The 144,179-nt window shown below is 38.1% G+C and overlaps 1 protein-coding gene, 1 long non-coding RNA gene and 1 pseudogene across 9 annotated transcripts; 2 read left to right on the forward strand and 1 right to left on the reverse strand.

The window, feature by feature from the left end:
• Positions 1-8,037: 8,037 nt before the first annotated feature.
• Positions 8,038-71,043, reverse strand: GUCY1A1 (guanylate cyclase 1 soluble subunit alpha 1). 8 transcript variants are annotated; one of them, XM_042983717.1, is made up of 11 exons: positions 70,723-71,043; positions 69,989-70,062; positions 41,296-41,448; positions 39,734-40,102; positions 36,113-36,174; positions 32,881-32,939; positions 30,854-31,563; positions 28,963-29,448; positions 24,903-25,046; positions 20,724-20,878; positions 8,038-10,132 (listed from the first exon to the last, which is right to left on the reverse strand). In XM_042983717.1, exons 4-11 carry the CDS (start codon positions 39,986-39,988, stop codon positions 9,931-9,933), a joined length of 2,073 nt encoding a protein of 690 aa, XP_042839651.1. In that variant the 5' UTR covers positions 39,989-40,102; positions 41,296-41,448; positions 69,989-70,062; positions 70,723-71,043; the 3' UTR covers positions 8,038-9,930. The 8 variants fall into 8 exon arrangements, with proteins under 8 accessions (XP_042839651.1, XP_007084263.1, XP_015393900.1 ...); XM_007084201.3 differs by having other exon boundaries at positions 70,439-71,043; XM_015538414.2 differs by having other exon boundaries at positions 69,989-71,043.
• LOC122237936 lies at positions 65,419-69,275 on the forward strand. Its single transcript, XR_006216717.1, has 3 exons — positions 65,419-65,643; positions 68,674-68,839; positions 69,066-69,275. It is a non-coding gene; the product is annotated as an uncharacterized LOC122237936 (long non-coding RNA).
• Positions 71,044-83,298: 12,255 nt separating the features above from the next.
• Positions 83,299-83,656, forward strand: LOC102969368 (annotated as a pseudogene).
• Positions 83,657-144,179: the final 60,523 nt, after the last annotated feature.

Genomic DNA, 144,179 nt, shown 5'->3' on the forward strand with positions numbered 1-144,179 from the left:
AGCTCATTCTAGTAGTCAATGATACAAATATTTGAGGACGGTAGGAAGCATGGAGGTAAAAATTTGAGTATCAGGGGCACCTGGGTGGCTCAGTTGGTTGAGCATCCGACTTCAGCTCAGGACATGATCTCGCAGCTTGTGAGTTCAAGCCCTGCGTCAGGCTCTGTGCTGACAGCTTGAAGCCTGGAGCCTGCTTCAGATTCTGTGCCTCCCTCTCTCTCTGCCCCAGCCCACTTGCATTCTGTCTCTGTCTCTCTCAAAAATAAATAAACATTTAAAAAAAATTTTTTTAAGAAAATTTGAGTTTCAGCACATTGGTGAGTGGCTTTTGCACTAAAAACTACAGCATTGTTAGACTGTAAATATTCCAAGAAGCCTAAAACAATATAGAGCTTATGTGCAAGGACTACAATGCTTCAAGAAAGGGTCAAAGGTCTGAAACACATTGTTATGCCTGACCTATGATGACAAATGTGTTGCTATGTTAGCTACAGTGATGGATCCAGAGTAGTGATGGTGGAAATCTGAATGGTGCAGTTTCATTCAGTCCCTGCATTCCATCCCGTATCGTTAGAGAACAGATCCTCATCGCAGGCATTTACATGAATGATTCAGCAATTGTCATTTGTTTTGACTGTTCATGGCCCCAGAGAGGGGTGTCTTTAGTCTGCTAATATGTAGCCGTCCGAAGAGCCAGGACATTAGCAACAGCCCAAGAATAAGTAAAAATATAACAGGGCACCACTGGGTTTTAGCTTAGCTAAACCATCAGTGAACCAGGCCCAGACAGGTGGGAAACCTCTGTCACCCAATGCCTCCACTGAGCCAGTAGCTTTCCTTTAAGCAGCAGAGTAGGATATAAAGTTTACCCCACAGTGACAGCTGTCACTTTTTCTTATAAAGTGGAGATGCTGCTCATGTCAGCCTTGCTGCCTGCTTGAATATCCTGTTTCTATTTACCTAGTGAAGCTTGTGGACCATTCCCACCTTGTTAATTATTGAGGCCGAGTCAACCCACCCTGAAATGGGAATATCAGACTGGACAGTCACAAGACCCTTATAAGTAAGGCATTCAGTTTTGACAAGAGTCTAATAGCATGCTGCCCTTCCTTCCTTCCTTCCTTCCTTCCTTCCTTCCTTCCAGAATTCCTTCTGGCATTTAGGGAAAAAGGAAGCACAAGCATATAACACATCAAATCTTAATATACATTCAGATATTGATGTGACAACAATGCACTGAATTAATCTAAAAGGCCCCAAACACAAGGTATGTCTGCCTCCCTTCTCCACTATGATTCCTGCCTAAATCCCATTAATTTAATTCACTGCCCCATCCCACCAAGGACAGCTAGGATGATGATGTGTATACAACAGAGGTATACAATTTGATTTCCTTCCTTACTCTTCCCCAAAGGCCTCCCAGCTCCAGATATTTAGGCAAGAGCTTATTACCTTTGATTTTCCTTGGCCCACCCATAATAGTCTTTCTCCTTAACGCAATTGAGGTCAGAGTAGAGAAGAAAGGATAGGTCAAGGGGTATAGAGGCCAAGAGTGGCTCTAATCCACTAAGCAAGGAACATCTACTATCAGTTTGGAGCACCTGGTGGTAGCTCATGGATTGAAAAAATGAACTTCCAAAGTCTTTGACTCTGCACAACACTCTAGCAGGTGGACATCCCTTGATTCAGCAGCCACAGCAACATTGTATTCCAACTGGGGGCTTGGGGTTTGCTCGCTTTAGCTGCCAAGGGATTGACTTAGACAACAGCAACTTCTTAAGGAGATCACCTTAGTCCGGGGCAATTGTTGCCTCATTACTAAGAAAATATCTTTAAATTCTTGCCCAATTTAAATGTAAGGTCTAGGGGAGTTTTCCAAGGCTGCAGGTCTGCCTTCAATAATTGATCTATTTCAGTCTCTCGTTCTCCAGTGAGTCACTTTGAGCAGCATTGTAAATCCAATTCAGAGCATTAAAAGTCCAAATATAGGCCAATGCCTGTATTAGCTGCTAGGATTGCTGAAACAAGTATCTGGGTGGCTTAAACATTACAAATTTATTGTCTCCCAGTACAGAAGACAAGAAGTCCAAGATCAAGGTGTCAGAAGAGTTGGTTCCTTGTGAGGCTGTGGGAAAGAATCTGTCCTATGCCTCTCACCTAGCTTCTAGTTTTTCTTGGCAATAATTCATTTCCTTGGACTTGTAGAGTCATCACCTTGATCTCTGCCTTAATCTTCATATGGCATTTTCCCTGTGTTGTCTGTGTCTAAATTTCCCCTCTTTATAAGGTTATCAGTCAAATTGGGTTAGGGGCCTAACTGCTCTAGTATGACCTCATCTTAACTAGTTATATCTGTTCCAACCTCATTCCCAAATAAGGTCACATTCTGATGTAGTGGGACTAGAACTTCAACACATGAGTTTGGGGTAATACAGTCCAACCCATAACAATGCTTTACTGTGGTTTCCCATGGGAGTTTGTCTGTTTCAGGGAAATCTCCCCAAAAGAACCAAGCTCCCCTATGGCAGCCAGGACTATTGAAAAGAACATCAAGAACTTTAACTGTCATCTCTGAAGAGATCTAAGGTTAGCATGAAAGATTGCAGGAAGGGTTAAGCCTTAAGACTTCCCTCTACTGCCATCCTTCCTTCACGAGCATTGTGCATCCAGCATGCTCCTCTCCCAAGTGAACAATCTGAAATTTTAATAATTCACCTGGTTTATGCAGATTTCCTTCCTTTGCTTTGAGTGTAAATGTATATTTCAGTAACTATTGTCTGAAAAGGGTAGGAAACTTCTTTTAACCTGGGATTGTTCTTTCTACCATTTATGATATTGAGGTAGACTTGGGGCTGGCAGCCTGACTAGAGAGGAAGTCTTCTCCCCCAGGGGAGTGTAAGCAACAATCAAGCTGCTGCTCAGGCAACTGGCTTTGAACCTTCTTTCTGATACTTGACATGCAAATTCCTCTCTAATTCTTCCTCACTAGCAGACAACAAAATGGAGGACCATTTATCACCCTGCCGAACATACAATTTGGTCACCATCCTTGCCCCTGATTCCTACAGACTCGTCCCTCAAACCTTGTTAAATCAGCCCACAAGACCCTCATACCCTCTCTTCCAGGAAGCCATGTCTCTGTCAACATTCCATCCTCTTTGCCAAAACTGTTGATAACTATGAGGAGTGAGATTTTACACCATTTGCAAATTAACAAGTTAAAATGCCACAGTTATGCGGATGCAGCCAGAAGACACAAGATTCCTGGGTCAGAGATTAAAGACTTCATTTCTCACAACTATGATAGCAGACAGAGAACATCAGCTTTATCTTGCACTGGTTCCCTGGGTCCCAATTTCCACAGGACAAAGGGGAGAGAACCCCTGTACACACAGCGAGTTGCATTATAAAAAAGAAGCCCTGAGCTTAGGAACAGAAATTTTTATAATGGCCACTAAATATGCCTGTCTTTTTGCTCAAGGGAAAACATCATCTCTATTTTCTAAGATGATTTCTTATACAAGCATCCTGAAAAGATAGTGTAGAACAAAGGCAGTCTGTACTCCTGTTTCTCTACAAAATACAAAGGCAGTGATGGAAAGCATTTTTTTGGTTTTGTTTGTTTGTTTTTGTTTTTGTTTTTTTTTTTAGCAGATTGTACCTAAAACAAATTGTCCCCAAAGCTTATGCTACTAACCATTACACTTGGGTAGTCAGAGCACAGTTTTATTCTTAAGTTTAGGTTTAAAAAATAATTTGATATTATGGGTGACTTGAAAAACTTGGATGTGAGTTCTGTTGAAAATAAAAGCATTACATACCTAATGAAACGTATCTTGGTTACATTAGTACCATCATTAACTGTAACTTTTTGAAAAGGGATAATAGCTGTCAGTCCTGTTTTTCCACACTCTTGTGTTGGAGGTTCCCTCTATCTGTAGCAGCAAGACCTACATGAGAACAAATGTGTTTGTGCTGCTTGAAACAGCATTGCTTTCACTTGATTCAACAGTTCATTTTTCTTTTTAGACAGCACTAGTTTTAAATTTTAAAAAGGTTTTTATTTAACACTTTTGTTACAATATTTATGTGGCAGCACAAACAAGCTTCTGAGACACGGGATCACTTTTTGATAGACTTTGCAACTCTGCCAGAGGCAGAACTCAAAATAAATGTGTTATTTAAAATATCACCTGTGAAAGTAATAATAAAAGGAGTGTTGTTAGTATCAAGGTTTTCAATGCAAGGTCCAACAGTGATTCTATTTCACATAGAGGAAAAGTGAAAAGAAGTACTTAAATTAGAAAAAAAAAATTGGGATACCTCTAGCATACACATTTACCAAAAACTAGAGAAAAATAGGTCGAGAGATATGTTAAATATTGGCTGAAAAGAAACGTTAGTTGCCTATATGTGAAGCCCCATGAATTATTCTACAGAATAGTACCAAATAAACTAATTCCCTTTATTCCTCAAAAATCAAAAGTGGTTTCATCTAAACCAAAAGTCACTGATTTCTCCTGGTTGTACACTTCTCATTTCAAACATTATTTACTATTTTTTCCTCTCTTCTAGTAAGTTCTCAGTTTGAAGGTTATGCTACCTAACAAGAGTGGCCTAGGAATAGAATCCAGGGAGCCCTCTGGAAATACAGGTAAGTCTTAGGGTATAAGGTCATATGCACATTTTTGGAAGGATGATGGTCTGTATTAATCATCTTTTATCTAGTTCTCATAGTGATACAGGACTCAGTGAAAATGAAGACCCACTAGCCTATTGCAGCAGTTTCCAAAGTAAAATATAAAGATGATTGATTCACTCGGGTTAAGTGAAGAAAATATTAGAATTTTTATTTATATTCATGCTCATTCAAAAAATAAAATAAGCTTTACCACTATACCATAGTATATCAGATTGAGGGTAGCATATTATGTTTATAAATCATTAATCTTTGTAATATTTACATTTATGCTTATGTATTGATAATATACTGTCCATGTACCAAAATATCTTACTAATATTGTACAGGACTCCAAAGATTGAAGGACACTGCTCTAGATTAGTGAATGTTAAGTTGTCATAAGATTTTGCAAGGCATCTTTAATTAACATGTGGGAGGAGGTGAAGGAACAGTATATTCTCAAATACTAATATATTTTTATTCACTTCAAATTTCCAAGACACAATTTGTTTGGGGAAAAAGTCGGCTTATTGTAACTGAACCGTGCCTAGATGCTGCATATCCCTGATTCACTGGTCATCACTCTCTCTGAAGGCACAGAATTCCATGACCATTATCACTATAACTTTCTCGACCAGTTCAGTTTTGCCCCTTCTATTCTGCAATGTATTATGTGGGCTTGTCCAACTCCCATAACTGTATGTTTGTTTCGCTTTGCTTTAATTTTCTCTGAGACTACCTCAGAGTTCTTTCTTCAATACAAATGGATTTGGCAACATTTCAGATGTAACAAACATCTTAGCAGATACTTTAAGGTTTAGACATTATGCAAAGTCATTTTTCTGCCAAGCAAATTTCTTCACAATCTGTAAGGTTTATTTGCAATGTAATATTTTGACATTAAATACTAAAAAAAAAAAGGAAAAGCAGCACAACTTTATCCAAAATCTTCTACCAGAATATCTGAAAAGTCCTAGATCTGCCATTTAAATTTTGTCCTGATTTCTACCCTGGTATTTAAATCTAAATTATTAACACTTTCCTGAAATGTAAATTCACTATGATGAAAAAGAATCTGTACTGATGATAAAAGAAGCATGGCTTTTAAAATATCACCTTTTTTCTCCTTTTGCTTAGTTTGTTTTTATTCTTTTTAAATCAGAATCTATGCATTTATAAAACCTATGCTTTTTTGTTTGTTTTTTGTTTTTGTTTTGTTTTGTTTTTTTCAGGCATTGAATAGAAGAAATGGGGGTAGGTAGGGGAAGAGCTTTGAATGAAAAACTGTGTAGATTGTGTGAGTTAGTCAAAACAGATGTAGGTGTGACAGGTTCAGAGCAAAGCCGCTTCACAGGAAATGTATAGATGGCAACAAAATGTAAAATGTTTGAGGTGCCTTAAAGTAACAATACCAAATGAGTGCATATCAACAACACAATAAAAGAAGCACTTAAAAGGAAGTTTGCACTTTATGTAAAACCTGGAAGCAGTGGTGGCTAAGAGCAGAAGGCTGAGTGCAACAAAGACTCCCAAGGACTAATTACTTCCATAAGCTTATGCTTTTCGGGACAGGAGTGATGCTTCCCCTTCTCACTAGAGGATGCAAAGATTTCCCAGGCTTTCGGAAGAATCCTAACCGCAAATGTACATTTTTAACACTGTAAACTTTGATTAAAAATTACATTTTGGTGTTCTCTGCTCAATAAAGCAAGCTGTCCCTGCTTTTAGCTTGTATTTAGACAAGAGGATTGAACTTATCTAGGGTTTCTGTAGCATTCAGTTCTTGCATTGCAGAAGATGGTAAGTCCTTCAACAAAGGAATTGCAACACCTTTTGCCTAGCTCCTTCCAGTACTGCCCTCCCACCTCCCACAGGGCCGTATCCCCCAATCCTTCCACCTTTCAAATCTGCCTTCGTGTAACTTTCCATGTACAGCCATCTAATGAGTGAAATACCACCAAAGTGCACAATCAGGCAAAAAAAGTTTTATGTTGTATTGTTCAGTGAAAGATAATGACCTCTCAAGCCACCCCAATGAATGTGTATGAGAGATTCCTTTTCACTTTTTTTTTTTTTTTTTTTTTTTTTGAGAGAGAGAAAAAGAATGCATGAGCAAGAGAGGGGAAGATGGAGAGGGAGAGAGAGAGAGCCTTAAGCAGGCTCCTTGCCCAGCATGGAGCCCAGTGTGGGGCTGGATCTCACAACCTTGAGATGATGACCTGAGCTGAAATCAAGAGTCATATGTTTAGCTGACTGAACACCCAGGCACCTCTTCTTTTCACTTTTTAATAGTGATTTATCCAGGTAAAATCCACATGCTTAAAACTACTACAATAATTCATTAAGTTACTCTTTTTGGGACTACTAACTCTTGCTTTAACAGGGATTTGAAAATTGCTTTAAAGCATTGTATAGCCCTAGACTTCATTGGGGCTTTGCATGTAAAACTCCAGTTTGGCACTTTCCCAGCTGGGGAGTCTCAGGGAGCCATGTCTATACCCCAGACACTATGTGGAGTAAACACTCCCCTTCGTTCACCTCTTCAGCTTGCTGGGCCCACCAGAGAACATCTTGTTCCGTCCTATGACTGCTTTTAACTTAACCATAGGACAATACTGGAAAGGTCGGCCTTGGCATGACAGGCAATATGAGGGATAAGTAATTTGGAGAAAAGGTTAAAAAATGTTGAAGTAACTTTTCCTTCCTTTCCACCAAAGGTTCTGAAGGACTAATGGCCTTTAGAGTAATATGAAATTCCAATGCCTGCCGCACCAGTTCATAACTATGTGTACAAACCCAGGAAAAGGTATCTTTTGAGATACAGAAGGAATAAGAAGCCACATATGGAGACAGTAAAACCAGAACTGAAGGAAAAGTTCCTAGCATTCCTGGAGTTAGGAGAAGCAGGCTGACTGGGAAGCCCTCTTGGGACCCACATTACTTTTTAGAATAGTTGAACTGGCAACAATATTCAGAAGCGTTAGCCCCCAACCCCGTCATAGGCCCTCTCTGTCCATTTTTTCCTTCATCCTTAGTTCCACTCCTAACCTCAGAGGTGCTAGTTTGATCCCTTACTTTCCTTGAAAACTTACTTTCTTGGGTCTCTGGTTTCCATCAGTGGTCTGGATCTGAAAATGTCTCCATAACCACTACCCTCCAAAATGGATAAGAAAGAGAGACAAAAGGGACTCCTTAATGTTCTTGCCATCCACACTGTGAATTTTGAACACACTCTATCATGGAAATGTATGTTCATCTTACTTATAATCCACAAGGTAATCTTTTGTAATTAATGTGCTTTTGTAGGCTGGGCTTGGTATCTATCACAGATGATTTAATTTCTCCATGAAAATACATTTCTGATAACTTTTTATTTGGGTAAAATGTCAAACTTATGGAGTAGTTACAGGAATAGTCCAAGGAATTCCCATATAGCTTTTATTCACATTGTTTACATTGTCTTCCATTGGTTCTGTGTGTGTGTATACCAAGAAAATACTTTTGAATTTTAATTAACTTACAAACTTAGAACATGAATTATTAAAAGATTGGGGTGTGTTTAAAAATTTGATAAAGAAAACATTTTATTCTATGCTTTTTAATTTCCTTTAATCCCTTAATTCTTACTATTTTGCTATGATAAGGGTTCATTCCAAAATTCTGTTTTCCCAAGACCTGTGATACTTTCCAATAATAGGATTGGTATTTAGTGAGATATAATCAGTGCTTCAAGATGTTGGGATATCATTTAATAAATGATAATCATTGCCATATCTGTAGTAGAAAGCTGGGGATGCTAGAGGTCAATGAATGGTGACTTTTTATTCCTGAGGTCACCAGGCTAGTGTATCAATGACTCTGCTAATACTGATTTAAAGATTGCAATGTTCATCTTTCTCCTGCTTTGAAACTGAGCTCTTTTAAAAATCAAATCCTTATCCAAAACCAAACTCTGTAGATTACTCTCTTCTTCAGAGAGCTTAGGCTAATGTCATTAAAAAAAAAAAGTTCCGGCTCCAGAAAAATGTTTACGAATTTCCATAATGAAGTCGCAGAATCATTTTCATCAATACTAACATTCTCTTTAAAAAATAACATTGCGATATCTCAAATAGAATAGAAAAATTCACAGATGTGTACTTGATTAGACAAAAAAACTTGATGATTCTTAGGATATACATACACACCAAAGTGTCCAACACAAATACTTAAAAAATAAGCTATTGGCAAAAAGAACAAGTCTCATTTCCCACTTTTGAACTTAAATTTCTCACTGGAACTTTATAGAACTCAACATGGCAATGCAGAATGGCTGCTGAAATAGATCCAAATCACTCTACATGTGTGTGTGTGTGTGTGTGTGTGTGTTTAAATGTTTTACTTCTGTACTTCATGGTATATTCTCTGATTCTTACATTACTCCCATGTTACTTCTAATTAAATTAGAATGATATTACTGCATTTTTATATTGGCTATAAGCCTCTTGTATCCTGGATATGAATTAATAGGAATTAAATTGCTAATATGAATGAAAATAGCCTTTACCAAAGTGCAGAATAATGTCAAACAAAAGTCGATATTTATTGATATGACACATTATGTTATGGCAGATATTTTTATAAAACAGTCTTTGATATTTATAGAGGAACTATTTTATATTCATATTGCATCTAACCCATAATTGCTTATCTTCTTAAAAAATGGAGAAGAAACAGTGCAACAGAAAAAATACTCAACCTATTTTGTTATCTATGCCAACAGTTAAATGAAGAAATGTAAGAAAAGGCAGACTTGAAAGGTTCAAAGAGCTTATGGTATCAAAGACTATCATTTCTATTCAGAAAGCTTTTTTAAGGCAACACTATCACAAATACACTTTAACAACCATTCCACTAGGGCACAGACTGCAGGTAACCCCATCAGTTTGTGCAAGTCATGTCACTACAATTACCGGATATATGTACAAGGTGCTGAGTTTTGAGTACAGGTAATAAGTGTTTGTTATAGTAACAGAAATATCCCCCAAATGTCATTTTTGAGGCTTCATTCCTTTTTTTTTCTCTGAAGACTTGAAGTATTGAAGTGAATACATTTTTGTCACGTTAAATGGAAGAAAAAGTAGATGGTGACTTAGCTCCTGAAATTTGAATATTGTTCTTAGTCATCTGCAATCTTAAAGTGCTTTCAGAGATTCCACACATGCTCGTAGGAGTCAAAACCCAAGCCTAATAACCGGGTTTACATTTTGCTAATCTATTCCTGAGGCTTTGCCTAAAAAATTGGCATTGCCATCTTCAACATCTTTGGTTTGGAACCATGGTTTTGAATTTGTTCCTTGTTGATAAGCTTCCAGAAAATGACAGATTCCAGGAATTTCACTGGGGAAGTTTGGTGGGAGTTCCTCCCTTGATCGAGGGGTAAACACAAAACCAGGACAGTCTTTGAGTAATCTGAAAAGATTAAGATAAAAATATCAATATTAAAATCTACTACCGATATAACTGTCTACGCAAGAAAAGACAACCTAAAAATGAATATTCCTGAAAATACAGATCTTCCTTGACTTATGATGGGTTACATCTTAATAAATTGAAAATATCATGAACTGAAAATATCGTAAGTTGAAAATGCATTTAGTACACATAATATACAGAACATCATAGCTTAGCCTCGCCTGCCTTAATGTCCTCAGAACACTTACATTAGCCTGCAGTTTGGCAAAATCCTCTAACACACAGCCTGTTTTAGAATAAGCGTTTATTATCTCATGTAATTTATCAAATATTTTATTGAAAGTGACAAACAATGATTGTGCGAGTGCAGAATGGTTGTAAGTGTATGGGTTGTTTATACCCCTGTTTGCGAACGTGGGTCATGTGGCATACTGGTAAACCAGAGAAAAGATCAAAATTCAAAATTCAAACTATGGTTTGTGCTAAATGCATGTAGGTTTTGTACCATGGTAAAGTTGAAAATTCGTTAAGTTGTATCATTGAAAGCTGAGGACTGTCTGTATTAATAAAGCAGCCATTTTCAGTATGATTGACAGATCTTAATGATGTTAACAAACATCTTCACAGAAGAACAATGAAGAATCAGTTCACAAGAACTAAAACAATTCTACCAAATAATATATTCACTCTTATTAGGAAAAGTAATTATAAAATATTTTTGTAAAGATATAATCAATAACTCATTTAACCATGAATTCACAGTACTGGGAGAAAATGCAAAATAACCCAAAAGTCTAATAATAGCAAGAAAACCCCAAGCCCATGCAGAAACATCATGTTCTAGAATAAGGCTTCCTAAGTTGAAAGACAAATAACATTGTCCCTTTAGCAATTCATTCCTTTTGTAAACACTATTGAGAAGCAATCAAGGGCAATAAATTATAGAAGAAAAATTCTATATAAGGTACATGCCAATAATGTGAGAATAACATTTGAATCTCAATAGAATTTATACGAATTCTAGGTTAGTAGGACTAAAAGGAGATTTAATTGTACAAATTGACACTCTTCTTAACTACCTGGTATTTGAAATATTTCTTCTTATATCTATCTGTTGACCAAATTTTATTATTTACTACTATTTGTCCAGTACAGTAAAGTCATTTTATTTTATTTATTTATTTTTAATTTGTTTTAACGTTTTCATTTCTATTCCAGTTAGTTAACATACAGTTTATATTACAAACAATGTTATATCAGTTTCAGGTGTATAGTATAGTGATGTAACACTTTCATACAACACCCGGTGCTCATCACAAGTGCCCTCCCTAATCCCCATCATCTATTTCACCCATCCCCCTGCCCACCTCCCCTCTGGTAACCATCAGTTTGTTCTCTATGGTGAAGCGTCTGTATCTTTTTTTTTTTAAGTTTATTTATTTATTTTGAAAGAGAGAGACAGAGACACAGAGAGACCATGAATCTGCTGACAGCATGGAGCACGATGAGAGGGTTGATCTCGTGAACTATGAAATCAGGTCCTGAGCCCAAATCAAGAGTTGAATGCTTAACTGACTGAGCTACTCAGGTGCCCCAAGTGTCTGTTTCTTGGTTCCCAGCCCCTCTCTCTGTTTTCCCTGTGCTCATTTGTTTTGTTTCTTCCACATATGAGTTCAATTCATTTTAAATTCCAATCCTACTGATGAAGTTACTGGCTCCTCTTTCTACTTGCTTCCCTAGCTTTCTGTCAAATGCAAACTTAATAAGCGTCTTTCTAATCTATTATTCAGGCAATGGATGAAAAAAATGTTGTCAGTTCTGGGCCCTAAACCAGACCATGGCCTCCTACTCATTAGTTTGTGATGTCATGTCCTGATGCAACTGAATGATGGTGCTGCATTAGATTTGGTACTGTGACACCGTTCTATGCAATGAAGGAAAAAAAAAACTGAATAGAAACCTAGGTCTCACAAATGACAGTCTTCCAGCAGAAAAGAACATGTGAGTATTCAGTTAGCTCATTTTTGGAAAGTCATCAATGAATATGCAATCTGAAAAATAATTAATGAAATGATGCTTTAGTCATGATCCAGAAATATTTAAGTGTGTATTATTTATAAAGCATAATATTTGGTAATATATAATGAAAAGTTACAGAACTCCATAGTATTAAACATATAGGCTTCAAAGTCTGGTAGACCTAAGTTTGAATAGCAGCAAAGGTGTCCATTTTCTAGCCTGTGAAAAGGAATAATAGTACAGGTCTCTTAGGACAGTTGTGAAGATCAAATAAACAGATTAAACAGGACTGGTTAAGCATCAATTAGCTATCACTCAACACTCATACTGGTAACATTTCGGGAATAGAAACCTTCATATACCGCTGGTGGAATATAAATCGACAAGACCAATTTGGACAGCTAATGGATGCTCAGCAAAGCTGAACTGGATATGGCCTATGATCTGGGAATACCATTTATAGGTATGTGATCGCTGTACATGGCTTATTCATACTCTAGAATACATATTATATCACATGCACATATAGTGCCAGGCTAGATCTAGCTCATGCTGGCTTATGGAGGACCAACTATTAAGCATTCAGGAATTTTATGAGCCAATGAAACCATCTGTAGCCTGAAACTTGCTATGGTAGCAGTAGGTACACCACAGAAATTGGTAAATGCTAAAAAGGTAGAGATTCTCCACTTTACCCTGCCCCACCCCATCCTCCCACCCCACCACCCCAGTGCTGGTTTACCAGCACACCACTGCATTAGGAATAGTTTAAATAAATGAACTAGATTTACATTTCATCAAAAAAAAAAAAATCTCAAAAACATAGTATTCAACAGATTTAAGGCAAGTCGTGAAAGGATAGGGGCAGGTCGAATGGGAATCAATTTTTCTCTGGTTTTGCTTTTCTACCTGCAGGTACCTAAATGAGAGTTTAGCCTCCTGGCCTCTCTCTGTCCACTTTCTTTCCTGGTAATTAGAAGCAATGTGTCTTATTGGTGAGTTTGGGAGAAGCTGCTGAACATGCTCTTCTCAGTGCCTTCCTGCCTCTCTCTCTGGGAGCCTGTCCGTCTGTAGGAAATACATGTTCTCAGCAACTCCCGCAAACCCTAAGGGGCACAGAGTCCAGCACGTCAGACAGCAGGGGCCGGGGCCTAGAATATTTTAATTTTTTAATAAAACAGGGATCTCAAAAGAAATATGGCAAAATGCTGACATTTATTAAATATTAGCTTTGGCCACATGGGTATCATATTTTCTTTGATTTTTTTCTGTATGCTTGAAATATTTAAAAAATAATTATAAAAATGCCCAAAACTATAAAGGTTTGATAAATAAAAACATAAAATTGTAAGTGATTAAGGGCTTTCTTTTTTTCTGTCCACATTATCCCAACATTTCCTGTTAAATATGGTAATTAATTTTTTTTTCTTAACGTTTATTCACCTTTGAGAGACAGAGAGAGACAGAGCAGGAGTGGGGAAGGGGCAGAGAGAGAGGGAGACCCAGAATCTGAAGCAGGCTCCAGGCTCTGAGCTGTCAGCACGGAGCCCGATGTGGGGCTGGAACCCATGAACCGTGAGATCATGACTTGAGCTGAAGTCAGACGCTCAACCGACTGAGCCACCCAGGCACCCCTTAAATATGGTAATTATAATCATAACTTTATATGTAAATTTCTATAAAATATTCAGCATTTAGAAGTGGCTTTAAAGTATATCATTAGAATTTATTAAGTGCCTTGCTCAAGATGAGATATCTGGAAAGCTCTGTGTTTGGGGCTGTATGGCATGTCTTCTGGATACAAGTTTTACGTTTTTAAAAAATGTTTTTTTAATGTTTTTATTTATTTTTGAGACAGAGAGGGACAGAGAATGAGCAGGGGAGGGGCACAGAGAGAGGGAGACACAGAATCTGAAGCAGGCTCCAGGCTGTCAGCATAGAGCCCGACGCAGGGCTCAAACTCACAGACTGCGAGATCATGACCTGAGCTGAAGTCGGATGCTCAACTGACTGAGCCACCCAGGCACCCCCAAGTTTTATGTTTTTTAAAGAAACTTACAGATAAACACAATTAGAATGTTATGGAGTTAGAATGTTCATTAAATCATCTTTAAGAAAAGATCAGAATTTTTAACAAAAACAGGTGGAAAAAATAAAACCATTTAAATGAAAGCTTGATGGAATTAAGGCACATGAAAAGCAGCAACGGGCTCAGGCAGGTCATGGGAGTTTTCCTTACTCCTTCTTGACCAGATAACAGTTACCTCAAAATGCTGCATCAACTATCCTATTTTCTGTCATCTCTCCCACATTCTCTTTCTTCTCTTTGTTCTTTCCCTTTATAGAATTCAAGTCCTGTCTCCCTGCTATCAGTTCCCAGCTCTCTTGCAAATAAGAGTTCCGAGGTCTACTACGTACCTATACTGGGCAGTATCCATTTATATTCCCCACCTGCCATGTTTGTCTTTAATGATCTCATTAATCCACTGACCTGAAACTTGGACAATATTTCCGTTTTCTGCACTTCAGTAACAGCTAACAGGAAAGCAGAAAACTGTCCCCAATAATAAACTCCTCATGACACTTAGAATAAAGGAATGTATAACGGTCATTACACAGCAACATTCTAAATTACTGATTAGAACTGGAAATGAAAGATAAGGATTTGAGGTTAAGGGTTTTTTGTGCATGTGGGTGTGTACTCTGTGTCTTAAACGTATAAGTGTTTCAAAAATATATCAAGGAAGCTACATCTGATATTATTTTATTTTTTGACAAATGTCACCCTAAAATTCAATGCATTACCAATAAAGTTCTCCCAAGGAACTAAATAGGTTTTATATTTGTATAACTTTAAAAAATTTTTTTAATGTTTGTTTATTTTTGAGAGAGAGAGATAGAGAGAGAGAGAGACAGATATGGTGCACGAGTGGGGAAGGGGCAGAGAGAGAGGGAGACACAGAATCCGAAGCAGGCTCCAGGCTCCAAGAGCTGTCAGCACAGAACCCCAATGCAGGGTTTGAACTCACAAACCGTGAGATCATGACCTGAGCTGAAGTTGGACGCTTAACCGACTGAGCAACCCAGGCACCCCTATATTTGTACAACTTCTTTTAAATTTTTTTAATGTTTATTTATTTTTGAAAGAGAGAGAGACAGAGCACGAGCAGGGGAAGGGCAGAAAGAGAGGGAGACACAGAATATGAAGCAGGCTCCAGGCTCTGAGCTGTCAGCACAGAGCCCAACACGGGGCTTGAATCCATGTGAGCCAAAGTCAGACACTCAACCAACTGAACCCCCAGGCACCCCTGTACAACTTCTAATAGCTTCTACTATTTGTCCCCAACTTTGATGGAACTGAAATTATGTCTCGGTTTTATAATCCACTTATTAAATTTCACAAAGCATGGACTTTTTATTGAAATTTAAATTACTCTCTTTTTAAGTTTTTCTATCATTTGGAAAAAAATAAACTACTTTTAAAAGAAAGCATTTTAAAATGCTATTAGAGGTATTTCATGTTAAATATTTTGTTCTTTCCTACATAAAGCATTTTAACTGCCACTTGCCCTTTACGTAAGACATAAATATTTCCTATATAAGAGTGAGAGGTAAGTAAATTGAAAAAGGAAAAATAGTGACACATGCACCCCAATGTTTGTAGCAGCACCATCAACAATAGCCAAATTATAGAAAGAGCCCAAATGTCCATCGACTGATGAATGGATAAATATATATATAGATACATATGCATATATAAATACACAAATATATACACACATATATATGTGTATATATATATGAATATTACTCAGCCATCAAAAAGAATGAAATCTTGCCATTTGCAACAAAGTAGAAGGAACGAGAGTGTATTATGCTAAATGAAATAAGTCAGTTAGAGGAAGACAAATAGTACATGACTTCACTCATATGTGGAATTTAAGAAAAAAAACCAGATACACAAAGGGGAAGGGAAGGAAAAATAAAAATAAAATAAAACAGAGACGGAGGCAAACCACAAGCGGCTCTTAACTATAGAGAACAAACTGAGGGCTGCTGGAAGAAAGGTGGGCAGGGGATGGGTTAAATGGGCAATGGGTATTAAGGTGGGGGGCACTTCTGGAGTGCCTTGGTGGCTGTCGGTTAAGCATCTGACTCTCGTTTTCGGCTCAGGTCATGATCTCGCGGTTTCATGAGTCTGATCCTGGCATTGGGCTCTGTGCTGGCAATGCGGAGTCTGCTTGGGGTTTTCTCTCTCTCTTTCCCTCTCTCTCTGCCCCTCCCCTACTTATGCTGTCTCTACCTCTCTCAAAATAAATAAATAAACTTAAAAACAAAAAGGGAGGGGGCACTTGTGATGAACACTGGGTGTTACAGGTAAGTGATAAGTCATTAAATTCTACTCCTGAAACTAATATTACACTATACACTAACTAGAATTTAAATAAAAATTTGAAACAAAAAAAAGGAAAAAAAACATACCATATTTGTTTATAACAGAAATAAAAATAGCAAATGCATTGATGCTCAGTATCAATTAAGTTTTCATTATCATTTATATATGTGCATATAAACACATACTAAGAAATAATTAAAAAAAACAAAAAAGTGAATAGTTACTGTCTCTGGATACTGAAATTATGAGTTATTTTTATTTACGTATATGCAAACATGTAATATTCTGATATGCAAATATGTAACTTTCTGATATGCAAATATAACTTCTGATATGAAAATATAACTTTCTGATATGCAAATATAACTTCTGATATGAAAATATAACTTTCTGATATGCAAATATGCATATATATGCAAATATATATAAATATAAATTTTTTAGAAAAAACATTTCTAAAATAAGCATAGGTTACTATTATAATACAAGATATTTTATTCATAAAAGGTAACACTGTAGTGTAAAATCCTGTTTTTGCACATTTAGTAAGTCTAGTAACATGGCCAACATGCTGAATTTAAGGATTGAAGCTATGGACCTTAACCTGTTGCCGAATATGTATATCAAAATGTCATGATCCTCTGTGGAAGACAAGAGATCCTATATTACGTTTTGGGAGTAAAATGAGTAGCTGATATCAATGTTTACTGTCGAGATTCCAGACAACCAGACTTTCAGATATGAAACGAAGGAAGATTTTCTTTTATGCTGCTTAAAAACAATCAGAAGAAACAGAAAATCACTTTTTCTATATGCAAAGGTTTGGTTTTAAGGATAGACACACACACACGGACTCCTCAACGTGCACATGCACATGTATGACGTTATTGAACACTCACCAGCAGTGACTGGACTAGCAAAGAGTCATGTGATCACAGGATTCTTACTCTCCAATCCCCCAAAGAAAGCAAAGTCAAATCCTGAGGACAGGAGTTCTCATCCCTTCTTGGTTTACCCGGGAAGCCTACAGGTCTATTACCATTACAATAATCCCTAAGAAGTTTTCCAATTCTCATGGATAGTGACTCATTTTCGTATCAAAGCGAGGACAGTCAATCAATCAATACTTTCCTACTACTGTGTGCCAGGCATTGATCTGGGAAATAGGGAGAGAAAATATCTACCACAGGAGGCTGACACTCTACAAGGGGAGGCAGGCAATAAACACATAAAGAAAACAACATTTCAGACACAGATATGAGCTGAGAAGATGAAAAAAATAAGATAACGTGAGGTGTGTGAGGTGAAAGTTGTTCCTCTAAGTATGACAGTGAAGGAGTGTCTTTTGTTTTTGGGGGGGGTGGTGCACATGAGCAGGGGAGGGGCAGAGAGAAAGAGAATCATAAGCACTCCACACTCAGCATGGAGCCCAACGTGGGCTCATGACCTTGGCATCACGACCTGAGCCGAAATCAAGAGTCCGATGCTCAACTGACAGAGCCACTGAGGCACCCCAGGAGTGTCTCTTTGAAGAGGGGATATTTGACTTAGGTCTAATTATGAGAAAGAAGAATACATACGATGATCTAGGAAAGGAGTGGAAAGCAGAGGAATAGCCAGTATCTTCGATTGAGGAAAGGGTTTAGGAAGTCTGATGAATAAAAGTAAGGCCAGGGTGGCCGGGTATCAGAGAGTGACGGAAAAAATGGAAGAAAATCAAGTGACACAGGCTGGCAGGATGTTGATCAAAGAGGACGTTTTAGTCTGTGGTAACAAATTTAAATTTCATTCCGGCTGCCATGGGAAGCCATTAGAGGGTTTTTAACACAGGAATGATGATATCTGGCTTGTACTTTAGAAAGATAGTCTGGCTACTGGGTGCAGGATGAACTGCGGGTAGGAGGTGAGCAAGAAAGTGAGCCGAAGAGTGAGGACGATCCTTGGTTGGCTGAGGTGGAACAGATGAAGGAGGCTTGCCTTGGGGTGTAGTACTGAAGTAAGTCAAAAAAAGATGTATTTGGGGTATTTAATTGTAGGCGGAGGTGGTGAGCTGTAAGGGGGAGAAAGCGACGATCACTCTGAGGTTTATAGTCTAGGTAACACAATAGACGGTGGTGCCATTTTAAGGACATTGATAAAGCGGGGTGGGAAGTGGATTCATTTCATCAGATTGGAGTGTGTGGGAAATCACTTGTTCTAAGACTATCATGTTAATTTTAGTGTGTCGACTAGTCATCCAAGTAGAAATATAAAATATGATACACGGATCTGTAGCTCGGTGGAGAATTGTGGGATGGGCTAGAGAGAAGAGAAAAGGTGAGTCAATAAAGTTCAGACAAAGAAGAGAATAGGGACAGAGCTTTTGGGCATTACAACATTCGAAGGTTCGGTAGGGAAAGAGTACCGACATGAGATACTGAGAAGGTGCAGCCACGGGGTAATAAGAAAACCCGGTTAAGTGTGGTGTCACAGCCTAAGGAAGAAAATGTGTAAAGGAAGGAGTTCTCAAGCTCTTCAGTTGCCAGAGATGTTGAGGAACATAAGGGGAGAGAATCGACCACGATTTTAGCAAGCAACCCTGACGGCCTTGATAAGAACCATTTCAGTGGGGTGCAAGGGACAAACACTGATCGAAGTGAGTAGAAGGGCGAACGGGAGTTAAAAATGTAGAGACGTGAACATAGACAGCTCTCGCAAGGAGTTTTGCTGGAAAAGGGGGCAGAAATATAGGGGAGTAGCTGAGATACACTGGGAAACAAGGAAGCAACTATTTTAAGAGTTTTAATAGTGTGATATGTCTATATTCTGATGGGAATAATCGTTTCACCCGAGAATTTAATCATAGAGGGAGAGCAGGTATTTTCAGAAGGCAAGTTTTGGAGAAGATGAGAGGCAGCGGCACTCAGAGCAAACCTGGAGGGATCATCTGGAAAGGAGCTGGGCAGCTGGTACACAGTCACTGGCCACCGGAATGAAGTCCTAAGACCAGGGTCCCCGGGACAGCTAGGCTGATGGGATCTGCCTGGGAAGGTGGTGCAGTGCTTACCTGACTGCATTTTTTTTCTTTTCCTGTGAAATATGAAGTGAAGTTATCAACTTAGAATTAGGGCCGGAAAGGAAAGGTTGTGGGGTTTTAAGGAGAAAGAAGATGCTATAAAATATTTGTCTCTGAGAATAGAAAAGACAACTCGCTTGGTGTAGTTTGATAAATCAGCTACCACACATCTGGAAAGCGTTTTGTTATTCAAGCATTTTCATTATGATCGGATTCTTTTTTTTTTTAAATTTTTTTAACGTTTATTTGTTTTGAGAGAGAAAGAGTATGAGCAGGTGAGGGGCAGAGAGAGAGGGAGACACAGAATCCGAAGCAGGCTCCAGGTCCTGAACTGTCAGCAAAGAGCCAGATGCAGGGCTCGAACTCATGAACTGTACTCATGAACTGTGAGATCGTGACCTGAGCCAAAGTTGGACGCTTAACTGACTGAGTCACCCAGGCGTCCCTATGGTTGGATTCTTTTTTTTTTTTTTAATTTTTTTTTTTTTAACGTTTTACTTATTTTTGAGACAGAGAGAGACAGAGCATGAACAGGGGAGGGGCAGAGAGAGAGGGAATCACAGAATCTGAAGCAGGCTCCAGGCTCTGAGCCATCAGCCCAGAGCCCAACGCAGGGCTCGAACTCACGGACTGCGAGATCGTGACCTGAGCTGAAGTCGGACGCTTAACCGACTGAGCCACCCAGGCGCCCCCCTATGGTTGGATTCTTAAAATGAGATGAAACGTATCCCTGTCTGACACCTGAATTAAGGATATGTTGAGGACCATGCCCTATAACTTGTGGGGACCATGCTAACTCTGGCAGTTAGCTACTGTACTGGTCAGATTAGCCGTCAAAGCACGGAGAGCATTAACACATGCTTCGAAAAGAATAGCGAGGGAAAACAGGATGTGCATCAAGGATTACAGCTGGGCTACAAATATCTCAGGAGGGTTGTTCTCATGATGCTAATGGGTAATTTTAGAAAAAGTGAGGATGATAAAGTCATTGCGTTCCTTTTCCTTGCAAGATTATCTAAGCAAGAAAATGTCATGGAGGATGAAGGAAACCAAGGAAAAATACAACAACTTTGAATCAATAAAAATAATAGATTTCAGGCATTCAGTGCAAACAGTACCTGTACGTTGTCGGGCTGACGTTGATTTTCCGTGGTACGCTGCAGGACTCAAATTTGTTTGCCAAGGTGACGTTGTTTCCAAAAAGACAGTAACGAGGCATTTTAACGCCGACGACTCCAGCAAAAACTGACCCAGAATGTAGTCCAATCCGCATCTGAAGGCAAAAAGTAACACGGGGTCCTCACCGTCGGTAAAAACGTTTCCTGCTAGTCGGTATTGTACGAATGCTGTTTATTTATTTATTTATTTTTTAATGTTTATTTATCTCGAGAGAAAACACATGAGCACTCGGGGTAGGGGCAGAGAGAGAGAGAGAGAGGGAGAGAAAGAATCCCAAGCAGGTTCCTTGCTGTCAGTACAGAGCCTGACATGGGGCTCGACCTCATAAACCCATGAGATCACGACCTGAGCCCAAATCAAGAGTCAGACACTCAACTCCATTGACTGAGCCACCCAGGTGCCCCAAACGCTGTTTGAATGATTTTGCCTTTTGCTGTCGATACACCATTCCTCCCTGGGCAACACCTCCTGCTAACTTCCTTCTTTTCGCATCCAATTACCAGTGCGGGGGCGCCTGGGTGGCTCAGCCAGTTAAGCGGCCAACTCTTGATTTCGGTTCAGGTCATGATCTCAAGGTTCTTGAGTTTGAGCCCCACATCAGGCTCTGCGCTCACAGTGTGGAGCCTGCTTCGGAGCCTCTCTCTGCCCCTCCCCCACTCCCCTTTTCCCTCCCTTTCTCTCTCTCTCTCTCCCCCTGTCTCTTTCTCTCTCTCAAAAATAACATTTAAAAAAATAAAAAAAACATTACTAGTGCAAAATCAATCACACTTCTCAACTCTTCTCCATTAAGCACCTACGTCTAAACAAGGCATCTTGCACCTGCCTTCAATGTCTGAAACACATTTCCACACATACCCATCACAGTCACCAGAGTGACAAGACAAAGGGTCTATGGGCAGTTTACGTGAACCTGTTCTGTCCATCAGGTGAGACAGACATAATTCCTGGACCCCAGGTGTTGTTTCCCAATGCGCTGTCAGAGAAGGGCAAGAGAAGCCAGCTCTTAGAAAAGAAAGAATAAAAAGAACTTTAAGACAAACACTACCCTGCTGTTCAAATGACTAACAGGAAACAAGAAAGGCACTGTGATGTTTTCATAGAAAATGACAGAGGAAGCAGAGCGGGGGCTGCTTAGGCCCGCATCACAGTGACTATATCAACACTGTTGTTAAACACGCCTGGACGCACAGAAAACCAGAGTTGTGCCATATCTAGATATGAGGTGCAGTCCGGGAAATGTTGGCGTAAAAATTTAGGAATTCTGAAGATTACCAGTGATTTGGAGAACAATTAAAACAGTATCTTAAACTTGCATCTTCCAGAAGATCTGAATTCTTGATGATCTTAGAGGATGCGCAAATTCTTAAATTGCTGCTACAACTCAGCAAGTTCGAGTGGGGATGTTTTATATCACAATCAGACACAATCAGTTCATTATTTTCAAGTCCCATGTTTAGTTGACCATTTAAAACAAAGGTTACATTATAGATGAATTTTAAACAAAGGCCAAGTACTCAACAATTTAGATGTTATTCAAGAAGACTCCAGTTTTGCCTAGTTTTGCAACACATTTTTGGTATTTGCTAACAACATTCTAGAATCATTTGTTCAGAAGGTGTCAAATATGAATTCTGCAAAATTTTCAAACAAAGCACCAAATTCTAAATCAGGAGATCTGCATTCTCAACCAAACTTGGCTAATAACTGACGGTCTGACTTTCTGTAAGTCTCTTTATCTCCCTCTTATTATTTCCTTATCCATAAAATAGAGGATTGAATTAGTTTTACAGTCCCTTCTTTGTCAGTCTCATTTTAATCAGCAAAACTTAGACATGTTACCTCTAGCATTTTCTTCTTTATGGACAATATGGTTTTACACATCTACCAACTGATCAATATGAACAAAAAGCTCTTTTCTGTGTATAAATGTCAAACACAATTTTAGCATATTTCAATCAAGAAGTTTCTGCTCTTTTTGGGCACTCTTCTGGTTAAACCAGTTTCTCTCTGTGTACTTAATTATTCTAGTTTCTTCTTTAAAAATTTTTTTTCACAGATTTTATTTAAATCCAAGCCAATTAACATATAGTGTAGTAATGTTTTTAAGAGCAGAATTTGGTGATTCATCACTTACTTATAACACCCACTGCTCATTCCAATAAGTGCCCTTCTAAATGCCCAACACCCATTTAGCCCATACCCCAACCAACACCCCTCTAGCAACCCTCAGTTTGTTCTCTGTATTTGAGAGTCTCTTATGGTTTGCCTCCTTCTGTTTTTATCTTATTTTTCCTTCCCTTCCCCTATGTTCATCTGCTTTGTTTCTTAAATTCCACATATGAGTGAAATCATATGATATTTATCTTTCTCTGACTGACTTGTTTCCCTTAGCATAATACCTTCTAGTTCCATCCACATTGTTGCAAATGGCAAGGTTTCATTCTTTTTGATGGCTGAGTAATATTCCATTATATATGTACACCACATCTTCTTTATTCATTCATCAGTCAATGGACACTTGGGCTCCTTCCATAATTTGGCTATTGTTGAAAGTGCTGCTATAAACATTGGGGTTCATGTGCCCCTTCGATTCAGCGTTTTTGTATCCTTTGGATAAATACCCAGTTCCTCCCATGTTGCTCTCCCTCCCTCTCTCCCCCTCTCCAGTTCTGAATTTCACTCTTAACTCCACAGCTTTCTTATCAGGGTACTTTTCAAATTCACAAGCAAATTCACAAATTCATTTCAAATTCACAAGTAAATGATCCCAAATTTAAGATGCATATCAAGCCCTGACTGGAAACCTGTTGGGGGCATCTTCCATTTGGGGACCACTTTTGATGCAGCCCACGTCCCATCATGGACATCTGGGAACAGGAAGGGGGTTAACAGGAGTCTGTTTCCATGTTCACTTTGCACTCACTGACTTTCCCCGCCACATTCAGCGCTCTGGCTTCTATCAACACTCCACCTGCAGTTTTCTAAGCCAGAGTTGAGGGGTGTCAGTAAGGAAATCAACAGCGATAGAGGATTTATACACATGGCATGCTGGAGAAACACATAGAGCTTGAGGGGAAAAAAGGAAATATTTCCTATTCTTTCACTCTGATTCCAATCCATGGGGTGGCAGGGCAAGGAGGAGAAAAGGGCTGGGCTCAGACATATGGCTTCTATTACGAAGAGCACCAAGACTATGTTTTTGTATTTTGCATTTTTCTTTCTTTTCTCTATATCTTATAGCATGCCAGACAGGATTCTGTACTATTTCAAAGGCCCATTTCTGAAGGTCATCAGTTAAGGACCGTCCAATAAAATTTAAGTGGCAGATTCAATGTAAGTAGGACAAATAAAGGTAATCTTCTTGTGTTCTATTAAACCAATGCCTAGCATGGTAATTTTAGGTTCTCATCTGCAGTAAGACATTATTCTGAGATAATTTAGAAATTTCAGAGTGTCACGGGCTTTGGGAAATATTGGTGGATTAGAGGTCGATTTTCGTTGTAGTGTAACGGCCTCCCCTGCAGGGACTGGAAAACCAAAAATTACACTTTCCCAACGCCCTTGCATTTTCTAGGCGCACTGAGGTTTGGTGAATCTGATACACTCACAAGAGGTCTGGAAGCCAGAATTTCTGCTGCGACGGCCTCCAAGTGCAAGCACAACTGTGGACGTCTTTATTCTGTGGAGGTCATTCATTCTGTGAGGGTCATGATGCAGAATTTCCACGTTACTGATTCAAAATTATATATAGTAAGTGCAGTTTTGTTCTGCAGCCAATAATGGAGGCAGCAGCTTTCTGAACACAGCAGTTTCCTGACTGCGGCTGTGGAGGTATGGTGCTGGAGCCAGGTTCTTGATCTTGGGAAAAACAATGGTTTCTGAAGTGCCGCTTTGGGAGCCATTTTGTGAAGGTTTAATGTAGAGATGGCTTCTTTAGCTCTCTCGATAGTTCTGTAAGCCACTCGATACCCCCGAGTACGTTCCTTCTCGCTTCCAGACGTTAGAGATTTTGCTCTCCGTCAACCCTGAGAACATCCCCCTGAGGGATGCTATTCTTTGGATACCTAAAAAGCATTCACTCTCTGTGACACTTCCCGGACAGTATCTATCTGCCTTACCTTGATAGGTTCTCCATGGGGAGACATAACTTCATCAGACAGTTCCATCATCTTCAGGGCCATCAGTGCTATCTGAACAGCATGGGTATCACTTTCTTTGTGTAATCCCCCAGCCACACAATATGCATCGCCAATGGTCTCCACCTACACAGAACAGATATTCCATATTACAAGTTCAGAAAGAGTTAGAGTGCACATCTGAGAGCAGAAAATCTCAGTGTTTGGGTCCTATAGGAAATCAGAGTAAATCAGATACACTCAGCAATGGCTTTCCCTTTCGGGAAATTCATAAAGTTTAGATGCCTTATATCAGGCACTGCTCCGAAGGGCAGTGGGGTCCTGCGAGCCCCACGTTAGGAGGTGGCTTCTACTTCCAGACTTGCTGCTGAGTCAATACATCCATCAACTCACCTTTTTCCCCCTCACCATGTAAAATGGCTCTTTAGAGGCAAGTGATGCTATGTAAATGATATTTTGGGTTATAACAGAGATAAAGATCATTGGAATCACTTGCTGATTTTATATCCTTTTAGCCTGAAGTATTTTGAACAGTCACTACTCAATCAATGTCATATGAATTTAGTAAGAATGTGCGACATAAAACGGAGACATTTTAGCTTTTCTAAAGGATTTGGAGGTTCTCATAGCAACTCTAAGTGTCTACATGAATATTAATCACAAAGTATAGAAACCGAGAAAGATGTCAAATAACGGTTCTTGGAAGGCTACTGAAAATTAAGCTGTTTGATAAATTCCGAGTATTATCATTGTCATTGCTGTTGTTGTAAGAAGTGATTTTTATGTCTGTGATGCTGATGACAAAGCTACCAGTTAATTTAAATCTACAAACCATCCACCCAATTTTAATCATTGCATTTTCTCCTCTAAATATTTATGATATCTTATCAGATCATATCATTCCTCTTCTCCAAACCCTCCAATATGGAGGGATGGAGATGAGAGAGAAAAAAAAAAGGGAGACTAATCTTCAGTGATTCTCCATCTCCTCAGAATAAATGTTGAAACTGCTATAACACCTCCAAAGTTCTTCTAGCTTTTCTGCGAATCTCTGACTTTATTCCCTAATCCTCTCCCTTGCTCACTTTGTCTCAGTGCCATTGAGACAAAGTTATCATGTTATCCCTCAAACATACCAAACATGTCCCTGCTTGCTATTCCTTTGCCTGCAGATACTCACTTGGCATGTCCCTCATTTCCTTCAGTGCCTGCTAAACGATCACCATCTGAGAAATGCCTGTCCCAACTGCCTTCTATAAAGTAGCAATCACCCCTTATCTTCTGCACTTCTCCTCCTTTAACTTTATCCAGAATATTACACCAATTGGAATACTATAAAATATACTCATTTGTTTATTTTCTGTCTTTCCCCCCATAGAATATTAGCTCTCTGAGTTTGTCCGTTTTATTAACTCCTGAATTACCAGCACCCAGATATCTGCTAATGAATGAACCAGGCGGTAGTGCCTCTTATAAGATTTTCCTCAGTGAATACATAAGAAGTGCCTAAAATAATGTCTAACATATCTCCGGTGCTCAGTACGTGTCACTAATCAGAAAAAGCGGTGCCCTCACTCCTTGGTGTTCGATGCCTACTCTCTATGCTATTATAGCACCTTGTCCACATGTGTTTGGGTTCGGGCATTCACCAGGTCATAGAGATCGGGCATCGGTCAGCCCCACCCTCCTTTCCTTCCACATATGAGATATTCTCACTCATGCTGGCCAATGCTGGATGACAGGAAATATTTGCTAAAACAACCAATAAATGAATACTGAATCAACTGAAAAATGGACGAAAGGCTGAAGGACAATAAGCAAATGAAATTAAATAAAGTCCTGAAACAAACAGGTCCTGGAAAAGAAAAGTTCAACTATTCCCTGGAAGCCATCACACGCACAGGTGAGCATGTGATGATACATTCTGTATATCTTACATTTATCTCACGGTTAAGACCCTTCCTGATGTCTTCACCGCTGCCTTCAGATATTTTCATGCAAAATCAGAAGTGAAGAGAAGGTGGAAATAAGGGCAGAGCTGATGGTTCCCTATCTAGCTTGGGTTGTGGTTGGATTAACCCGGGAACTCTGTGGCTACTATCCTTGGAGCAAGGAGCACAGATCCTGAAAACTTGATTGGAATAACCACAGTGTTTCAGTTTCACCAGTTCGAAATTTGTAGAAAAGGTGGAATAACTACAGTGTTTCAGTTTCAACAATTCGAAATCTGTAGAAAAGGGCTGCTACTCCTGCAAGCAATCACAGCAGTTGCAAAGGAGACCAAGAATTTCTTCTCACAGTTTCCAGAGGAGACAATATCAAGATAGAAACTGTCTACAAACAAATACAGTCAATTCCACAAGAGGCCGTCAAGCTCAACCTAACTGAAGCCAATTATTTTATCTGTAATTATACATGGACCTCTTTTTTTCCCAAGGGAATCATGGTTCAGTCTGGAATTTCCTGCTAGATATTTTAAAAAGGAAGGCTTTACTTCTCGCATCTAGATTGTAACAAAGCAGAAGTTATGTCTTCCCACAAATGGTATTTATTTTCTCCTCAATAATTGTATTTATTTCTTGTCGGGCAAAGCTCTGAAATGCCAGGTTGTTACATGGGAAACTAAAAGGTGAGTCAAGCCACACAAACGGGAAGGAAGATTCTTAATGCCAATAGCTAAAATAATGCAAAATACTTTAAATTAGTAAAAATATGTTTTAATTCTAAAAACACGGAACCCCAAATCACTTTATTAGTTCTCTTATTGCAAATAAAGTTACATTTTAAAAAGTTTATTACACATTAGGGATAATTACTGTGCCTCCCTGTGCCTAGAGTGATGCGTGGTAAGCACTCAAGAAATCCTGCTGCATCGTGGATAACCGATGTTATTTTCCATAATCTTTAGAACAGTCTTGTTCATGAAGATAATGGGACATAATGTATGTTATTCATGCGTATAATCTCTGTAGGCGGATATCACTTTCTCTGTGTAAGAAATGGGAAAGGCTACTTGACTTTCCCAGCTTACAAAGCAAGTAGAGAACAAGATTTGAAGACAGACTCTCTTCTTCAGACATCTCTGCCCTTGGTCTCTTCAATAATGCCTTAAGTAGGGGTTTTTTTCCCCTCCTAATCAGCCATGCAAACTATCATGTTAACTCTGTATTTAGTTAATCTATTTATTTCTTTAAGTTTATGTATTTATTTTGAGAAAGAAAAAGGTTGGGTGGGGGGAGAGCACGCACAGTGAGGGAGGGGTAGGGAGAGAGGGAGAGAGAGAATCCCAAGCAGGCTCCGTGCCATTAGGATAGAGTCCGAAGCAGGGTGAGTTAATCTATTTAAAGATCATATAATACTCATGTTTCTTCTATACTTTTATTTCTACAAAGGATAAATCTTCCCCATACAAGTCATATTTAAGAATCATCTCTCACCTAATAACTTAACTCAGTTGCCACAGTCTAGTACCAGGTTCACTGATTCTTTTTTTTTTTAATTTTTTTTTAATGTTTATTTATTTCTGAGACAGAGAGAGACAAAGCATGAACGGGGGAGGGTCAGAGAGAGGGAGACACAGAATCTGAAATAGGCTCCAGGCTCTAAGCGGTCAGCACAGAGCCCGACGCGGGGCTCGAACTCACGGACCGCGAGATCATGACCTGAGCCGAAGTCAGCCACTTAACCGACTGAGCCACCCAGGTGCCCCCAGGTTCACTGATTCTTAAACTGTACCTGTTCAGGGGTCCTATACCCCATCCTCCACTCAGTCAATCACCCCTACATTCTGTGCCTCTTATCTGAGAAGACAATGTGTCAGTCCTTTCGTGGAATAACAACCTCTGTTTCTGAGCAGATTCAGAGCTATTTCTGGCTGGAGAACACCCACATGATTAATGCACAATGCCGGCTCCCAGGGTGCGGCATGTGTAGCCCTGCAGAGAAAGCCCTTCGTCTGCCTTGTAACTCGAGACCTGGTTGCAGAGCCTTTTTTTCAGTGACTTTTGCCTGTAAAACGGGCCTTGCGCTCCTCCACCCCTACCTTGTAGACATCCAGCTCTCCGCACTGCCGGTCAAAGCGAGTGTAGAGTGCATTGAGCATGGTGATAACCTGCAGCGGAGAGCACTGGGAGCAGATGGCGGTGAACCCAACGATGTCTGAGAAGAGCATGGTGACATCACTGAACTTCTTGGCTTGCACGACTTGCCCTTGCCACAGCTGCTGTGCAACCTCGCAGGGAAATATGGAGCACAGGAGATCCACGGTCTTCTTCTTCTCCTCCTCCAGGGCTTGGTGGGCCTGCTCAAGGGTGGCCTTCAGCTTGCCCAGCCTCTTCTTCAGGCCGTCCTGTGCCCTGGCCTGCTCCCCTATCAGCACCACGTCCCTCAGTGCATTGTGAATCGGGATGTCTGAGAGGTAGAGCCCTCGTCCCGTAAAATCTTCTAATCGGTCCACACAGGGTGAGCCCAAGAACAACACTGCACTGGATTCAACAATGTAGATCATCTGGCCTTTGAGGTCCATCACCTGTGAAGCAAAGGCAAAGCCAACTCTCATGGTTTATCCAAGTTTTCAACACCTTTCTGAGACAAAAGGAAAGGCATTAGATACAGCGACACTCCCTTTGCATTTAAACTTGATTGCTACCACTTGCAGAGAAGGAACAATATGCTTTCTATGGTTCTCATTTACTGTGCGTCCTAAAATGCATGCAGACATTTGAAGAACAGATAGACTGGAGAAACTCTATACAGAGATCATGATTTCCAATAAGCAGTGCAAAAAATTCTTGCCTCAAGGCGTTCTCACTAGGGGGAATGCTGATGCTTTTGCTATTATATTCCTTTGATAGTAGCAGATTGCGTGAAGGATTGTACCAAGGAAGCCTTGAGAGAGCTGAGGCTTTAGGTGATCATCCTGGGACACCAGATTTACTTTATGAGGGTGAACAAATATGTATATGTGTGTTCACTGCAGCAAAGAGTCCAAATCAATACAAATGTCCTCCGATAGGACTGGCTAAATAAAGTAGAGGATAACCATACAATGGGATTCTATGTGGCCGTTGTGAAAGTGAAATAGACCAATACCTCCTGACATGGAAGAATGCCCCAAATATTGTTTAGTGAGAAAAAGGAAGTGGCAAGTAGGATTTTGTTTTGATCTATCCCAAAAATGTATATAATTAACATCTTTGATTTTTTTTGCTGCAATGAACATCTTTAAGTATCACCTATTTTGAACATCTACCGGCATTATTTTTTATGATAAAAAGTAGTAGTAAAACTGTTTTCACTTTGGGAAAAAAAAAATGCACAACTCCTGGAATTACGCATGTTTCAAAGTGATATCCATCATAAGCCTGACTGTTGGCTTCACTTACGTACCCTCAACTATGATTTTGCAAACTCTTTCCTTAGACTAAATGTTTACCAAAGTTCTCTACCATCAGAACAACCCTCCCAACATTCCTCTAACAATTAAAAAAGTTAGTGGTTCTCCATGTCTATTAAATATTGATTAAAAAACCCGTTTAGTCACCTCCAATTAGAAACAAGTAGTTTTTGTGTATTTGTTGTAGAATAATGCTTCCTATTACTCCAAACTGTCAGCTATTTGGTGATAACTGAAAACATATGTTTAAATACATATTTATCTAGTTTGGTTTATAAAATACTCTGAAAGGATTTTAAAAGGTACACTGCATTCAATAAATGTTTGTGAAGTAATAAATCAAGTAAGCAAGCCAATGATTGCAAAAAGGATTTTGCTTTAAATTGATCTCAGCCTTAAAATTATGTCAGACTTGCCTTAAACATAAATGTTTTATCAATACATTTGAAGTGATGCATATGTTTTTACCTTTTTGATTCTAGTCCTTAAACAAGAAGTGACTTATTTCATATTCAAAACACTATTCCGTTCTCCTTACCCTGGAAGATTTCTTCACAGAGTTGTCCCACCTCCTCACTCGGACCACAAACTGCATGTTCAACATGGTCAGGATTCCACTGAACGTTTGCTTGATTTTTGGAGTCAGAATTTCAAAGTACTCTTCAAAATTAGGCTTTCCTTGAAAGTCCCTCCTGTTCATCAGCCTTCTAATGCCATTGCCGAACTGCAGAATTGTCATGTCTTTGTCGAACATGAAATGAAAAGGAAAGGTCTTGCAGAAGAGGGAGGCAGGAATCACCAGCGAGGACGGGGGCTTGCCCGGGGACAGGGATGGCTTGGTGCTTTTGACGTGAAGCGAGTATAACAAATAGGGCTGATTAACGAACTCGCTGCCTTCAGTACGGAAGCAGGGAGGCATCAGTGACACATCCACTTCTGTTTCGTACAAAATGTGAGCAGCTGCCTTAATGATGCCAGGAAGAATCAGAGACGTGATTCTCTTAGGGAAAAAATAGTAAACATTTAAGAAATTGTGATCTTTATCCAGGCATAGAATGGAAGCGTCCTCGAACCTGCCTCTCTTTTCTGCCTCTTGGCAGTGGCTGCTCTGTTTCAGAAGGGTGCTGAAGCTATTTAAAAAATCTTTGAGGGTTCCTCCAACCACACCTAAGATGTGTTCATCTTCCTCATAACATATTTTAAAAAGCTCTTCACCGAGAGATTCTTTGATGATTTCTGCTGGAACTCCTGAAAGTAAATAATACATTTTTTGCCATATCAAACAGATCCTCTTGGAAGAGCTGTACCATTACTACTGTTTTTAACATTGTTTGATGATTTAGTTCCCTTTAAGTCTGGTAACAAGAGTTCCAACCAAAATTAACCACCTATATTCAAATTATCTACATGGATTAGTTTCTAAAATCCTGGTAGCTCCAAATAAAAACTTCCCACTCAGTTAATTATACAAGAATGATCAGTTAAGTCTAACACATAATTTTTAATCTCCCTTAAGAGATGGTTCTTACAAAAGAACACCTAGAATTTACAGAATCAAGTTCATTTCAGAAAAAGCTCTCCCAGCTTTCTGTTAATGGCAAAAACAGTATGTCTTGATGAAGGGGGTGCCGTCCCACCTGGAGGGCCCCCAGAAGTAGGAACGTCAGACAGGAATTTAAAATCACTGCTCATGAAACTCAATTTGTTGTTTTTCTCTAGATATGACAGAAAGTAATTGTTTTTTGTTTTGTTTTGTTTTGTTTTGTTTTGTTTTTTAGCAAAACAGCATTCTTGTTTTTAGTGTTACCTGGAAGAATATTTGTTTGGAATATATTTACTTCCTGTATCTTTTCTTTCTGCAATCTCTTATTTTTTAAATTCTGTGTGTCATTTTTTTTTTCTCTCCTCTGTAACTGCAAAGACAATAATGCCCTTTCACAGCACCGTTGTGATGTGTTGGGACTGTGTTTAGAATACTGCCTGGCTCCCAGGAAGGGCTCAGGATGTTTGCCATCACCATCATCATCCTTAAATTCTTAATACCTTGTACCTTCAGAAAGATTTAACCCGTTACTCCATGCACTCCAATTTTGAAAAGGCCAGTATGACAAAGTTACTCATCTACTTGTTTTCCTCAAACTCATTAAGACGAGAACTCTGTTAATCCTTTTTCCCACGATTGTTTCCAACCTTTAAACAAAATTCTTTATTTTAGTTTGTTGAGTAAAATTTCTCATGCATAAATGAGGAATACCTAGTTTAAGTTCAAGGCCAAAGCATGTAAATGTCTATGAGTCAGCTTCCCATGCAGCCTTATCTCCTTCTCAGCAGACACACATAAAGAAGAGGAAACGTTTTAGGTCAAACAAAAATACACAAATTATTCTTTAAGTTAACACAATACATAATATTGAACACTTCATACTGGAAATCACCTTTCAGGTGAAAATGTTAGTTCTACAGGTAAATATTTTCTACTAATAGAAAATAGTAGTTTATAGGTAAAATATTAGTTCTGTAAGTATAATTACTCCTTCATTACATATACTTAAACAATTCTATTACCTGCTGCAATTGCTTGGTCTGTAATTATTTTTTCAAAGTCTTCTCTTTCCAAAGATTTCCTGAAAATATGTCAACATCTTAAATTATAAACTGAAAACTGGATGTTACAACTTCAGATTATAACATACAAACATGACGATGGGAAATAATTTAAACTACCTTTTCTGCAGAGGTGAATCGTGACTGTTGAATTTACAGGAAAGGAGCCAACCCAAACAATGTTGGAAAACCCCAAACTATACCTGATTTGAAGTGTTTCATCATCTTCTGAAGCATATTTACCTTTTAACTTAACTTTACCTAGGCTAATACTGTGGGTGTTTACACTGGCAGGGAACCAACCAGAAGTATGAAGTGGCCAAGTAGGGGATGGTAATAAATCAGCCAAGGGGTCGTCTGATAACACAACCAAAAAGAAAAAATTACATACTGATGGATTTCACTTTTTAAGTATCACCATCTTTTTTCCAAAGCAAATACGTAGCATGTCTTGCTTCTGAGTTTAAGGTTCTATACATTTAACTCTCAGGCATTATTACATTTAACTATCCACATATAAAAATTAGTAACTAAAGAAATCTATTCTTCATTCAATTACTGCATTCAGTTTTATCACATAGAAGTTGATAATATCATAGCATACATTTTGAATGACAAAAAGTTTTGGCAATTTCAACTGGATAACTTATTGATTTATGTTTGCCTAATTGTTTTTTTATGATTTCTGATAGTGACTGATTTCTGACCAAGTTGGCCAAACTACTAACAAATTTTAAAAGACACCCAAAGTTCTATTTGTACTTCAATTTGCCATTAGATAAGCCAAGTTTACAGACAGGCAAAAATCTAAATATTAGACAGATTCCAATAAAACACAAAACATGCAGAAAAGTTTCCAAAGGATATATTTTCAAGAGGGAAAACTGCTCAGTCCACTACTTTATCACATAAAGGTACATTGCTTTTAACTGTTTAAAATGTTATGGAGAAACACTTTCTTATCTAAACTGGTTGAGGGTCACTATCTAATTTTCTATTTAGTTCACATAATTTTATAACCTCTTGTTATATATTATTTTATATTAATCACTCTTCAGATTTGCTTATTTTTATCATTTAAGCAATCTCTGTTTTTTCTTTTCTTTTTCCTAAAGAATGAGAGCATTTCTGCTCAGGGGACTCTAATTCTGCCAGTTCCCAGCATCCATGATATGCGATGTGAGCAAAACTTAGTTCAAATAGCACATAACACAATTAAAAATAAGTTTGCTATCTTTAACTTAAAAAAAAAAAGGAGTAAGCTTGCATATGTACCAGCAAATGTGTATGTGCTTGTACACACACACACACACACACACACACCAGCCATGCACAGATATGATGATGTGGTCAAAAGATCCCAGGGAAAGAAACAAAGCAAAAGCTCTCTGTGAAACCAACCGAGAGAGATATCACAATGACTGTACTAAAATTCATTTACTTAAAAGGTGGGGTACAGGGAGCTCCAGTTTTTCATTTAAAGACAGCTTATTCTTTAATATATTTATTCTTTGCTTTTCAAATCACACAAGATACTGAACGTTCCACAAAAAAAGAGTTAACTTATGGTCAGGCAAGCTGAGAACAGTAGAAATGGCAGCTGACTTTCCAAAATGAAGATGGGGGAGAAACAGGAACAAAAAAGAAATCCAAAAACTAAAAAAGCAAAGCAGAGAGAAGCCATTTAGCATATGAGCAGGCAGTCATGAGAAAAAAAGGTTTGTTATTTTATTTCAACAACTGAGTAATTATCATTAGGGCAGTTTAAAAGTATGATCAGCTCTTGAAGAAATAACGGCAGGGATAAAAAATTTTTCAAGATTTCCAAAGAAAATGACTTTGTTTTAAGTTCTTTAATTTTTAAAGAGATAGAACGCTGGGAGTACATCCTAACTGAACCCCTGCATCTAGTTTAGGAACATTTCAGAACACAAAGCCCTGAGAATAAATTCTGAGCAAACTGGCTGCCAAAGTCTTAAGGAGACAGGCACAGTAGCATAGCTACAATGACTTGTGGCTATCTTATCAGCTTGACTGAGAATTAAGGTCAGAGGCATTCTGGAATGCTTTTCCTATCACTCGTGTAAACAAAGCTTCTGTCAGACACACAGATTCACACTCTCTCCTTCTGGACCCCTCATGACCCCTTCTTGGCTTGCCTGCTGCCTGCAGTTTGGGACCAGTTAGTCAACAAGGAAAATTATGGGCAGATAATCCACTCATGAGAAATAGACGGATGAATGAATTTATAAAACATTCCCAACAATGGTGCTGGTTTGCAAAGCTGCAATGTTCAATTCTGCAAATTTGAATACGAGTACTTATTCCATTATTTGCAAAAGGAATAATCCTTGAGATTGCATGGAATCAAAGAATAAAAAAGCCAATCAAATTATCCACCAGTAGTGGATGTGCCAAGATATATTTGAAAAATCAACTATATAAAGCAGGTTTCTAAAAAAAAAAAAAAATCACGTTATATATTAAGCCTTTACAGAAAGCATTCTTTAAAAAATTTTCAGACTACAAGAAAAAAGTATAAAAGGAACGGACACTCAGCCAGTGCACACAAATATAACCCAACTGGTTATGAAAATATGGAAACACCTCCCTAAGGATTGATAAATTGTCGCTGCTGTTAACCCCCTGAGGCAACCCATCCCTTTAAACAGCCTCCCAACTTTGATTCTTCTTGAATCTCCTCCTGATCCAGCAGCTGAAAGTTGAACCCGTGGGAGGCAAGGGCCACTGGGACCCTGCTCTACCTTTTGGCAGTATCCTTCAGGCACAGAGTCTGTATTGAGCATCCGGGATCCATGCCTTCCATGTTAAGTACTGTGGGGATGATTACCTCTTAGTAGGAAAGAACAGGTTTAATGACTTGTCAAAAGCAGCGGTATATGGCAACATGGTTAAAGCCACAGGCTCTGAAAAACCCAGGCTTGCAACTCAGATCTGCCTTTTCCTAAACGGCTGTAAAATCCTAAACATTTCACATAAATCTGAGCTTAGATGTATCAACTGTGAAAAATTAAGACACTTCCTTTCACATTAGCAGCAGCTAAAACACCTAATCCAGTTTCTGGCAGTGATTCGAAACACGGTGATGCATTTACTAAGTGATGGCCATTGGCAATGGTATCAGTGATTGTAATGGGGAGTTCACACAGCTAAAGTAAGTGGTTCAATTTACCTGCTTTCTTTTATTTTGTGTTTTGCCAATGTTCTCTGAAGTGCAAGGTTCAGCCGCTCCAACTAAAAATTGAAAAGAAAGCTTTTAAACATTCTCTTAAATAATAGTTTAATTGAAGACACGGATTTTACACATTTGTACTGTAAGCTTCTTCTCAAGCAAAAACACGATTACTGGTAAGTGTGGCGAATTTACGCTTTGGAAACAGAGACTGATTTTCTAGAAGTTTCTCAAGCCTAGAAGAACCGATGAGCCCAGACTAATTTGAGTTTGGATGTGGGCTGTGGCTCACGGGCTCTGCCCTCTGTGGGTGGTCTCCCTGACAGCCACAACACAAGGTCAAGTTGAACCGAAATCCAAACAGCAGACTCCAGTTTGGTAACGCCGGGTCTTCCAAGGAGAAATTGTAGATCACTTCCTCTGGGTCAGGAAATCCTCTTGGATGTGCTGCCAACACTTCAATCTCAGTATGGCTCTCGCCAAGCAAATTTCTGTTCTGTTCGCAAACCCTACACCCAGCCACCCCACTGTTTTGCCCCGCCCTCAACTACAAATGGGAATTTATGTTGCCTATTTCATTTACATGTCCTGGCCTAGAAAACTCTGAAGCTATCCCTGTACCGCCCCCCACCCCCCACTTCTCTAATTCTCTAATCCCTTAAATCCAAGCTTTCACCAAGGTCAGTTGGTCACTGATTTGAAACAAATCTCGGATTTACCTTAACGTGTACTAAGTTCCCTTCTTAGAACTACTAATTTTCATCAAATACTTACACTTTTACTCTCTTAGATTTCTGAGTATTTCATGAGTTTCCCTACGTGGCAAGTTATTTTTCTGTAAGTCTCCATACTTTGTAAATACCTGCCTATCAATTAATCTCTCTTAACAGCTTGTTTTCTTTAACTAGGTCGTAAGTGGCAAGTACAACATTGGATAGCAGCACTGCCAGTTTTTTTTTGTTTTCCATTTCATATAAAAACCATATGTATCTATATGTGTATATATCATTGTTGACTCTGTAGTTTGCCCAGAGGAAAGTGAAAGATTTTCTGGTTATGTTCCAAGTTAGGAAATTCCTTTTTCCTTAAGAACTATTTATATCACGCTTAGAGTTTCCACTGGTCAAGTGAGGCAGCACTGTTAAGCAAAATAGAGCAAGCTTATGTTTCAATAAAATGAGTTATGAAAAGGACTTCCAGTTTTAAAATGCATATAGAGCTTAGAAACAAATCTAGAATTTATTGGGAAAAAAAAACAAACAAACCAGAAATGAAAAGTCTGCATTGGATGAGCAATAGCATCTTTCCAGGACCTTCTATTCTACTATTCTGGAATGACACCTCCCCACTCTAAATTTGCTATGGATCTGTGTCCCACCCCCTGCCAAAAAAAAAAAAAAAAAAAAAAAAGCCATGATTGTGGAGTTAAATCGGATTATCTAAAAAGCAAGAGCTATAATGTTGTCAAATGCTGTTTTGAGTCTCCCCTTTGGGTCCCTGATAGAACTGAAACTAAACAGTAGGCTAAGCATTAAATCTGTCCACTCAAAAAAGAATCAGTAAAAACAAAAACAAAAAAAAATGCTGTATTTGATCAAAGACATGCTGACATTTGGATGGCTGATGGAGTAATCTACACTGATCACCAGACAGTCCAAATGCATCCAGCACTGGGACATTTATTGTTATAAGGCAAAATGGTCTCAGTTGTCAGAGTTCTAGTTGCTAATGCCAAATGTACCTCTTTTACCCTCTAGAGTTCCTATAGCTTTGCCTTCCTTGCTACATGATGCTACAGTCAAATTTTGGTGTTTGTTCCTATGAGTTCACAAACAACACAGATTATTCTAGAAAAAGGAAAAAGAAAAAAAAAAGTAAAATATCATTTATATTTGGTATTCAGAATGTTTTTAAAAGAGATTCCAAAATGTGTCTGACTTCTATGGCAGGAATTCAAAATTTATCAAACAAAATAATGAAGCCAGGATGGTAATGACAGGACCCAAGGAGAGCATGGAAGCTCTCCAGCATCCCCATCATCACCATCTGTTCATCTCACTCAGTTCTTGGAAATAAGAGTCTCAATCACTTCCCGGACTATGATGCCAACCAGCACCCTGAGAAAGGCGACATCGCTCATCCCAGCCAAAACTGGCTGTCTAGTGACTTGGGTGGGGTGAGAATAATGAAGTATTCCCATTTCAAAGGCCATTAACCAAGGCGCGATTGTGCTAATACTGTATTTGAAGTAAGTTCCCTCAACTTTCTGCTGATTCTGCTTTCTCCATTTTCAAGCTACAGTGCTAGTCTCTTCTTTCACAGTCACTCTAGGCATACTGTTGACAGCAGTAATTGCTCTACCCCTGCAAAAGTTGGGTGACTTTAGTCAAGTCACTTAACCTCTCTAATCCTTCCTGGGAGTAAGACAAAATCACTTCTAAAGTTCCAGTAAGTTCTAAAAGTCAGCAATCTGTGGTTCTTCAGTGCTCCACACAAAGCAGAGGGTTGGTGCTGGGTCAATTAAACATTTTCAACGGATTATTATAGCTGGAGTCAGATTATATCAATGGCCAATCTCCCAGATGAAGTGAGTTTACATAGAACTGTAAACACTGCCAGAAGGAGAAAGACATCATGAAGACCTTTTCAGCTGCTCTTCTCTTTAGCCCCCAGGGGGAGAGGAGCTCTCCATATACTCTGTGATTCCTAATATGTGACTTCATTAGATATTTGCCCTGGCCCCAAGGTTCTCCTATAGGTGGATGAACAGAAGGTGCTTCAGATCTTGAAGAGGCATTAGGCTACACAGCTCACAGAGCTATACTGAGAAGTGTCAGAGGTAATTTGCAAGCACAGGGCCATGACTCTGGCTCAAGGACTCTGGCTTGAACAGAGACTTCTGGGTCACACTCAGAGCCAGAGGAGGAAAGGGGAGATTTTCCCACCTCAACAAGTTGGCAGGGAACCTACGATGCTCTTTGGAATTAGAAGAAAACTGGCAGAAAATAAGTTATTCTTCAAGAAATTTAATTTAAAAATAATAGCTAACAACTACCAGGCACTTAAGGTATGGCAAGAGCTATGGATTATTTCACTTCATGCTCATTGAAACTCTAGGCAGTAGGTACTATAGATAAGGAAGCTGAGGATAAGAGGGCTTAAGCACTTGCTCAAAGTCACAAAGGCCATCGAGGCAGGATCCTTTAGAAAAGAATTCAAAATCTTAAACATTTAAGAATAAACACAATTGAAGAACATGATTGCTTGGGGTGCCTGGGTGGCTCGGTCAGTTAAGTGTTTCACAGTCTGCAAGTTCGAGCCCTGCACTGGGCTCTCTGCTGTTGGCACAGAGCCTGCTTTGGATTCTCTGTCTCTCTCTCTTGCCCCTTCCCTGCTCACTCTCACTCTCTCAAAAATAAACAAACATTAAGAAAAAATATTTTTTAAGAAAGAACATGTTTGCTTTTAAGAAGTGTTTTTAGATGTTTCTAGGAAATACTCTACATCTATTATATACATATATCCTTGAAAGTGAGAAAGCAAGTGTTTACATTCCCCTTAAAAAATGCTCTTCTACAATATTCAAAATATCAGGAAAATCTCAAAAGAGCAAGCACTCACCTCTGGGAAAATCAGTTTGCAAATGCTCTCTGCTAAAGTGTGAAGGTAGACGCGGCTCCTACTGGTCTTTCTTTGAGGAAGACTTCTTGGTACATTCTTCTCAGGAACATCCTGACAGATGGGCAGAGTTGTTTTGCTACTCTCTGAGCTTCCTGCTACCTCTTCTGCGGGCTCTTTGGGAGCCTGCCCCGGTGCCAGTAAGGACAAAGGGCACTCTCCTGTGATCTTGAGATCTTTCAGCTTCGTGCAGAACATGGTGTTGGTAGCCTCTCGCCCTGCTGTGGATAGCCTCCCGATGAGCTGTTCTTTTTATGCGGGACTGACAAACAGAAGCCACTATCAGATCAAAGGTACTGGTGACTGCGGTGTCTACGGGTAGTGGAGAGTCAGAAGAGAAAGGGAAGTGAGGACGTGTACTTGTGTAAACCGGAAAAGACAGGTGTAAAAAAGGCAAAGACCACAGGTCCATATGCCATTTTCAAGTAAAAAGAAAATTCTGGTGGACATGTCAGCTACTATATGGATGAAACATTTAGTAAAGACCTTAATTTAATATGTGTGCATTTTAGTATACTAAATACTCGGGTTTTGTATTCTTCAAATGGAATATAATCTTCTCCAAAATGTCCTTACCGCAAACTACTGATTTCCATTTTTATAGATAGCCCACTTCGTTAAGTTTGATTTCACAAGAGTGGAACTTTATGGTTTCATGACAGAAGCCAAGTATAAATCTGTGTCTTAGTGCTAAGTCCTACTACATTCTCATTATGTTTCCCTTCCTGAAAAATCAGAATAGCAGAAACTAGTGTCTCCAATACTTAAAAAAAAAAAAAAAAGTATGTGATGATGCTCAAATATATGTTTTTGGCTGAAATACTGAGTTTTAGAGGAAAACAAAATTAACTGAAATGATTACTGCAGGGGCGCCTGGGTGGCTCAGTCAGTTAAATGCCGACTTCGGCTCAGGTCATGATCTCACGGTCCGTGAGTTCGAGTCCCGCATCAGGCTCTGTGCAGACAGCTCAGAGCCTGGAGCCTGTTTCAGATTCTGTGTCTCCCTCTCTTTCTGCCCCTCCCCTGCTCATGCTCTGTCTCTGTCTCAGAAATAAATAAACGTTAAAAAAATTTTAAAAAAATGATTTCTACAAAAGAAGACACTTGTTTCTATAAATAGCAAAATAATTTTAAAATATTATCAAAATGTAAGAAAATAATATTTTTTTCCAAGAACTCCTGATCCCTAAGCACATGCCACTGGATTTGCAGGGGTCTCCGGATCCAAATCTAGAGGACACTGGAGTAAACCTCTCAGGGGCCCACGGAAATCATATACGTGGCTATTTCAGCATGTTCCCTTCATACTTTTGTTTTTGCCGACGCGTGACTGCAAATCCTCCCACCCACAGTTTACAACCCATTTATAATTAGTTATTTGTCGCTCAAATGGTCTCATGAACTGTCAGCAATACTAAGTCTTTAGTAACTGGGTCCACCAACCATCTTCATTCTTTGAAAAGCAAAAACACAAAAGGAGTGCAAAAGAGCCCAAGCTTACTTACTTCCTACGACGTGCCTGGCACGGTGCTGGGGATTCTGTATTTACAGTCAAGCCTCACGGGAACTGTTCCATCGATCCTCCCAACAGCCAGACGACACAATCCCCAACGATCCAGAGGCTCAAAAGTTTAGGCTATTTTCTTTCATTTGATGTGCTGGAAAGTGACAGAGCCAGGGTTCACATGTAGGTCCATCTGATACCAGAACCAATGTGTTTTCTATCAACCCAAACTCCTAGGCCAGTTTCTAAATAATCAGGCTTAGTTCATAAACTAGGAGTAAAGATATGGTTTGCAAGTTTATATTAAAAAGCAAACAAAAACTTAATTCTCCTGCTCGTTGGTTGGTGGTAGTTGAATCATCCAGGATAAAACCTTATATTTCAGTCGTTAGAACTGGAGTTCAATTACTTATTTTTTTCTTTTCTGTGTGCCTTAATGCTCTTAATATGTTCTTCATGTACACCAGCAACAGATTGTAATTTGACACAGATATGTTCTCTAGTAAGTTTAGAACAATGGGCAATTCATTTTCTGAACTGGGGCAAATAAGGAAGCTAAATTCACCACGTGATAGCCCTCGGGAGCGTCATGAGGTATTAGGTATGGGCGAAGATTATGGATGCTGACAGGCCAGAAGAAGCGGGTGCTACTCTCTGTTACTTAAAATCCCCCAAATCTGTGATCACATGTAATTTACGAATCTTCAAGAAGACACAAGGAAGATCCTATATATTCACAAGCAAAGGCCATTTCCTGCCAGAATAAAAGAAGCAGCTATCTCAGCAGGCTAGAATGACCCAAAGGTAATTTGGTAATAGAGTGAATGGTTACTTTGATTTTGAAAGACCTAAAACTCCAAGGCTCTCAAGCACACTTATCTTGATTCAATTCCACAAATATATGTTTCTCAGTCTTTGATGCATCCGAACATAACTATTACTCTTCACTCACTCCCGTCCTCATACATGCTTTATACCAGTGGACAGCAAACTTTTCTGTGAAGGGCCAGAGAGTAGATAACTTCAACTTTGCAAGTTTCTATCAGTGGCTTAACTCCTGCCATTACATCATGAATGCAACCACAGCTGATACACAAAGGAATGGTATGCATGTGTTCCAATAAAACTTTATTTGCAAAAACAGGCTGTGGATTTGGCCCTCAGAATGGCCTTATTGATTTGGATCAGGCCATGGCTTGCTGACCCCTGGTCGTAAAAAGCTGAGCAGGTTAACTGAAGCATTTTAATCCAGGTATAATTTGGACTACAGGACCAGAGTCACTTCCTCATCTCCTCCACCACTCCACTCCCAAAATATAGTAGCCCATGTGAATCTAGTTTAGTATAACTTGTAAGTAAAAAAGACAGTGTAGAAGATAATATTAAATAACTATAAAAATTATAATACATTACTTTATGTTAATTTTCAGGAAGAAGAGCTATATTAACTGAATGCCATGATTTCAGTCATATCAAAATATAACTAGAAGAAGAGAGTACACACAAAAAAAGAAAAAAAGCCAAAAAAATTTGAAGATTTTAGGTTGGATCTGATGAAGGTACAGAACTTCTAAAATAAGTAATTCTGGTACATATTAGAATTTTAGTTTGGGATTTAGGAGTTTGACATAAAAGAGTTTATGATAAAGTCTTCCCATTAAGTTTCTTTTTAATGTTTATTTTTTTTTATTCTTGAGGGGGGTTAAGAGAGAGAGCAGGACAGAGTATCAAAAGTGGGCTCTGTGCTAACAGCAGAGAGCCTGATGTGGGGCTTGAACTCAGGAATCCTGAGATCATGACCTGAGCTGATGTCATACACTTAACCGACTGAGCCACCCGGGTGCCCTGAAGTCTCCCATTAAGTTTAACCTTCTCATTAATGTTGGATTTCAACACTTGTCTCTGAACCCAACATTTTGACTCTGTTTCCTGTTAAATCTCATTGCAGAAGGATAAAACTGACCAGTCAACCTTGAAATTCTTTCTTCTCCTGTATTGCACATCACTATAATTTCCAGAAAATGTGTCTAATGCTGTTTTTTTATTAAGAAAAAACAGCAACAGGAAACAAGTTGTGCTTACTTTAAGTTCAGCTAAGTGTTTAGTCTCATTAAATCACATATGTATAAACAAACTAATTAGCATTCTTCATCTGTTCAACCGATGAAATTAAATTATGAAACAGATGCTCTCAGTGCTGATACCTTGGAAACCTATGTTTGTCTTGTGTTTGCCTGCTAGGAATACAGAATACGTTCTTCGACTAAACGAGTGGTGATTTTGATGTGTAACATTAGCAGTGACTTCGGAAGTGGTTTGGTCAATGGCTGAACTCAGGCCACAGCTGGTTATAGAAATGAGGGTAACACAGTAAGGGAAAAACAAATTAATTAAAATAATAAGCTTGGTGACAAGGCCTTGGCAAGCAGTGGGATATATGTTCTCAGAAACCCAGAGATGTTATTTGCTATCCCCAAGGTTAATGATTGAACAGCCTCTGAACATATTGAATGCTCTCTCCCTCTAGCTAGTAAGTGATTAACTCTTCTATAGTGAGAAAAAGGACTCAGCTACTGGCCTCATATTAATAACCTGGATGCATTATTGTTCAGGTAAGGGGCCTGTCCATCATTTAAACTCCAGAGTTATACACAAGAATCTTGTTTTCTCCCTATCAAAGACCTGAGGGAAAACACTCACAGTAAGGACTCTGACACAGAAAGCCCCTTTTGCAGCAACTTAAATAGAACAGCAGGTCGTAAAGAGCAGGTTTCAAATTAGAAATTTCGGAAGGGGGCGCCTAAGAATTGAAGTCTCCTTAGTAGAAGTCAATAGTTACACCGAGTGTCCAATATCAGGCCGAGGACCTAGCCGTGCCAAAATCCGGGGTTAAAGAGATATAAGTGTTTTAAGATCAAATTCCAAAGTCCAAAATTTTAAGTTTACCTGAAGGGAGAAGAGAGGCTCGAAACACAAAGTGCCCTGGTAAGGGTAGAGTCTGCACACAGCAGCACAAACTAATCATGACGTTCATAAACCGATGTCAAGGAAAGAGCTTATTTTGCAGGTAGGCTGACAATCTTCAGTTTTTGTTCTTCAAAAATTGAAAAAAATTAAAACTCCGTAAGTCAAACTTTCAAAATGTGTTTCTTTTCATTTTGCAGTAGGAAATATTTATAGGACATTCCTCTGTGATATATCAGGAAAGCAGGACAAAGTACTAGAAAAACTGGTTGAGAATGTCCAAGTTACTCCAGGACTAAGTTTGAAAAAAAAAAACAAAAAAAGCAAGCAAATGTCAGACTCTCTCATCTCACCATGCCTCCTTCGCCTCGCCATTGTCTCTGCTCATTATGGTCACACTTCTTGAAAGATCAGGCCTTATGTGCTGGGTTCACTTCCTTACAAAATAGTAATTCCTAAGTCTACAACTCCCTGGCCTTTGCTTCCACTGGGTTACTGCCATGCACCTTGCTCAAGTCAACGACGACCTCTGAAAAGTTAAAGCTCATGAACCTTTTGGCTTGTAACATACTTGAGTTGAGCTATTTGCATTTTCTTTTTTATAATCTCCACTCCCACAGATTCTTTGATACACCGGATTACCTTCTACTGCATTCACTTTTCATTCTATTCAACAAGTATTTATGGATGACCTACTGTGTGTCGGGAATTCTTACAGACACAGGGACAGAGCAGTGAATGAAGGACATCACCTGCCCTCATGGAGTCTACAATCCAGCAGGAGAACCATTTCTGACACATCAGTTCCATGTGTGATGCGTGCTAATGAAAGGGGAAGTGCATGGTGCTCTAGGAGTGCAAATCAGGGATCCAAACCCAGTCCCAGGAGGAAGAGACATCTGAGCTGAGCTATGACCCTGAAGCAGGTGAAGAGAGTTCCAGAAAGAACAGCATTCTTGGAGGTCAAGACAGACCTAGCCATGTTCTAGGAACTGAAATAATTCCAGAATGGCTAGAGCATGGGGTCAGGGAGAGCAGGGTGACGGTGGAGGGAGCTGAGACAGTGAGAGGTCACAATTGTGGAGGGCTCTCCAAACCTTGCTAAACAAAGGAAAACTCTATTCCAAGGGCAACTAACTGAAATCTAAGAGGTAAGGATGTGAACATATTAGGTTGTATTTTTTAAAGATTATTTGGAACGGAGAATGAGAAATGTGGCAGAGTTGGACAGGTGGCTGATCTGGGTTGGACTAAAATAGTGACCCTGAAGATGAAAAAGTGGATCAATTCCAGAAATATTTCAGATAGAAAAATCTACAGCCCTTGGCTACTGACTGCATATGGGGTCTGAAGGACAGTGAGGACATACTCCTCTGATCTTACTTCTCAATACCACAGCCCAGGAAAGACTCTAGGCCCCATGGGGAGCAATCAAGGGTCCATAATCCATTTCCCACAACATCGGTTATTCAATCATAACCGAGCCCAGATTTTGGGTTCTCACTATTACATAACACCTTGTGGGAGTCAGAATGCTCCAACTCTCTTGCTAAAAATCTCCTTTTGGAAAGTAATTTCTCCTGCTTCAGAAGCCCAGACGTGGGAAAGCTGACTCCAGTTTATGTCACAGCAGAGAGTGTTCACCTTCCATGACTGCATTTACATGCAAGTGTAAGGTGCATCTTCTATCTGGATGAAGAGTAGGGGATACTTACCTTGAATTTTTGTAACTAGAGAGCCCATACTGTTAATCTTCCCACAACAACGAAGTCAACTCCAGTGCTCGCTTCAGCAGCACAAACACAAAGAAATCAACTCTAAAGGCAATGGCCATGTGGAGGTTAAAGAACACCCTACTAAAGAATGAGTGGGTCAACCAGGCAATTAGAGAAGAAATTAAAAAATATATGGAAACAAACGAAAATGAAAATACAACAATCCAGATGCTTTGGGATGCAGCGAAGGCAGTCCTGAGAGGAAAATACATCGCAGTCCAGGCCTATCTCAAGAAACAAGAAAAATCCCAAATAAAGGCAATGGCCATGTCAATGCTAGGGCCCAAAATGCCAGAAATCCCCCTTCACCTGATAGCAACTACCTCGTCAGAGCCACGGTACCGATTCAAACTATGTTTAATAATAATTGCCACAATTGTATTTAATACTGATAATTACAGTTTAACAAACTGTATTAATTCTTTATTAAGAATAATAGGGGTGTGATTCACAATCTTTTTTCATTGGAATAGGGAGCAATTCTCTGACATCTTTGAAGTGATAGCAGAGTTTAGTATACTCTAGTAGGGAGATTTTATCTCTGAGAATTAGCATTATGGGATTCTCAGTTTTTATAGCAAAATGCTTACAGCATACTTTATACAGCAAAAGTTTTGGGACTATAAATCCTAAATCTCTATGTTTAAAACTCTCTAGTGTGATTATCACCGAAACTTGAATACACGCAGTTAGTATGTCTTCAATATCATTACCACTGATGGCAGGTCATGTCAGTCATGAGGAAATCAGATAACCATTTCAATCTTTTGTTCCTGTGATATATAAAACAATTTCCTGCAGCTATTTCTGTAATTGCCATCATAGTTTTTTGGGGGTTTTTTGTTTTGTTTTGTTTTTTACTAAAATAGTTCCTTAGAGGCTTGGTCCTTTAAAAACATATTTACTGAAAATATAACAATTATTGTGAAAGGAGTGAAATGAGAAATGGAATTCCTTCTTACCCCATAAAAAGCCATTTTGGTTTTTTATCTGTTTTCAGATAAATACTGTGTATTTCTGTGATGTGAACTGGCTCAGACACAGTCATAAAGAGGTGAACAAAGTCGGTCTAGAGGAGTAGTCATGCTGGGTCTCCATCTACCCCATGGTCTTCCTCCTAGCTCCGTTTGACCATGTGTCCTATCTCGGAAGTACTTACTACGCTTGTCCTCTATTTCTTTCCCCGTCTCCGACACTCAGCAGGCTCAGCACTTTCTTATAGCCCCTTCCCATCAAACTGCTTTCACCCTTTCCCCTAATGTCAGGCTTATAATTGCTTTCGTGCAGGATTCCTCAGAATTCAACTGGTCTCCTTAACAAGCTTATACAGTTTTTATGATTGTTACTGCTTTTGTTGGCGCTCAGGGTGTCGACTGGTTTTTACCCTAACACATTTTCTTCCCACAAGTCCTTTTATTTTTAGTGTGGTTCTGCAGCATGCGAGGTTTTTCAGGAACATATGTAATGTGTTGTTTCAGAAATGCCTGTGCTCTCGACAATGTTTGATTTCAGTTTGCAAGGTGAAAAGCGGACATAACTACTTGGAAAACACACCCAATGAGGCCGCATTCTTGAGGACGCTATAGATTCCATTATGATCTAGGTACTACAACTGGATGAAACTTTTAAAATGAAAACACGTCCATGATGATGAAACAATTGGGCTGATTGGTACATTTCGTTTAAGTAGCATAACAAAACTCCTGACTATCTTAACATCATTACTTCTCGCTTTTCTTTTCTTTTTAATGTTGGTCCGTCAGGAAGACCTGGAAGCACATGTTCGACTTGATAAACCTGCATACATGCACAGACATACCTATTTTCCCTCTCCTGCAACGGTGGGTTGTTTTTAGTGTCTGAGACTCTCTGTTTACTCATTATCTGTATCACTGTGAAGATACTTAGTGTGATAGAGACTTGGTGGTTGGGAAGATCAGTTCACACGAATGTTGGTGCCACGCACAGGTGTGCCCTGAGGTAGTGGAGTTAGTGCAGCAGTGATGAGCTCAGGCTCCAGGACCAAGGACCAGATGGTCTGTGTCTGCTCCCTGCCTCTACCATCCACTAGCTCTGTGACCTTAGTTAGATTCGTAACTGCACCTCAACTTTCTCCATCTGGAAAATAGGGACGTGAACAGCCACTATCTCATAAATGTGTTGTGAAAGTAAACAAACGGATAAGAGTAAAGGACTTAGAATAAGCACCTGGACCCAACATGTAATGATTAATGTTGACTATCGCAATTGCTATTTAGCAGGAGGGCAGGTGGGCAGGTTTCTCTTTTTTTTTTTTTAACGTTTATTTATTTTTGAGACAGAGAGAGACAGAGCATGAACCGGGGGAGGGTCAGAGAGAGAGGGAGACACAGAATCTGAAACAGGCTCCAGGCTCTGAGCGGTCAGCACAGAGCCCGACGCGGGGCTCGAACTCACAGACCGAGAGATCATGACCTGAGCCGAAGTCGGACGCTTAACCGACTGAGCCACCCAGGCGCCCCATGGGCAGGTTTCTTAACTTCACTGAGCTTCTGTTACCACGATTGTAAAATGGTAAAAAAAAAAAAAAAAAAAAAAAAGATTAAATAGAGATGTAGGAAGGATTAGAAAAAAATCTATGCAAAGGCACTGTACAAGATGCAAGATGTAAACCATGCTAAAGGAAGTCACTAAATAGAAGAATGACAAATTTATTCTATTTTCTCAGAAATATAGAATAACTTGTCAAAACCAGTTTCAGGAAACTAATATAAAACTAATATATAGCAGGTGCTTGGTACTCTACAAATTTGGAAAACATTCTCCCCTTGAAATACATTAATACATACCGGGGAAAAATAACATCTATGTCAATACTTAGGGTTTATTTTATTGAATTACAAAATAATAGAGTTTACAGCACAGCCCAGATTAGTAAGATTCTAATTTGGTTTTATCTTATATAATTCCATTAGCTAATAAGTTGCATGTCAAATTTCTTTAATATGATATTAGAATAAAAATTGAAGGACGATGCTAGATTTTAAATCTCTTTTTCCACTCATGAAACCAAACCTGTTAAATAAATCAGGCAAGCCTGACATCAGTGGAGTACATAGTATTTTCCATAAATCCACACTATTTCTAATGTGGAAACATTTTTAAACAAAATAAACCCATAACAACCGAGCTTAAACAGAAATTCTGTGGTATCTGATTTTCTTTTCCTAGAACGTTAGATTGACAAATGATTAGTATTGTTACACAAACACTCTTGCCTCCAATCGTGGCTTTTATAAGCCAACTGTTCTCCATATTGATTCAGTGTTAACTCTTTTATGTACTTATCTCCTCAATATTTACTTATTTTGTATAAAGGCTTAAGAGATGGGCAGGAAGATATGAAACACTAACCAGCAATGTTAATTTTAGGATATTTGTGAAATCTAGGTAAGTCACCCAAAGTCTGATTAAAATAGGAGATGACAAGGTTTCTAGCAAGAGTAAATAAAGTGGATTCTGGTTTTCACGGTCATACCTGCAGAGCAATTGAATTAACATTTCAACAATGAGGAGATATCAAAGTGGCCTCATCCTTGAAGGGAATAAAGGGGTAATCCGTGCGGCACAGAATTCACCCTATGGTAGACAAAAGTGCACTTATCTGGGCTTTAATTTGTCATATTTGGAGAGAAAATTCTGGAAGAAGACACAATAGTGACCCTCATGATTCTTCTACTCCAGCCCTTGAAACTTTTCTCAAAATCCTTGAGAAAAAGGGCCACAAACTAATAAAGCCATAAAAATATAGCACTTTTCTCTCAACAAAGAGAGAAAACACAAGAACAGGAACAGATATACCAATAGTAAAGGCTCAGGCAGTGAAGGAGATGCCCATACTGGGCCAGGGCTGGCAAGGGCAGATAAAGACAAACCACCACTCAGGAACGCACTGGACCTTTCGGACCCTTTAAAGCAGACTCTGGCATAAAATGGCCTGTGATCCAAATCTAACCTGCTGCCTTTCTTGTCCGGCCCTAGAGCTAAGAATGGTCTTTACGTCACTAAACGTTTGAAAAAATCAAAAGAAGAATATTTCACGATACTCGAACACTATATGAGATTCAAATTTCAGTGTCCATAAATAAAGTTTCATTGGAACACAGCCGTGCTGTGACGGAATAAGGGATATATATTTGGTTTCTGCCTGTTGTTTCCTGGCACACAACTACTAAAACTCAAGGAATCTCCAAAGTGATAAGTCTCCTTGGATAGCTTCAGGATGGGGCCTGGTTGCCAGGGGAACCAACCAAGTGATTAGAGGGTTGGAACTCTCCATCCCACGGTGGTATCTGGAGAGAAGACAGAGTCCGAAGATTGAATTAATCATTAACAGTCATTCTTACCTAATGAAGTCTCCATGAAAATTCCTAACCAACAGACTTTTGGAGAGCTTCTTAGATGCTGAATGCATGGAGGTGCTAGGTGGATAGCATCCCTGGGGAGGGCATGTAATGGCTGTATTTTGAAAAAGACCTCCATCTTCTACAATTCCCTCAAAACTTCCACCCTGAAGACCCCAAGAAAGATGTTTCTCTGGAAGCCCCTGGGGACATGATGGGGCAGGGGGTTGGTCAAGAGCCTATGCTCTTTGTCCACTTCTCTGTTAAGTTAGCTAAATGAAAAACCATACATGTGTCCAATACCTCACTGCTTTATCAGAAGCACTGAGCACAGTATCACGTATTATTTGGTATTCAATAAATATGAACTCTTTCATCAATAAAATACGCTATTATCAGGCTATTAATTATAACCAATATAAAGGACAAAACACAGACAAGAAAGTATAAAATAGAAATAAAATGAGGCTAGATTGGAACATATAAAATGTGTTGCCTCTTGAAAACAAGTTTTATGAGCTATTAATAAATCAACCTTATTCAATCAATATTCACTAAGTTTCTGAAAAAGATAAAACTATTTCTTTCAAAGTCTAGTATGGGTGATATACATTTTCTTAAATGGCTAAAATAAAAGGTGGAGAATAAGTAGAGATAGAAAATTAATGATGTTTATAAAAAACATTGCTTTTAGGCAACAGCAGCAAAACGGTGATCAGGGAAAACTTCTTGGAATGCAGGAAATTTGAGCTTAGTTTTGAAAATGACTAGGGTTTGGGCACAAAGTCATTAGTAAAAACTCATGCCAGAGAGGGAGAACAGTATAAGTGAATGTGAGTGAAGGAAGTTGTGGGAAAGGGCAGGAAAGCATGGGTGATAGAGATATTATAAAATTAAAGTTGGCATCACATGGCCAATGACTAGGTCTGAAGAACAAGATGACTGAGGTTTTATCTGGAAAGATAATGGTGCCATTAATAGAAAGATGTAACAGAAGTAGGCTTGAGAGAAGGGATGTTGAATTTTGTTTTGTACACATCTTGAACTGCTGGCAGGGCATCTATGCAGAGATGCATTTGAAAACTGGAATATTTAATTAAGGATTAGAGATAGGAGTGTGTGGTCTGCCACACTGAGGAAGCTATTAAAGTCGACTTTAATTCAAACTGTTCATTGTCAAAGGGATGCAAGTAGAAAGGGAAAATAGCCAAACTCATTACTCTGGGGGAACATTCATTATTTAAGAGTTGGAGAAGGACATTATGACTAAGATGGAGAAGGAGCAATCAGAAAACTATGACAAAAGGGGCACCTGGGTGGCTCAGTGGGTTAAGCATATGACTTCAGCTCAGGTCATGATCTTGTGGTTCGTGGGTTTGAGCCCCATGTTGGGCTCTGTGCTGACAGCTCAAAACCTGGAGCCTGCTTCAGATTCTGTATGTCTTTCTCTTTCTGCCCCTCCTCCACTCGTTCTCTCTCTCAAAAATAAATAAACATTAAAAAAAAATTACGAAAACTATGATGAGAATGGAAACAAAAGAGAACACATGTTCAAAAAGAAGTGTGCATTTTGCAAGTCTGAAGAGGGGAAGGGGGTGTATTAGTCAGCTCAGTCTGACACACACAACAAAATACCACAGACTGGGTGGCTTAAACAATAGGCATTTATTTCTCATAGTTCTAGAAGCTGGAAGTCCAAGGTCAGGTGCCAGCATGGTCGAAGAGCAAGCTGCCTCGTCTTATAAGGGCATTAATCCCATCATGAGGGTCTCACCTTCATGACTTCATCTACGCCTCATTATCTCCCAAAGGCCCCACTTCCAAATACATTGGGGATTTTTAAGAGCTTCAACATAGGAACTTTGGTGGGGACACAATTCAGTCCACACCAGGAGGACTGAGAAAATATCATCTGACTTTTAGATTAAAAAAAAATTATAATTTTTATGAGACAATTTTCAATAAGAATAGTAGGGTAAAAGTAAAGAAAACAATGGGTTATGATGAGGAAATACTACAGTGTAACTGATTGCAGATTACACTGAAAAACAGCAAGTTTGAAAGAAGGATTTTGAGAATATGAAATCTTTTGTTCTTTGTTTATGTTTATTGGTAGTTTTCTGTAAACAGAAATACTTAACTAACTACATACTGTATCAAGTTAGTTCAAAGTCACAGTACAGAGTCTTCTGTAAACAGAAATACTTAACTAACTACATACTGTATCAAGTTAGTTCAAAGTCACAGTACAGAGTCTTCACTTCTGATTAGGTTGTAGAAAATCACAAGAGACTCCCACTCAAGCCCCAATGATGAGAACTAACTCGATACACTACGTAATCATAGTTTTAAAAAACCTATCAGAGGGTATCTAAAAAAACTACAGTTAAAGTCATACCCCAAGTTAAAGATTTAACACTTACGCAGGGATACCTCCTCTCACCACACCTAATCAATTGCATTGAAGTTAGATCCTAGCCATTGCAATAAGTTAAGAAAAAGAAATAAAAGACACAAAGATTAGAAAGAGAGAAGTGAAGGGGCACCTGGGTGGCTCAGTTGGGTGGCCCAACTTCCACTTGGGTCACGATCTCATGATTCGTGAGTTCGAGCCCTAGGTCGGGCTCTGTGCTGCCCCTCCCTCCTTCACACTCTGTCTCTCTCCCTCTCAAAATTAATAATAAAAGAAAAAAAAAGAGAAGTGAAACTGTCCCCGTTTGCTATATGTATATATAACTGTTCACATAGGAATTCCCAAGGGATCTACCAAATATAGGCATGTCTCAGAGACATTGCAAGTTTATTTCCAGACAATGGCAATAAAGTAAAATTGCAATAAAGTGAGTCGAATTATTTTTCTGGTTTCCCAGTACAAATAAAAGTAAAAGTTGTATTTACACTATACTGTAGTCCATTAAGTGTACATTAAATGTGTATTATGTCTCTGTACATACCTTAATTGAAAAGTACTTTATTGCTTAGAAATGCTAACCATCATCTGAGCTTTCAGTGAGTTGTAATTACTGACCACAGATAACTGTAACGAATACAATAATGAAAAAGCTTGAAATATCATGATAAATACCAAAATGTGACACCGAGGTATGAAGTGAGCAAATGTTGGAAACATGGCATCAGTAGAATTGCTAGATTCAGGGTTGCTACAAACTTTTAATTTGTAAAAACACAGGATCTGTGAAGCACAATAAAGTGAAACACAAAATGAGGTATGTCTGTAACAACTATGATTAAGAAGTGAGTTTAGCAAGGTTGCAGTTATACCTATGTACTTATGTATGCTAATCTACAAAACTCCATTGTAATTTCTGTACTCATAGTAAACAACTGGGAAATAACATTTTTAAAAACCTATATGTAATAATATAAATAAATATAAAGTACTTAGAAATAAATCCAACCATCCTAGTATCCAAGATCTATAAAGAACTCACCAAACTCCACACCCAAAAACCAAATAATCCAGTGAAGAAATGGGCAGAAGACATGAATAGACACTTTTCCAAAGAAGACATCCGGATGGCCAACAGACACATGAAAAGATGCTCAATGTCACATTTCATCAGGGAGATACAAATCCAAACCACACTGAGATACCACCTCACACTGGTCAGAGTGGCTACAATGAGCACATCAGGAGACTATAGATGCTGGAGAGGATGTGAGGAAATAGGAATCCTCTTGCACTGTTGGGAATGCAAACTGGTGCAGCCGCTCTGGAAAACAGTGTAGAGGTTCGTCAAAAAATTAAAAATAGAACTACTCTATGACCCAGCAATAGCACTACTAGGAATTGACCCAAGGGATACAGGAGTACTGATGCATAGGGGCACTTGTACCCCAATGTTTATAGCAGCACTCTCAACAATAGCCAAATTATGGAAAGAGCCTAAATGTCCATCAACTGATGAATGGATAAAGATGTGGTTTATATATACAATGGAATACTACTTGGCAATGAGAAAGAATGAAATCTGGCCATTTGTAGCAACGTGGATGGAACTGGAGGGTATTATGCTAAGTGAAATATGTCAGGCAGAGAAAGACATATGTTACCATATGTTTTCATTCATATGTGGGTCCTAAGAAACTTAACAGAAGACCATGGGGGAGGGGAAGGGGGAAAAAAGTTACAGACAGGGAGGAAGGCAAACCATAAGAGACTCTTAAATACTGAGAATGAACTGAGGGTTAATGGGGGGTTAATGGGAAAGTGGGTGATGGGCGTTGAGGAGGGCACTTGTTTGGATGAGCACTGGGTGTCGTATGGAAACCAATTTGACAAATTATATTTAATAAAAAAAAGAAAGAAAGAAATCTAAACCAAAGGTTTGCAAGACCTCTATACTGAAAACCACAAACACTGGTAAGATAAGATAAGGAAGGCAAGGAAATGGAGAGGTATATCATGCTTAATACTGTTAATGTATCCATTTTTCATAAACAGTCTACAGATTCAATGCAATCCCAGCGAAAATCCCAGGAATCATTTTGGTAGATATTGACAAAATGATACTAAGAGGTAATGAAAGACACAGAATAGCTACATCAATACTAGAGAAGAAAAGCAACACGGGAAGATTTATACACTTTATTTTTAAAATTATTATAAAGCTAACATAACCAAGAGAATTGGATATTGGTTTGAAAGAGTAACACAGAGATCAATGGACTCTTAGAGAGTCCAAAAACAGATCCAGATTTGGATGTTCATTTATACAACCAACATATCAAGGCAATTCAACGAGGAAATTTTTTTTTCAATAAATGATGTTGGAGCAACATATGATGTTGGATGTGCATATGGAAAAAAATGAACATTGACCCATATTTCACACCACATACAAAAATTAATTCTGTATGGATCACAGCCATAAGTGTCGATGTTAAAATGGTAATACTTGTAGAAGAAAATAGGAGAAAATCTTTACCTTGTATGAAGCAAAGATGTTTACTTTTTATTTATTTTTTAAAGTTTATTTATTTTTGAGAGAGAGAGAGAGAGAGAGAGAGGGAACAAGTGGGGGAGGGGCAGAGAGAGAGGGAAACACAGAATCTGAAGCAGTTTCCAGGCTCTGAGCTGTCAGCACAGAGCCCGACGTGGGGCTCAAATTCATGAACCATGAGATCATGACCTGAGCCGGAGTTGAACTCTTAACTGACTGAGCCACCCCCGGTGCCCCAAAGCAAAGATGGTTAAATAGAAAAAACAAATCATGAAACATCAAAGCAAATGATAAATTAGAGTTCATCAAAATTTTAAATATTTTACTCTTCAAAAGATACCATTAAATAAACAGAAAGACAAGTCACACACTGGGAGAAAACATTCGCCACATATATATCAGCAAAGTAATTAAATCCAGAATATATAAAGTTTTACCACTAAATAAGAGAGCAAACAATTCAATTAAAAATGGGCAAGAGATCTGAACAGATATTTCACTAAAAATGATATAAGAATAGCCCATAAATGTCTGTTTCTATGTTCAATAATATTAATTATGAGGCAAAACCCCACTGGAATGTCTAAAATTTGAAAGTTTGCCAATGTCAAGACTTAGTGATGATGTGAGATACCTGGCATTTTTTTTATATGTTGCTGGTGGGAATGTAAAAAGGAACAACCACCGTGGAAAACAGTTCGGTGGTTTCTTAAGACGTTAAACATGCCTTCTCATACCACCCAGCTATTCCATCGCTAAGCATTTACCCAAAAGAAAGGTAAAGATATATTCAAACAAAGACTTGTATGCAGACATTTACAGCAGTTTTATTTGTAATAGCCAACAACTGGAAACAACTTAAATGTCTTTGTTCATGTGAACAAATAAAGAAAGATGTTGTATAGCCATACATGTAAAGAGCTATTAATTAGTCAGCAGATACATGCAACAACGTAGCTAAATCTCCAAATCATTATGTTGTGTGAATGGGACCACACATACAGGAATATCTCATTTTCAGATAAAATCTAGATACTGCAAACAAACCTGTAAGCACAGAAAGCAGATCAGTGATTGTCTGGGGACAGAGGAAGAGGGAGGAATTGATTGGAAAAAGACACAAGAAAACTTTTAAGGGGTGATGGGAATCTTTTTTTATATTGAGTTTGGTGGTAGTTTCACAGGTGTATACATCTATCAAATAGAGTCCAGTTGGGTATTTTATATATGTGGGATGTATTGTATGTAAGTTATACATTGGTTAAGTTTTTTTTTTTTTTTTTTAAAGTCAAGGGCTCAGATACACCTCAATGAACTATATTCCTAAATAAATAAGTAAGTAAATAAAAGGTCTAGGAGAGATGAGGGGCTATTTTCAACCCAGATGAAGTAGTGGAAGGTTACAGAATCTCCCCCAGGCAGGGGTCAAGACAAGTTGGTTAATTGTTTATCAAACTTTTAACTGCCGTATGACAGATTAGAATCCGGAGAAGCCCCACAATTTATAATGACTCAGTCTTCTGTACTTGCAGCTTAATGTACACGTGTGCATAAGTAGAGTATCCACTGAGAAACAGAAAGCAAAGAAAATGAAATAATTGGAAATGTGCTAAAAATGAAAAATATACAATCTGCAACAAAGAATTCCATTTAATTGGCTTAACATCAGAAGAGAGGATCAGTCGACTTGAAGTCAGGTTGATAGAAACAACTCCAACAGAACCACAAAAGAACAGAATAAACAGCAAAAATACAGAGCACCTGACATCTATAGAACAATGTCAAAAGGTCTACCATACATGTATTTAGACTCCCGGCGGGGGGCGGGGGGGGGTGGAGAGAGTGGGGATACAAGAAGAAATATTTGAAACGGTTAGAAATAGTCCATGTTTGATAAAGCACTAACTCACAGATCCAAGAAGTTCAGCAATCCTCATGCATGATAAATACAAAGAAAATCACACCTAAGCATATTGTTACCAAACTTCCGTAATTCAAAGATAAAAAGAAAAAAAAACAGCGAAAGAATCATGGAAACTAGCAAATAATGAAACAAAAAATTAAGGACTGAGGAAAGGAAACAAACAAAAAACAAACCTGTTTCCCTTAAATTATACATCCAACAAAATATTCTTCAAGAGTTAATATATGTGAAGAAAAGAGTTGCCTGACTATTGCAATCATAACTTTAGACTGAAGGAAAACTTAAAGATACTTTATTTTCATTTGACTGAATTTCTATCAAAATTCTTTCAAATGCATTAATTTTCTGTTTCATGCATTAATTTGGAAGTTCACAGGTCTTTGAAACCTAACTCTAGAGTCTCATTTGACCCTGTAAAAGCAAATATGCTATTGATCATATGCAAAATCATTTACAAACCACCAGAAAAACATATATATCCAGGAAAGATGGTGAAGCATAGTATTTAAGAGGATGGACACTGCTTAGCTACAAACACTGGTTCCACCACTAACTGAAGGTATGACATTAAGGCAAATTACTTTTCCGCTCTTGACTCCATTTCGTCACCTGGACATTAAGTGATAAGGTAAGACATTTCTCAAGGGGCTCGGTAAAGTTTTCGTTTTAATTCCGTTTTAACAGTGCTTAGAATATAGTATGTGCTTAATAAAATGTTGACTCCTATTTTCTGAAATTAGGTACAAAATTAGTCTGGCACCTCTCTGCTACATTGTTCAAGGCTTGGTTGATCTAAGGCAGCAGCACAGTAGTTCTCAAAGTGTTGTCTGTAACTTCTTGGGGATGCCCCCGAGACCCTTTAAAGGGTGTGTAAGATCGGAGCTGTTTTCATTACAGTACTGAGATATTATGTGCGCTTTTCATTCTCATTCTCTCAAAGGCACACAGTGCAGCTTTCCACCAACTATGCAACATCTAACAATGTCCTCATTCTCCCAGCTAATGGAATGTGTGCTTGTGAAGAACTCTCTAAGGTAGCGGATTTAGTGTACAAATATATGTGTGTTCAGGGATTAACTCAGTTTGTTCTTAGAACTTGCACTGTGCTCTTCTCAGAAATCACTGGTTACACTCGCTATTATCTCTGCAACCTCATCATTGTGCAGTGTTATTATTTTAAAATTCCCAAGTCTTCCTTACACCTACATGTATACACAAAAAGCAACTATACTCTGCTGTTTTGTTTTGTAGTAATATTAAATTATGTTAAAGTTTTCTAAATTTTAAATTTTCACTCAGCTGTTAGTTTAGAAGTTGATAATATTTATTTCAATTTAAAGGGAAATGTATTTGTATCTTTCATATATTTAAGGATGCACTCTTGGCTTGAAAAGATGACACTGGAAGACTTTCTCAGGCCACAAATGTACCATCTACGCCTGCCATGGTGGACTTGACATCCTCCCAATACTTAAAACTCTTTCCAGATGACAGCCACGGCGATATTAACAAATGTGGTTTTTTGATAAAATGCAAAGTGTGTCAACATTTGGAAGATCTGAAAAGCTCAGTGAACCCGTATTTTCCAATGACCATGATGTTACAAAATCATATATTAATAAAGGATCCGTTCACAGAACACAGATCTTAGTGGTTTCGTATCCCATATTGCAAGTAACCTTTAAGTTATGATCATTTCAAATTTTGAAATTTTTTACACCAGAAAAATCTACAATTATCTTTAAAAAAATTTTTTTTAATGTTGATTTATTTTTTGAGAGAGGGAGAGAGACAGAGCATGAACAGGGAAGGAGCAGAGAGAGAGGGAGACACAGCATCTGAAGCATCTCCAGGCTCTGAGCTGTCAGCGCAGATGTGGGGCTTGAACTCACACACTGTGAGATCATGACCTGAGCCAAAGTCGGATGCTTAACTGACTGAGCCACTCAGGCTCTCCCACAATTATCTGAAAACACTATTAAATCACTCCTCCCTTTTCAACTGTGTACCAGAGTAAGGCTGGAATTTTTTCATATACTTCAAAAAACCTGATTTTGTTTTATATTTTGTTTTAATATATTTTAATATGTTTTAATATAATAAATTATATATTTTGTTTTCATATTAAGAAAATATTACTTTTTATTTCAGACAATTATATAATTATTGTGGGTTCTTATACCAAATGCACAGTTAGTGCTTACAAATAATATACTTTCGGTTTATATCTCACAAATCAGTTGAGTAACACCACTTTACTCTTCCACAGGCTGTACCTTAATGTGACACTAATTCTATATCCAGTGGATCCTTCCCTGTGATACTGGACAAGACAATGTCTTTCCTCTTCAAAGTCTATGCATGGCTCTAGACTCTAAAGCAACATGCTTTCTCCAGGGTAATTCTTTATAATTACCTCATCTTCCCTTAAAATCTTTACTCTTTCTTCTACTAGAATCCCTCAATGTATCCATTCATCCATCCAACCATTCATTTATGTGTTCATATATCTTGGAAATATTTATTAAGCACCTTTATCATTGCATTCTAAGACATGAGGTTTCAAGAATTCAAAACAAAAAGAAACAAAAACAAAACACCACTAGATCCTTAAGGAATGTGTCATGTAGGGATTGGGGTGTGGACAGAATAAAAACACAGAAATTCAATTAAAATGTGATCTCATGTGACAAGTGATGGGGACCCAGAAAATCTGCATCTAAATCTGACATGGTACATTGGTAAATGCTTCATCAAAAAAAAAAAAAAAAAAAGAGTTGAGTCTTCTAGAATAAGTAAGAAATAATAAGGCATAGAAAACAAGAAAGGTATTCCAAGGAGTAGAAAAATACGTTCAAAAGACAAAGACAGAAACAAAAAAAGAGTTTGGTGTCCAGTTACAGCAAAGACAATATGGCTATAACACAGATTTCAAGTAAGAGAATAATCAAACACTGAACAGCAGAGTTAGACAGAAAAGTTAAGCTGTCAGAATACCTGCTTGAAATTATGAACACTGCATGTTTTTACATCACTTACAATGGCTTTTAACACGTGGCATGCAGCAAATTCTTAATACTCATACAATGACCAATGACTATTTATCGAGGACAGTTAATGTAAAGAAACATAGCCAAGTACCATTTCACTGTGTGTAAAATAGACTAAGACAACATACAACTACCCATTTCCACTATGTACTGAAACAGATCCAATGTTAAGATAAAAATAACTCAACCAATATGACTCTGGTTTGATTTGTGTAGATAACCAAGGCCACAACATGCTGGTGAGGGAGATGTTCTAACTGCCCCCAGTTCGGACAGGAAACAAAAGTGTGAAGAAACAACTCTTTTCAGGACCTTCTTTACTTTTTTTAACCTTACTCTTCCTGTTTGAGCACCATATTGCCACCCAATGTCCCCTACTGGTATCTACCTTTCTTATTTATGTCACGCATACTACGTCTTTCAATTTTCTTTTTCTCTTATATTTAAAAGTCTACATCAACGAAACCATGCTCTTGATTGACAGTAGAAGGCAACATAATAAATGTGACTTTCGGTATGGGGCAAACAAGTTTATACTCCTCTTCTGAGTAACAAAGTTATTCTAGGGTTCCTAGAAATAAAATCCAAAGGACTACATCGATCCAAAGGAGTTGTCCCTACTATAGGACAAGTGGAAGAAAAACTTTTGTGGTAGATGGTCTTATGATACCCCTTATATACATACCTCTTATACAACCTTCTTGCCCTTGGCCAAGCCATCAGGTGAGTTGCACGTGGTAACCCAGTCTAAGTCAAGATAAATTCTTATAGCTTCCAAGGATGGGGAAGAAAGAGAGGGGGAAAGACAGCAAATTCTACTAGGTATAATTTAGTATCTAACCCAAGGAACAAACTCTAGCAAGAAATATCACAACTTTTCTATATACTATTGCCGATATACATGTTTTTAAGCATAAGACAACACAACATGAGCTTAAGAATTACTTGTAAATCAGTCACTACAAAAAAAAAGAACCAGAAATAGATGCATGGCATATTAAATTATTATTTGGGGTCGAAGTGGAGAAAGAGGAATGTTACTTATAATTAGTGACTGTGAATATTTTAAAACATTTAAAAAATGGAATTTTACCCAAAGAATCTTCACTGAGAAAAGTGCCTTTGCTAATCATATTTACAAATGAATGTTAATCTGGTGTAAGAATATCTTGTTTTAAATACTACATATCAAGTATTGACAATGTTAATGTGTTTACCCAAATCTCTTCCATGCTACAGTTGTAATCGCCCATTGTCCTGTATCAATTAAACTCTAGGTTCACAAATACACAACTTAAATGTTTATATTATGTCAGTGGAACATTGAAATCCCTTGTCCTGTGTGTTAACAATATAAACCAAAGAACATTTGACTACTTATAATAGTAAGTATCTGAAGCTGCAAAATGATTGAAAATTGAGCACAATTAGCAGCTAATAATTTCAGTTCCTACAAACAAAATTAGACTAGTGAAATAACAAAACTTCTCTAATAAAACACATGGCATTAAAGTCACAGGGTTTCCCGACCTCACAGATGGAAACACCTGATGCAAGGTAAGGAGCCAAATAATCCCTCGTTAAAGCTAGAAATGCGTATCAAGCTTTGAATAGTTTTAATTGATTTATGAAGGTCTAATTAGAAGTCAGGAATATACCGTATCCTGTCCCCAGACTCAAAAAACAAAATGGTTCTACATTACCTAATAAAGCGAAAACTCTGCCTGACATCCTGGCCTTTTGTAATCTAACCTCTCTTTACCTTAAATCTTTTTATAAATAAGTCCCCGCATAGCCTCATCACTCCAAGCAGGCCCCTCTCACATCACACATTTTTACTGAGTGCTTATGATCCATGGGACACTTCTATTAGGTGTCTGTGAACAGAATGAGAACTAAACAGCAATGGCGCCTCTGGCCACCGAATAGGAAGGAGTGTAATGGTGAAAACGGACAATTCGGCAAGCAATTACAGGACGATACGATCATATGACGGGCAAGTGCAGGGCCTTGAAGGAAAACATAACAAAACACTCCACGGAGACTCAGAAGGTCAGGGAAAGTTTCTGAGAAAGTAGAGCCTAGTTTGAGGTTTGAAGGATGAGTAGGTATGGGCCTCTCGATAACTGAGCAGAGGGAAAAGGGATCTAGAAGCAGAGGGAGGAGTAGAAGGATTTTCCACAAAGGAATACTGCCAAGTTGTGCTTGAGAAGTCTCGGTGTGCCCTTTCCCCCTTCACACCCCGGTTCCACGTGGACGCGCATGCACACCTGCACCCCGCACTCATCCCACTCACCTGCTTCCGGCACCGCGCCTCTCTTTTCCTCTGCCCAGAACACTCTTCCCACGCTTCTCTATATTTAAGTCCTACGGGTCCTGCAAAGTCCTACATGGGTCCTCTTTTAAAATCTCAGCTAAGAGCCAGATCCTCTCTAGAAAGCCTTCAATGTTTCCATCCTGCAAAGCGCTTTCTCTTTCAAGTTCTTCAGAACTTATTAAAAAGGCACCACGAATATTAAGCTCATTGTTAAGTGCTGACGTGTGTAATTCTGAGACTATTTCTGGGTTCTGTTATCTCTACGGGCAGACTTTAAATTCCCTCAAGTCGGGGGCTGTGTCATAAACTGTGCTTGTATGTCCCACAGTGACAACCATAATCCATAATAAACTTTATTGTGAGAAGTACAAAAAAGGGACTGAGCCTCTGAGAAGAGTATCGTAATACATAAAATAAGCCGAAGCTTCCAAAAATTACAAATTCAAAAAAAAAAAGTTCTTTCAATTCTTTATTATTACCAGATCAAGTGGAGATGATGGCATTTGCATTAGGTGTATGAGGAGTTCAAAGACTGGGGGGGATGTGAGAAAATTCAAATGATGGCACATGACTGGTCCAGCAGAATTACTCCACTTTCATTTCATCCCCATTCCTCAAGAAAATAATTTTCATACTGGCAAAAGTAAGACCAAAATCAAAATAACAAATTTAAGGTTCAAGATATGGAATGATGGTAAATATTCTAAATGAGTTTAAATCCATTCATTTGAAGAAACGGCATTACAACGTACTGAAAGCACTTGCGGATGAAAGAAGGGGAGAGTTAAAATCATCTTTAAAAATATTACAATGAAGAAGAGTGTTGATAGAGAACAAAGAATCCAGTCATTGCCTCAATTTTCAAAATAGAGAAGGTGAATTCCACCAACTACAGCCTAGAGAGCTTGACATTTCATTCCAGGCATGATTCCCAAGAGATTTTTAAATCTATGGTACGGTATGGCAACTCAAAATGTGAGGTGTTGTTACCTACAAGCTAGTGAAGTGTCTCAAGGAGCATATCATTCTAAATTGATCTAGTGTTATTTCCTTTTTTTTTTAATGTTTATTTATTTTTGAGATAGAGAGAGACAGAGCATGAATGGGGGAGGGTCAGAGAGAGAGGGAGACACAGAAACTGAAGCAGGCTCCAGGCTCTGAGCTGTCAGCCCAGAGCCCGATGCGGGGCTCGAACTCACAGACGGTGAGATCATGACCTGAGCCGAAGTCGGACGCTTAACCGACTGAGCCACCCAGGCGCCCCTTCCTTTTGTTCTTAATAAGGGTACTTGGGATCTATTCTGCAGAAAGTGGAAATGCATTTTAGAAAGAAGTTTGACCAAGTCTATCACCTGTCACTCCTGGGCCACACGAAGGAATGCAGACTCCAAAGAAAGAGAGTTACTTGACGATGTAACTGGTTGGACATCCATGTAAAGAGGACTACTAACTCACGGACTCATATAAAGAAGAGGAAGGTATCTAGGATTGTGACAGATGTCCTTCCAGTTAGCATTTTTAACAGTTACTTGGATGAAGACATTAACTGTATCATAATCAAATCTGTTACGGCCTCTGAATTGGGAAGAATGGCTAATCTTCATCAAGGAATCAGAATCCAAAAACACCTTGACCTTCTGGAACAACAGGCTAACTAAAGGTAAAAATTAAATTTAATTGCAGCATCTTTAAAAGTCCCAACTTAAGTGGCCAAATGTATAACTGAGTAGAAGTGTATCTTCAGAAGAGTATGGATAAAAGGATGTATAATTAAACAGTACAGTGTGGATGTAAAAAAAAGTGGGGGGAAAAACAGATTCGATTTTTAGGATGATTTACTATATGGTATCCAGAGGAGATAATCAGATATATCCAATGATATCCGTCCACTCATCCATGTTTAGCTCGGGGCACCACATTTTAAGAAAAACACGAATGCATCCAAAAGAGAAATTCCCTGATGATAAGACTTACAAACCGTGTCAATTAAGGATGAGTTGAATGAACCGGATATTACCATAGAGACACAGGAGTTGTCATATATAAAAGCATTTTGTATAAGTGCTCTAAGACGTAAAAATCAGGATAAGAATATTGCAGTGTTAAATAGTTTCATTCAATATAAGAAAAGGATTCTTGGGGCACCTGGGTGGCTCAGTCAGTTAATTGTCTGACTTCGGCTCAGGTCATGATCTTACGGTTCACGAGTTCGAGCCCCGCATTGGGCTCTGTGCTGACAGCTCAGAGCCTGGAGCCTGCTTCAGAGTCTGTGTCTCCCTCTCTCTCTGCCCCTCCCCTGCTCATGCTCTGTCTCTCTCTCTTCTTCTCTCTCTCAAAAATAAATAGAAACATTAAAAAATTAAAAATAAAACAAAATAAAATAGTTCTTATGCTTAGGATGGGTCAAATAAAGAAATGCCTCCTAAGTTCCAGATAATTCCTGACAAATAGTTTGCCTAGACTGATCTTACTATTCTCTATGAATCTGGACATAAGGTCATCCACTAAGAATGAAAAAAATCAGGATAATGTGGGTGGGCTGGAAAACCTGGAAACATCTAGAACAAGCACGATGGAGAATTTGATACGGAATTATCCAAGAGAGGATAAAAGAACTTCCTAGCACTGTTAATCATCCCTTAAGCTGAAGTCAGAATGAACTAGATTCTGGTAGGTACAGTGGCTAGAGATCTGAAGTCTGCAGCAGAGTTGACATTGCTGTCCAAGATGAGTGTGGTGAGTAAAGAGAGGAAAACATGCGCAAATTGGGCGTGGCCAATGAACAATAACGGGAGAGAAGGATGTTGGGTAGTTGTGCATGAGTGGAAGGATCGGAAGGATAAGAGGCTGTGGAAGAAAGGACACGAAACTCTTAGCTTTCTGTTCAGCTGGGGCAATCCTGAGCGACGAGAAGACCCAGATGGGTAAATACCAGCAGACTCCAGGAGACCAGCAGAAGTAGAACAGGCCAAGGTGCTGTGAAAGCCAGACGCGTAGATGTTGAATGAGTCTTCGAACAATGACAGCTGATGAAAACCCTTCATTATTTTAGATTCCTGAGGAAAGGAGAATGTTCAGGATATCAAAAAGCACTGGTAATGGGGCGAGGGTAACATGAGTGAAGGATGTAAATTTAAAAAGATAGAGGGTAGAGGCACCTGGGTGGCTCACACAGTTAAGTGTCTGACACTTGGTTTCGGCTCAGGTCATGATCTCACAGTCTGTGGGTTTGAGCCCCGTGTCGGGCTCCGGGCTGACAGCACAGAGCCTGCTTGGGATTGATTCTCTGTCTCCCTCTGTCTCTGCCCCTCCCCTGCTTTCTCTCTCTCTCAAAAATAAATACACTTAAAAAAAAAAAGATAAAGGGTAACTGGATGATGATAAAAGAAATAACAGTTTACAAGCAGTTCTGAACAGACTGCATGCCATGAGAGAAAAGCACAGCAGTGTCTCTGGATGATGAAGACCATAATATTCCACAGAAGGTCAGTGGAAAACAAATATATTTTTTAAAAAATTATATCCTTAAACAAAATAACTTATAGCATCAAGACATAAAAAAACCTTAATTCAATCATTACAAAGACAACATAATTAATCTGATTAGACACCTACTATGTACCAGGCACTGTGGATCCAACGCTTGAATATCCTGAAAGAGATGGGAGTTTGGTAGGCAATACAGACATCTTAACAGGAATTTTTAATGCAGTGTGGTGCAGACAAAGGAGATATATATGTAGACAGGTCAGACCTGGAAAAAATTTCAGGATTAAGAAGTTTTTCTTCGCCCAACTTCCTTTCCCCAGGGTGCTCCCTCTCAAAGCCATCATCTTCTGTTGGCTTCTTGCTAATTCCTACTACACTGAGGAGGAGGAGGTGGTCTGTGAGTTAATTAATTTGAGCTGCCTTTGATTTTCTGAAAGGGAGAGTACATTTTATAAAAAAGTATGAATTGCCAGAAAGCATTTCAGGTCATTGACATGAGTAACTATAAGCAGTTAAAATCACATTTTTGTAGCAAGGGGGAATCATGACCAGAGACCCTCAGATTTTATAAGATAATCATTCTCTTCTACTGTAGGCTGAGGAAGGAGCTGGCCTATCTTCACTCCTTGCAAATAACTATTCATACTCAATAACCCTCATGGCTATAGGAAGATAAAATCTCTTGGCCTGAACCCAGGAAAGAGAAAAAAAATATGAAATAGGTCAGACGCTTCCAAACTGTTTGAAAGAAATAAAATAAGCAAATATGATTCAGGATAGCCAAAAACTTATCCCAACCCCAAATAAGTCAACTAGTCTATGAACAACTAAATTTGTTCATAGAAAGCCCTAAAATTGCCCAAAGTTCTTATTGTATCAGGTCAAGATAGAGATACTCAAAACAAACTTATTGGATAAACACCTAATAAATACTTACTGAATAAATCTAGATGTTCTGGAGACTAAAACTATTGCAATTATTAATATTTTACAAAGAAAATATCTTTCTGCAAATATGCAGAAAAATAATAAGTAGTGATGTTTAAGAAAAGTTGCTTAAACAACTTTTGGATGAATATTTATAATCAAATGGTGTAAAAATTAGTGCCATAAAAGTTATATATCCTAGCAAATGAAAGAGAAAAGCTAAGCAACTTCCTGGCAAATCTGACATATAGAAAATATTCTGAATAACTAATTTCCTCCAAAATACTTTCCCATCAATAACATGCTTTTTGCTTTATTCAAATACTGCTTTAGCTTTCCACTTCTCTTTACCTGGAAAAATTCATTAAGGCTAATTTGAATTTTTTTCTATTTTTGAAAAAATACTAACTACAGACATTTTGGGTATCTATATTGTTTTAAACTAACTTGTAAAAAAAATCAGTATTATCCCCTCTATAGTCATTATGAATTGTTAGCAAATGTAATGTATAAGTGTAAATATAAGATTTAATTTCCCTGACATGGTTTCTGACAAAATTCAAGGTTATCTAATCTTAATTTATTAAAAAAAATGATATTAACTAAAGATTTGAGGCTTTTTTGTTTGAAAAATGTCTGCAACAAAACAGCTAACATTTAGGCACAAAAATATCTTATTTACATATTCATAATCATATGATAATGGTTTAATCACTTCTTTAGCTTTTAGTGCAATATTAATTAAAACAGTTTTTCAAAATGACACCTTAGAACAAAATTGTTTCATAAACCATAGTTATAAGAGATATAAGGACTAAGGCTTTGAAGTTTACCACATTTCTTTCTCCTTTGGTGTTGCCAGATATAAGTCAAATACCTTTACAGTTTCTTTCACATTCTCTAAATGACAGAAAACTATCTTAGATATATTATACCTGGAAGGGCCTTTAAGAGATTATTTATATTCATATACTTTGAAACACCACACCATGTATAAGCACTTTATCTTTTTGTTGGGTTCCAAATAGAGAAAAATATAATTTTTATTTTCTATGTCATACACTAGAAAGAGATCTCCCAGTACAAGAAGAAACAGAATGTACCTATCTATTCATCACAAATTTCTACTAAACAAACTTCACCAACCTAAGTTGCCTGATACATTTAAAAACATGCAAGTGTTATATGAAATGCTTAAATATTACAACGCTAATTATTCTAGAATTTTCCTAGTTTATGTCTGCAGTCTTTATGTAGAAAGCCTATTGTTGTGACAAGAAGTAAAGCTTATACATTTTAACTTTGTAGTTCTTATTTTTCTGTTGAGTCAAAGATCCCTCTGGACTACCACCTAAAAATAGAGCGACTCAAATGTTTAAATACAGTATCAGGGGCTGCATGACCCTTTGAAGCAGATATACAGACTTGAGTTGGTTAATAACTAAACAGAACACAGACCATCTCACAAAAAAAGTAATAGAGTTTATATGGCTTTTTGACAAATTAAAGTTTGCTTCGAAATTTTAGATTTTCATACTGTTGTGATATTTTTGTTGCTCTTGATTTTTACCACTCTTCATAACATAGCACCTGAAATGACCCCTCTTGAAAAGAAAACATAGCCATTTTCGGAAAAGCAACAGATTACTTCTGCACTATGAACCAAGATATGAAAATCTCCACCATTAAGTGCTTCAACGTTTATGTATCTGTCACCAGAGGGTTAATGACGTTCCCACCAAGAGTAGTTCAAGTAAGTAGGCAGACCTTTAATGATATCACCAATGGAGGGCTGAGCCTGAAAAAAATCACTACTGATACAAAACAAAAGCTCAAAAAAACCCATATGTATATAGATATCTAGAGAGAGAGAGAGCTCCTCTTCTATTTAAAACTCAGACGGATTTTCAATATATTGTAAACCAAGGTGCCTTTGACCAGTTACCGTTAAGTGAGAGGTTCACTGTGGTTTATTTCAGAAGACACAAACTGTTTTATCAAGTGCAAAATGAAGGAAGAACCATATGAAAATAAGCGAGCAAAAGAAAGACGCACGAAATCCATAGCCTGAATCACATGATCACGATGCACCGAAGCCCCTCGCACGACCGACCGCCACAGCGAAGCTGCTCAGCTCACCACTACAGGCTGCAGCCACAGACCCGACGCGCAGAGGCTGCTGTGATCCCCTGCTTACCATTACCCCGAAGCGCGGCGGTCACAATGAAAACAGAAATTAGACTGCCAAATTAGACCGCGAGCGCGCGCGCGCGCGCGGGCACACACACACGCACACGCACACGCACACACTTACTCTTCGGTCGAGCCCCGAGCAGCCCGGCTGGAAGTTTGCTGGATGCTTTGTCTAAGCAATTCAGCAATCGTTCGCGGTTTGCTCTCCAGAAGGGCGATTGGCTCGCCCACGCAGCAGCCGGCGGGGTGAAGTTGCGGTAAAGCCGGGGCGCGGCCTCGAGCCCCGGCCGGCTCTGAGGTCCCCGCCGCCCTTTGCTCTGCCGCAGCTGAACCTCGCGTGCGCCGGAGGCCCGGGCGCCCCGGCCGTGGGAGAGCAGCGGCCCCAGCGCGCCCCGCGCGTTCTCACGCCCCGGCCGTGCGAGCCCGGCCGCTGGCGCTGCGCGGCCCGGCGCCTACCCCCTCAGTCCTCTTCCCTCTGGCCCCGCAGCTCCCCCGGGCCCTGAGCCGGGCCCCCGGGCGCCTTCTCCTCTGCTCCCTCGCTCCTCCCCAGCGTGGGAACCGCGCCCCGGCCCCCGGGGGCTGAGCAGCTGGGAGCGCATGGAAGTCTCCCCAGGGAGGAGAAGGGGGACGAACCCAGCCCTGGAGCCCCGGCAGATGGCCTGCCCCTCTGGGGAGCCCCGACCCGCGTGGGCGCGCAACGACCACTTACTCGCTGGCTTCCCAGACCTCGCGGCTGCGTTTCGGGATCTCCGGCAGCTCCTGGGCGCGCCTCGCAAATCCCCACTGCCAACGCAGAAAGAGAGTGGGCGTCAGGAACCAGCGAGGGTGAGCGGGAGAGGGGACCCTACAGCGGCACCTGTCAGTCCGTGCTCGAGTGCACCTACCGCACAGGCGACCGCAGTACTCACGCTTGGGCTCACTCCCGTCTACCTGCTCAACAGGCTGGGCGGGACGCGACGTGCCTTGCAAACCGTATTCCCCGCGCTGCTCCCAAACACTCAATCGGTTCTGGCCGTGGTCCCTCCCTGTCTCCGTATCTGCCTGCTGACCCCGAAGGATCCCTTATAATCCCTTTCCCTACAGCATTCAAGTTCTTTTCAGAATCCCTCCCCTTCTGTACACCGAAAGACTGAAAAAGAAAGTAGCGACTAAAACGCACCATGGTGAGGTCACTCAGGGTCTGGGTCTTGCCGAGGCTCGTGACGCTCCCCGCCCCCTCTCCCCCGACCCAGCCTGCCGCAGGTATGGGTCGCCTAGGGCGGCTCCCCAGCTGCTCTCGGCTTTTTGCCTGGGATCGAGAGCAGCGAAACTGTCGGAAAGCTTCGAAAAAACCTGCTTTGGAAAATCAGCTCAGTGTTGGAGTCCCACCCACTACGCCCAGACTAGGGCTGGGGACCTGAGTCCTGGCCTCTCCAGCCGTCACATCGCCATCCCAGCACTTACTGTGTGGAGACTGAGACGAAGGGGCAGGGACAAAGAAAGAGAAACAAACAAAACAAAAACAAAAGGAGGGAACTCAAGGAAAATCTGCTCCCCCCTCCGCCCCCCAAATCTTCTCCACCATGCATTGCTCCGGAAGATCTGTCGTTTTCAGTAGTTAAAACCTCCAACATTTCTGCTGAGAAGTTAATCTCAGCACAGATGGTTTTCCTGTCCTGGTTTAAAGGTTTAAAAACAATCTACGCCTTTGCAAATGCAACCTTATGGTTGCACAGTATATACCATCTTCCCAATAGAGTTCTGATACAGCTTGGTTCAGTGCATTTAGTTCTGCTGGGTGTGTGTGTATCCCAGCACAGAAAAATAAATTCTGATAATTGATTTTGAGTCAATTTTCTGACTTAAAAATGTCATTATGCTATTTCGTTGTGAATTCATAATTAATCATGATTACCGTGTGATCCTTCTTCAAATTCAGTAACTCTGAAACATTGTTCTTGGTTATCTACAATTCTTAAATCTCTCCCAAACCCCACCACATAATCTGGTCTCATGTTAGATTCACCACATTTGCAAAATTTTCTCCCAGCCTTGTCGACTATGCTCTCCTCATGGCAGACATTAGTCAGAATAAGCAAAGAAGGGGGGAAAAAGTCATTTAATTTTTTTAAAAAAGGCATTTAAATAAACTTTGCCTTAGTATCAGGCAAAAAGTTCAGAGCTATAAATTTGAATTTTTTTGGTTCTACCATATCTGAAACCTTCTCTTCCCCTATAACCAACCCATGAAAATGTCTTAAGTCAGTAGGGCTTTTGTCTTCAGTGCTCTTAGAATTTAAGACCTAGAATAAAAAATAAAAATAAATACCAAGTAATGCATTGTTCACTAAAACTGCAGTAGGTGACTATGTTAGCATTGTGTGATTGTCACAAGCGATCTCAAGGAGAAATGAAGAACAGGAAGAACTGGAAAACCAGTTAGGTAGAGGCATGCAAACAATATTTTTACACAACCAGATATGATAGATACATAATGTATTGAGATGACGAAGGATCTTCATTGTGTCTATGTAGAAAGCACAAAACCTTAATTTTTACAACTATATTACATTTATAACTACATTATATTTTACAACTGTATATACATATTTTTACAACAGAATTACACCTTATGATGTACAGGTATCTGGAGAACTACTTGTGAGCACATTGGCCTGTCTTCTAGTTGCTGCACGGAAGACTTGTATAAAAACAGCGTTTGTGTTTTTGTGTTTCTTTACTGGCATTACTCTTGTCAATATTCCTTTCATCCTGGAACACGACTTGCTTAACCCATTCTTCTCTGCCTTTACCATCCTGGTATCCCATAGCACACCAGAATCCATAGTACGTTTAACTTCAGTCCTCTCTGCAGGGGCCTACCAGTTTTACCAAGGGTAGACTCTCAGCTTGTATTCTCCTTCTCCCATCTTTTACGACTTCCAGGCAATGGGGTGTGTGGGAAAAGCAGCCAATCTAGGGTGCCGGGTGATTGTGAAAAACATGTTCTAATCTGAATGTTTGATACGCCCTGACAAAAGGTTAAGAGTTCCCTGCTGTTATGGAAGGAATCTTTGTAGCCAAGTGCGTAGCAATGTATACGGTTCCTAAGAGGGATTCAGTAAAATAATTATTGAGTGGCTAAATGCATATATGAGTGTTTCATCATCTTCCAGGTCTGCTCTTCTGTCTTACAGATAATGTGTAGGTTAAAGCCTACTTGTCTCCACTTTATTGAGAATCAGAAAGTTGTCATGACAACTTAATAAAAATGTTAACAAGGACAAATATTTGGTTGAAAGCAATCCTTGGTATTCTTGTCAGCTTTGGCAGAAAAGCTCAAGTTTTTCTTCTCAAAATGCTTTGTTTTTCCTGTATCCACAATTGATGATAGCACAGAAACATTTAAATGTGTATTCTTTGCACACTTACAAATGACAATGGCAACCAGACATGTGATCTAACGCCTTGCTACTCAAGATATCAGCAATATCAGCATGACCTGTCTTCTTGTCAGAAATACAGAGCCTCGGACCTCACTCCAAACCTACTGAATCAGAATATTCATTTCACAACATCTTCAGGTGAGTCTTAGGCATATTAAAGTTCGAGAAGCCCTGATCTAATATCAATGCATTAAGTATGCTAGACCTAGAAACAGGTTGCATGAATCTGTTGAAATCTAGGAATTTTGAGAACGAGCATCTTTTTTTTTTTTTTCTGGAATATTATTACCAAGTCAGTTTAAATAAAGTAATGAGACTAATTCAGTCATCTCTGCTGGCTTCTTGGTCCACTTAAGAACCAAACACAACTTCATAAACCAAAGGGAATTGAGAGAGAAATGAGGGGGGGCCGGCGCAATGTGGCAGGAGGGAAGATATGAGAAACATTGTATACTTTTGTATTTTATATCCTTTTTAAATATATGTCACAGGCAGAGCTTCACTTTATTTTTTAGCCAACAAACTACTTGATTGTACTGTTTATCAAATCAGGATAACTTGTCAAACACAAGAAAGATAACTTCATTATCTTTTTCCCCTTTATTACTCTTTTTTTCTTCCTTCTTAAGATTATTTACTTCCTAAATTTTTTAAATGTTTATTTATGCTTATTTACTTTCAATTCGTTTGAAATACAACTAGTTAGACAGACTTTACATTAGTAACTTGTAATTATGGGGGCCATGTTAGTACTCCAAAATGTCCCTTTTAGAATGTGAAGTATTAATTAGGAAAAGGCCATGTAGAGTTGGAGTCCCTAAATTTCCAGCTCTGGTATAGACATTCATGAAGCAGTTTGGACTCCAAGAGATTCTAATGGTGACAGAAATGTTCACCATGTTGTCTCAGATGGTGTTTGTTATCAGTAAATAGGGTGGTAGGCAGAATAATGTGCCCTCCTTGCCCAAAGATGCCCATGCCATCCCTGAAAACTATGACTATGTTACAATATGGCAAGGGGAAATTAGGTTGCACATAGAATTAAGATTGCTTGGGGTGCCTGGGTGGCTCAGTTGGTTGAGCGTCTGACTCTCGATTTCGGCTTAAGCCATGATCTCATGGTTCATGAGTTCCAGCCATGCATGGGGCTCCTGTGCTGACAGCGTGCAGCCTGCTTGGGATTCTGTCTCTCTCCCTCTGCCCCTCTCCCTGCTGTATCTCTCTCTTTCTCTCTCTCTCTCTCTCTCTCAAAATAAATAAATAAACTTTAAAAGGAAAAAAAAATTTTTTTAAAAAAGGTTGCTAATCAACTGACCTTGAGATGGGGAGATTATCTTAGATGAGCCATATGACACACTGTAATCGCAAGGGTCCTTATAAATGAAAACTGGAGGGGAGCCTGGGTGGTTCAGTCAGTAAAGCATCCAACTTTGGCTCAGGTCCTGATCTCATGGCTCATGAGTTTGAGCCCGGTGTTGGGCTCTGTGTTGACAGCTCAGACCCTGGAGCCTGCTTCAGATTCTGTGTTTCCCTCTCTTCTCTCTCTGCCCCTCCCCTGCTCACACTCTGTCTCTCTCTTTCTCAAAAATAAATAAACATTAAAAAATATTTTTTAATGAAAAATGGAGACAAGACAGTCAGGGTTAGAGTCAGAGGGATGCAGTGTAGAAAGACCTGACCAGCAATTGCTGGGCTGGAAGATGCAAAGGGGTTATTACCAAGGGATGTGTGCAGCCTCTAGAAACGGGATTAAGGTAAGAAATCCTATTCTCCCTGAAGTCCTCCAGAAAAGAAGCAGCCCTGCCAATATTTTGATTTTTAATCTGATGAGACTCATTTCAGAGTCTCAGTTTGTTTGTTTCAAGCAACTAGGTTTGCAGGTATTTGTTGCAGCAGCAGTGGGCAACATTGGTACTGGAGAGTGAACTGCGGTGGTAACACCTAGAAATGGGGAAGTGGCTTTGAAATGGGGCATCAGCAAAGCCTGCAAGGATTTTATTGAATATGATTTTTTAAAAGCCTGAGTTGCTTTGAATGAGCTGTTAGTGAAAACATGGCTGTTAACTCTGCTAGTGAGGACCCCACGTGGTGGAGAAGTAGAAGCATGTTTGGGAAAGCCTATAGCATTCTACAGAGCACTTAACGTGTCGTGATCTGACTGGTCGAACTATGATGTTAAAAGCGCTGCCAGTGAGGACATAGATGGAGATGACGAATCCGTTACTGGAAACTGGAGGAAAGGCTTATCCTTATACACTGGCAGGACACTTAGCTGAACTGGAGTCTGCAGGTTTGCAGAAAGAATGAATTTGAACGTTTAGCGGAGATTTCTAAGCAAAGTGTTGAACGCGTGGCTTGGGCTTTTCTGGCTGCTTATTATCAAATGTGAGAGGAAAGAGAAATTGAAAGGAGGAACTATGAAGCAAAACGGAACCCGGATTGGTGATTTCGGACATCCTCAGTTCATCGAGACTGCAACAGACGCCATTCCACCCTTTTCTAGGTCCGTGTAATGTCCCTGTACTTTGGTGCCATGGAGCGGCTTTCTCGATTCTCATATTTGCAAAATCTGTTGAACATACTGATACAACAGATCCCCAGATTCTAGGCTCATGTCCTAAAGTACTAGTCACATTGACTCTTTTAGCCCCAATATCGTTACGTAGCACCAGTAGTATTCCATGAATTGCGCTTCAAAAGGCGGCCAACGTCGTAGCCTACAGACCTCCATATATTTACTGCTGTTGACTTCAGAAAATTGACAAGAAAATGTAGAGTGGAGACAGTGATGTAGAAGTCCTTAAGATGAATGGGTTGATGAATACTGCAAAGGAAACACTTGAGACACTTGCTCAAAGATATTTATTGAGTGTAACTCTTCACCTCGTAAAACATATTTCATTTAAGTAAAAACTGACACATGTAAAAGGAACATTTCAGCCATACACAGATATGATGTCTGTGGAAACAAAACAAAAAGTCCATAGCTACGGTTAAGCTATCATTCTAACTTAATTCAAAACACACTTATTTTTCAATATTGCTATTTCTTCTCTAGCTAAGTCTCCATTCCCTACCATGCCTTTGTAAGATTTCTAGACTTTCCAAAATAATTGACCATATAAAGACAGATTCTGTTTTCTGAGCCTCTTATTTTACTATTTTTTTAAATAGAAAAGCTAGTGCCAGCTTCTAGCAAAGGTTATCTGGACTATTTATAATAGCCCCAAACTGGAAACAACTCAAATGTCCAGCAACAGATAAGTGGATGAGCAAATTATGATATATTCATATAATGGAATACCACTCAGCAACAGAAAAAAAAAAAAAGAAACGACTAATACAAAGAATAACAAGGATAGATCTCAAAAACATTGTGCTGGGGGAAGTGGGGAAGACATAAAAGAATACATGTCCTACATGATTGCCTTTGTATGGGATTCTAGAAAGGGCAAAGTTAATCCGTAATGACAGAGGGATGATTAGTAGTTGCCTGGGGCCAGGGTGGGAAGATGGCAGCAAAGGGGCACAGGTGACTCTGTGGGTGATGAAAATGTTTTATGTCATGATTGTGGCGGTGGTTCTGAGGGTATATACATGTATTAAAACTTATCGGACTACACACTTAAAATGAGTGTATTTTATCGTATGTACATTTGTCTAATAAAGTTGATTTGAAAACATTAACAACAACCAAAGTTATCAAAAGAAGAATGGATGACTTCTGGGATTCTAACATTTTAGTTGTCAAGAAGAATCGTAATAGTTGGCATGGTAAGATATTAAATATGTGCCAGACACAGTTCAAAGCACTACATGCATTAGGTCATTCTTTTCTTCCAGTAATCCTTTGAGGTAAGCACTATGATTATATTTGCTTCACACATGACAAATTGAGGTATAGGAAGATTAAGTAACTTTCCCAAAAGCACACAGCTAACAAGTGACAGAAACAGGACTCAGACTCAGGCCATCTGGTTCATAATCCTGAGGTGTGAATTACTCTGGTTATGTTCCAAAGAGCTTCTTAATTATGCAAAATAAAGAACCCTGGTTCAGATGTATTAAATCAGATTCTTTGATGGGGCGCCTGAATGGCTCAATTGGTCAAGTGTCCGGCTTTGGCTCAAGGTCTTGATTTCACTGTTCTGAGTTTGAGCCCCAAGTCGGTCTCTGTGTTGACGGCTCAGAGCCTGGATCCTGCTTCAGATTCTGTGTCTCCTCTCTCTCTCTATGCCCCTTCCCCACTCGCACTCTGTCTCTCAAAAATAAATAAACATTTAAAAATTAAAAAAAAAATCAGTTTCTTTGGGTACTGGTAGGTCCCAGAAACCTGCTTTTTAACAAACACCTGTGGATCATTTTGATGGTTGAGTATGATGCCCAGAAACAAATATTTCAAGGTAGTGTTGAGAATTCTTTGAACAGGGACATATTCCTGACACAATTATGCAATAGGTTTGGATTTTCAACACTTGCACTTCAAACTGTGTATATATTCTCTTAAATTCTTTGTTTGACATTAGTTTTAAGCTACCAAGTAAGCAGTGGGGAACAAAAGTCAATAGCTCTATTTTTTAATAGACTGGTTAATTAAATAAGGGTAGTATGTTCTCTATGAATTATGTATTTATAGAAAGAAAAGGGAAACAGAGAGAGAAAGAATGAAGGAAGGGAAGAACAGAGCTAGGAAGATTGCTGAAGAGGTAGGCAAAGCATTGGGAGTATATTGGTAAGCAAAGCATCTCACAGAAGAAACTATTAAGGAAAACACAATTGGGTAATTTTCTCCCAATCCTTCAAATGTCATAAAGGTTGATTTCTTCTTGTTTTCTCTTGAAGCAAGGTATGTTAAAAAGTAATCATTGGTGGGGCGCCTGGGTGACTCAGTCGGTTAAGCGGCCGACTTCAGCTCAGGTCATGACCTCACGGTCTGTGAGTTCAAGCCCCGCGTCGGGCTCTGGGCTGACAGCTCAGAGCCTGGAGCCTGTTTCCGATTCTGTGTCTCCCTCTCTCTCTGACCCTCCCCCGTTCATGCTCTGTCTCTCTCTGTCTCAAAAATAAATAAACGTTAAAAAAAAAAAAAGTAATCATTGGGGCACCTAGGTGGCTCAGTTGGTTAAGCGTCCGACTTCAGCTCAGGTAATGATCTCACTGTTCACGAGTTCAAACCCCCCATTGGGCTCTGTGGTAACAATGCATAGCCTGCTTGGGGGTCTCTCTCTCTCTCTCTCTCTCTCTCTCTGTCACTCCCCCACTCTCTCTCTCTCTGAATAATAAATAAACATTTAAAAAACAATCATCGATTAAATGAATGCGCTATACAGAGAGTTGAAAATTCTCTAACACTTTTTATCTCTAGGCACTATATGTATAAACAACCCCAGAGCTCCTGTAAGTGAAACTCCCAAGAAATCTTCCTCCACAGGGTGACAACACTATCTCAAGGGGTTCCCCTATAGCTGGGTTAAAATACAGTTTAAAAATATCACAGTCTTAATAGAATATTACTTATAAAGGAGAGGATTTAATCAAAATGATAATTTTTATATGTGAATATAAATATGTGAACATCTATCAATCCTTCAATGTTAAAAGAAACATTCCAAGGCAACATGACCTACTGACCCATAGAAAAGAGAGCCCTCTGTGTGCAAAGACGTATTTTTAATTTTTTAAATAATGGTAAATGAAATGAAAAGTACACTTTAGCCAGTAAAGGTATCCTCTCTCCTTTTAAGTGTTGTAACATAAAAACTTTGCTGCTTCCTGCATTACTCTATTATAATGCAAAGCCACAAAATATGGTATAAGAAGCATAATATGCCTCTCACTAAGCAGCCCAGTGTGACCATGTCCCCAGTTGTTGTCATTATTCTAACACAGGACACTCACCAACTGGTGATGTGTTCTACTAATGAGCTAGATTGAGAGGTCTACTAATGTGTCAGAAACATCTGCTGAATGGGATCAGTTTTGCTTTCGGTTTGCAATTTACTTCCAAAACCAAGATGTTTTCTTGGAGCTTTGTTTGTAAGAGTGTTTTATGTACGCTTCTCCTTCTGAGCACGTGGATCTCGAAACTGGAAAAAGCAGCCAAGGAGACTGAGATGCTCTTGAATGACAGTCCCACCAGACGGGGCCAAAAGGCATCTCCTGTGCCACAGATTAAAAAAAGGGACGTATTCAACTTTCAGAGTAACTCTGTTTTAACTCTGTTTTGACACTGAAAAAAAAAATAGGCAAATTATGCCCAGGCAGACTTGTTGAAATCTCATTTTGTGAAAATGACAGTTATAGCTGCTGCTTTTATATTTATAAAATAATGTGTTTAAATAGTTGGCAATAGTACCTAAGGGAAATAGTGCCTTACCAAATCTCTTCTTACTTGTTAAAATAGTCTATTTGGGTCTGATTATGAAAGTAACGCAAGTAATAAAACAGGTCTTCCCTTTCCAACACTATGGCAGATGTGCAGAGAAACCCTGCCTGGGACACAACACTAGACGATGCTGGATAAAAAATTAAACAAGACTTTAAGGTCTCACCAGGCTGGATGTCCGGAAAGTGTAACAAGCCCAAGCTAGATACAGTGAGAAAGAAAGACTTCCCTGGGAGGCAAGCACAGTAGCTGGGTAGCTGGCAATTGTTTAATGGTCATGTGCTTATCCACCGTGGGCCAGAGCTTGGGTTGTTGGACAACATGTGACCTAGAAGACAAAACCAAATGCAAAGAGGAAGTGACAGCACACTTACTAGGAATCTTGGAGGCCATGTTTTCATAAGGTAACTCTCTCTCATAAGGTATTGACTCAGAATGGAGGGGGGTGGGGGTGGGTGGAAAACAAGTCTCTCCTAAGTATTCCTGATCCCAAGCCAGTTTGGGACTGGAAATTAATACAAATTCAGTGGCTTGAAAATCTGCAGGCAGAACCTGTATTTTAAAGTGGTCGTGCATTGGGAATGCTACAAGGAACCTGGCAGAAGCAGACACAAATCCCCCCTGGGGGGGGATCCATTTTAAAGAAAGTTTTCAAATAATTTCTACAGATATAGCCCTAAGAAAACTGAGCCTGTAATAAGGAAGTCACCAAATACATGAGGAAAAATACAACCATATTATAGAAAAAACTCAATAAATTAGAAGTCAGACCTACAAAGAGAAATTATTCAAAAAATATAAAATAAGTATGTTTAATATATTTTATAAAATAATATATATTCATTGTGTAAGAAAGAGACCAGAATATAAACTTGACCAGTCTGAAACTAGAACCAAAAGGAACTCTCAGGAATAAAAATATAATGATTGAGGGGGACCTGGGTGGCTTAGTCAGTTAAGCATCTGACTGTGGCTCACGTCATGATCTCACAGTTTGTGGGTTCGAGCCCCACATCGGGCTCTGTGCTGACAGCTCAGAGCCTGGAGCCTGCGTCGGATTCTGTGTCTCCCTCTCTCTCTGCTCCTCCCCTGCTCCCACTCTGTCTCTCTCAAAACAAAAACAAAAACACATAAAAAAAAAAAAAAAAAAAAAAAAATATATATATATATATATATATATATATAATGATTGAAAATAATTCTTCTGCTGGGAGAGTTAAATAGCTGATTAAAGTGAAGAGAATACTAATAAACTGGAAAATAGATCTAGATAGATCTAGATAATTTTAGATAATTAGATACACAATTAGATACACAACTTAGATAATTAGTTGGGTAAAAATATAAAGGACAGGTGAAGATACTACTAAGAAGGAATAGACATCTAGTAGAAAGGTATTTAAAAAGATATTTAAAGGTATTTAAAAGGATATTAAAAGGGACAATTGATAAAGTTTTCCAGAATTTAATTCCCATCGTCCTATCCTCTTGTTAGTCCAACAATTTTCAAAAAGGATAGATGCAGTTTTTAAAAATCCACTTATAAAGCATTTGATGAAATGACCCAACCAAAGATACATAGATTTTAAAAGTGAAAAAAAAAACCCAAATTAAGATAATCTTAATTATCTTAATTTGGGTTTTTTTTTTTTTTTGTCACTTTTAAAATTCCATTACAATGGAATGACAGGTTGACTGCCAATTTTGCTAACTTCTGGACAGAAATGATTGAAGGTAGAAGAAAATACACTATTACCTTAAAGGTGCTAGAAAGTGCTGAGAGAAAAAGAGCTGTCAATTTAGAACTGTTTATCCAACAAAATTGACTTGCAAGATTTGGCAGGTAGGGCGAGAGGAGGGTGATTTTATAGCCATCAAATTCTTAATAACACAATGTCTAAAGATATACTCCATTTTTATTAGAAACATTTTTAGAAAAAAAAGTATCTCCAGTCAGACCATCGGAAAGCAAGGCAGAAGAGTCAGTAAAAAAAAAAAAAAAAAAAAAGGAAATATTTAATATGTTTAACATAAATTTAGACAAAGGAACTGATTGCTAAACTCTGACTAGTTTCATCAAAGACATTATAAAGAGACCAAAGAGACAAGATATAAACAAATAGAAGTTATTGACAACACATAATTAACAATGTATGAACAATTTTGTAAGTAAGTACGTTTGTTCACTGCCTTGTATTTTCCTTTATTCATTCCCAGGGATTTAGGTTTTAGAAAATGAGTTATTTTATGGTTACTAATGCCACTTGCCAAATGATTTCATAAGCTTTAATCAATTTATAATACGAATTTTGTACAAAGGATGTTCCACATGCTTGGTATTATTTTAATTAGACATTTATTTTAGGTTAAACATTTTCATGAAAAGTGAATCTCAAATTGTATTAGTTTCATAAACGATTTTAAATACTTTATTTATATACTTATGTGGTCATTATTATGGTCATTATCTCTTGTTTTTTGAAATGTCAGTGTATGCCCTTTGCCCTTGGTTGGGGTATTAGTGCTTTCTTCCTAATTCGTGTGAAGGACCTGCTTATATACTTAGAATATTCTTCTGAAATATCAAAATTATCAACCCCAAATTGAATTCTTCTTGATTAAAATTATAAGCAACTATAGATCACAATGGAATTTAAAAAAAAAATTTTTTTTAATGTTTATTTATTTTTGAGACAGAGAGAGACAGAGCATGAATGGGGGAGGGTCAGAGAGAGGGAGACACAGAATCGGAAGCAGGCTCCAGGCTCTGAGCTGTCAGCACAGAGCCCAACGCAGGGCTCGAACTCATGGACCATGAGATCATGACCCGAGCCGATGCTTAACCGGCTGAGCCACCCAGGTGCCCCAGATCACAATGGAATTTAATGATAAACCATGAGAAAAACACTACTCAGTGCTGGGCTGATTATTACCCTTTTCAAGTGAGTTAAAACTTATGGTGACCATAGTAGACAATGAAGGAAGAACATGGCTGGAGGACTAGTCAAATAGGATAAGAACTTGCTTGAAATTAAAACATGCATGCTTTGTTTCTTCTTACCCTAGTTGGGCTTTCTCTCCTTTTTTTTTTTTTTTTTTTTTTTTCTGTTTACTGACACTCAGGAAGAATGAAAAAGCACTCCCTCAGATTCATGCATTTATTTAACTACTTGTATTGAGTAACAATCACAATAACAGGCACTGTTCTAGAAACTGGGGACTCAACAGTATGATAAACAAGGGTCCTTGTCGTCATGGCACTTTTACTATGACGGGCAATTAAAAAGATTAAAAAGTAAAAGATACAGGGTGTCAGACAGTGATTTTGTGCTATGGAGAAAAATCAAGCAGAGAAGGAAGATGGAGGTGAGGTGCTAAGGAAGAGGTTCAACTATTCAACCAAGAAGGTTTTTAAAAAAAAAAAATCTCAGCTATCAAATATTTAAGTTTTGGCATAACCACTATATCAGAATCTTTTTCTTCAGGAAAGCAGAAATCATCATGCATTTCAAGCAGAAAGAGGTGTTAGGAGAACTCCCGGAAGACCCTGAGGAGGAAAGTACAGATCAGAGGAAGATACCACTGAGGATGTTAGCTGCGTGTGGCATGCATGTGGCTGATACAAATCTCAAGAGTCTCTTTGTCAACGCAGGTGCCTGCTGCTGCCAGAGGGAAATGGCACTTCTCCTTTTCTCTGCCATCTGAAGCTCACGATTCAAACTAAATCCTGTGGGTGAGGGATTCTGGGAACTGTAGTTTCCATGCTCCAGCTTGCATCCTTGCATTGCAAGAATACAGGAAGGGGCAGGGCTGATGTTCAGTTTACAAGACTGGCATAACAACAAAGTTTGAAATAAATTTATTATTGCAAAAACTGCATAAGTGTGTTTTTGTCCTATTAGCTTATGCAATATTTTTGTTATGGGACATTGAATTTGCTCATCCAAGGTATAAATAAACCCACCAGTTTTGAGTTAATTAGCCAGAAGTTCAGGGCACGGAGATGGGGTTAGAAGAAGAGCAGGTTGCCTCTGTCACCGGGCCTCAAAGGCAGAGGAAGTGCTTCCTGGAGCACAGAGGAGGTACAAATCCTGTGAGCACGGCTTTCAGGGGAGACTCTCTTTGAAGCTCTTCCTGAATTCACAGTGGAGAGAACACGGCAGCCCAGAAAGCCAGGTGTGGAGATTGATCCTGTAGAGAAAGGGGTTCATCATGGCGGATAGCCTAAAGCGATTCCTGTATAGAAAATTATCAAGTGTTGAAGGACTCCATGAAATTGTTATGTCAGATAGAGATGGAGTTCCTGTTATTTAAGTGGCCAAAAATAAAGCTCCCGAGCATGCCTTGAGACCTGGTTTCTTATCTACCTTTGCCTTGGCAACAGACCAAAGGAGCAAACTTCTTTCAAAAAAATAAAAGTATCATCCACCAGGTGGTTCAATTTGATCATTTACAGTTGGTTGTGACTTTCATAGCCAGCAGCAATGCCAGTACAGAACTAATTGTCAGCTTAGAAAAGGAACTTGCTCCATTATTTGAAGAATTGGGACAAGTTGTGGAAGTTTCTTAATCTGGCAGTGGTTTTGATGTACACCCTGTTTTCATCATAACAGACGCAATAGCAATCCAACAATCTTTAGACGACAATAATACTTGAATTTCATGTACTCAAGAAAGGGCCCCTTTTTCTACCTTACACTAAAGAAAAGAGCCAAAAGATGTAATTTATAGACAGATTGTGTGTGTGCGTGCGTGCGTGTGTGTGTGTGTGTGTGTGTAGGGTCTTTTCTTTTTCAGTGAGATCTGGGGATACCACAGAAATAGTTCAATACATCACAACTCCCATGAAGTTAGTCCAGTCACCAAATATGCACGAGATTCTATTCAGCGGGTCAGAATCAAAATGGTGCTTTGATCCACACGGGCCATTAAGTGCTGCTTATTATAGAATATGCCCAGGACTGCAGAATGGAAGCAGACCCTTTTTATTGTGAATAATAACGAGGACACATTTTTCTTTATATTGTTTTATTTCTTTGCATTGAATGTGAGGAAAATAAAATGACTTAGTAAAAGTAATAAAATTGGTACAACCACTAGAAGGAAAGAAAGAAAGAAAGAAAGAAAGAAAGAAAGAAAGAAAGAAAGAAAGAAAGAAAAGGAAAACAGAAAAGAAAAGAAAGAAGAATAAAGGAGAAAAAGAGCAAGCCAGAAGAGAACATTGTGGGGAGATGGGGCTAAGGCTGACAGCAAAGGACAGCTCTATTGCCATGCCCTTTATGAGCTGTTTGGTAAACCAAGAAAATCTAAATCATGAAGTGCAATATGAAATTTAATTCAATCAGCTATATTTCAGATTTATTCATTGATTTCACACATTGAAACATTCTACCATTTCAGGAGATAAACTAATGCCACTAATAATAATGCTTCAATTAATTAATTAATTCTTTCACTTGATTCAATAATATGTCATTAGTTGCCTATTAACCTAACTGTTGGGATTTTTTTTTTTTTTTTTTTTTACAAAAGTGATCTAATTATGGCCCTCCAGAAGTTCACAGTTTAAAAATGGAAAGGAAAATTGAAAGATAATTGCAATGCAGAAATGCAAATGCCCTGATAGAAATACTCAGAGAGTGCTCTAGGACTCCATGAAGGGTCATGAACAATTTGAAGAACTGATGATGTTTGAATTGAGATGTCAGGGCTGGCTAGTAATTTTCTAAGTGGAAGTATAAATTATTATTCCAATTTTACAGACCAAGACTTGAAGATTGAGAGGCTAACTTTGTGAAGCCATACAGTGGGCATAGTGTCGGTCACAGAACAGGGACTCCTAATATGAATATTTATTGAATGGATGGAAGGGTGAAGGGTGATTTAGTGTCCAGAGCAATGGGGATGAGGGTATTACTGACTTTACTGAAGTTTTCTAAGGTTTATATTTTCAAATTTTAGAAAATGCTTAGTGCTTGATTCAGATTCTTTTTGAAAGAATCGTGATGTACTTTTTTTTTAAAAAAAAGACAAAATTCAGGGCACCTGTGTGGCCTCTGACTGAGGCTCAGGTCACGATCTCGTGTTTTGTGAGTTTGAGCCCTGCCTCAGGCTCAGCACTGACAGTGCAGAGCCTACGTGGGATTTTCTCTCTCTACCCCTCCTGGACTTGCTCCGTCTCTGTCTCTGTCTCTCTCAAAAATAAATAAATAAACTTAAAACACTGAAATAAGACAACATTCTTATTGTGATAATAACCTACCAAACAATACCAGTAATAAAAAAAAGAATAAAGAAATAGAACCTGCTTAAAGGGTCTATTACATAATTATGTTAGATGATCACAACAAGGTGAACCAAGAAGGCAAGCGAAACCTTCAAGAAAATTCACAACTACAGTCATACATCTTAATTATGGCTTTATGTAATTCAACAAATGCTATTAAGAATTCCCAAATACTCTCTGTTTTTCCTGTAAATTTGTAATCTAAGTTAGAGATCAAAAATATAAGAACCAACTCAGACTATTGCTTTTACAAAACAATTATTTTAGCCTAGAGACCATGGAAAGTAAATAGCAAGTGTCCAGGCACTTTTGACGAGTTATCAAGTAAATTAATTATTTTAACTATAATGGAGCAGCAAGAGCATTTTTATCCTATTACCTATACGCTTTTCTTCTACAAATAATAACTTTTTCTTTTGGGTATTAAAATGGGTAAATTAAAGTACCTAGAAATTTGATATGTTAAAGAACAATTGTGGCTAGATAGAAAAAAACAGTAAGAGTAGCAAAATTGCCATGGCTTAATTTTTCTTTCTTTGTACAAAGTTAATTTGGTACATGTAATAGAACTATTTTTAAGGACTTTAAGACCATCAGCTGAAATATAGAAATAATTTATAATGCAAAATAATTTAACATATTTAGTAATCAACTTTATCTGGCATTTTGGTATGGAAAATGAGCAAAACAAGTCAGTTATAATGAGCAAATAAAAAGGCCTGGCTATATTAAATTATTAAAAAGTCAGAACGGGTGATGGGTCTGAAGGTTGGAAGGCTGACTTATCTAAACTGAGCCATTTATGAGAATGAAAAAGATAAGAGCAATTATTACGTTAGGATAATGGACATAAAACAAGAATTTCCCCCGGGCAAATTGTCTCTATCTCTTTCCCCATAACACTCTTAGGCGCCTCACCTCCTACCCCCAACAGTGTGGTAGGATTGTAAGGTAATACATTTTACTGAACACAAATCCTCTGTTCCCACCACCCATATTCTCTTCTAGACTGTCAGATGCTGCAAATTTGGAATCCTTTCTTAGTTTGCCATCTCTCCAGTCTTATCAGGAAGGGGTCTTTCATCTCCCATCTTACTCAGGATGTCTTCCCCTAACCCTACAATGTCCAAGTCATGATGGACCGGTTGGCCATATTATTCTTGCCTATGGTTTCTCCTGTCAGATGCGGTAAGCAAATTAGCAGCAGCTACATGTACTACATAAATGTGGCTCACAGAGATATGGGGCTTTGTGGTAAAGGGATCTGAGGAAATGGTAGATGGAGGAACAGAAAACAATGGTCTCTGGAGAACAGGATTTTCTATGTTTGAAGTCAGAGTTGTGGGTCAGGAAAAGAGAGAGGAGATTGGATTTTTGTGTAATATTAAGGAAGGAAAGGTATCCATATAGGTTATTTTTAAAGATACCAGAAAAACAATAAAAAAGAGAGTGAAGAACAGATACGGCTTTGTGGTTATGCAAATGAAACATGATATAATCTGATATCTGGACTTCCTTCTGGTCTTGGTAAATCACAGTGCAGTAGATTAACTGTTAACGTATTATTAATGTTAGTATTTTACTTATTTTATTTGATTGTAATTTTTATCTTCTTTTGCTTCAATAAAAAGACTACTGTAATTTGGGCTGCTGATGGCTATTAACCCTTCTCAGATACGCATTAATTTCCAGTAAATTATCTGTGTTTTACACTGAGCTGCTCAGTTACTTCTCAAAAATTTTAAAATTTTAAATTATTCTTGTGAGCATTTATGTATAACTATTTCATGGTGAGTAACTAGACCTAGGGCACGCACACCAATTTGGCAAAGAGACTATTAGCAAAGTATAAGCTTTCCAGCACCCAGTGTTTTTCACTTTCCTTTGGAGGTGGGGTGAGAGTAAGGCTGAATCATCTCCATAGACCCTCCTGGGTTGCGAGCTTTTTATCACATGAGTATTGTGAGGACATTTAAAGGGCTGGGATGAAAATCAGAAAAAGTATATTCTTTTTCATTTCTTTTGTATGTGTTGGAAATAGGCATGCAGAAATTTAAAGAAGAAATCTTCTATTCAGTAGAAAATAAACATTGTGAGTTTAAATGCCTGTAATTTAACCTTTGTTAAAATTAGGTTGACAAGAAAAGATAAAGCTTCAAAAACAAACACCTTTAACAGAAGTTAAACAGTTAGCGATGCTAGTCCTTTAACACGTGAAGCAAAGGGTTGGGTAAACAATGCTTTTTTTTGTCTTTTTTAAGCTAGAAAATATGTGTGCACCTGTGTTCATATAACAAGTATAATTTATACCTCTTGTGTATCTTATGTCCAAAAGCGGTTTCATTTTCATTGTATTCCCTAAAAGAAGCGAAGAATGGTCTTATTATATGAAGGATATGTTTCAATATACACAACTGAGATACAATTTTGAGAACATTAAATTTTTTGTAGAAAACTTTACTTGCTCGCTTAGTTATAAAACCATGTTTGTCCTCAGGAGGAAATTTTGCTCACCGTCTCTATGACACTTAATATACTGATTATTAACCCGTCCATCTCCTTTTAATTAACTCAACCAACCTAGAAAGACATTGCGGTGTCCTTTAAAAATGGGAAATACTTCATAATTCTCCTTGCTAATAGGGAGTTTCATAAAAAAATAAATGCGACTCTCTTAGATGAATATTATAATAGAGTACGGGATTTCAAGTTCCCATGACAGTTTGGAAGCATGGTTTGGGGGCACACTTAAGGTTGATGGAGTAAAATTTGTTGTACAATTCGATTTTTTTTAGGTGTAGGTAATGCTTCTTCCACCAGATTTTCTTTGAACAGTATAGGATAACACTTTGTACACCTTCTCTAATGCTTCTATTGCAGAGAGAAAAGCTCACTTCAGGTAACAGTGATTACTGTGGACATTAAATAATTCAAGAAGTGTGTTTTAAACTTTCTGTAACATTGCAAAACTGCAGGAACTATTACCTGGAATTAGTAAAACATTAACATTGGACTCTTAATTTAGTCTGAATTTTATTTTCTTTAAGCATAAACTTTATTTTTAGGACTTGCTTAATTTAGCCTTGATTTTATTCCATAACTACATGGAATGAAACTTTCTCAGTGAATGTAACGTCTTGTAAGCTGGATTCTCTCAAGAATTATTTAAATTTCCTGGTAAACTGAATAGTTATACAAAGCACTAAAGTTCGTCTTCTACTTACGTCTTAACTTCTGTAAGAAAAAGTGGTTTTTGTTATTTTTGGGAAAGACAATAGCTCAGCTTTTCCAGTGTTTTCTTCTTCATTTCAGCACCTCCACTTTCTGCTCTTATTGTCAGAAATTCATAGTGAAAACATAAATGTATTTGTATAAATGGCTATTTTTATTGTGGACGTTAGGGTGAGTGCTTGGCACAAGAGCATATTTTTGTGGTGATAAAACAATTATCAGAAGGTCTTAGCTCTTTTTTTAGGTGATACGATATGAATTTCACCATATTGAGAGGCAAAGTTTATTCATCACAACACAAGAAGGAAGATATCAGAATTATCCACAAGCTTAGCCTGTCTAGAAAACAAAACCGATTCACTCAGATTCCCAACATTCATCTTACTCAACTAAATTTAATCAATGTCAAATCATTATACTGTACACCTGAAACAAATATAACACTGTATATTAACTATACTGGAATTATTTAATTTTTATTATTTATTTTATTATTATTATTATGTTTGTTTATTTTTCAGAGAGAGACAGAGCATGAGCAGGGAGGAACAGAGAGAGAGGGAGACACAGAATCTGAAGCAGGCTCCAGGCTCTGAGCTGTCAGCACAGAGCCCGATGCCGGGCTCGAACTCATAAACAACAAAATCATGACCCAAGCCGAAGTCGGATGCTTAACTAACTGAGCCACCCAAGTGCCTCTGGAATTAATTATTTTTTTAATTTCAAAATAAATAAATTTAATGAGCATTAGCCTTAAGATAATTCCAAATCTCCTTAAGAACATACTCTTGTTTTAGATATTGAAAAAAGAGAACAAACTAAACGTTCTTGATGCTATGCTTTTATTATTGTTCAGCTATACTCATACTCCTGTAACCTAAGACGGGGCTATAGAACCCTGAATCTGTAGACCATCTTCCCCTTCATTCATCTTCTGAGAATCACCGCATGAATTCATTTCTTAGGGCCGCCATAACACGTTATCACAACTTGGTAGCTTATAACAACAGACATATCTTCTCCCACAGGTCGGGAGGCCAAGAGTCAGAAGTCAAGGTGTTGGCTCCAAGGTGGGAGCCTCTGAGGGAGCACCCCTTCCATGCCTCTCTCAGAGCTTCTCCTTGCTGAGAAGGAGCAATGCTTGGCCTTCCTTGGCTTGTTGCTACATCACTTCCAACTCTGTCTCTATCTTCAGGACTTCCCCCTCTGTGTCTCCATGTCTTCTCCTTTTCTGTCTCTGATAAAGACACCTGTCATTGGATTAAGGGCCCATCCTACTCCAGGAAGATCTCATCTTGAGATCCGTATCTTAATCACATCTGCAAAGACCCTTATTCCGATTAAGGTCACATTCTGAGGTTGCAGATGGACCTATCTTTCAGGGGCCACAATTCAACCCACTACAACCGAGTTATTAACAACTGGACAGTTTTCATGTAAACTCTAGTTTGCATGAAGTTTCAGTGAAGGATTTCAGGACTATCTTGTCATAAACACAAGAAATTAGGAACTTAAGAAAGGTGATCTCCAACTGTACCTCATCCATCTCTAAGAGTATGTAACTGTGATACTGTGATAATGATTACATTATTCCATTTGCAATATTGATAGTCTTATAAAATTATCACTTCATTTTGTGCTGTATCCAAACAATGGAAATAAAATCTATTCTTTATCTTTTCCTTTTCAATGAATCTAGTTTATTTTTCCACTGGAAAGATCAATGTCATTTTAAAAGATAGTCTCACAGAGTATCATAATTTTAAAGAAATCAACCAGCCTCCAACAAGGGTTACAAAATTAAAAATGAGTGAAAGACCAATTTTTGCTTAAAATGAACATATTAATTATTAAAATATATTTCTTTAAAAAATTTTTACATGTTTATTTTTGAGAGAAAGAGAAAGAGAGAGAGAGAGAGAGAAAGTGGGGGAGGGCCAGAGAGAGACAGAGACACAGAATCCGAAGCAGGCTCCAGGCTCTGAGCTGTCAGCACAGAGCCCAACAGGGCTCAAACCCATGAGCTGTGAGATCATGATCTGAGCTGAAGTCAGACGCTTAACCAACTAAGCCATCTAGGTGCCCCTAAAATATATTTCTTATTAAAAATACATATTCAAGAATTTGTCTACAACAAAGTTTGGTTTATTCTTAGGCTTCTACTTATATTGATATGTTTCTTCATGCATCAAGATAGATCTATATATTTATTATTTGTTATTATATATTTATATATAATAAATATTTTGCCACATTTGCTAGTTTTTAAATAGTATAAAGAAATCAACTAGTGATACTGTATTCACCATAGACTGATTGATATTTCATTTCCAAACCACTTGTTATAAATCCCTTTTTGGACTCACAGCTCACTCTCTGTGTGTGTGTCTCTATCTTTCTCTGTCTTTCTTTCCACCTCTGTTTATCTCTCTCTCTCTCTCTACACACACTCTATATAAAACATATTAAATGTACATTATATAATTCAATATATGTAATATATATAACTTTGTATATTCATATATAACTCCATATCTATATCATATTTGTACATATATATATATATATGTTTGTGTGTCTAATTAACATTTTCTCCAATAAAATGTTAAACTTTACTATAGCTTTGCCAGAATGGTTTTTAGTCACTTATTTCTTAAAGTATATTTCTGCAATTATCTTTGAAGTATCCTTTTAACTTTTTTCCTGGTTACAATAGTTTCTAATAGTTTTCTTAATAGTTCTTGTTTAAAAGCATATTCTCTCAGTGTATTACCAGAGAGCCAGACTAATGATTTATTTCTTTCATATTGCCTTCCTTTAGGCTGCTAGCATTTTTCTCTGCACTTTAAATAGCAGTCATAATCAAACAGTTGATTTTATAATCAGAGTTGTGGTAAATTGATCACCTCTGTTAAAGTGAATTTTTGAAACTTCTCTTGTTCAACTTTTAAGTAGTTACATTACCTCTTTTAAATACACAGCAACTTTTATATGCCAATAAAAGATTAAATTCGTTGGGAAAGCCAAAAAGCAGGTGACTTGAATTGCTTTTGCTTGTTTTAATATCTTTTGTTACATACAAAAACGTTCTAACTTAAATACTAATTATTTATATTGGGATAATTCGTTTTCAAGAACCTCTCTAGACAAAGTGGTTCTTAGTGAAGTGAAAAATCTCTCATATAGTGAATTATAATCCAAAATCATAGCCCAAGAGCACAGAGCCATACAGTTTTTCCCTGGAAGTATTACCGAGAGATGCTGATTCACCCTCTGTCAGGGCTGCTGGGTTGTGCTGGGAAGATACTTAGGGAAGGTGACATCTTACTTTACCCCATTCCATCTCTGAGATTCTGTAACTGTGATAATGGAGATTAGCTACGTCATCATTTCAATATAACCTTGAATTTCATATAGCATTCATTTATTTATTATTTAATAATAATGCAACACAAATTTAGCGGAAGAAAGAAATGATCACTATAGAGAAACTTAACAATTAAAATTAAAATTTCATGTAGCATTCACCATTTTGTAATATTTTGGCAGATATATTCTTATTATTTTATTCATTCATATGCCTGCCATTAAACTTCAAGTCAGAAATCAAGTCATATTTTCTTTCTTAAAATGACATTACATTCTCCTTGCTATTAAGTACTCTAAATATTTCTAAACATTAATAGGTAATTACTAAGGATAAATTCCCCAAAATTTAACTGCTGAATCAAAGATTACTATTGTCTTTAAGCCATGTTTGTTTGTTTTTTTTTTAAGTTTATTCATTTTGAGAGAGAGAGAGAGAGAGAGAGAGTGAGCTGAGGAGGGGCAGAGAGGGAATGAGAGAGAATCCCAAGCAGGCTCTGTACGGCCAGCATGGAGCCCAATGCAGGGCTTGAACTCTCAAACCGTGAGCTCATGACCTGAGCTGAAACCAAGAGTTGGACGCTTAACAGACCCAGGTGCCCCAAGCCATAGATGTTTTTTAAATAACTTACACATTTATGAAAGAACTATTTCTTCTAGCATTAGCAACGATCCTCATAGGGAAACTGAAGCACAATTATTAGGTGTAATAGTGTTGCCATTATAAACATATAATTAATTAGAAAAATTTTTGAAATAAAACCAAGGCAAGAAATAGCTGTTCAGAATCCATGCTGTGTGAAATGCTGCAGTGTATTTCTACATATGCCATCAGAGGATATAAAAAATGGAACAAGTTCAAAGCCTATGGGAGTTTCAATATTCTTGGAATAAAACATAGTCTGCACTATGTTTTTGGAACTCTTATAAAATAAGATGAATGACATATGATAACTAAAAAGGAAATAAAACAGATTTGTAAAACTCTCTGGACGTATTTATTTCATTCATATGAACCTTGCCATTTCGAAATTGTGTCCAGTTTTTTAAACATTTGTAATCTTCTGGGGCGCCTGAGTGGCTCAGTTGGTTAAGTGTCCGACCCGGCTCAGGTCATGATCTAACAGTTCGTAAGTTCGAGCCCTGCATTGGGCTCTGTGCTGACAGCTCAGAGTCTGGAGCCTGCTTAGGATTCTTTGTCTCCCTCTATCTCTGCCCCTCCCCACTCATTCTCTCTCTCTCTCTCTCTCTCAAAAATAAATAAATATTATTTGGTGAATTATCTTTTCTCATATACATCTAGACCGATACTAGTTATATAACATTCATTGGAGAATAGGGCTTAAGTCTTTCATGGAATACTGGTGGAGAAAGGCTGTCCTGTGATATTCATGTGCTTATGTGACCCAGGCATAGGACTAAGGCACAAGAATAGAATGACCACGTGGACGCGAGAAGGTCACGATGTCAGCACTGCAAACACCAGCTCACTGGGCGGTGAGTGAAGGAGCAAGCATGCTCTGGCAGCCTGACCTGATTATCACCAAAGAAGCTGGTATTATTTCTACCTGCCCAATGGGCTGTCTCTGGGCTTTGCCTCAGCCCAATGTAAAGAACATCCTTAATTACAGGATGGAGAGACCATAGATCGTGAAAGGGTCCAATAGCATGCCTTGTTTATTCCGAGAGCTGGGGCATAACATGGGTACACCATTGGAGCTCAGTAAATGCGGTGTAGAGGACAATAAACTGCAGACATCTTAATTCCGCACTTGAACTAGTCACCATTTGAGCCTCTGTTTCTCCATATATAAAGTGAAGAACATGATACCTGTACTTCAAAGGGATTGCTTCAAGAATAAAATCAAATAATGCTGGTAAAGATGATTTTGTGAATTTTAGAACTCCAAGTAAGGGATTTTTTAGAAAGCAGCTTCCATGGGGACCAGTTCTCAAAAAGAGAATGATAACATTTTGTTGTCTGGCTAAATTGCAGTATACATTTCCTCACCGACATGCTATTGTGTAATCGAGTACAAGAAATCTGTACTACTAAAATATAATTTTCCCCATGAGATTAAAAAATATTATTTTATTTTAAATGGAAAAAAAAAATGAATCCCATAAAAAACTTACTTTCCAGGAATAAACTTTGTTCCAAGTAGATTGTTTAGTTGGTTTAAACAATCTAAAGTTGACTAGTTTTATGCTATTGGAAGAATTTTAGATGGACTTAGGACAAATCCCCTAAAAATTGGTAGTCATAGTTACATATAAAAACTGGCATTTTGGATGTAAAGGGGACAGTACTATTGCAAAGACATATCTTCAGTGACTATATATGTAACTAGATCCAAAAAATATCTTCCATTAAAATTAAGTCTTCAAAAATAAGTAATTTTGGGACACCTGGGTAGCTCAGTCAATTGTGTCAAACTTCAGCTCAGGTCATGATCTCACGGTTCATGGGTTCGAGCCCCACTCAGGCTCTGTGCTGACAGCTCGGAGCCTGGAGCCTGCTTCGGATCCTGTGTCTCCCTCTCTCTGCCCCTCCCCCGCTCATGCTGTGTCTCTCTCTCTCTCAAAAATAAACAAACATTAAAAAAATTTTTTTGATAAAAATAAAAATAAGTAATTTTGTTTTCAGAGTAATAAATGCCTTTATCTCATATATTTAATTCTGACTGAAAATTTTAAGAGGCCATTTATGTTTAGTAACATTATATAATCTATACTTGTTTAGCTAACCATTGTGATCTTTTATAAATTTTATTATTTTAGAGTTTGAATGTGATATTTTTTTAATTAATTTTTTAAAGATTTATCTTTTTTAGGACAATTTTAGGCTCACAGCAAAGTTGAAAGGAAGCTACCGAGATTTTCCACATACCCTTTACGCCTATACATGCATAGCCTCCCCATTATCAACATCCCCCCCCCCCCCCCCCAGTGATACATTTGTTATCATTGATCAACCAACATTACCCATCATCTGCAAAGTTCACAGTTTTGCTAGGGTTCACTCTTGGCTTTGGACACATGTATTATGACATATATTATAGTATCATGCCAGGTATTTTCACCGCCTCTTTGCTGTGCCTTTGATAGACCATTTAAATCATTAGACAGCCATTTAAAGAGGTCCATCACTACCACTCTTTTGTTTGACATCTGAAAATGTGTCATGTCAATTTCCAACAGCTATTTTGAGAATGGAATAAAAATTTTAAAGCAGGAAGAACTAAAATTCAGGGGCGTCAGGTTGGTTCAGTTGGTTAAGCGTCTGATTCTTGATTCTGGCTCAGGTCCTGATCTCACCTCAGGCTCTGCACGGACAGTACAGAGCCTGCTGGGGATTCTCTCTCCCTCTCTCTGCCCCATCCCTGCTTGCACTCTCCTTCTCTCTCTCTCTCTCTCTCTCTCAAAATAAATAAACTTAAAAAAAAAAAAAAAAAGTGGCCGTACCATTGTGAATTCCAACCAGCAGCTAATAAAAGGTCATGTTGCTCTTCATTCTCACCAGCAACTGGTATTGTCAGATTTGGGGGTTTTAGGCATTATAATGTGTGTTAGAGTATCATTTTGTGTTAACTTGCAGTTCCCTCATGACAAATAATGGGAGCATTTTTGCTCGTGTGATTATTTGGTATCTGCATATCTTCTTTGCCTATTCAGATATTTTACCCGTTTTAAAATTGGCTTATTTGCGGGGCACCTGGGTGGCTCAGTCGGTTAAGCGGCCGACTTCGGCTCAGGTCATGACCTCACGGTCTGTGAGTTCAAGCCCCGCGTCGGGCTCTGTGCTGACAGCTCGGAGCCTGGAGCCTGTTTCAGATTCTGTGTCTCCCTCTCTCTGACACTCCCCCGTTCATGCTCTGTCTCTCTCTGTCTCAAAAATAAATAAACGTTAAAAAAAAAATTAAAATTAGCTTATATGCTTTTGTACTGTTGAGTCTCAAGAGTTCTTGTATAGTTGGGCATAATTTTTTATCAGATATATGGTTTGCAAAGATTTTCTTCTAGTCTATGATGCAACTTTTCATTCTTTTCATAGTGTCTTTTGTAGAGCACAATTTCTTAAAGGGACTTTATTTAAAAGATACAGTTTTATATTTATAGAAAACTTCAGAAGTAATTACAGAGTTCCCATATACCTTACATTCAGTTCCCCTTATTATTAACATCTTACATTAATATGGCACATTTGGTATAATTAATAAACCAATAATGATAAATTATTATTGACTAATAATATTCCCTTAGTTTTTATGAGATAGTGTACTTTTTTTTTTTTTTTCAGAATCCCATCGAGCATGCTCTCTTTCTATACTATACACTGGTCTATAGTTTTCTTTCTTGTAATGTCTCTCTGGCTTTAATATTAGGGTAATACTTCATAGAATGAGTTAGGAGATATTTCTTCTGCTTCTATTTCTGAAAAAGATTGTTGGAAATTGTTATCATTTATTCCTTTAAGTTTTGGTAAAATTCACCAGTGAAACCATCTGTGTCTGGCGATTTCTTTTCTGGAAGGTTATTAATTTTTTACTCAATTTTTTTAGTAGGTGTAGGACTATTCATCTTTCCTTGTGTGAGTTTTGGTAACTTCTGTCTTTCAAGAAATTGGTCCATTTCATCCAAGTTATCAGATTTATGGGCATAAAGCTGTTAATAATATTCCTTTCTCATTCTTTAATGTCCATACGATCAGTAATGATAACCCTTCTCTCATTGCTGGTATTAGTAATTTGTGTATTCTCTATTTTTTTCGTCATTTACCTAAGAGATTTATCAATTTTATTTATCTTTTTACATGATCAACATTTGGGTTCACTTTCAAGTTTTTGTTTCCTACTTTTAAGTGCATTGCCATCTGCACTAATTTTCGCTTTCTTTTCTTCAGCTTATCTAGGCTTAAATTGACCTTCTTTCACTAGTTTTCTAAGGTAGAAGCTTAGATTTTATTTTTACGTCTCTTCTTTTTTAATACATGAATTGAGTACTATAAATTTCCCTCTCAGTATCTTTCACTGCTTTTCACTTTTATTTAGCTCAAATATTTTTAAATTTCACTTGAGACTTCTTTGACCCATCGTATTCGGAAATACATTGTTTAATTTCCAAATATTTGGGGAATTTCCAGCTCTCTGTCTGCTAATAATTTCTAGTTTAATTTTATTGTGATCTGAGAAAATATGTCCTATGATTTGTATTCTTTTAAATCTGTTAATGTTATTTGTATTCTTTTAAAATTGTTAATGTGAGTTCTGTGGCCAAGAATGTGGTTTATCTTGGCAAATGGTCCATATGGGCTTAAAAAGAATGTGTAATCTGTTATTGTTGGGTGGATTATTCTACACATATCAATGAGATCAAATTAATTAGTGGAGCTATTCAGGTCATTTTTATCCTTATTAATTTTCTGCGTGCTTAATCTATTAATTATTAAATGAGAGATGTTGCCGTCTTCAACAATAGTAGTGGATTTATTTGTTTACCTATCCTTTCAGTTCAGCTTTGCCTATTTTCATGCTCTGTTGTTTTGCACATTCACGTTAAGACTGTAATGCTTTATTGGAGAATTGACCTTATTATTGTCAAAAGCCACTCTGTATACTGATAATTTTCTTTATGCTGAAGTCCACTTGGTCTGAGAGTCACACAGCTACTATAGTTTGCTTTAGATTAGTGTTAGTGTTGTACGTTTTTCTCTACTGCTTTCCTTTTAGCCTCTCCATTTATATTTAAAGTGGGTTCCTTGTAGACAATCCGCTCATACAATTACCTTTTTTTAATTAGTGTATGTATACAGTTTAAGGTATTTATTGGTATAGCTAATATCCACCACACCTGCAACTTTTTTCTATTCATTACATTTGTTCATTGTTTCTTTTTCCTTCCTGCTTTTCCGTTCCTGGTTTTAAAGAGCATTTTCATGATTCTCTTTTATCTTGTTTCTTAGCATATCAGTTATATTTGTTTTTAAAAAAATTAGGGTTTTCCCTAAACTCTCTAATATATATATAATAGAATATCACTTATTTTGAAAGAGAGATTGACAGAGCATGAGTGGGAGAAGAGCAGAGAGGGAGACACAGAATCTGAAGCAGGCACCAGGCTCTGAGCTAGCAGCACAGAGCACGATGTGGGGCTTGAACTCACATTCTATGAAATCATGACATGAGCCAAAGTTGGATGCTCAACCAACTGAGCCACCCAGGCACCCCCCTATATATATAAAGTTGTTCATAATATTATATGAACAACTAAATATATATATATATATATTTATATATATTATATATATATAATAAATATATATATATATATTATAGCATATGGATAAGTGACATGAATGACATAGTGTCATAGGGATGGGAACAGGAATAGAGAATATTCTAAGTTACCTACACTACATATGAAGCAGTCTAAGATTAGTTGAAGGATAACTTGTATTAGTTAAATATATATATACGTATGTATATATGTGTATATATACATATATACGTATATGTATACATATGTGTATATATGCATATGTATACATATACGTATATATGTATATGTATACATATATATGTATATGTATATACACATATACATATACATATATACACACATATATATATATAAATACATATATATATATTTAACTAATACAAGTTATCCTTCAACTAATGCTAGACTGGTTCTTATGTAGTGTAGGTAACTTAGAATATTCTCTATTCCTATTCCCATCCCTATGACATTGATGTCATTCATGTCACTTATGCATATGCTATAATCACTCAACACACTTTTACTATTGTTACTTTAAAGGAACAATCATTTTTTTACACAAACTTAAATAGGAAAATGAAAAAATACTTTTATTGTTTCTCCATGTTATTTTTGTGGATCCAAGCTTCTGACCTATATCATGGTCTTTCTCTTTGAAGAACTTTATACATTTCTTACTTGGTTGTTGGCAATGAATCTCTTCAGTTTTTGTTTGTCTGAGAAAGTCTTTATTTCTCTTTCATTTATAAAGGTTAATTTTGCTGGATATGTAATAGTTGGTGGGTGGATTTTTTTTCACTTAATACTTTATTTTTTTTTAAGTTTATTTAAGTAATCTTTACCCCCAACGTGAGACTCAAACTCACAATCTCAGTGGCAATCAAGAGTCACGTGCTCCTCTGAGAGTCAGTCAGGTGCCCCTCACTTAATACTTTAAATATCTGACTCTCTTCTTGCGTGTTCCTGATGAGAAGTCCAGTATGATTCTTCTCTTCATTCTTCTACAGTTAGTATTTCCTCCCTCCCAACCACTCTCCAATTTTTTTTGAAGATTTTCTTTTTGCCTTTGTAGTTTTGCAGCTTGAATATTGTATGCCTAGGTGTTTGGGTTTTTTTTTAATTTTTTTTGTTTGTTTGTTTGCTTGTTTTGGTGTTTATCCTGCTTGGTGTTCCCTAAAATTTCTACATCTGTGGTTTTCTGTCCTTCATTTTGGAAAGTTCTCAGCCATTATTATTTCAAATGTTTCTTTTGTTCTATCTTCTTCTAGTAATCCAATTATGTTATACCTTTTGAAATTTTCCCATTGTCCTTGAACGTTCTATTCTGTTTGTTCTTTTTTTTTTTTTGGTTTTTGAATTTCAGTTTGTAAAGGTTCCATTAAACTGTCTTCAAGTTTCTTGATTTTTTCCTTGGCTGAGTCCTATTTACTAATAAATCAGTCCAAGTCATTCTTCATTTCTATTATCCTATTTTTTATTTCTACCATTTTCTTTTCATTCTTAAGAGTTCTCATCTCTCTGCTTATATTACCCATCTGTTCTTGCAAGTTGTCCACTTTTTTCATTAGCACCCTCAATATACTAATTTTGTTTTAAAATTAGTTGGTCTAATGATTCCAACATTGGTGTCACACCTGAGTCTGCTTCTGATGCTTGCTTTGTATTTTTTTTAATGTTTATATATTTTTGAGAGACAGAGAGAGAGAGAGCATGAGCGGGAGGGAGAGAGGGAGACACAGAATCCGAAGCAGGCTCCAGGCTCTGAGCTGTCAGCACAGAGTCCGACAGGGGGCTTGAACCCACAAACAACAAGGCCATGACATGAGCTGAAGTCAGATGCTTAACTGACTGAGCCACCCAGGTGCCCCAACTTGCTTTGTTTCTTTAGACTGTGGGGGTTTTTGTTTGCTTGTTTTTATCATTGTTGTTTCCTTTCATTTTTTGGCATGACTTGTAATTTTTGGAGAGAGCTGTACATATTACACTGTGTAATAGAAATTGAAGAAAATAGGACTTTAGTGTGAAAATTTATGTTAGGAAAGACATTGGGGTGCTTGAAGTTTGCTTTAGCTCTAGGTGCCCGAGGCTTCAAATTCCTTTAGTTTTTTTTTTTTGTTTGTTTTCATGTCTCCTCTTGACTCTGGGCTTCCCCGAGTTTGTATATTGTGGCAATGTCAGCTGTGATCCACTACTGCTATGCGAGAGCTCTGTCGGTGTGGTGGTGAGATGTGGAAGATGAGAAAGTGTTCTATAATCTTATGATTGAATCTCAGTCTGTCAGTGGGCCTGTGACTCTAGGATGTGACATTGATAGTGTTTTTCCAGTGGTTGCATTTGTCCCTCCCTTAGATAATACTGGGAGGTTGGAGTGGGAGGAATGCCTTCCTCCAGAAAAGATAAGGTTCTGGCAAAACTTTTTCCCCAGAGAATAGGTTTTTGTCATGGAGGAGGCAGTGGGCATATTTCACAATTATTTCTGTCTTTCCCTCTACTATTTTTCCCAGATCCTCACTATGAGAACATGAAGAGATGCCTGGAGGTAAAATCCACATGTATGGGGACCCTTATTAGACTGTGGCCTTCAGGAGTTTCTCACTCTCATCCCAGACCATTCTCAACATCTGGTGATTAATCAAAATGATCATGTGAATGTTTCTACCAGTTTATGTCATCCCCCAATTCTCCTATCTCTTTAGATTTTGGGATTGTGATTTGCTGTGCCACCTCAGTTCTCTGGTGAGTTTAAAACAATAGCTGATATTCTGTTTATTGGAATTTTTCTTTTTGTGAAAACAGGGAGTGACAGCTTCTTAGCTCTTTACATGTCAGAGCTGAAGCTAAAAGTTCAGCTTACATTCAAAGTAGTCAGTATAAAAAAGATTAAAAAGGGGTGCCTGGGTGGCTTGGTCAGTTAAGTGTCCCACTTCGGCTCAGGTCATGATCTCACAGTCCGTGAGTTCGAGCCCCCGTCGGGCTCTGTGCTGACAGCTCAGAGCCTGGAGCCTGTTTCAGATTCTGTGTCTCCTTCTCTCTCTGCCCCTCCCCTGTTCATGCTCTGTCTCTCTCTGTCTCAAAAATAAATAAACGTTTAAAAAAAAAAAGATTAAAAATATCACTTTGATTTAATTTATATAGATATGTTACTTTTTTATTTTAGAGAGAGAGAGAGAGAGAGCACCAGTGGGAGAGAGAGGCAAAAGGAGAGAGAGAGAGAGAGAGAGAGAGAGAATCTCAAGCAGGCTCCATGCTCAGTGCAGAGCTCAACCTGGGGCTCAATCGATCTCACCACCATGAAATCATGACCTGAGCTGAAATCAAGAGTCAGACGCTTAACCAACTGAGCCACCCAGGTGCCCCCAGATATGTTACTTTTAAGAAGAAAATACTTTTGAAAACAGATGTATTTTTTTTTAAAAATCCACAATATACTAAAAGTGTCTTATCAGAAAAAATTAAACATTTTGAAAGTTATATTTATATAATTTTAATTTTACTGTTAGCATTCTCTTGCCATCTCAAAAGTGTTTGAATTGGACTATACATGGTATGGGGAAACTTGAGAAGCTACAGTTACAGAGCCCTGTGCAAGTGTTTGACTATAATGTATTCTGTTTCATCTACAATGACTCATTATCTAGTTGTCATTACCATATTCAAATATTTGATAAATATAAAATCATCCTGCATTCACAGAAAATAGTGTAGACTTGCCAATAACTAAATATACTTACCTATATTAGGTACAAACAGCAAATATTCCCATCAAGTTGATAAGAATGTTGTTTAGTATCTATTTCTTTAGAAGGAGCAAGTAAATTTCTGTGTGAGGGATTTCTTGGATTTGTTATTAAGTTATTTTTATTCCTAGGTGGGAATAGATGTTAGCAATAATAACTTTCTTAGAAGTTATGGAAAAGGAAACATCCAACTTCCTCTGTTTATAACAGAAATTTCCTATGCTTCACTTTAGAAGGGCCTGTGGCTCAGAGATCTTTTCTTTCTCAGAAGAAAATTTTTATAACTGCCAAGTTAGATGTATCAAAAGAACAGCAAAAATGAAAAAGTGGACAGTAAAGATTTTTCCCTTAAGCCTTACTTTTGAAAAAGCAAAGATAATTTTCCTTTTCGAAAATTAAAGATTATATACTAGAAGGTGCAATGGAAAATAAATAAAACATCTGATCTGAATAGTCTATGTTGAGATTCAGAAATGAAGGGTACCACTGAAGGAGTCATGACAAAGGAGTATATCAAAGATAACTTTTTCAAATATATTTAAGCATATATTTTATTTATTAACTAAAGTCTAGACTAAATACATGTTAAAAAAATACAGTGGGGAGCCAAACAGTTTAATATTTTGTCCATATTTAGTGAGGTGGGAAACAATAGCCAAATATATAATTAAAAACAGCCTGAGTGCTATGAAAAAAACAAAGAACAGGGAAGAATGAGAACTTACAAAGGGACAATCTGATTTTCTCAGATGGGAGGTGGATAGGTGGTCAGGGACCTCCCAGAGGAAGTGAAGTTGAAGCTGAGATGTGATCTGTGCTTGGGAATTTCATGGAGTGCTGGGGAAGGAAGGGTGTTTTTTTTGACAGAAGGAACAGTATATGCAAGAGCCCTGAGGATAGGAAACAAAGCATGGTGGAAGAACCGAAAGGGAGATGAGTGTAGGTAGCTGGTATGGAAATGGCAGAGAGAAAGACATGGTGGCCTTGCAAGGTATAAGAACACCTTCTGACTTTGATCTGTGTTTCAAAGCGCAGTGGTCCAAGGGGGAGTCAGAGATCACATTCTCTGATCTCCATGTCCACTTTGGACCCATGTTGTACTCTATTCTCTTATAAATTTGTATTTCTTCTCAGAAAACATTACCACCTGCAGGATGCAGGGGAATTTGGCTCTGTTGTGAAGAAGCCCCAACCTCAGCCCCTTGTACACTCTTCCATGGAGATTTCTTCTTCTATTCCAGAGATTAGAGAAGCCGAGCATGGCACTGACATTCTTATGGGTCCTCCTCCCCTTGCTGCTCTAACTTCCCGTCGCTTGCGAAGTCTCCCACTCTATGCCCAAACCCTAAAGAAAGATCGAGCCTACTTCTTTTTTGTTTTGCACGTACATGGATTTAGGATTTAGGATGTTATATTGCACTATTTTGTTTACAACAGTCTGCGTTACTTGACTATGAGCTGTTTGAGAAAGAATTTCTATACATTAGAAATTAATATATATGTATTTGTTGAATGGATGAGTAAAATAAAGCTTATGTAGTTACTAGAGAATTAGAACTTTGACATTGAATTCATTCCCTTTAGGCTTTACCTAAGACGAGTGGCTTGGTCAGCAGAAAGTCTTCATTTGCAATAACCATGGAAAGGTGGCCAAAGGGGGCATTGAGTCGGGCCAGAAACAGCTGCCAATGCAAATCTGCTGCCCGTGACTCTGGGTCTCAAGGTTGTTTGTTTGTTTGTTTGTTTTCACTTTCCTATTCTTAAAGGTCGGAACTTCATCTTGACTAGACTGTATTTGTGAATCTAACTCATTTTCAGAGCAGGCCTCCTCTTTTTTTGTCTTCCCAACACATTGTGCCCCACATTCCCATGGGTCCACCTCTAGTAGGGACTGTGGTACAGGCAGAAGGGGGCACTGATTAGACAGTCCTAGAGGTGCTCACTTATGGTGTCATTCCTCACCAGCTACTCCAGAAAGCACTTTGAGATGCAAATGAGAGTGACACTATTGTAGGGATAACCTTGAATCTACTTTTATTCTTCAAGCAAAGCTTGCACGTACTTGAGGATTTTGCTAAAAATCGGTCAGGTTTTGAACGCAGTTCACAGTTCAATCTTAACAAACCGTAATTTAGAACTTCTGTCTCGTTTCACACAGTCACTCCGAATGGAACAGAGTAAATTTTCTCTTAGCAAACGTAGGGCCAATCGTGACATAAAAGTGAGAATCATATTAATCATCAACCTGTTAATCAAAACATTAATACCAAGTCACTTGCAGGCTCTCAGGACAGGTGAAGATTGTACACATTGCATACTGCACAGCTCTGGGCGTACCAGTCACCTGTGCTCATGTAAATCGTAGCTGCACGTGGAGTCTCTGTGGGCCTTCCCAGGGTATTATGTGATATGTCATTACCAAGTTAAAGATCCCTGATGTACCAGTAATGTATTCCAGACAGTTCCAAGTGCATTCACCAGATTAGTTTCCTATAATTTATTAAAGACAAACAAACAAACTACAGCCGATGATTTGTTAAAAAAATTTTCTTTTCGGTGATTTGTTCAATTAGTTTTGTCAACAGACAAGGTAAGTAGGTGAATAAATCTTGCTCAAGGTTTTTTTTGTTTTTTTTTTGTTTTTTTGTTTTTGTTTGTTTTGTTTTTGTTTTTTTTTAACAGACTGATTATTTGACTTCAAGCTCCACCAAATTATAAACTCCTTAAAAACAGGGACTGTGTCTTATTATCTGTGTGTCTCTAAATCTGGCAGAAGAAAAGGTGTATGTTACGTGGTTGACGTTTTGGCTATATGTGGGACTAGGCACATGTATTTTTAAGAAATACTGCTAATAAAAAATCACTTAATATTGAGTGAATCAGTCCATTTATTTTAGATGTTTAAGTAGTGATTTGTATAAATAACTTACATATATTTATTTTATTTTATTTTTGAGAAGAGAGGAGGGGAGGGGCAACGAGAGGGGGAGAGAATCCCACGCGGTCTCCATAATGTCAGCAGAGAGCGCAGCATGGGCCTTGCACTTGGATCATGACCTGAGCTGAAACCAAGAATCACTCAACCGACTGAGCCACCCATGTGCCCCATGATCTGAATGTGTTTTAATGATTATACTCCCACAATCATACAATATTCATAATAAAAAAAATAAACAAATAACAATTTATGATAATTATAATTATTTTTTACCTAAAGATCCTTTGATAAGTAGCCATAAAAGGTTTTCATAGCAAGGACTTATTAAGTTGATTCAAAGTGAGTTTTAAATGTGGACTGTCTAAAAAGAAATATATTAAGTATTGTTACAAAGCCAATATATTAAGATTTGTTTTTAAGGAACTACATTTCTAAGATCTCATGCTAGTTAAAATTTTTTTTAATTTAAATTTTAGTTAGTTAACACACAGTGCAATTTTGGCTTTAGGAGTAGAATTTAGTGATTCATTGCTTATATATCACACCCAGTGCTCATCACAATAAGTGCCCTCCTTAGTGCCCATTACCCATCTAACCAATCTCCCACCCACCTCCCTCCATCAACCCATATTTTGTTCTCCATCACTAAGAGTCTTTTGTCATTTGTTTCCCTCTCTTTTCTATTTCTGCCCCCTTCCCATATGTTTATCTGTTTTGTTTCTTAAATTCCAAATATGAGTGAAATCATATGGTATTGGTCTTTCTCTGATTGAGTTGTTTCACTTAGCATAATATATTCTAGCTCCATTCACATCATTGCAAATCACAAGATTTCATTCTTTTTGATGGCTGAGTATACTCCATTGCATATATATACCACATCTTCTTTATCCATTTGTCAGTTGATGGACATTTAGGCTCTCTCCATAGTTTGATAATGTTGCTATAAACATTGCTATTGCTGATAATGCTGCTATAAACATTGTGGTGCATGTACCCCTTCAAATCTATGTTTTTGCATCTTTTGGGTAAATGCCTAAAAGTACAATTGCTGGATCATAGGGTAGTTCTGTTTTTAGTTTCTTAAGGATCCTCCATACTGTTTCCCAGAGTGGCTGCACCGGTTTGCATTCCCATCAACAGTGTGAGAGTGTTCTTTTTTTCTCCACATCCTCACCAACACCTGTTATTTTTTATGTTGTTAATTTCAGCCATTTTGACAGGTGTGAGGTGGTATCTCATCGTGGTTTTGATTTGTATTTCCCTGATGATGAGCGATGTTGAGCATCTCTTCATGTGTCTGTTTGCCATCTGGCTGTCTTCTTTAGAAAAATGTCTATTCATGTCTTCTGCCCATTTCTTTTTTCTAAAAATTTTTTTAATGTTTATTTTTATTTTTGAGACAGAGAGAGACAGAGCGTGAGCAGGGGAGGGGCAGAGAGAGAGGGAGACACAGAATCTGAAGCAGGCTCCGGGCTCCAAGCTGTCAGCCCAGAGCCTGACACAGGCCTTGAGCTCCAGGACTGCAAGATCATGACCTGAGCCAAAGTCAGATGCTCAACCGACTGACCCACCCAGGCACCCCTCTTCTGCCCGTTTGTTAACTGTGTTATTTGTTTTCTGGGTGTTGAGTTTGACAAGTTCTTAACAGATTTTGGATACTAACCTTTTATCAGATATGTCATTTGCAAATATCTTCTCCCATTCTGTAGGCTGCCCTTTAGTTTTGTTGATTGTTTCCTTTGTTATGCAGAAGATTTTATCTTGATGAAGTCTTCATAGTTCAGGTTTGCTTTTGTTTCCCTTGCCTTCCAATACGTGTCTAGTAAGACGTTGCTCTGGCCAAGATCAAAGAAGTTGCTGCCTGTGTTTTGCTCTAGGATTTTGATGGTTTCCTGCCTCACATTTAGGTAAGATCTCACATTATGATGCTATGGACAATGAGATATTATTGCATTTTTCCATGGCAGTTGGAAATCTGTTTCATGCTGTCAACCAAGAACTGTGCACTGTAATAAAGTTTCCAAGCACCCCCAGCCAAGAGGTCCAGTATAACTCTCATCACACAGCTTGATATATATATATTATAAACTATATATATAGTTTATATATACATATACATATATATACATATACATATATATATAAACTATACGTATATTTTATGATATATATATCATAAACTATAAATATCAGACATGTATTGTTAAATAAATACTAAAAGATGAATCTGTTGAAAATTTGACTTGAAAAAGGGACAGATATAAAATGTGGTTCAACAGGTGGAATATTTAAAACAGAAACAGCTGCTTATCTTCAGTCAACTCATTTTCTTTAACAAATCTCATTTCCCAGTCATTAAAACACTTTTTTCAAGGCAATGTACATAGTTTGGAATAGCTATTTTGTCAACACACGTCCGCATGATCTTAAAAGCTACCTGATGTGATTTTCAATGCAATTACTGGAGTTTCGCTTGAAAGAGCCTAAAATAATGTACAAAAGAGGCAAACGCCTCTCAATAAGAAGCAAAAGGATGTATTCCAGAAGAATAATGATAACTTTCCACATTAGTGCATAATAAATGTCCATTTTGTTATTGCTTTACAAACAGTAATGAAAAGATAAGCTGAAATATGAAAAAATAAGCTGTAGTCATGGCAGTGATAAATTGCATAAGATTTTAAGTCAACATGTTCTTCCATTTCTAAAATAACAGTTTACTTGAAATGAGCGCAGTGATAATTGTTAGATGAGCATTTAATGATTAACAATTAGCAAGCACTTCATTCTTTTTGGATGGTAGTGAAGGGTGACAGAGAGGATACTGGCCAAAAGTAATAATTCGATATTCCATAAGTCGTGTTAATACCTGTAAAAAGTAGTTGTATAGGAGTTTCACGCTTATAGCATAATTTAAGTTACAAGAAAGATTTGTTTTTACACTCAAAGATTGTATCTACATACAAGATGTATCTACTATACAGTAGGATGAAATACATTTATGTTTCGGTGTTTACCACTATCTAGACTGTTGGTCTCAGAGTGGCAAATCAGTTTCTCTTCTTTGCCAATTCTAAGTGATTGGTAGTGGCTGCCTGTTGTATTGTGTTGAGAGAGATTCTGAGGACACTTTGAGAAGATATATAATGACAAGTTAGTGACTTTGGGGGTGGGGGTGGTGGGTGATGGCCCATATACTTAATATATATTATTTCTAGAGCTAAATTACATTAGAAATGAACCGTAAAGACCAAAATTTCTAATTATATATCCCTTAATATATAGTTAGCATTTTATTCCTCAAAACTCAACTTTAATTGTATGTATAGTGAAGGTTTTATTTCTTTTTCTCTCTAAGTCACACTTAATACTTTCTGTGGTATACAAAAACTTTCAGATTGCTTTCAGGTTTGGGGCAATTTGGGTTTGTGAAAATAAAACAAAGAGATTACAGTACACTGAAAGCATAAATCCTACTCTTGACAGAATACTTAAAGTAACACTTTAAAAAATAACACTTGACATACAACCAATAGTCCAAACTGTCTTATAAACTGCTTGGATAGTGGGTACTAAAGAGTTTTTACATCCGAGTTGACAATAACAAAACATATAAACAACGATAGTGAAGGTTGGCTCTAATCTAAATAAATAAAAATTGTTGAAAAGGAGGTTGTAATTACTGTTGGAAAATATAAGTCATAGGAAACACATTCACTGGGCCATTGGGGGTGCAAACACTCAACTCCTGGTTTCTGGCCTCTAAACAAGTCTTCTGGAATTAATTTTTTTTATAAGTACGATGGTGTTCAAAGTTTTTGGTTCATACAGAGCTCCACAGGAAAGATTGCTGAAGATTTGGTAACGTAATTGGAAAATGGAACTATTTTATCCACCATTGAAGCGTATCTGCCTGAGGGGGGAAAAGACAAAGATTAAGGTTAGGGTTAGGGCCAGAGGGCAACACATATAGAAGTAATAGACACGTCCAAAACGAGCAACGTGAAAAACAGCAGTCTCACATGGAAAAGACTTCCTAAAACTTTTGTTTTCCTTCAGTTTCTATTTAAAAGGAGCTGACCCTTATCTGATACTTGGTTTTCAAAGGAAGAATGAGTCATGTCAGAAATGTTGTCAATTTTTCTTTTATGAGGTTTGGCAAAGAACTTTCTATTTTCTGCGTATTTTATGAGACCTCGAAATAGAGTTAGGAATTTCCCCTCCTAGAGTGAACATTATAATACCAGTTTGTATTGAAAAGGTACTTTTCAGCTTCCAAAGAGCTTTCGTCTATATTATTCAGCTTTGCCCATTCTGACAACCTCACTCAGTGTGGAATAGGGGTGTTAGCACCCACGTGTCACCAACGAGAGAATTAAGACAGGGCTGATTAAAGGTTTTTCCAAGAACACATGGTTGCTATGAGCAAAACTGGGAACTGAGACGCAAACCTCACGACTCACTAGTGAATTGGTCTGACCACACTAAGATGAGTGCTGGGGGCGATCCTGAGGAAGCACCTAGGGCCCTTCTCAGAGAACGATGGCCCTTCCTCTACCAGCGGACTAATAAAAGTATGGGGAGTACACTTTCAATAAAGGCCGGAGAAAATCTCTGCACAAGAAAAATATGTTGTGCTGCATTAAATTTTAATACTCTCTCCTTTCATACCATCACCCTGGATGACATCAGTCACTCTATAGCTTAGTTTACACAAACTGTATCCTGATGACTCCCGTATTTATATCTCTCTGGCTTGGATTTTCCTTCTTCCATAACTTTAGATCTAAATGAGTGCCTGTCTGCTGGATACTTTCAGCAGAATGCCTTCCAGGGAGCCGCACTCAAAATGTCCCAAACAGATTTCCCATCTTGTTCCAAAACCTGATCCCTCTCTGTGTTTTCTGCATTGGGATTAATATCACTCTACCAAATCAAAAAACAAAAAAAACAAACAAAAACCTTGAGCTGCTTCTTTACTTCCTTTCCTGTTAACCTCTCATATCCAAGCATTCTCCAACCACTGCTGAGTCAGTTTTCCAAACATTCCATAAATCTTAGTGGCTTTTTCTATTCCTTCTGGTTTTATTTGGGTCTCATGATTTTTCAACCGGCTTAAGACCCACACTTTCAAACTGGTCCCTCTTACTTCGATCTGGCCTGTCTCCAATCTAGTTTCCATGTTCCAGTCAGTCATCAAAGGCTACCCAAAGCATTTATGATAAGGTTCTCACTTGTTAATTGCCCTGTAGCGGTTACTTAATCCAGCTCATGTTCACTAATCCAGCTTTATGCCTGGTCACTTTTCTGCTTCATCATCTAAGCTCTAGCAAATTGAAATCATTTTAAGTCTTAGGCTATACCAAATTCTGTGTTGGGTCTGTTCCTTTGTTTATACCGCTGATAGATGATTTAATTGTTCTGCTATTACATCCAGTTCTCAATGTGGCTCCCCTCCCTGCCCATTGGGTGATTATACATCCTTGTCCTGTGGATTTGGCCACATGATTTGCTTTGTCCAGTGAAATGTAAACAGAAGTGGCACTTGTCACTTCTGGATGACAGCTTTAAGAGCCATTGTGTGCTTAAACAGGATATATATCTTCTGCCACACACAGCCAATGTCTCAACTGAAGGATGATTCATCAACTTGCATCCTGGAAAAAAGAAGATGTGGAGAAAAGCTGCAACCTATCTCTGATGGACACACAGAATGGAAGCAAAATCAGCCTCCGTAGTTGTAAACCATGATACTTGGAGATCTTGTTATCTCAGCATAACTTTGCCTACCTACTTTTACTAATACATCTGCCTGGAAGAGTCTTCTCCTTCTTTGCCCATCTTACTCCTATCTCTTGTTTCAGCTGAAATTTTATTCTGTTCATAATCCATTTCTCAATTCTTGACTGGTACCAACTCTCGTGTTTCTATAGCACTCTGTAATAATAGTGCTTATTGCATTGCATTGTGATTATTTGGTTGTTTGTATCCCCTACCAGATGGTCAACTCTGGGAGGACATGGCAGTCTTTCTTTTTCATCTCTTAGTACCTTGAGTACCATGGCCATGTTGTATGAATGAATGACAAACAAATAAATGAAGGAAAAGTAGTCAAAGCAGTTCTCACATCCGTAAATGTTGGGGGAGATTGTGTGAGCGACAACGCTACATCGAGATTTTCTCTGCTGTGGTGACAGATGGGATTCTAAAAGGAAAAGCGTTACCACTGACCTATAACGCGCACCAGTCCCACTTTGTGTTAATCACACATTTTCAAACTACAGAACTCTGTGAAAAGTTTTAGTCATAAACTGCAGCCTAGATTACATTTTTGTCAGATGAGTCCCCTGAATGTGTTCAATTTCATCGTGGTAGTCATGCCCCCTAATGATTTCAGCAGCCACAAAGGACAATTTATCCTTGGGTCACAAATGTGAGACAGCAAGGCCAGCCTATTTCAGGCAGACCTATAGAAGTTTTACATGAAGATTTGGTAAATCACCATCTTCCTTAATCTGCTTTCTTCTTTATGATGTATATTTTTATCAACAATGTTTGGCAGTCTAATTTTGATCTAGAAATATGATAATTTTAGTTTTACATTAACATCACAGTATAGTTTTAGGTCCGTGTTTATGATATATGTTGCTGACTCTCTAGTGTCATACATGCAATAGGTTTTTCTTTTCTTTTTTTTTTCTTTTAGTTTATTTATTTATTTACTTTGAGAGAGAGAGAAAGAATGAACAGGAGAGGGGCAGAGAGGGAGAGAGAGAGAAAGAGAGAGGGAGAGAGAGAATCCCCAGCGCTAACAGTGCAGAGCCTGATGCAGGGCTTGATCCCACAAACAGTGAGATCATGACCTGAGCTGAAACCAAGAGTCAGTCAGATGCTTAAATAACTGAGCAACCCATATGCCCCCATGAAATAGGTTTTTAATAAATATTTTTCCCAACCTACCTCTTGCTAATACGTACTTTTTCCCCTTCTCTATTAGATGTCTTGAAAGCATTTAAAGAATAATTTATGTATTTTCACCTTCATTTTCTAACATTTCATTTACATTTTAGCCCATTGCTTTTTAGTTTTTACCATCACACACACACACACACACACACACACACACACACACACCAGGCAGGTAAAAGATTTTAGCTTAGATCATGATGATTCTGTGACAAAATTCTTCTAAGAGAAATTTCCTAGAACATTTCTCCACCTCATTTGTGTTTTTCTCCCTTCTGCCTAACTCTTTTAGATTGTTGATTGTCTTGGGTAGTATAATTGGCTTTGGATTCAGATTCTTCCTAAGATGATATCTTAAATTATTATTTTGTGCTACATATTGTAGCCCGTGGGTGAGAGATGCCTGTCCTATAATTTACCCAGACTCCCAAATACTGTACCCCAACTCTTGCTCAGAATTTCAGATCCTGATTACTTAGGAAGGGGAAATTAGAGAATCACAGGCTCTTTTACTCCCCTTCAGTAATGTTGAGCACCACCTGGGAAGAGGGGTGCTTGTTGAGAACTCTCCTTAAATCTAGGGGCCTCTGATAATTTAGCTTTAATGACACCATCTGGAAAACAGGAACATCTGAAGAAAAGTCATAAAGTGTTAGAACTAGAAGAGACCTTATGCCACACACCCTCTGCCTCATCTCATAGATGAAGACATTGAAAGCAGGGGATGTGTAATAGTTTACTAGCACTAATCAGTGGGAAGTACAGAAGTAGAACCTGGATCTCCTAAAGCTTTATTGAGTACTTTTTTTATTTACAGCGTCTTTTCTTTTTTAATTTTTTTATGTTTATTTTATTTTTGAGAGAGACAGAGACAGAATGCAAGTGGGTTAGGGGCAGAGAGAGAGGGAGACACAGAATCTGAAGCAGACTCCAGGCTCTGAGCTGTCAGCACAGAGCCTGACACGGGGCTCGAACTCACAAACCACAAGATCATGACCTGAGCCGAGGTCAGAAGCTTAACCAACTGAGCCACCCAGGCGCCCCTATTTACAGCATCTTTTTTCTTTTTCCTTTCCCCCTCCCTTTTCTTTCTTTCTTTCTTTCTTTCTTTCTTTCTTTCTTTCTTTTTTCTTCTTCCCTTCTTCTTCTTTCCTTTTTTAACAATTTTCTTACTCCAACCACAAAAATAAATTCAAAATGGATTACAGACCTAAATGTGAGAACTGAAACCATAAAAATCCTAGAGAAGAACATAGGCAGTAACCTTTTTAACATAAGTCATAGCAACTTCCCTCTAGATATGTCTCCTGAGGCAAAAGAAACAAAAGGAAAAATGAACTATTGGAACTGTATCAAAATAAAAAGCTTCTGCACAGCAAAGGAAACCATCAACAAAGCTAAAAGGCAGCCTATGGAATGGGAGAAGATATTTGCAAATGACATATCTAATAAAGGATTAGTATCCAAAATCTACAAAGAACTTAGACAACTCAACACACAAAAAGTGAATAATCCAGTTAAAAATGAGCAGGAGACATGAACAGACATTTCTACAAAGAAGACATACAGATGGCCAACAGACACATGAAAAGATGCCCAATATCACTGATCATCAGGAAAAAAAAAAAAAAAAGGAAGAAGAGATACCACCTCACAACTGTCCAAATAGCTAAAATCAACAACACAAGAAACAACAAGCGTTGGTGAGGATGTAGAGAATAAAGAACTTTCTTGCATTGTTTATGGGACTGCAAATTGGTGCAGCTACTGTGGAAAACAGTATGGAGGAGTTCTAAAGATAGAACTACCTTATGATCCAGCAAATTTACTCCCCAGTATTTACCCCAAAAATACAAAATACTAATTCAAAGGGATACATATGATACATATAGCCCCCTACATTTATAGCAGCATTATTTACAATAGCCAAATTATGGAAAGAGTCCAAATGCTCGTAAACTGGTGACTGGATAAGGAAAATATATATACAATGGAATATTACTCAGCCATAAAAAGAATGAAATCTTGCCATTTGCAACATGAATGGAGCTAGAGGGTATAATGTTAAGCAAAATAAGTCAGTCAGAGAAAGACAAATATCATAAGATTTCACTCATATGTAGAATTTAAGAAACAAAACAAATGAGCAAAGGGAAAAAAGAGAGAAAGAGAGACAAACCAAGAAATAGACTCTTAAGTATAGTGAACAAACTGATGGTTACCAGAGGGGAGGTGGATGGGGGGATGGGTGAAATAGATGAGGAGGATTAAAGAGGGCACTTGTGATGACCACCAGGTGTTATGGAAGTGTTGAATAACTACATTGTACACCTGAAACTAATATTACACTGTATGTTAACTAACTAGAATTTAAACAAATCTTAAAAACAGTGCCTATTTCTCAAGTAGTTTCTGAACCTCATTTGACTTACTGTTGACATTTCAAAAGAAGCCCTTCAGAGGACCTGTTGCAAAACCCAGGCATTCTGCACATGGGGTGACCAATCAATAGTAAACTAAATAAACTGATATCTCAGATGAACGAGTTGGAAGAGAACATAGGAAATTAGAGCAGTGGTTTTCTAAGTATTAGGAATAACTTAAGGTAGAAGGCTGACACGATGTATATGGTTGGGATAATGTGCTACTAAGGTTTTTTTTAGGAGAAAAGAGAAGGAAGATTACAAGTTTAGGTTTAAATATATTGCATTTGAAGTGACAATAATTGACCCAAGTGGAAATATCCAGCAGGCAGTAGGGATGAAGAAGAAGGAGAAGAAGAAGAAAGAAGAAGGAGAAGGAGAAGGAGAAGACGAAGAAGGCAGAGGGGGAGGAGGAGGAGGAAGAGGAGAGGGAGGAGAAGTGGGGAGTAGAAGAGAAGTCAAGAGAAGTCAAGGCTGATGAAAGATGTTGACCAGGAGAGGTGTTCTTTAAATGTTGAGTGTGCCTCTGAAGAGGAAGTTTAGAGACAGGCAAGAGAGGGGAGGCTATGCCTACAATGAGTACTTCTGGCAAAGGAAGCAGAGAAAATGCAGCCAGAGGTGTTCTCCTTCTCTAAATAATAGTGATATAGTTTCCTAGAAACCAAGAGTGGAAAGATTCTGTGGAAACAGTTAAGACTATAGGTAGGAGGAGGGGCGCCTGGGTGGCTCAGTCGGTTAAGCGGCGGACTTCGGCTCAGGTCACGATATCGCGGTCCGTGAGTTCGAGCCCTGCGTCAGGCTCTGTGCTGACAGCTCAGAGCCTGGAGCCTGTTTCGGATTCTGTGTCTCCTCTCTCTGACCCTCCCCCGTTCATGCTCTGTCTCTCTCTGTCTCAAAAATAAATAAACATTAAAAAAAAATTAAAAAAAAAAAAAGACTACAGGTAGGAGGAAGCATGATGATGTGTTTGGCTTGTCCTTCAGATGCTTTCTCTAGGACTATTGACTCTTCCTTGAAGAAGTGAACTTGGACTCTTACACAAAGAAGCTTGGAGACTGAAATAAGCAAGGTTCTTGGTGTGTGAGAAAAACAGACTGCTTTAGCCACGGGAACTGGGCAGCCAGCAAATCCTGTGGCCTCTTTGTTCTTGCCAGATTTCCTGAGCAGGTCCTCAGCTTCCCATTGATCATGAAGTCCCTGATTCTGCTCAAAATTCTTTCTTATTTCAGATGGCCAGCACCAGTTTCTGTTTCTTGTTGCAAAGCACCATTTCTGACACACTGGGTGTCATCATATTATTTCTGGGAGCCTAGAGAAGTATTGATTTCTGCAAGTAGGACTGGGAATGACAAGGACTAAGAAGGAGCTATATTTAATGTTGAAGAAGTCATCGGTGATCTTAAAGGGGTCAAGTTTAATAGCCTGTGGAAGGTTAGATGTTGCCATGTAGGGAATCATTATGCAGGGAATGAGGAACTGGTGATTTAAAAGAGGCCATAAGTACAGAAAAGTTCAAGCAATTTGGAATTATTATGAATCTTCAAATTTATTTGTGGATAGGATATGGATGTATGGCAGGGGCGGTACAAATGTCATGAGGATAAATGTGACAAAATCAAACATAGCACACTTAGGATAGATCAACCAAACATGTAACTAGATGTGTTGGTGAGGGTGAGGTGACATGGCATTATAGCCACGGAAGTGAATAGAATTATTTCTGCATATTAAATGCTAATGTGATGGGATTTCACTATTATAATGTTTATTTATACCAATATCACAATTGAGATAAATTATATTACACTAAGAAAAAACAGTCAATAAATTGCTACCATTAACCTACTTGATCATCACTATTATTGACATAAACTCAAGCACCAATGAAAGTAGGTTCATGATTATTGGCTAAGAAGGCATTTTCCCCCAATTGTTCCATATATCCTAAATTATGAAACATTTTTGACACCTGAAACCTTTTACATGGGATTGGGGAAATATACCCATCTAGTGTATGAAAATTCACTGTTGATGTACGAATTAGTTCTCTTAACATACATTAGTCAGTCACATTTATTTTTCCATGAGAAATCATGTTTTGGTCATACAGAGCTTTAGAGGAAGTATGATTAAATATAGAATAGCTTTACTTTTTTTCCCTCCACTGTTACTGCAGATAGAGGAGCCATATTGCGTGTGTGGGGATGATTAGCAAATTTCACAGTTGTCAACAAATTTATAAAACATTGCGTTTAGTAATTTCATAAAAAATTTTGTTTCTTTTATGTTTCAAATATATTTTGAGTTAATTTGAAGTAAAGAAATTTTAAAGTCCAAAGAAGAATTTTTTAATGTTATTAAATTGTAGAATCTTAAAAAAAAGCAAACATTAGGGGCACCTGGGTGGCTCAGTTGGTTAAGTGTCTGACTTTGGCTCATGGTTGGTGAGTTCAAGCCCCACATCGGGCTGTGTGCTGACAGCTCAGAGCCTGGAGCCTGTTTCAGATTTTGTGTCTCCCTCTTGCTCTCTGTCCCTCCCCGGCTCATGCTCTGTCTCTCTTTCTCTCTCAAAAATAGTAAAAATAAACATTAAAAAAAAAAGCAAACACTAAAAAGAACCATTGATTCTTTTGGTTAATTTCTTGACAGAAAACATCAACATGTTGGACATATACATAGAGTAGACTCCATGGAGCCACTAGTATGTCTATTCACCATTCTGCTCTTAGCACCTGGCACTGAGCTCAGCACATGGTAAGTATGCAATAAACACTGGTGAATTAGTGAATGAACGGGTGGATGAATGATACTTATGGGAAATACCTTGATTAAATGACTTATACGTAACTGGTTTCTATAATAGCCACTCGGTACCCAAAAAGCCAAGGAGGGAGCAAGTAGTAATCTCTGTATCTCTACAAAACTGTGAAAGTTGAAGCATACCAAACAAGCTAATGTTAAAAATTCCTGCATCTGGGGGCACATGGATAGCTCAGTCCATTAAGCAACCAACTGTTGGTTTCTGCTCAGGTCATGATCTCCTGAGTTCGTGGGATAGAGATCTGCATGGGGCTCTGCACTGACAGCAGGGAGCCTACTTGGGATTCTCTCTCTCCTCTCTCTCTGCCTTTCTCCCTGCTCGCATGTGTTCTCTAAAAAAATAAAAAATAATAATAAATTAAAAGTAAATAAATAAATAAGCAAGCATTTAAAAATCCATGCACATGGCATGGAAAGCTCACCTTTCAGTGGGTGGCTTTTGGCATGAAATTAGCTTTAACTGATAAATCTATATCTATATATATTTACATCTCTATCTATAGTTTATCCATATCCATATCTGTAGTGATAAAGTATATATTATATTTAATATATCGATAATATATATATAGTCATGCAAAATTTAAAAAATATATGAAGCTAAAAAACCTTGTTGAAAAGTCTTATAGTGCTCTGGATATAATAAGTTAATAAAACTAAACATTTTATTTTGATCACTTAGGAATAGTCTAATTTTTATAATAGTAATTTTTTTTTTGTATATGGCAATTATTATTTCATGACCCAAGACACTACACATATAGGAACAAGTTGGAAGACTTTTAAGACTGAACAAATTCTTTTTTTTTTTTAAAGCATTTACTTTTCTGAGAATTGAATATTCTTGAAATAGTGCTATTATTTGATCAAACTGAGTCAAGAGGAGGAAAAGAAAAAAGTGCTGTTGAAGAGCTTGTTGAAGAGCTATGATTTGTACTATCTCAAAGAAATATAGCAACTTGCATTTTTTCAAAATGTGGTTCGTCATGATGAAATTTTGACAAAGCCATATGTCATAAGATGAGAAAGATATCATCTCTGGTCTAGAAATAAAATGTTACAGTTTTCTGAAATATTAATTAACTTGGTACCACAGTCATACCATTAATTAAGAAACAAATTAGTGACTAATACACATGACTCCTGTCTGCTAAATGAATACATGTTATATGCATGTTTCTTTTTTTTTTTTTTTTAATTTTTTTAACGTTTATTTATTTTTGCGACAGGGAGAGACAGCATGAATGGGGGAGGGTCAGAGAGAGAGGGAGACACAGAATCAGAAACAGGCTCCAGGCTCTCAGCTGTCAGCACAGAGCCTGATGCAGGGCTCGAACTCACGGACCACGAGATCATGACCTGAGCCGAAGTCGGATGCTTAACCGACTGAGCCACCCAGGCGCCCCTGCATGTTTCTTATAAACATCTTAATTTTATGCTGTGTACCTTTCGACTATCTTTCAGTAATGACAGTTAGGACTCTCCTGACTTTGGCGTGAATACAATGTTAACAACATCATTAAATGATTATGTATCCGAGTCATAATGTTAAGTGTAGAAAGAAATTTAAACATGGTTCTCTTGCTCTTCCTCAACAGCAACAAAAAATAGATTTTTTTAGTTACTAGTATTGAGATTGCTCATTTACCAGCCAAAATAGGGATCTTTAGAGTATAGGGATAATACGGAAAATTAAGTAACCACAAACTATGGCTTCTAATTATGTCATTTTATAATTGTTTTGGAACCTATAGGATTGAGCAATAAATTAGCAAACCAGGATTTAAAAAATTTCACGTATTACATTCTTTCTGACATCATAATACCTTCAATATCCTCAATATCCTTCCAATTCTGCATTCACCAAACATTTATCCCATCCTATAGGAAGAGTCAAGGCTTATTAAATACATTTTTTCTAAGGACCAGTTTTCATATTTATATATAGAATTGACACATCAATTGTATTTAAGAACAGTCATGACTGAAATAAGGGTCAGGCTTTGCTTTTATGATCTTATCTAAATTAGGAAAATTAGTTTTCTATGAGAAAGAAGAGGGACTATAGTTACAAAAAATATCTCATGCCCTAGAGGAGATCTTAAAGTCAATTAGCTAAATAAACAAATAAAGAAAAAAAAATCTTTAAATATTAGTCCCTACAACAACCCAACACTGAATAAGAATTTCAGATACTGTGCACAGCAAAGGAACAAAACTAAAAGACAACCTACTGAATGAGAGAAAATATTTTCAAGTGACATATCTGATAAAAGGTTAGTATCCAAAATATATAAAGAACTTATACAACTCAACACCCCAAAACCAAATAATTCATTTAAAAAATGGGTAGAAAACACGAACAAACAGTTCCCCAAAGAAGACATACAGAGGGTCAACAGACACATGAAAAGTTGCTCAACATCACCCATCATCATAGAAATTCGAATCAAAAACACAGTGAGATAGCACATCTGTCAGAATGGCCAAAACATAAACAAAAACAAAAACAAAAACAAAAACACAAGAAACAACAAGTGCTGGCGAGGATGTGGAGAAAAAAAGAACCCTCATGCATTGTTGGTGGGGCTGTAAACTGGTGCAGCCACTGTGGAAGTAGGGAGGTTACTCAAAAATTTTTGAGGTTCCTCAAAATATTAAAAATAGAAGTGCTCAGTAATCTCACTACTGAGTATTTACCTAAAGAACAAGAGAACACTAATTTGAAAGAATTCACACAACCTTATGTTTATAGCAGCATTATCTACAATAGCCAAATAATGGAAGCAGCTCCAGTGTCCATCCGTAGATGAATGGATAAAGAAGATGTGGTATATATACAATGGGATATTACTCAGCCATCACAAGGAATGAAATCTTGCCATTTGCAGCAACATGGATGGAGCTACAGGGTATAATGCTAAAAGAAATGTTAGAGAAAGACAAATACCATATGATTTCACTCATGTGTGGAATTTAAGAAACAAAACAAACAAGCCAAGAAAAAAAAAAAAGGGGGAGACAAACCAAGAAACAGACTCTAGAGAACAAACAAATGGTTACCAGAGGGGAGGTGGGTAGGAGATTCATGAAATAGGTGAAGGGAATTAAGAATGCACTTATCACCATGAACATCAAGTAACATATGGAAGAGTTGAATCACTATATTGTTCACCTGAAACTAATATAACACTGTATTTTAACTATACTGGAATTTAAGTTTAAAAAACAATTAAAAAATAATGAAGGAATGTCAGACAGCTGCTTTGGATACAGAGAAAAATGGGAAAGATTCCACTTTTCTGTCAGTTGGCCTACTCTAAATAACTGAATGTTAAGTTTCTCCATGATTAATTTTAGGACCCTAAAAATGGCAATTAAGATTTAGAGCTTTTCCCTCCTTCATTAATAGTATTAGATCACTGAATATATCTTGGGAGTTCCAAAATCCTTAGTATTTTCCTCCTTTTTCACCAATACACTGAATCCATAGTTCAGACAATTGACGATGATGAAAACCATTAAAGATCATTTATGAAAATATTTTTAATATATTTTTAAAAATTTTATTTTAGAGAGAAAGAGAGTGAGCAGGGGAGAGGGGCAGAAGGAGAGAGAGAGAGAGAGAGAGAGTGAGGGAAAATCTTAGGCAGACTCCACGTTCAGGGAGGAGCATGATGCGGGGCTTGATCCCATGATCCTGGGATCATGACCTAAGCTAAAATCAGTCAGATGCTCAATTGACTGAGCCAACCAGGTGCCCCTGTGAAAATATATTTTTTGCAGGATGCTTATGTTCTGTTGGTTGTTAAAGATCTGGTCTGTGTTGATGTGCATGTATGGTGAGGGACAGAAAGGAAAGTTATTTGCCAAAGCAAATTTGGTAAACAGTGGATTAAATAAAGTTAAAGCAGGGCGCCTGGGTGGCTCAGTCTGTTAAGCGGCCGACTTCGGCTCAGGTCATGATCTCACGGTCAGTGAGTTCAAGCCCCCTGTCTGGCTCTGTGCTGACAGCTCAGAGCCTGGAGCCTGTTTCGGATTCTGTGTCTCCCTCTCTCTGACCCTCCCCCGTTCATGCTCTGTCTCTCTCTGTCTCAAAAATAAATAAACATTAAAAAAAAACTAAAAAAAAAAATAAAGTTAAAGCATTTGTTTAGCACAGGAAATTTTCCAACCATTAATAAATTAATAGCATTTCTAAATCATATGTCATCATGTAACACTGTTACCTGCAATGACCCAACAACGCCACCACTGTAGAACCAACTGTATATTTCTGGGAACTTCAGTGTTTCACTGACCTCCTATTTGGAAAATGCTGACACAGAGACCAACCAGCTGCTCACCCCATATTTTGTCTAGAAGGCCTGCAATACCAGAAGTCCCCTTGCCCCATCAAGGGAGACTTTTGACATATTTTCTGGTTGCTGCTATTCTATCAAATGAAGAAAGCAAACCTGGAGCAAGGCTGAAATAATTGATCCATGGGTAGTGTCGAGTTCAAGTCTCTTATGCAGGATAAGACTGTCTTGCTTCTTCAAACCCTAGCTATTCTCTAATTTCTAACAAAAGCTTTGCAGATAAGTTTTTCACTCCATTCTCTTCTGATTTAGGAAATATAATGATTCCTTAAATTCCTATGTTTTCTCTTTAAGACCTACAAAAATCCAACAAGACATTTGGCCCTTTCAAATTTACCCTGGAAAAATTACAATTTCAAAGGTTTACCTGTGGTCCATTGTCAAGTATTTTATTACTTTTTGGTTACTTATGAAGGAAAAAAGGTGTATTTTCCAAGATCTCTTGATATTATCTCCTACATGTTTTTTTTTGTTGTTGTTGTTGTTGTTAGGATCTTCCCATGACTAGGAAGTTTTTGCTCAACAGCGGTGGGAGGGGAAAAAAAATGACTAATAAAAATAAAAGTCAATCGTTGTTTGGAATTCCTAATTACTTTCTCACCTAAAAAGGAAATGATATTTAAAGTTGGCCTTTCATCAGTTTAACTGGCAGAATGACTGAATTAGCCGCGGTAAGGGTATTGTTAAAATTGCAATTTGTTTGAAATTAGGCTGTGGGAAAGAGGATTTTCTACAGTAAGTTAAGCCAAGTTAAACAGAGAAGGAAAAACATAACTGTTATTCCCTTTACTCCAAGTCTGGGTTAAAGGGTTGATTATGTGGGAACATGCCAAAGGGTCAGATATTCAAAACCCATGGAATCTGGCTTCTTGACAAACACCTAAATATAACTTATGGCTTTAAGTACTTTTTTCTATCTTGTTCCATTAATTTGGAAATTCTGATATAGATTATAATCAAGACCCAAGAAATTAGTTGATTCTTCTTACAAATGATGTAGATATTTGCAATTAGATACAAAGTTAATATAATACATTTCTGCCTACACATTTGTATGATTTTATAGACATACATTTTATATGAAATATAATATGCTCATTATGTAATTAACTTTTAATACCTTTTTTATGCATCCATAATATCATGGTTTAATTCGATCTTTACAGAAGATTCTTAATGGAATATACCAGCAATTCCTATAGAATTTTCTAGTATTTCCCTTAAACATGAAGCTACAAAAATTTGACATTCTTGTGTATTAGGAAATTGACTTAAAATGAAATCATTTAATCATGTAAATTATTGAAACCAAACTTTGGGAAGAATTTCTCCATCTTAAATCTGGTATCAGTTTGATGATATGTATCTATGTTGTTATTAATGGAAGGTTACATTGCAAAATTGGTCTTCTGTGGTCAACCATATGCTGTGTTGCTTTATTGTAGCATGACTTTGGTCCAATATATACACTGCTCAATTGCAACATCAATATAAATATTATGGGATTGTCAGTATATTAGATCCCTCATATGTACTGATTATTATATTGAAAAAAACAACTTGATTCTTTTCCAAGAATCATAGTGCTGTTATTTTTGGTTAAGCTTTATGTTCCTTTGGTTGTGGTTTTTAGACTTGAAAGAAATCCCTTAAACTATCTTGAAACTCAAAGCAATTTTTTCTTTTCCTTTTCCTCTTTCCGACCCAATGTCTTATGGCTGCCCTGATTTAAATCTGTTTTGAATTAATTGTTCCTTTGACCAAGAGCTAATAATTTTTCCCCATAGTCCATTCACCCTACTTTAGGAAGTTCAAGATGTTTCTGGAAAGGATTGAGTACTTTTTCTTTCCTTGCTAAGCAAGGATTGCTGTTATTTATCCTCTGATGGTAAACAGAAATGTCAGTGAATGTAGAGTTATGATCAGACAACAATTTAATGAGAATGAACAGACCATACACATTGTCTTACTAAAAAAATCTTCTTTCAACAAATTTTATTTAGGCTTCCCATGTTGCTATTCTGGAAAATGTGCAAAAGATCTGGTCTTTTAAAATAGATGTTAGCTTCATTGAAATAATGCAATGATAGAAAATAATCTTCAATCAGTATAGGAATTTAAACCTCAGAAGACAAAATGAACTTTGATAAAAAAAAATAGCTTACATGGTTTAATTTTTACTTCCTTTTTATGAAAAATATAGTTTCTTTAGAAAGAAAGGTCAACTACTCTTTGCTATGTGAGTAATGTCTATCCTTCATTAAAATTCTTGTCATTAGATAAAGTTAATAAACATTAAGCTTAATAAAGAAATTTTTAGATCAACCAGTATAGGTTCAAGGAGGCAATGCTGAAATAGAAAATTCTTAGATGGAAAATTTTAGACTAGAGTGAAGCTATTTTCTTGCCCTTCTTGAATACACAGAAGCAGATAAAGGAAAATATTCAGTTAGTAATTTTGAGCTTGTCGGTTCTGAGTCTCATTTGTGACCTTACACACCAATCTTCCTTTTTTTTTTTTTTTGGAAAAAAAATATATGTGTATATATGTACTTATTTTGTTACTTGAGTATAGTTGACATGCAATGTTACATTAGTTTCAGGTGTAAAACTCAGTGATTTGACAAGTTTGTCAATATTATGCTATGTTTACTACTAGTAAAGTTATCATCTGTCCCATTATGCAGCTATTACAATATCATCGACTGTATTCCTTAGGCTGGGCCTTTTATTCCTGTGACTTATTCATTCCGTAATTGGAAGCCTCTATCTCCCACTCTCCTTCACCCATTTTTACCCAATCCCCACTGCCTCCTCTCCAGCAACCATCAGTTTGTTCTCTGTATTTATAGAACTAACTCAGCTTTTTGTTTGTTTATTCATTTTATTTTAGAGCCCATTTATGAGTGGTCATATGGCCAATGACAAATGAAGATAGAACCACCATAGTTTATCTGGTGCATTGTTATGGGAAATATGTCCACATTGTTAAGCCAACATATCAATGACAGTGCATAATTTAAAGTTAACAACTATTGTCACTTCGTCCTTTGACTAGGCAAGTCTCTAGGACTTCTCTATTGTTGGAAAGATGCAAGTCAGTCAGAAAAAAATATATGGCCAATGTTTTCCAGGTTTGCTTGTAAGCTCCCATAGCATTTCATGGAGAAAAATCTAATTACCTTATTGGATTAAGAACTAATCCAATTTACCACGAGCCCTTTACCTTTTCTGATACGCCTTTAATGTTTAGTAACCACCACTGAATGCATGGAATTAGAGAAGGTATCATCCTCTCTAAGTACAGTGGGTTTGGAGTTTCAGGCAAGTCTTTTGAATGGCATATGTTTTACAGCAGTGGTTGAAGTAAGAAGAGAAGGAAAGGAAAAAGGAAGCTGGAAGTGAAAAAGATAAGATGGAGAATAGAAGGAGTAGAAAAAGAAAGTTAAAGTTAAGATGTATGGTGAGAAGAAGAGAAGAGAGAACAGAAGAAAGGGAATGTTTAGTCAGAAGAGGGAAAACAAAAGAAGAAACTAAATGGGAGAGAGAAGTCGAAGAGATAGTAGTTATATGTCTGAAGACATTTGCTGCTGAAGTGACCACAGAAATTGAAATTGTACTCCTTTTCCATTGAGGATGGTGCCACTCTTGGTGACTTTGACCCAAGATAGGGAGAGGAAAAGTTGGATTCTTATTAATCCTCTGGGTGTCTGTGATTGGACAGGCTTCTCTTGGTGTTCTCTGTCCTGGGTATTTGGGTCTGGTTATCTACCTCATGGCTATATTTCCAAATGAAACAGCACTACAAACAGACTAGCTCAACTTCCAGAAACCCTGCTCAGTGGGGAAAGAAAATTCCCTATTGCAAAGGAGAAGCATGAACTGAAATATGACCCCTCTTATTTGCCCTTCACACGCATAAGGTTGTCCTATGCAAAGAAAAAAAAAGGTAGAAAAGTAGGCAACTGTAACCAAATAGCAACAAAGGAAGCTCATTTTTACCATGGCTTGGGATAATACACATAATCATCTTAACTGGATTTAAAAGCAAGCAATTAAAGACGCAATTATTAATATCCATAGTTTTTGTATTTCTATGGTATAGACTTTGTAATGTCCTTAAAAGGTCTTTCCAAATCTAGGAAAACATTTGAATTAGATCCAAAACCATCATCAGCAAGTTGCCTTCATTCCTGTCTTGGTCTTCATGAGTCTTAGCCAAAATATAGACATAATATTTTCAAACTCTGGCATCAGAATATAACAGTTTTCCTGTATCTATGATCACGAACTTTGGCACTGGCAAAAAAAAAAAAAAAAAAGGCATTTTCTTCCAATCTGATTTACTGATAAGCAGAAACAAAATCTTTCTCACACTAATTAGGTCTTATCAGGAAAAACAGAAAACAGTAACAATAAATTACAGTTATCATATAGCCCTTTTTAAAAGTAATCCATCTTAAGTAAATAATTAGTTGAAAAATTAAACAATATATACATTTAAAAAGAAAGAAAAATAATAGCTGGCAATATTATAGTAGCTGTTAAAATTGGTCTGTGCCAATGTTTAAGTTTCAGGGAGATGGTGAAGATTAGCTGACTTAAGTATAGCTATCTAGGGGTCAGGAGCAAGTCAGATTGGAATGGATCTTGTTTGCGTCTTTCAAACTATATATGTATCCACCCTTATAAATCTTCCAGTTACCATTTCCTTTCACATAATTTTCCTGACAAGTTTTGATTTGCCTTCCAATCACCCCCATCGACATACAATCTACTCTGAGTATTCTTTTGTCCCCATACAGGCACAGAAAAGTAAGATGAAATGCACCATTCCTTTCCAACTGATAATGTTAATGCTTTCCACCTTTAGTCTTTTGATGACCAAAGATATATGTCCGTACATTCTTTCGGTTATTAGTAGGATTAATAAGATTCCACATCTGAAATTCATATTAAAATTAAAGCTTAGAATTCAATATTATAATATTACAAATTGTTTATTTATTTTTTTATTAGTGAGGAGGCAGAAGCTATGTTCTAAACCATCTCTTACCAGAAGGGTCACCTCTGAGAATGAATTCCACTGTATTAACTTCATTGTTTCAAAATGGCTGCTGATGGACACAGAAATAGAAAATGGGAGGGGTGGGGAACAGAACTCGACTTAAGGATCCTTATATCCTCAGTAAGATACCAGATTTATATTATTTCCTGCCAGAAGCCCTAATCAGAAAATTTTAATTAATCACTTACTCACTGGTGTTCCCAGTACATATTAATAGGTGGTTACGAATTGGTGTTCTGGGTACATATTAATAGGTGGTTATGAATAAGAGAGACCCTGTGCTGCTGAGCAGTCTAGTTAAAATGTCATTGTCAGAATGAGAGGATGGACCCTATTAGAAAATAAAGCAGCCTTACTTTTCCTGATACCTGGGGCCAAGTCATGAGGAAAATATTTCCATAGAGATGGGATACTACCATTTCCCATCTCTGGCTATGTGGAGATTTTGGAGAAGGGGATCTAGTTTAAAAGGAAGAAGATAAATTGAGATCTAATACAGGAACACTCTGTGAAGCTATCGCTTTCTTAGCTCCCCCCAATATATATTTCCCCTCTTTTTCTCTGAGAACAGAATCCAGGATTTATTTATTGAAGCATTGTGTCTCAATAAGATTTCATTTATCAGCTTTTCTTTAGCTATAGATAGATAGAGACAGAGATAGTTGAAAGAGAGAAAGAAGGAAGGAAGGAAGGAAGGAAGAGAGGGAGGGAGGGAGGAAAGAAAGAAAGAAAGAAAGAGAGAAAGAGAAAGAAAGAAAGAAAGAAAGAAAGAAAGAGAGGAAGGAAGGAAGGAAGGAAGAAAGCTTAGTGTCTTAAAACAATACACATTTACTATTTCACAGTTTTTGTGGACCAGAAATGCAGGCTGAACTCTCAACTTCAGGGTCCCATCAGGTTTCAATCCAGGTATTGGCTAGGGACACTGTCTTACTAGAGGCTCACAAGGGGATGATTTTCTTTCATGCTCCCTCAGATTGTTTGCAGAATTCATTTCTTTGAACTGCAGGACTGAGGGCTTCAGTTTCTTTCTGGAGATACCTTAAGCTCCTAGGAGCTGCCCACAGTTTCTTTCCACATGGGTTTCTCCAACATGGCTGCTTACTTTATGACAATTTGCTTCTTCAGTGCAGGTGAGGGAGAAAACCTTAGAGTTAGTCTGCCAGCCAGATGAAGTATCATATAATGTAATGTATCGTGGGAGTGACAACCCCTCACCTTTGCATATTCTATTGGTTAGAAGCTAGTCACAGGTCATGTCCACTCTCGAAGGGACAGGATTGTACAAGGGTGTGGATCCCAGAACACAGAGATCACGTGGGTCACATTAAGCTCTGTCTCCTACAATGTGTGTAATGGTCACAAATTTCACAACTGTCTTGTGATCTTGAAGATGACAGTTGAGTGACAAGGATGGCAAACTTTAGTCCCTGAGGACGTCATAGAGCTGCTGAACCAACTTTAGAATGCCTACCTCTGGTCTTCTTATTACATGAGAAAATTAGTCTCTAATTTGTACAGACTTTTGTATTTCTATCTGTCTTTGGTGGTTGAACACATTTCTTTACTGATTCAGGAATTAACTTTTTTAAACTACTTTTCAACCATGTATTAGGCATATAATTACGAACTACATACACCATCTCATTTCTTTTCTACGAAAACATGAATTCTCCCCCTTATTGCAGATGATCACATCCATTGGAACCACCGCCATACTAACTACAAGCTGATTAGTCCCAAAATGGTGCCTCCACTATCTTCACCGTGGATCTTTGGATTTCTTAACTGTAATATGCTAAGGCACTTCAAATTCAAGGGTACCTTCTTTCCAGCTGTCCAAGTCAGAAACTTGGGGATGCCTCTTCAATTTAATTGGGCATACTTCCTCCAAGGTTTAAGTGACTAGTGCTCTGTATTGTAATTCGAAGCTGAGAAGGATTTACAGTGTTTCAGCATAATAAATGCCAGAAAGTTTTGCTTGCAGGGGAATGAAACTGTCATCTTCCTGTATGGACCATTGGCGAGAAGATGTTGTTTGCGGTGGAAGAGCTTTATCTCCTGACGCTCATGCAAGACGAAAGAAAAGTAGAAATCAAAAGAAATAGAAATCTTTAGCTCCAAGCAAAGGCAAGCATATTCCAGGATTTGAAATTCGCATTCTGCAACTCACCAGCATAAATGAGAGGAAGAAAAATAGTCTCAATACACCATATCACTGGAGCAGCACTGTCAAATATGGCAGCTACCAGTGACATGAGACTATGGAGTGCTTGCAATGTGGCTAATGTGACCAAAAAACTGAATTTTTAATTTTATTTAGTGTGAATTAATTTAGATTTAAATATCCATGAATGGTTAAGGGTCAGCATGTTAGATAGAAAACTCTAAAAACTGAGAATTTTCTTTGACACGATAGGGGTGTGAAGGCTTGCTCACTATTGGAGAAAGGGCCATGAAACAGGACTAACAGAAGTCTCAGATGAATAGAAGAAATGAGAAGGCCAAGCCATTTGATGGGCGTTAGAAGGGAGTAGCAGTGAGGAAAGAACTCTACACTTGACTTTCTACACCGTGTTTAAACACCGTGTTTAAATTAGCAAGTTATAATAGGTTTGGAGAAGAAATTAATAAGTTTGGTGGCTATTATGTGTATATTATTTTAATAACACATAATCAAACAACTAAACTATAAAACAACAGAGTTTGTGGTTCCTTTGTGAAAGGTTTTTTTTTAATAGCATTTAAAAAAATTACAAAATCGTGCTCGCTTCGGCAGCACATATACTAAAAAATTACAAAATTAACAACATGTTTCTGATAAAAGATTTGGAAAATACAGACTATTATAAGGCAGAAAAAGATCACAGGTAATCACATAAGCAGAAGTTAACTTCTGGTAAATTTTGGTATATAACATAATCCCCCAACTGTTTTTTTCCTTTTTATATCTATGTAGGAGTATGCATGAGGGTGTATGTATACAAGTGAATATATGTATTTACATAAAGATATAGAAATATATAGAAGCATATATACGACATTTAACAATATATGTGTTTGAATTTAATATAATTGATATAATACTGGTTTGTAAACTGCTTTACTCCTTTAACAAGGGATCATCAACATATTTGTATGATTTCTCATTTACCTGCAATATGATTTCAAATGCGTTCAACTACATGATGTAGTTTTTGACCACCTCGACTTTGGAGCTGAACTACCTGGTTTCAAATCCAAGTGCTGATTTACCTGTTGTGTGATTTGGGAAAGCCCCTTAACCTTTCTGCATCCCAGTTTTCTGACTTCAGAAGGTTACGATGATAGGTAAATAAGTTAGTATATGTAAAGGGTGTGTTACAACACCTGACCCAGAGTAAGGGCTATATTTATTAGCTATTATTATCACTACTAATGGCTGAACCCATCTCATCTTATAAGTGTTATTTGAATAAACGATCTCAAAATATTTCACATCCATAAAAACGTTTGTTTTAATACTTATAAAACATAATAGAATACACCAGCATTTCTCAGGGTATAGCTTGTTTTGACACGTGGAAATAGTGGTTTAGGTCACAAATTATCAGACAAGTTTGTAAATGAAGTTTGTTCGGTCACTGTTGAAAGCATATTTTTTTTAAATAAAGCTTAAATACATGACAATGATTTCAATGCACATATACTTAGAATTCATTTATTGGCATTTTTACATTATCAGAGTTTCAAGAAAAAATATGAAACAAAAAATGACAGTGGGTATGTTTGTATAACTGTAAGAGTACATTATTTAATGGAATCTTGTTAATTTCTTTTTTCAAGTTTTATTAAGATACGACTGACATAAAACACGGTGTAAGTATTAGATCTGTAAGGCAATGATTTGATATGTGTATATATTATACAATAATTACCACAATAATTTAGTTACACTCAACACTAAATCTTTATATACTGAGACTGATAACCTCTTGTCTTAGAATTCACATGGTATGAAAAATATTGTAGCTGTGTTCAGTAGAAAAACTATCAACCACACAGACAGCAGCAACTCAACTGGAAAACTCCCTACGAGGAAATTAGTTTCTAGAGCAGATATTTCAAAGAACTCGTTGATTCTGCTGTAATCAAGCAACTCTGAGTAAACGATTCAAAATCATGTCTCCATTGGCAAGGTGCTGATACTGATTTGCTTTTGCCACAAATGGAGATGTTGATTAAGAAGAAAAATCTGATGGGGCACATGAGTGGCTCAGTGGGTTAAAGGTCTGACTTTGGCTCGAGTCATGATCTCACAGTTCGTGGGTTTGAGCCCCACAATGGGCTCTCTGCTGACAGATCAGAGCCTGGAGCCTCGTTCGGATTCTGTGTCTCCCTCTCTTTCTGCCCCTTCCCTCACTCACACTCTGTCTGTCTCCATCTCAAAAATAAATAAACATTTAAAATTTTTTTAAAAAAACAACAATCTGACAAGTCACGTGAGCACACACATTACCTGACAGATCAGAAATGACTTTTCAGTGGGTCTCGCCAATTACCTCCATATTCCAATTACTATCCCTGGAACATAGGAGACTCTCATAACGTTGAGTGTAGGGGTGGAATGGAGAAATCATATCTAGTTACTAGCTCTGATTTATGCCTTTCATGAATAAAGTACGAAGGAGAAAATACTTGGCCAGGTAGATGTGTCTGTCCTGCGAAGTGGTCATCAAAGTGTGAGACTCCTTTGTATAAATATACTGCAGAATGTGAAGCTGGTTATTATCAGAGGGTAAGCACATTTAATCTCTTCTGTAAGAGAGTGTCTCTTCTTATCTCTTATCTCTTCCATAAGCCTTTGCCAAATACTCTCCATAAATTACATAAAATAATTTAGCATATCTGAAAATGCCTTACAACTTCTTATGTATTTAGAAAAATGCCCATGTTTCCGTGGCCTGTGTTACAAGAATACAAAAGCTTTAAAGTCAGAGGCATGAGTGCCTAGGGCTGCTGCGTGGGTTGTGCCTGGTTCACTTGATGGTAGTCATTCTGGTCTGCTTGGTCAAAAAATCTGGAAAGCACAAAGTTTTCTGAGTCCCATCACCTTGAATGCACACTAATTCTAAGCTTTTCCTGCTTTTCCCTTTCAAAAAGCTTTTCCAAGTAACCAAGTCATGCTAGTTGATAATAGAAAGTGTTTTTCTTTTAAGGATTCCAACGAATAAATGGGAAAGAAATAAGATAATTAGAAAATTATGAAATTGCAACTTCTAATGAAATGAATGACAGAGGCAACAATGAAATGCTCTCCAGCTAGAGCCCAGAGGAGATATAACCCAACTGGACCTCTGTGTGGCTCTGCCTTTGGTTGTGGATGGCCTAATCGGTTTTTTAGTCTCTTCTGAATTCTCTCTACTGCATATCTTTGTGTCTCCCTCTCCCCCTCTTTCCCTTCTTCCTTCCCTCCTTCCCTCTCTCCTTTCCCCTTTCCTTCCTTCCTTCTTCCTTCCTTCCTTCCTTCCTTCCTTCCTTCCTTCCTTCCTTCCCTCCCTCTTTCTTTCCTTCCTCCAATCACTGCTTATCAAGACCATGTTACAATTGGCATGTGAAAATCTAACATCCATTCATTGTTCTGTCCTTGAGGGATAGAACTGAATAGAGAAAAGTGCTAGGGCCAGGCACAATTAGATTTGCATACCAGTTGTATAACTTTCAAACTATGGGATTTCAAGTATATAAGTTGAGTTTTCCACTTCTTAGAGTTATTGTGGGAATAAATAAGAGAGAAATTTGTAAGACACCTAACATTACCACAGACATGTAGTAAACCCTTGAGAATGGTAAGTTCATGACCTTTCCTGGTCCTCTGCCCCACACACTGGGGAGAGACCTCAGAGTGCTTTTCCACTGGTTCTCATGTGTAGTCTGCATCCTTCTGCCCTTCTTGGACCTGGGGTCTGGACACTTCTGCTGTATGTCTGCCTTAGCAACTTCCTTTTAATCACCCAAAGCTCCATAAATCACCTGTCTGTTCACCCTGAGGCTAACTATCACCCGAATGAAGAAAGTGCAAGAACAGAAGAAAAGGAAAAATGAAATCTGGCTTAATTTACCTTAATTAGCCAGGTAAGTATCGAATGAAGATGCAGCATGAGTTTTTATACCATATACCTTCTTTCTGAGTTTTATTTTTTTAAGTTTATTTATTTATTTTGAGAGAGAGAGAGAGAGAGAAAGCCGGGGGAGGGGGCAGGTAAGAAAGAGAAGGAGAAAGAGAATCTCAAGCAGAACTGGACACTGCCCTGTCAGCACAGAGCCCTAGGTGGGGCTCAAACCCATGAACCGCAAGATCAAGACCAGATTTGAAATCAAGAGTCAGATGCTCAAATGATGGAGCCACCCAGTCGCCCCATTTTCTGAGTTTCATTTTTATTTTCACAAAAGGTTGAAGTTATAGATGTGATTATTATACATAACATATGCCTATAAACATAATATACTTCTGAATATATATGTTCTTCATGATCTCATAACTCTACTGATTAAAAATAACATTTGTTTGATTATTGACAAAGACAGAACATCCTCACCCATCTTGGTCCTAATTCTTTTCTTCCTCCATCAGCCAGTCATTGGGAGATTTCTGTAACTCTTGAATGTCTGTGAGCTTTCAATTTGGAGCAGCTGTTTTTGTTTGTTTGTTTGTTTGTTTGTTTTTTAATTCTCATACTCTCTCGGCTCTCAGTATCATTTGCATGATCTATAACCTTTAATACTTCTGAGGGTTTTAGTTTCTCCCTTTCCCCTTGCTGCCCTTGAGTTGGATGATATTTAGCAAGGGCAAGTAGTCCCCATGCACTTTGGATGTTCTCAGGGCCAAACCACCATGACAGAAGCAGTGTTTACATCAAAGTCTGTCTCTTCACCACTCTCCCAGGACAGGCCTGTCGACCAAGATCTCCCTGGGTTCTTATTCTCCCTTTAGGTGGAAAAATTTAGTTTCTTTGACTCTAAGCAGGAGAGGGACAGAGAGAGAAGGGACACAGAATCCAAAGCAGGCTTCAGGCTCTGAGCTATCAGCACAGAGCCTGACACCGGGCTCGAACCACAAACCATGAGATAATGACCTAAGATGAAGTTGGATGTTTAACCCACTGATGACACTATTATGACTCTTTGCTATATCTGGGAAATCTTCTGGTGGAAAATCTGGGGAGAAACACTGGAGGCATAGAAAACACTCTATGAAAAGGCTCTGAGGTAAGAAAGAAGTTAACAGATTGAAGAACAGAAAGCTCTGGTTGATACATGGTAGCAGTGGAGGGCATGGCATGAGATGAGGGTCCAGAGGGTTCTGTGCTATGTTGGGCTAGGCCACATGTAGTTGGGATTGTCTTCTCCAGCAGTTCAAGAAGGTGCGAGTTGAGGCAGGGGTTGAGGTTGTTCCTTTAAATCTGGAGGAAAGTTCACCAGTAATACCTCCAAAATGATGCCTGGTATTCTAATATCAATACACTACTATGCTGATTTTTCAAAAGACTCACATCCAAAGTTCACCCTAGTGACTTTTAGATAAGTGGAATTCATTTCTTAAAAATTAGTTATATTTCAGCCACTCTTTAAAAAAAACTGGATTTTTTTTTCTTAACCTGGATGCTTCTTACTGCACAGAACTTCCCAAAAGAAATAAATTACAGGGGCACCTGAGTGGCTCAGTTGGCTCTTATTAATTTGGGCTCAGGTCATGATCTCATGGTTGCTGAGTTCGAGCCCTGTGTCAGGCTCTGTGCTGACAGTGTGGAGCATGCTTAGGACTCTCTCTTTCTCTCCTTCTTCCTTGCCCCTCTCCTACTCTCTCTCTCTCTCTCTCAAAATATATAAGTAAACTTAAAAAAAAAGAAATCACAAACTTCAAGATAAATTAAAAAGTTCAAAATATAATGTAATTCTACCTTGCCATTGAATACGTACGTCCATTAGGTAATGACACAGTTTAATTTCTATTTTATTTGTTTATTTATTTATTTATTTATTTATCCAATATATGAAGTTTATTGTCAAATTGGTTTCCATACAACACCCAGTGCTCATCCCAAAAGGTGCCCTCCTCAATACCCATCACCAACCCTCCACTCCCTCCCACCCCCCATCAACCCTCAGTTTGTTCTCAGTTTTTAAGAGTCTCTTATGTTTTGGCTCTCTTCCACTCTAACCTCTTTTTTTTTCCTTTCCCTCCCCCATGGGTTTCTGTTAAGTTTCTCAGGATCCACATAAGAGTGAAACCATATGGTATCTGTCTTTCTCTGTATGGCTTATTTCACTTAGCATAACACTCTCCAGTTCCATCCATGTTGCTACAAAGGGCCATATTTCATTCTTTCTCATTGCCACGCAGTACTCCATTGTGTATATAAACCACAATTTTTTTATCCGTTCATCAGTTGATGGACATTTAGGCTCTTTCCATAATTTGGCTATTGTTGAGAGTGCTGCTATAAACATTGAGGTACAAGTGCCCCTATGCATCAGTATTCCTGTATCTCTTGGGTAAATTCCTAGCAGTGCTATTGCTGGGTCATAGGGTAGGTCTATTTTTAATTTTCTGAGGAACCTCCACACTGCTTTCCAGAGTGGCTGCACCAATTTGCATTCCCACCAACAGTGCAAGAGGGTTTCCGTTTCTATAGTCTCCTGCTTTGTTCATTTTGGCCACTCTGACTGGCGTGAGGTGATATCTGAGTGTGGTTTTGATTTGTATTTCCCTGATGAGGAGCGACGTTGAGCATCGTTTCATGCGCCTGTTGGCCATCTGGATGTCTTCCTTAGAGAAGTGTCTATTCATGTTTTCTGCCCATTTCTTCACTGGGTTATTTGTTTTTTGGGTGTGGAGTTTGGTGAGTTCTTTATAGATTTTGGATACTAGCTCTTTGTCTAATATGTCATTTGCAAATATCTTTTCCCATTCCATTGGTTGCCTTTTAGTTTTGTTGGTTGTTTCCTTTGCTGTGCAGAAGCTTTTTATCTTCATAAGTTCCCAGTAGTTCATTTTTGCTTTTAATCCCCTTGCCTTTGGGGATGTGTCAAGTAAGAAATTGCTACGGCTGAGGTCAGAGAGGTCTTTTCCTGTTTCTTCTTTAGGATTTTGATGGTTTCCTGTCTCACATTCAGGTTCTTTATCCATTTTGAGTTTATTTTTGTGGATGGTGTCAGAAAGTGGTCTAGTTTCAATCTTCTGCATGTTGCTGTCCAGTTCTCCCAGCACCATTTGTTAAAGAGACTGTCTTTTTTCCATTGGATATTCTTTCCTGCTTTGTCAAAGATTAGTTGGCCATACGTTTGTGGGTCTAGTTCTGGGGTTTCTGTTCTATTCCATTAGTCTATGTGTCTGTTTTTGTGCCAATACCATGCTGTCTTGATGATGACAGCTTTGTAGTAGAGACTAAAGTCTGGATTGTGATGCCTCCTGCTTTGGTCTTCTTCAAAATTACTTTGGCTATTGGGGCCTTTGTGGTTCCATATGAATTTTAGGATTGCTTGTTCTAGCTTTGAGAAGAATGCTGGTGCAATTTGATTGGGATTGCATTGAATGTGTAGATAGCTTTGGGTAGTATTGACATTTTGACAATATTTATTCTTCCAATCCATGAGCATGGAATGTTTTTCCATTTCTTTGTATCTTCTTCAATTTCCTTCATAGCTTTCTATAGTTTTCAGCATACAGATCTTTTACATCTTTGGTTAGATTTATTCCTAGGTATTTTATGCTTCTTGTTGCAATTGTGAATGGGATCAGTTTCTTTATTTGTCTTTCTGTTGCTTCATTATTAGTGTATAAGAATGCAACTGATTTCTGTACATTGATTTTGTATCCTGCGACTTTGCTAAATTCATGTATCAGTTCTAGCAGACTTCTGGTGGAGTCTATTGGATTTTCCATGTATAGTATCATGTCATCTGCAAAAAGTGAAAGCTTAACTTCATCTTTGCCAATTTTGATGCCTTTGATTTCCTTGTGTTGTCTGATTGCTGATGCTAGAACTTCCAACACGATGTTAAACAACAGCGGTGAGAGTGGACATCCCTGTCGTGTCCCTGATCTCAGGGAAAAAGCTCTCAGTTTTTCCCCATTGAGGATGATGTTAGCTGTGGGCTTTTCATAAATGGCTTTTATGATGTTTAAGTATGTTCCTTCTATCCCGACTTTCTTGAGGGTTTTTATTAAGAAAGGTTGCTGAATTTTGTCAAAGGCCTTTTCTGCATCAATTGACAGGATCACATGGTTCTTATTTTTTCTTTTATTAATGTGATGTATCACATTGATTGATTTGTGAATGTTGAACCAGCCCTGCATCCCAGGAATGAATCCCACTTGATCATGGTGAATAATTCTTTTTATATGCTGTTGAATTCGATTTGCTAGTATCTTACTGAGAATTTTTGCATCCATATTCATCAGAGATATTGGCCTGTAGTTCTCTTTTTTTTACTGGGTCTCGGTCTGGTTTAGGAATCAAAGTAATGCTGGCTTCATAGAATGAGTCTGGAAGTTTTCCTTCCCTTTCTAATTTTTGGAATAGCTTGAGAAGGATAGGTATTATCTCTGCTTTAAACGTCTGGTAGAACTCCCCTGGGAAGCCCTCTGGTCACGGACTCTTATTTGTTGGGAGATTTTTGATGACTGATTCCATTTCTTCTCTGGTTATGGGTCTGTTCAAGCTTTCTATTTCCTCCTGATTGAGTTTTGGAAGTGTGTGGGTGTTTAGGAATTTGTCCATTTCTTCCAGGTTGTCCAGTTTGTTGGCATATAATTTTTCATAGTATTCCCTGATAATTGCTTGTATCTCTGAGGGATTGGTTGTAATAATTCCATTTTCATTCATGATTTTATCTATTTGGGTCATCTCCCTTTTCTTTTTGAGAAGCCTGGCTAGAGGTTTATCAATTTTGTTTATTTGTTCAAAAAACCAACTCTTGGTTTCATTGATCTGCTCTACAGATTTTTTAGATTCTAAATTGTTTATTTCTGCTCTGATCTTTATTATTTCTCTTCTTCTGCTGGGTTTAGGCTGCCTTTGCTGTTCTGCTTCTATTTCCTTCAGGTGTGCTGTTAGATTTTGTATTTGGGATTTTTCTTGTTTCTTGAGATAGGCCTGGATTGCAATGTATTTTCCCCTCAGGACTGCCTTCGCTGCATCCCAAAGCGTTTGGATTGTTGTATTTTCATTTTCATTTGTTTCCATATATTTTTTAATTTCTTCTCTAATTGCCTGGTTGACCCACTCATTCTTTAGTAGGGTGTTCTTTAACCTCCATGCTTTTGGAGGTTTTCCAGACTTTTTCCTGTGGTGGATTTCAAGCTTCATAGCATTGTGGTCTGAAAGTATGCATGGTATGATTTCAATTCTTGTATACTTATGAAGGGCTGTTTTGTGACCCAGTATGTGATCTATCTTGGAGAATGTTCCATGTGCACTCGAGAAGAAAGTATATTCTGTTGCTTTGGGATGCAGAGTTCTAAATATATCTGTCAAGTCCATCTGATCCAATGTATCATTCAGGACCCTTGTTTCTTTATTGACCGTGTGTCTAGATGATCTATCCATTTCTGTAAGTGGAGTCTTAAAGTCCCCCGCAATTACCACATTCTTATCAATAAGGTTGCTTATGATTGTGAGTAATCGTTTAATATATTTGGGGGCTCCTGTATTCGGTGCATAGACATTTATAATTGTTATCTCTTCCTGATGGATAGACCCTGTGATTATTATATAATGCCCTTCTTCATCTCTTGTTACAGCCTTTAATTTAAAGTCTAGTTTGTCTGATATAAGTATGGCTACTCCAGCTTTCTTTTGACTTCCAGTGGCATGATAAATAGTTCTCCATCCCCTCACTTTCAATCTGAAGGTGTCCTCAGGTCTAAAATGAGTCTCTTGTAGACAGCAAATAGATGGGTCTTGTTTTTTTTATCCATTCTGATACCCTATGTCTTTTGGTTGGTGCATTTAATCCATTTACATTCAGTGTTATTATAGAAAGATATGGGTTTAGAGTCATTGTGATGTCTGTAGGTTTCATGCTTGTAGCGATGTCTCTGGTACTTTGTCTCACAGGATCCCCCTTAGGATCTCTTGTAGGGCTGGTTTAGTGGTGATGAATTCCTTCAGTTTTTGTTTGTTTGGGAAGACCTTTATCTCTCCTTCTATTCCAAATGACAGACTTGCTGGATAAAGGATTCTCGGCTGCGTATTTTTTCTGTTCATCACATTGAAGATTTCCTGCCATTCCTTTCTGGCCTGCCAAGTTTCAGTAGAGAGATCGGTCACGAGTCTTATAGGTCTCCCTTTATATGTGAGGGCACGTTTATCCCTTGCTGCTTTCAGAATTTTCTCTTTATCCTTGTATTTTGCCAGTTTCACTATGATATGTCATGCAGAAGATCGATTCAAGTTAGGTCTGAAGGGAGTTCTCTGTGCCTCTTGGATTTCAATGCCTTTTTCCTTCCCCAGATCAGGGAAGTTCTTAGCTATTATTTCTTCAAGTACACCTTCAGCACCTTTCCCTCTCTCTTCTTCCTCTGGAATACCAATTATGCATATATTATTTCTCTGTAGTGCATCACTTAGTTCTCTAATTTTCCCCTCATACTCCTGGATTTTTTTTATCTCTCTTTTTCTCAGCTTCCTCTTTTTCCATAATTTTATCTTCTAGTTCACCTATTCTCTCCTCTGCCTCTTCAATCCGAGCCGTGGACGTTTCCGTTTTATTTTGCATCTCGTTTAAAGCGGTTTTCAGCTCCTCCTGACTGTTCCTTAGTCCCTTGATCTCTGTAGCAAGAGATTCTCTGCTGTCCTCTATACTGTTTTCAAGCCCAGCGATTAATTTTATGACTATTATTCTAAATTCACTTTCTGTTATATCATTTAAATCCTTTTTGATCAGTTCATTAGCTGTTGTTATTTCCTGGAGATTCTTCTGAGGGGAATTCTTCCGTTTGGTCATTTTGGATAGTCCCTGGAGTGGTGAGGACCTGCAGGGCACTTCCCCTGTGCTGTGGTGTATAACTGGAGTTGGTGGGCAGGGCCGCAGTCATACCTGATGTCTGCCCCCAGCCCACCGCTGGGGCTACAGTCAGACTGGTGTGTGCCTTCTCTTCCCCTCTCCTAGGGGCGGGATTCACTGTGGGGTGGCGTGGCCCGTCTGGGCTACTTGCACACTGCCAGGCTTGTGGTGCTGGGGATCTGGCGTATTAGCTGGGGTGGGTAGGCAAGGTGCACGGGGGCAGGAGGGGCAGGCTTAGCTCGCTTCTCCTTAAGTGATCCACTTCAGAAGGGGCCCTGTGGCAGTGGGAGGGAGTCAGACCTGCTGCCGGAGGGGTGGCTCCACAGAAGCACAGCGTTGGGTGTTTGGACGGAGCAAGCAAGTTCCCTGGCAGGAACCGGTTTCCTTTGGGATTTTGGCTGGGGGATGGGCAAGGGAGATGGCGCTGGCGAGCGCCTTTGTTCCCCGCCAAGCTGAGCTCTGTTGTCTGGAGCTCAACAACTCTCCCTCCCGTTGTCCTCCAGCCCTCCTGTTCTCCGAGCAGAGCTGTTAGCTTATAACCTTCCAGATGTTAAGTCCCACTGGCTGTCAGAACACACTCCATCCGGCCCCTCCGCTTTTGCAAGCCAGACTCCGGGGCTCTGCTTGGCCGGAGGGCTCTGCCCCGGCTCCCTCCCGCCAGTCCGTGCAGCACGCACTGCCTCTCCGCCCTTCCTACCCTCTTCTGTGGGCCTCTCGTCTGCGCTTGGCTCCGGAGACTCCGTTCTGCTAATCCTCTGGTGGTTTTCTGGGTTATTTAGGCAGGTGTAGGTGGAATCTAAGTGATCAGTAGGTCGCGCGGTGAGCCCAGCGTCCTCCTACGCCACCATCTTTAATTTCTATTTAAAAATGACAGGCAACCTAAGCATTTGCTACCTGAGATTTCAAACCCAGCTTTCACTTGTAGTTTTTTAGTTGATGATAGAATAAGTCACTTTCATAATTAAAAAAAAATTAATGAACAAGATGGCAGTGACACTGTTTCATAGACAGACTGAAGAACAGTATTGGAGATTAATAACTGACACAATAAGAAAACGGTATTTTGTAAGTGTGATCTAAGAAAACCAGTAAATGCTTGGCAGTAGACTCGCTTTCCAATCCCTGCTCTCTCACACAGCAGTTATCAGAACTGCTATAAGACCTTTGACATCACAGCCTCAGTAACTTTATCAATAAGAGGGGAATGATAATATCCATCCCTCAGAATTACTTTTCCTTAACAAATGGGATCGTGTCTGGCAGGCCTCTACTAAAGGGAATTCACACTAACTACTGTTTGCACAATTCATCCTGTAGAAGACGGCACCATCCCTTCCTGTTCACATTCTCACCCGGGCAGTCAGTCCCACTTGCAGAAGGCCTCCGAGGCACCGATACGGTTCACTAACGCGCTTAGTTTCATCTGGGTATAGTAAGCCACTTCTTGTAGTGATTGATGATGCATATTATTGCAAAATAATCTTGTGGAAATAATGGATTAGATGGCTGCACTGTACTTTCCTGACAAAAGCTTCCCATCACAACAATACGTTAGAGTCTAAGACTTATACCTGATGAAGTAAGAATTCCTTGAAAACTTTAACACAATTTAATACACAGCCCCAAAGTAATTGGAAAGAACGTACCATTCTATACACTATGTACCAATACTGTGTGCCAGTAGCTACTGAGGTCATTGGTGTTATTATGCTTAAAGAATTAATAAAGTAAACAGATCATGAAAATAACTATTTCAGAATAGAGCTAAGTTAGGGGGTCATAGAGAAGAGGCTCTGACTGCTTAAGTCTCCCCAAACTAAGAGCAGGACTGATGGCTTATAATTCATGAAAACGGGAATCTTATCACCTGCATGGCAGCCAGAAAGAAATGACACATAATGAATTTGTTTTCCTTATTCTTTTGCAATGTTTAAAGTGTATACCTTATCTCCAGGAAAAAAGCAGGTTGCTTTCAGTCAAGTTTACTGATTAACGAAAGGAAAGCCAGAGATACAGATGCTCAAAACATACATCCCCAAATTGCACAACTGATTTCGCATTACACAGACTGTACTCTGCCCTGTTGGCCAAAAACACCACTATCCACAGGGCTATTTCCTTACTGGAAGAAAACCCAGCTGCATCGGCTATGATCTTCGCTTTTAGGGTTATGAAGTAAAAATACCCTTTACGAGATAAGCAGAAGCAAATTTTAAAAAAACACTTAGCTGATCTCTTATCAATTACCATGTCACAAATTGCCTTACATAATTCTTAAGGGGATTGGAAAACGATCTTATGGAGTCTGGACAGGGTTATCAAAAAGAAAAATAAAAAAAAAAACAAATAGGAAGAGTAGTGAATTGCAATCAGTAATTCCTGGGCTTGCCTGAATTGTTAGTTACCAGACAAAATAGCAACGAGCCGGTTAAGATTTATGGTTGCTGGTGCATGCTATTCCCTGGACACCAGTTGGGAATCTAGAAGAAGACACATTTCTCAGAAGAGAGAACTTTTTAGCCCAAGTTCTTATTTTCTGTGTCCACTGTTGTGAGGCATTTATATCGCTCAGATAACCCATCACAGCAGGTACTTCTGAACCCCTCTCTTATACTGCTGAATAAATCTGATTTGCTTTTAGCTTCACTGTTCTCTTCCCTTGCTAAACCTGATTACAGTACTCTATTCAGGAGGTTGCTTATTTGATAAAGAAACTGGGTTTTCCCTGCAGGAGTTTTGGCTCATGTTAGCATGGAAGTGATGAATTATTTTATAAGAAGTGGCTTGAATCATTGAAATGGTGACACAAAATCCATGATTCACATCATTGCTGCAAATAAATATATACACGATCACTCAGAGTTTGATAACAACTGTGCTTTGCTAATCAACATTAGGCCGAGTGTGAATGTTAGAGAACACCCTGAAATGGCCTGAATATCAACCATACACGAAACCTTTCTAAAAATCATCCATTAAACAGGGCATTCTTATTACTTAGAGCCTACACAATTCCATTATAATGTATATTGTTTTCTTTTATTGTGACAAATAACAAAACCAAAGCACATAACATAAAATTCACTCTCCCAACACTTTTCTATGTGTTCTTAATGCTACTCTTAGGATCCAGCAAAATGGTGAAATGTCTTTTCAGACTCAGCAGAAATTAATGTACTCAGCATACTTCTAGGACCACATTATTTGCTGAGGTCTAATACTTTGAGAAAGAGCATATTCATATAAAGTGTTTTTTTAATTTTTTCCTCAAACTTGCCATATTTTTAGAATTGTCTGGATGGCGGGGGGTGGGGTGGAGGGGATTTGTTAAAGGTAGAATCTTTCCTGGAAATTTTGATTCATTGGTTCTGGGACAGAGTGGTCTAGATTTCTAACAAGACCCCCAGGTCAGTGTGATTGAGAAACACAGAAGCTAAGGTGCATATGTCTGTTAGAATATCTCATTGCCCATCTATGCTGGAAAGCATGGTGTCAATACTGTCCCTTTACATGTTATCGAGTAATGAGAGTTTTTCTTGGAAAGTTTTTATAAGCTTTGCATACTTGTAGGTTCTTTTCTTTTTCATTTAAAAAATTTTATTTCAATGTTGTATTTATTTTTGAGAGAGACAGAGTGAGCAGGGTAGGGGCAGAGAGAGAGAAGGGGACAGAGGATCCAAAGTGGGCTCCACACTGATAGCAGCAAGCCCGATGAGGGGCTTGAACTCAGGAACCTTAAGATCACGGCTTGAGTCAACGTTGGAGGCTCAACTGACTGAGCCACTCAGGTGCTTGGCACACTCAAGGGTTCTGACAGGCTGTTACTGCCACTTGATTCCCTCTCTGCCATTGTTAACATCTACCACTTAGTACCCGCTGTGACAATAATGAACCAGTGGGCTGTGATTACTTGAGTAACATCTCTTAGGGGTGTGGCAAGCCCAGCATTTTTCTGCCAGTCCCTTTTGAAAACCCCAAACAGGGAAGTTCCTGAAGTAAATCTTCAGGAAAATTATCCACCCAAGAGGGGAGGATTGGTTCAACAAATAGTCGATTAACAAAAGGTAAATGCTCATCTTGAATGTTTTATCTGGAATACAGATGACAATTTTGAATGTTGAACATGTCTCTTTTTTTCCTTATAAATAACAATTACTTTTCTATTTATTAAATTTTTGACTTGCTCCTTTTAGTGTCAGGTTTAGTAATATTCCCCGGTGATAAACATCTGGCTTTTAAACAGAAGACATGTTTGTGCAACCATAATGTGCATATTAAAGCACAAAAAGGGAAAACTGAATCTATTATAAGCCTATGAGCTGACAGTAAAGAAAAAAAGGAAGTTTACAAAATGTGGGCGATTTAACTACATTATTTTCTAATAAAAATAAACATATAAATACAGACCTATATGACTAGAAAAATAAAACCTGGAAGGAAATACACCAAAATGTTAGTAGCAGTGTTTTGATTCTGAAATTATGGGTAATATTAGTTTTCCTCTCCTTATTAATTTCTATTTTAAGGTTTTAGCAATTATGATGCATTACATTTAATATAAAAATTGT

This window comes from Panthera tigris, chromosome B1 (assembly GCF_018350195.1).
Source record: "Panthera tigris isolate Pti1 chromosome B1, P.tigris_Pti1_mat1.1, whole genome shotgun sequence".
NCBI classification, from domain to species: Eukaryota; Metazoa; Chordata; class Mammalia; order Carnivora; family Felidae; genus Panthera; species Panthera tigris.

Coding starts and splice junctions, on each gene's coding strand:
- GUCY1A1 (XM_042983717.1), bottom strand. CDS start 39,988: ATGTTCTGCACGAAGCTGAAAGATCTCAAGATCACAGGAGAGTGCCCT. Junction 25,047..28,962: donor GAGAGCTGGATGTCTACAAG/GTAGGGGTGGAG, acceptor TGTTCTGTGTAG/GTGGAGACCATTGGCGATGC. Junction 10,133..20,723: donor GTCAGCCCGACAACGTACAG/GTACTGTTTGCA, acceptor TAATCTTTTCAG/ATTACTCAAAGACTGTCCTG.